At 38.9% G+C, this 144,179-nt stretch overlaps 2 pseudogenes; both read right to left on the reverse strand.

Moving 5' to 3' along the window:
- Positions 1 to 53,160: 53,160 nt before the first annotated feature.
- Positions 53,161 to 56,317, reverse strand: LOC122137825 (annotated as a pseudogene).
- Positions 56,318 to 69,374: 13,057 nt separating this feature from the next.
- LOC122137826 lies at positions 69,375 to 97,383 on the reverse strand (annotated as a pseudogene).
- Positions 97,384 to 144,179: the final 46,796 nt, after the last annotated feature.

The raw sequence follows: 144,179 nt of genomic DNA on the forward strand, positions 1-144,179 counted from the left end.
ATTCATGCACCGCTTTAATAGACCAAACATTGTACATTATTTAAAAACAGCATGAGGCATGTAAAGCATGACCAGCTATTTTATTGGTGACTTGCCAACATATTTAGAGCCAAAATCCTGGCATGAAGTCAAACATTACAAAACAACTGTCAAACCAAGCAAGAGAAACATCGACAACACATTTACAACACTAAAACCTTTTCCCCTCGGGATTACCTTACCCGCAATGGCTAGTATTGTAAAGCAATCAGTGGTGTGAAAACTGATTTCCTACATCTGGCCAAACACTGAGGCAGTGTGAACCAACACAATACAAAGTGGCACATCATCAAAGTCTCACGGGTTTTGCCAGTTTCCACCTTCGAGTGTGGTGCAAGCTAAAACTCCCGTTTTTGCCCAGGGGTTTCCTAGCACCTGCACGAGCGGCTGGAGTGTGTTGTAATTGCAGGTACGTTTATAATATTGCCTTTTGGATTTCACAAAGCTATGGAATAGGAACAGGGCATCTGAGGAAAACCATGAGCAAACCCAAGGAGATTGAAGTGTCGCTAGCCCCACATCTAAAACGCAACATAAGCAAGACTGCCAACCACAGATAACAAGTGTACAGTTTCCCACTTCCATCCGGGACTGCAGTAAACTAATGGCGTGTCATTGCTATGGCTATCCAAACAATTGAGTTGTTCTTCAAATAGTTATTCTGTACAGACACCACACGGAACGGCTTGAGTGCTTTAACAGATGGCTCAGCAGAATTATCTACTTTGAACTACTTCAGTCCTCTCATTTTGTGTATCACCTATTTCCGTCAAGGCAGCACTACAACCACTCCACATATTGCCTATGTTATTCCGTCCATAAATTACATGTGCGTCACATGATATAAATCAGTTGTTAATACCATGAATAGGGAGGCATTGTGGCCATTAGTGTGGGAGGATGAAGATGAGTAGATTTAACTCATCGCATATCACATTTTGTTAGAGAGCATGTGAAATCTATACAATACACCCCATATTTGATTGAAAACGATCTCTGTAAATATAGATGGAATTTTGGTAAAAAAGTTCCAAGAGAGAGCATTTCTGATTATATTTGACGATTAATACACTACTGATTCAAAGTTTAGGGTCCGTAACTCGTTCTGTTATTTATTTGATTTGATTTTTGCAATGAAAAGTAATATGTTTATATCAGCCAGGATGCAATAGATTTGATCAAAAGGGACACTGAATAGACAGTTATTGTCTATACAAAAGTTGTATACTTCAAATAAATGCTGTTGCCTTTGAACAAATCGCTTCATCAAATAATCCAGAAATAAATGTAATCAACAGATTCCTTAAAAAAATAATCACTGTATGAGCTCATAATCATGTTTCATGAGGTGGAAATCCAGTATATTAGATATTAAGATAATAGACTGAGACTGGAGCATAATGTGCCGACGTGAAAAAAATCAAGCTTTCGCCATCACATGGAAAAGTAGAATCACACCTGTAATTAATTACTACAAATTGGATAATTGAATATATATGGCTGTGTCTTCTTAAAATATAAGGTTCTTTTTAGGCATTATCTGGTTTTCCACAAAGAACCTTTACAACAATCCACATAGGTTCATCCTGTACGGACAATTGCTGCCATAGGATGGGTGTCGATTACAGTGGAAAAAGGTCGTATCTTTTAGATTTAAAATTTCCGCCCCCCTCACACAGAAAAAAAAATAAAAGGTTAATGTAGTAAAAAACTGTTCAGCGTGAAAGGTTCTTCACGGGAACCAAAACTCTAACCTGTGGTTCTTCTATAGGCGGCTGTAGTGCGTGTGTAAACCCCCCTTTTGAAACGCATTATTGTTTAAGATGTACCTTCCACACACAAGATTAACACTAGTAAATAAGCATATATTCATAAGTATTTACTGTTTTTAGTTTTCATTTTGATCAAATAATGCAACGGTGGTGAAGCATTTTTCACTTACTTTCAAAAAAACATTTAAAACCTTCATCAAATCCTATATTCTTCTACAGAGTAGTGGTGTATAGTTATTTACAGTTTAAAACAGATGCAATGCGAAAAATGTGTTTTTGTTATATTCATAAGATAGCAGAAGCTGTGTAGTTGATAATGTGTTGGATTGTTTGTAAAAGGTATAGCAAAAGCGTGAGAAACAATAGATTCTTACCACGAATTATAACACAGCCCCCTTTTTAAGAGATTCTGTTTGACACTGGCTTTGCTCAGACTTAATATATGTTAAAAGAGGAAGCAATAAATGGATTTTTAGGTTGCTTTTAATGCAGGGAGTGTAGCCTTAACCATAACTCTGAACACAAGCCCACTGTCCTAGGCTGTTTTTATGATTACATCACAATGGTAAAGTTTATAGTATAGGCTGATATTTGTTTTGGGATCATGGTATATTGCTTTTGATATCTGTGCTTTTATAATAAGTACAGGCTCCATTTGGGTCATTAAATGTTCTCTCTAATGCCTGTTTTTTCCTTTTGTCAAATGTCCTCACAATACATCTAGCGAGGCATGCTTGTGTGAATAATTGAAGATAGTCAGAATTTTAGGAAGTTATACGCTCAGCGTTCGGTCCCATGGTAGAGGCGTACTTTGACAAATGCTTAATTATATTGCCTCCTCCCTGATGCACTTAACTATCTGTTACAGGCTAATATAACTATGCACATCTGCCTGTTTGAACTTTACACTGGTGCTGCTGTGATTCGTCTCTTTAAGATATTCATTTGCATGACTGAAGCACCCATGCATCATGCCAGTGTCATTCTGAAAGCAAATATTAATCACTTTTGCGTGATGTAACCCTTCCCCCAGCAATCCTTGTTTCTTTGTTTGACTGTAACATTTGCTCTTGTTTTAAAGCACTTGCTTGCTTTACAATTTAAGAAAGGTCTTTGTGCGTGACCCAGCTATACTGTTGTGTCTGGCCCTAGTGTACAATAGTGAACAGAAATGGTGACATGATGAAATTGATTCATCCTGTGTGAATTACTTAAAATGTAAGTAAATTGAGTTATGTTCAATATCATCACAAAGGCTGTCCTTTGACATTTTAAACAAATATTCCAGGAGCTAGTGAGGTTCTTGGGTTCCTAAGTTCACGTTTGGTGGTGGTTTTTACATGCAGCAATGGTGGCCCAAAAAAAAAAGGAGGACACTTCCACCAGCACTTAGTGAAGCCAGGGTAAAAACTGAAAACAAACCCAAGACCTATGGCATGAATATTTTTTTACCTTTTTAAGTATGTGCTTTTTATGTAAATTCGTAAATCTATTCAATGAATGCAACTGGAATAGGAAGACATCATTATTTATAAATCTTTAGAGCTATTACAAATAAATCAGTTTAAACAATCTTTTCACTGGAGAGAGGTGCCACAGAAGCGCATTTAAAGAGGAATTTAGAAGTATTTACAAAGACAGTTTAATGCTGCTCAGAGATGCCATGAATGCATGTACACTGCAGTTACAATTGCATAATAAATGTTATAATGATTTTAAATAAGGTTAATTTTGAATTAAGGGTTTAAATATAAAATATACTAAAAATAGAAATATGTAATGTTAAAAAATATATATATTTATACTTCATGTATGAAACTACCACCAGTAAGTGGCAGCAAGTCAATGTCTTAATGGTTCATTCATTCATTCATTCATTCATTCATTCATTCATTCATTCATTCGTTCGTTCTGGAAAACAGCAAGTGATTGTCTTTATGAATGGGTCATTGAATAACTGACTCACTAGTCTAGATGGAAATAGAGGTCCACGCGCAACCCCCGGCTTTTTTATGCCACCTGATTTTTTTTTTAAATCCTTAAAGAGTCTATTTTCAGAATCTGCCATGGTACCACAGCTGAAATAACCTCCCAAAGGGTTCTTTTTTAACCCTTTGCTGCACCGACCAATAACCCGAAAAATCAAAAATGATATAGAAAGTGGTATTACATTAGAAGTAAACAACATACAGAGACAAATGAACACATTTTCCCATACAATTCTGACCCCAGGAATTTAATGGAATGGTTATTTTTGACATTGACAACATATGACCTTATTTCTGGACAAAAATAGCAAAAAAATGGCCAAAGATGTGTAGAGGATCAACTATTTTTTTCGTTTCTCAAGCGCATAGGGTAATTTTTTTTTTCCACAACCTGTTATTTCTTTATCATTCAAGTGTCTATTTTTAAGATTAAATTGGGTACCAAGCTGAAATAATGTCCAAAATGCTTTATTTTTAACCCTTTGCACCAAACCAGAAAAATCTAAATATGATATAAAGTGGCCTAACTTTTGATGTAAACAACTCACAGAGACAAATGGACACATTTTTCAATACAATTCTGACCCCAGAAATTGTTATTTCCATCTGTGGTCAAAAAGAGCAAAAAAAGTTCATTTGACAGCGTTTTTATTATACTTAGCAGCCTGAAATGGGGTTTATTTTAACTTTTTACTTCACCTATCCTGAACCTGAAGATATTTAAAATAGCTTTACTTTTGAAGTAAACAAAACAAAGCAAATTAACTTAAAAAAAAAATCCAAAAAGGTCCAAAAAGTTGACTGAGCATCAACTGCCAGTTTTTGAATTTAAGGGGCTTTGCAGTTGGCGGTTGGTACCTGCAGATCGCCATGTCCCACTGCTCTAGTTGGAAGCTACTAGCTAAAGTTTTTTTTTTTTTTTTTTTCAGGCTCAATACTTCATACATACTTACCATGGGGAAAATTAAACATTGTAACACAGCTGAAGTGCCTCCAAAGAGGATTCGTTCCCTAACATGTATTTTACATGTCTCAACTCTTTCTGAGTATGGTAATTTTACCACACTCAACACATGAAGGAAGCTCTCATATCTACACAGTATACGAGATATGAGACTCTGTGAAGACGTCAGTTCACCATACCACATGAGGGATATTTGTGAACAGATTCCACTGACATTAGAGGACTTGTCTTTGGATACAATTGGCTATCACCAATACTGCTATAAAAGCTTTACAGGGAAAATAGATCTTTTACAAGTGTCTCAGCGCCATGTCAAATCTCTGTCAGTTTCAATCTGAAGGAGCTCCAAGAAGGTGTTCCTTCTTGTTTCCCAATCAGTGCATTTTCTGTGACAAAGCAAAATCCAAGTTCAAGGGCAAGACTGAAGAGCTTACAAAGTTTCAGAGTTGGAAACACAAGCCAGCCTTGAAAGTTATTGAACCTAGGGCACAGGAATTAAAGAAAGAGGCTCTTTATCGCAAGGTGCAGGGCAAGGACCTTTTTGCATGGAAGCTAAGTATCATCCATCATGCAGAAACAACTTCAACACAGAGTACCAAACCCATGAGCGTGGAAGGGAGAAAGTAGAAAAGGCAGCAGACAACATTGACAGCCTGCAGGCCCAGAAGATAGCAGCACATAACAAGTCATATTGTGTGGTAAAGGATTACATTCTTAGGAATGTGATTGAATGCAAAGAGGTTGTCCAGCTAAGATCCATGTGCAACTTGTACATGAAGACATTGGAAAATCAAGGTTTTCTAATCCTGAATACCGCAGTGAGAAATTGGCAAGACGGTTACAAGGAGACAAAGACATCTCTCATGAACTCACACTCTCCAAGGTGCAACAACATGGGTGTATTAAGTCGAACCTCATATACAGCTCTAGCATTACTGTAGATGAAGCAGTTGGATGTGCGTACAAACTTGGAACAGCTGAACAACTTCAAGAAGCAGCACTCACCCTCCATTCTCACATTATAAAGGCATTCAAAGAGTCCAAGGATCTACCATGGCCCCCGACAGCACAGGAGCTAGATGCTGTGAAGATGGACGTGCTTCTTCCAGAGTAACTTGTACAATTTTCTCAGCTCAGTGGTGACTGGGACACTTGATGGCGAAAAGTGCGAGAAGACACAGAGGCTGGTCTTTTCGATTACACAAGATGTGTGTCGAGCAGCAACTAACAACAAGTGGAAACTCCCAAAGCACATCCTCCTATCGAAGCAAACAGGTGAGTTATAAGTTAATTTACTGCTTTCGAGGTCCCTACATTGTCAATGCTGAACTCTTTTTGGCACAGGTATTTGATTTTGATATTTACTAAAGCAAATTTTCTGTCTTTGTAGCTCACAACCATCCTTTCACAACTAGGACACTCAGAAACATATGACTTCAGTATGGAACTTGAGACAGCAATGGCCAAGGCTTTTGATGACATTTCCACCCACCTGACCCCTCAAATCATCACCGGCGAGGGAAACACTGTTTTTCACAGCGAGTGGGACAACCTGAACAGAATCACAACCAACGTTCATGGCTCAAATGTTGTAAACAGCGGGGGATTCCGGGGGAATCATGATTCAAGAGGTGAAAGAGAGCCATGTGAGCACCAAGAAGAGGACACTTCCTCTCTATGACAGGTCATCCAAGATGATAAGCCTTAATATCATGCCTCCTGAAACGTTCCCAGAGCTGGCATTCAAAAGAGCTGACCCCAAATTCCCCAACAATGCCAACTTCACCCCTCCTGCTGAGAACCAAGAATCATATGATGCCTCAATGTTGCAGTACAACACCCATTTCCTCTACTGATGGGTTAAGCAGCCAGGGAAAGCAGCAGGTGCCTGGATTTGGTGGTTTTTTATTTCAAGCACAGGGAAAGTGCCTTCTAGGAAATCTACAATTGACTTTTACACCCCCATCAACCAGCCCATTACAGACAATGCAGTAGTGTATGAGATACTCAAGAGGTCCGAGGCAGCAATGGAGGAGGTTGGACAGCCATACACTATCAACACGTTTGACCTGGGAGAGTGGTCATGAAGGCCTGTCCTATAGTATGGAAGTATGAGGAGGAATTCAGTAAGCATGTGATCCTCATTGGCAAGTTCCATAAGGCCATGAATTACATAGGCAAGCTCACTGGGCACAAGTGTCATGGAGCTGGCTACGCTGAGATCCTCATAGAAGCTGGCCTCGCAACCAGTTGGTTGCCTGAAAAACATTCTGAGCGGGCTAATCATATGCCAAGGCTCTCTTCAGTCTGAGGGGCGTTCACAGAGGCACTTGAATGGTTACTCATCAATGTTTTCCTGGAGGAGGATAAACCAGACATCCCACATGAGACCCTCATCAACCTCATCCACTGCTGCACTTGCGAGAACCTTGACTCCACTCTGAAGAATCCCTCACTCCTCATCCTGATTAATCAGTACAAGCAATACCAAGATAAAGTACGCAAGGTCCATCTGGTCAAAACAGGCATGTTCTGGCTCTCCATGATGGATCATGCAAGGCTGGTCTTCATGATGGATTTTGCAGTGAAAACCAACAACTTTGAGCTCTTCCACCACTGCAATGGTGCCATGGCAGATCTTCTGCAGATTCTTTGCATATGATGGCCACAACTACTCCAGGTAATATATGCAATCATTCCCTTAATACACAATATAAAAATAAGTCGGAGCTTACTTGAAGTATAAACATTATTTATTATTCATTTCCTACAGGTACCTGACCTGGTTTGAGGCCTTTCTAACAAACATTGACCTCTCTCATCCTGGTGCTCTTGATTACATCAAGCATGGAGCCATATCGGTCGCAAGATCTCTGATCCCAGGGGCTCTTGCAGCAGTGGACAAGACCATGGAGGAGACATTCATGAAGTTTGCGAAGTCTTTCAGGTATGTCAATGTGTGAACACAAACATAATTACAGTCTCGTGTTGGTTGTTGTGATAAAATTAAGACTTCTTCTCTCTCTCTACATTGCAGGTGGTCTACTCGGCCTCTTCAACAACTGCGGTGCATACTAGAAGTGGTGCCGCACAACCTCTACCCGAGCTCAGCTCTATGAACTTACTCTGGAGATTGACGACCCTGAGATGCCGAAGGCAGGCAAGCACCATGAGCTGGAGCCTGCCCAGATCAAAAAAGTCTGAGGAGGCGGTGCAGAGTGTCATTGCTGCCATCAAGGGCTTCACAAATCCCTGGAGAATCCCTGACAAAAGCCGCCTGTACTCCCTAGCATCTGGGGCTCCAATCAATCCAGAGGTTGAGGTTGACGTGCTGCGGGCCGAGGCTGCAGGGAGGGCTGCCAAGGAGCAGTTCATCCAAGAGCACTTTGTTTCCAAGAAGAAGGAGTTCTTGGACCGCCTCAAGAAACTTAAGCTCAAGACGATGGATCACTGCAGCAAGAGGGTCAAACTTACATCTGAGCAAGGGAAGGTGGATATTGATTTAACTTATACTAATTGCACATTTCATTACACAAAATAGATTCTGTTACAGCTATGTTGTATTTATGCCTTCCTCATTTCTTTACTTTCCATTACAGCTCTTTGTGTACCAGGAGCAGAGTAACCTTGCCTATCAGCTACTTGTAAAGTCACAGATTATGGAGATGCCCATCAACCTTGAAGAACTCATGCGGTATCCCCTCTCACCTGTTCCTCATGCCCTTGGCTCTCCTGATGGCTATTTTGCCAAAACAAATAAGGCCACCATCCTTCACCATCTGCTGAAGGACAGGGATGAAGAAGTAACTTACCCCAAGGGTGCCCTCTACATACAGGATGGCAATGCCCTCTTCCACATGATGTCCAACCTCCCACCAACCTGTGGAGAGATTTGCATGCATGTCCTGGACCTAATGGTTGCCAGGCACCATTTTGTGTTCTCCACAGATTGCTACCAGACAGATTCCATCAAAGCCCAGGAGAGGCTCAGGCGTGGCTTTACTGAGAATTGACGGTCCAAATACCCGGAAGCCCTATGACTTTAAGTCATTCCTTGATAATGAGCTGAACAAGAAGCAGCTATGTGACCTGCTTCTCAAGGTCTGGGGGAGCAATGAGGCAGCATCCCGGATTGAAAATAGTATGAAAGCAGTGCTGTGTGTTAACGGGAAATCCTATGACCTAACATCAACAACTGGAAAGGTAAGTTGACAGAAGTCTTAAGCAGTCACACAATGCTATGAAAAAAATATTTAGGCTCTACAATGATAGGTAGACCAAATGGCTCTGGAAGTGTGAATATTCTCGACTTCACACATGACCATATTTGGGCTCTTAAACATTTGAAGTCATGCAGTTGTTGTATTATGTATTAATTGTTACAATATGTAGTAGTATTTAGTTTCTTAATTTGTTACAGGTCCAGACTTCTGAGATCTATGCACTGCCGTCCAACCAGGAGGAGACAGACAGCCACATTGTCCTGTACCTCCACCAGGCTGTCAAATGGGGGTACAAGTCCTGTGTGGTGAGGACGCCTGACACAGACATTCTGATGATCCTCCTCTACCATGCCAGCAAGATCAACCTCTCAATCTACCTTGACCATACTCATTAATGGGACAGAACTGTCTGAATCACTGGGCCCTGACTACTGTAGCACTCTGCTGGGATTCTATGTCTTTACTGGGGAGGACTGTACCAGCACTTTTAAAGGCAAAGGAAAGGTGAATCCCCTGAAGAAGCTACAGCAGAATCCTAAACTCCACAATGCTTTCAGGCAGCTTGGTACAGACTGGCTGGTCACAGATGAGCTTCAACAGGAGATGGAGAGCTTCACGTGCATCATGTATGGCCAAGCATGGATGACATCAGTTGACACAGTACGAGACAAGATGCTGAGAAAAATGGCCGGTGCTGATAAAGTCCTGGAATCAAAATTAAAAGTAGACCTGGAACGCCTGCCACCCCCCAAAGTCTGTCTCATCCCACATGTACAGAGAGCCAACTACAGAGTTGCCTGCTATAAGAGAGCAGACGAGGCAATAATCGAGAGCCCCAAACCATATGATCCAGGCATGGGCTGGGAGAAGACAGGAGAGGAGGAGGTGTTGGAACCTGTTTGGACAATTGGACCCATTCTCCCTCCTTCTCTTCTTGAGGTACTGGCTCAGAGAGCAGAGTCAGAAGAGCAGCCAGCTGGTTCCAACTACAACAACTTGTCTGTGGGTGAAGAGGATGGAGAGTATGAACATAATGATGAGGATGAAGTGCTGGTAGAAATAGACTTAGAAGATCTCTTCAGTGATGATGAGTAGTTTAGGTCAACTTTTATTATTTATTATTTTTTTGGCCATAAATAAAAAAAAAAAAAATTTTTTCAATATGTTGTCAAATGTCAAAAATAACCATTCCATTAAATTTCTGGGGTCAGAATTGTATTGAAAAATGTGTCCATTTGTCTCTGTGAGTTGTTTACATCAAAAGTTATGCCACTTTATATCATATTTAGATTTTTCGGGTTTGGTGCAAAGGGTTAAAAATAAAGCATTTTGGACATTATTTCAGCTTGGTACCCGATTTAATCTTAAAATAGACACTTGAATGATAAAGAAATAACAGGTTGTGGAAAAAAAAATGACCCTATGTGCTTGAGAAAACGAAAAAATAGTTGATCCTCTACACATCTTTGGCCATTTTTTGCTATTTTTGTCCAGGAATAAGGTCAATATGTTGTCAAATGTCAAAAATAACCATTCCATTAAATTCCTGGGGTCAGAATTGTATGGGAAAATGTGTTCATTTGTCTCTGTATGTTGTTTACTTCTAATGTTATGCCACTTTCTATATAATTTTTTTATTTTTCGGGTTCCGGTCGGGTGCAGCAAAGGGTTACAAAAGAACCCTTTGGGACATTATTTCAGCTTGGTACCTGGCAGATTCTGAAAATAGACACTTTAAGGATTTTTAAAAAATCAGGTGGGATAAAAAAGCCGGGGGGTGTGCGTGGACCCCTATTTCCATTTAGACCACATCTGATTCATTCGAATACACTGAATCATTCAGGAACAGACATCACTGTGTTTGCAGAGATGCAAATGTTCTGCTGTGATTCTGTTTGGAACTGTTTTCACTGGTGTAATAGAGCAACGGTCAGTATTTACAATATTGTGTCTAAAACCACACTTAATATTAACTTAATTAGCCTTTAAAAAAATAATTTACTATTGGATAAAATCTAAAAGTGTCAAATAAATGTCTGACTCAAGGCTGTGTCAGTAGGAGGACATGGTATTTTAAACTCTGACAAAACTGGACAGATGGCCACCCTACAGTAGGTTGGCATTATGTACTGTTAGTGCATACAAGCCCTGAATCTAAACTTTTTTCTTCCGGTTTTATTCCAAAATCTGCTACACTCAGGAACCTTTCAAGAAACAAAAAGAGGGGTATGACTCACTCTCTGGATTAAGTTTCCATCATGATTCATTCATATCAGAATTCAGGGTATGGCATAAGAGCACAGTGTCAGTATGCTTCCTTTTTTCTGCCTTTATTTATTCCTGTTTACTTGCTGACTTGCTCATTCAATTTCTCACTCCCCCTCTCCAGCAGGGTTAAGAGCATTGAACCGTACACATTCATAACACAAATATGCTAAATGTTAAATGAATATCCAGTTTGTTGCAAAGCCTGAAATAGAAAGCTCAGAACAAAATACAAACCCATCCAGAGGGCCTGCTCTTTGTCTCTCTCGCTCTCTCTCGCACATGCGCGCGCGCACACACACACACACACACACACACAGAGCCCCTGTGGGATCCCCAGTCAGACAAACAATGATAAAGTAGTGCTCTTATGTCTTTGACACTCTGAGGAGATGCAGACCTCAAAACGCCTAAGTAATAAACGCTGTCTGACTGCCACACACCCCGTGTACACAGATATCAAATGTAATGTTAGTGATGGCTCAGTGTGTTTCTCAAAGAATATTGTTTATTAAGGTATCACATGTTTTCCCCAGTGCCATTTGAAAGGGTCAGCGTAAGCTGAAATCAAGTAAATGGGCCACTTTTGTCACTGAGATGAAGTGTCCAGAATGCACCCTAATACTAACCCTCAAATATGAACCGTTTTGACATCTGAGGTCACCGCTGGAAAAGACAACCCATGGTCCAGATGACCAATCTTTCTTATCTGACCATAATAAAACAACTGGGTTTCATCTGGGTCGAGGCCTCCGAAGTAAAAGGGCACATGAGGAGAGCCAAAAGTTTGATTGTGAGCGAGACCCGCGAAAGAACATAAGGGAGAATGGATGAGTGGATGGGTGGGGGTGCGGTTGCCGAAAGGTCAAGCATGTAATATAAGAGCAGGATCTCGGCCGTCTCCGTCAGACAATAGCCTCCCGCAGCAGACACTCTGCTCTTCTCTCTCTTCTCTTAATTACAGTCATATCACCCCTCTGCTGCCGCCTGTCCTTAACATATTCCTCTTTATTTGGAGTCCTTTTTTCTCAGCTAATGGAATGTCAGCTCTCTGCTATTCCCTCTCTTCATCTCACGCCGATCAAAGTGACCTCTGCCTCTCTGCCGGTGTGCAAATCAATACGCGCACTGACAGAAAACCACACAATATATAATAAATGACAATCCGCGCACGCACGCACACAGGCCATCCCGTGGCATATCTGACAAAAGCCTTTCATAGCAGTCATTCTGGCACAATGGCAGTGAGTTATGTTTAAAGGAGGACTGGCGGAGCGCTCGGCTCTGCGCAGGTGTGGATATTACAGGGCAGGGTGGGTTTAAAGCATCTCTCCTCGATGTGTAAGAACGCCCGTCCCAGCCCGGGGCTGCCAGCACCAATGCCATTACAGGTGTAGCTGTTTATTGTGGTTGTCTTGCTGGGAGAGGTTCTATCCAAAGCAATTTTCCTCTTAAGGGGGCAAATTGCTGGCGGAAAATTGTATGTGCTGTCGCTCAGCCATGATTGGCAGGGAGGCCGAGTTTGGCAACAGCGAATAAAGGAGAATGAAAGGATTTCATACTCGGAGCCGAGAGCGAGTGAGCGAGGGAGGGACGGATGGAAGGAGGAATGAGAAAAAGCACAGTGCATATTAAAATGTGTTGTGAAAAACGAGTGTGAAATTTCACACAATTCTGAAAATGACTGCTGTTCTTCCAGGTGGAGAGAGAGAAGCCAGGTGTTTGTGAAGACCTCATAGAACAAGTAAATCTCTCTCTCTATCTTCTTCCTCTCTCTTTTTTTTCCATCAGTGTGCGCTAGCTTTGTAAAGGATCAGGAGGATTTGTAACAGCTGGCATTCTTCCAGTCACTTGAAACAGAGTGAGTGTGGGGGGGGGGTAGTGATTGATGGGGAGAGAACGACAGACGCTTGCATTCTGCAAACTTTGATAGTAGTTATTACCTACAGCCACTCTTGGAGAAATAAAGGAGTGAAGTGCTGTGAACTTAAGTTGACTAAACTCTTTAGTTTTTGTTTCTATCAAAGCCTCTATGAGTATTCTGTCTGTTTTTTTTTTTTTCTGCTATTAAACAAATATGAAACACTCTTTGATCCTTCCTCCCTTTATTCCTGAACAATACTTTTATTCTTTTATTCATTCTTTTCCTTTTTTCCTTTCCAGTCTTTTCTCTTTCCAACTTCCTTGCCTCTTGACTTTTTCCTTTTCCTATCCATGCTTCTGTTTGCTTTCCTTCCTTCCTTACTGTCCATACGTCTCTCTTTCTCTCTCTCTCTCATTTCTCTCCTGCTCTATCTCTCCCTCCCTCTGCAGATGGCAGTTTCAGCCTCATCCATTAACTGTTATTGTTTTTCCTGAACATGACATTGATTCAATTTAACACCAATCAATTTCAAACGCTTCTGACATTCAGATCTGACCTTAAGGCAAACGACTCATGAACTATGATCAGAATTAAACTTTTGCTAACGAGGTGATCTCTCAGCCTTGCCCAACAGCAATGTTCGCTAAAAATTAGATCAATTATTATAAGGCAAACAGACCCTAAGTTGATTACCCTGCCCTCACTAATTTGTGTAATTAATAACCAGCCCTGGACCAGAATAAGAAGTTTATTAATCCATATCTACAAGCCGGTAATGAAATTGCATGGGCAGGTCATCCATTCAGATGGTAATGTCATAATCAATGCCGCCACACCATACATGTTAATGAGCATTGTTATGAATTGTTACAGTTAGAGGTGTGTGTGTGGCGATGTCGGCCTCTTTGTGTTGTTATGTATGGCAATCAGACGCGTGAAAATGGCAAATCTAATTAGGAATTCCGACTGGAGCGGCTGGGAACACTGAGAGCAGTAGACGGTATCGGAGCTGACAGCTGCCAGCCGGAACGCCGAGTGTCGGAACAAAACCAGCGTTCTGCGCCACAACGGGAATGACAGGAAAAAAGGATGTATCACAAACGAATAATTGCACTCTGCATGGCCTCTTGCCATATAGCACAATAGAACTGCCAGCACTGGAAGAAGATGCTATTGTGTGTGTACAAGCACTCTTTATGAGTTTTACCTCTGAGTCGAGGGGATAGACTCGTGTCATCTGCATGGCGATGAGGTTCCTGCTCTCGGATTCTGTCTTCCTCTGCAGGCCCTGGGTGGTCCTCCGCTTCTGCATGCGAGATACTGCACTGCATTCATCTGCTAAATTAATACATGTAAATTCACACATGTGTAGTCTCATACAGTTCATAGGGATCATATATAGAGGATTCACACTAATTCATAACATAAGGAGGAATGTGTTTCCCTAAGTTATGATTTAGTCTGTCGTAAAGTTGTAGACAGGGGTCTTGATGTTCTACCAGGAGAGACATCTGCCACGTTGGAGCCTTTGGGTATTTTTACAATTGAATTAAATGTAATATAAACATACATATACATACATTAATATTCAAAAGTTTGGAGTCTGTACATTTTTAAATGTTTTGAAAGAGGTTTTAAGATGTCTTATGCACACCCAAGGCTGCATTGATTTGTGGCATTGTGAAATATTATTAAAATTCAAAATAAGAGTTTTAAGAGATACATATATATCTATTTATATATATACATATATATCTATTTATCATTGTGATATATATATATATATATATATATATATATATATATATATATATATATATATATATATATTATATATATATATATTCAGTATATATATTCATATATATTCACCCTGAAAAGGTTTTTGCCCCTTCCTTTTTTATATATATATATTTTTTTTATTTTTTGCATATTTGTCACACTTAAAAGATTCAGAACATCCAACTAATTTTAATATTACTTAAAGATAATGCAAAATACAAAATAAATTCCAAGTAAATACAAAATGCAGCTTTTAAATGATGATTTCATTTATTAAAAAAAAAAAAAGCTGTCCAAACCTGCCTGGCCCTATGTGAAAAATTAATTTTAAATGTTAAATCATGAAAGAACTGTGATTAACCACATTATTTTAGAAAGCTGAGTTAAATTTCACTAGCCACACCAAGGCCTGATTACTGCCAGACCTGTTGAATCAAGAAATCCCTTTAATAGAACCTGTCTGACAAAGTGAAGCATGCTTAAAGAGTAACACATCATGCTGCGATCTAAAGAAATTTAAGAACAGATGAGAAACACAATAGTTGACATGTATCAGTCTGGAAAGGGTTGTAAAGCCATTTCTATGGCTTTGGGACTCAAAGCCACTCTCCACAAATGGAGAAAACTTGGAACAGTGCTGAACCTTTCCAGGAGTGACTGGCCTACCAAAATTACTCCAAAGCCCCTTTCACACTGCAATTCTGGAAAATACACGGGTAATGTGTCCCAGCAATTGTTCCCGGGTAACTAGATTTTGCCCCTTTCACACTGCCAGTGATTACCCGGAATATGTGCGTGCGTTCACACACAACCCCTAAGGTCCCATAAAGACACGATGTAATGTATGAGTCGAAAACGCTAGGCACGTTAACTTTCACTTAAGCTGGGGAACGATCTCAGCGTCAGCGCGGAAAGTGAGGAACTAACTGATCTCTGCTTCATTACAGTTTGCAAATTTAAAAAAAAATTTTTTTGCGAAAGCTGATCTGCCTTCCAAACACCTGGTAAAAGAGTCCCGCGATAATGTGCATCATCACTACGACACACCCTTTACAGCATTAGTTCTGGCTTTTGTTCACACAGAGCTAATTCCGGGACTGAACCCAGCAATGTTACTACAGTAGGTCCCCAACCCGGAATCAATCCCGGGACGTGTTTGCATTCACACAGAAGGCGACCCGGCAATGTTCCGGCAATTTTCCGGGTCCAACGTGCAGTGTGAAAGGGGCTCAAGAGTGACAACTCATCCAGGAGGTCATAAAAGAACCCAGAACAACATCTAAAAAAACTGAAGACCTCACTTGATTCAATTAAGGTCAGTGTTCATGATTCAACAATAAGAAAGAGACTGGGCAAAAACAGCATCCATGGGAGAGTTCCAAGGCAAAAGGCACTGCTGACCAAAAAGAACACAAAGCCTTGTCTCACATTTGGCAAAAAAATATCTTGATTATCCCCAAGACTTTTGGGCTCCATATTCTGTGGACTGATGAGGCAAAAGCTGAAATTTTTGGAAGGTGTGTGTCCCTTAAAATCTGGCATGAAACCAACACAGCATTTCATAAAATGAACATCATACCAACAGTCAAACATGGTGGTGGTAGTGTGATGATCTGGGGCTGCTTTGCAACTTCAGGACCTAGACGATTTGCCATAATTGATAGAAACATGAATTCTACACTCTATCAGAAAATCCTGAAGGAGAATGTCCGGCCATCAGTTTGTGACCTCAAGTTCAAGCGCACTTGGATTATGCAGCAGGACAATGATCCCAAACACACCAGCAAGTCCACCTCAGAATAGCAAAAAAAAACAAAAAAAAACATACATTAATTAATTTAAGTCAGAGTCCGGACTTAAATCCGATTGAGATTCTGTGGCATGACCTTAAACAGTCCATTCATGCTCAAAAACCCTCCAATGTGGCTGAATTAAAACAATTCTGCAAAGAAGAGAGGGCCAAAATTCATCCTCAGCGATGTGAAAGACTCATCGCCAGTTATCTCAAATGCTTGATTGCAGTTGTTGCTGCAAAGGGTGGCACAACCAGCTATTAGATTTGGGCAATTACTTTTTCACACAGGGCCTGGCAGGTTTGGACAGCTTTTTTCCCTTAATAAACTAAATAATCTTCAAAACTGCATTTTGTATTTAATTAGGTTATCTTTGTGTAATACTAAAAATGTGTTTAATGATCTGAATCATTCAAGTGTGACAAATATGCATAAAAAAATAAAGTATTTTTAATTTTAACACTTAAAGTATTTAGGGCCACATTAATTCTCAAAAATCATTTTAATATGCTTAAGAATATTTTTTTTATTTTCATCAATGTTAAAAATTTTTTTTATGAATGCTCCTTAATGGGGTCATATGATGCGATTTCAATCTTTCCTTTCTCTTTGGAGTGTTACAAGCTCTTGGTGCATAAAGAAGGTCTGTAAAGTTGCAAAAACTAAAGTCTCAAAAGACATATTCTTTATAAAAGTTAGGGGTCAACCACACCCCTTAAAACGGCTCGTTCTAACATGCCCCCACATCTCTACATCACTGTGTGGGAAGATTTGCATAACACCGCCCAAATGTTCAAGCAAAGAAAGAAAGCATGACTTTTATTCTCTCTGTTGCCGCAGCTGCCATGTTGTGGAGTCACTTTGTGTTTCGTTGAAGTGAAACTTTGTTGGCCTTCCAAAAGAGGACATGACTATAAATCAGTGTTTAAGTTGTATTTCAACACTGTTCCAGAACAGTTCAACCCAAATATTCAGATGTGTGCTGCGCATGAGGATGAGGTTATGTTTCCTGAACCAGTAGCCTGCAATGCGTCTGTGGCACAATGGCTGTTTCTATAAAGTTGGGCAGTTTAAACTTTGCAAGGACAGTTTGGCGCTTCTGACTCAATGCCTGTAGGTACATTTTTTTATATTTAAATAATTTGCCAATGATGATTCAAACATGAGTTTTGAGCAGTAGAGTAGGCTTGTTGTTTGTTGTTTCTCAGATCACAAATGCAGACATGGTTTTATGTTTACGCAGCGCAGCACGTAAAAAGACAGTATATGTCATTATAATCAGTAATTATGTGCCCACTGGATGCAACAAATGCCTTGTTTGTAATGGGTTTTATTGTTTTTTTCTCGTCTAGTGATGTCCAGATTGCAAACGAATCTTTCTATTTAACCGGATCTTCTTAGTGAAACCGGTCGAACCAGTTCACCAAATCGTGCCTGACACTCCCTCTGATGCGAAATAAACCAATATCCCAAGTTATTCAGTTACTTCTAACAGTACATTGACTGAACCGCAAAAAGAGAAACGATGATGGGATGTGCACGAGCAGAGTAGCAGGACTGAGTCTCGTGCTGCTGGCCTGGGAGACGGCATAGTAAGGGGTTGCAACATTTCTGTCACACGCTTGAGGCATTCGGCCAATTACAACGCACTGAAAAGCTGGCCAATCAGAGGACACGTCCCTTTTAGATCGATAAGCTTTCTGACCGGGACACGCATAACAGTATTTGTTGAGGGGCGTAACATTTCAATGTACAGTATGTGGAAAATAATGTGTTTTTTTTAGCCTTAAACCGCATAAACACATTGCATTACAACAAATACACAAAATAATGTTCTTTTTAGCAACATCATATGACCCCTTTAATATATTTGTGGAAACCACCACAATACATTTTTCAGGGTCCTTTGATGAATAGAAAAAGTTCCTTTTGTCATTTTAATGCATCCTTCCTGAAGAAAGGTATTAATTTCTTTCCAAAAAAAATAAAATAAAAATAAAAATAGCTTATGGATCCCAAACTTTTGGCTTTATGAAATGTATTCAAATAAAAAGCTGGAACTTGTGGGGGAAAAAGTAGCTGGAACTGAAAATCACATATAAGACTTCCTTGTGTCCTAGTAAGCACCTGTAAATAATGCAGTGTTAGAGACAGACGAAAGGAGAGAAGAGAGAATGAAGGGTGTGCAGGTGTGCAGTCAGACACACCAGTCCTGCCACAAGTCGCACACCGATGCTAACTGCTTTTAGCACCTTACACATGCCACCGTGTGTGTGTATGCGTGTGTGCTGCCTGTTATGAGGTTAAATATTTTACACAGGCATGCTGGATAGCTCTGCAGCACCTGTTTTTCAGAGACAACAGCAGTGTCTGCTACACAGCTCATTAATGACTACACAGATACACACCAAAATGAATTAAACGAAAAGCACACAATGTGTATTTTTCTCCTATCTCTCACACCTTTTGGTGTTCGTAAACCTTTATAAATTCCCCTTTGATTAGTGAAGACTGTGTTTTACAACTAAAATGACATACAGATAAAGTTTGATCTAAGTTTGATCACAGGTTCTCAAGATGATCATTAAGAGCTCAAGATGAAACTTAATCAAAGAGATCGTTTAAAGAAGGAGAGTTAATGCTATCATCATTCATCATTCCTGCATTACCTGCTCCAGTTTTTGAGCTTTGAAGATGGCCAATAAAAGCTGCTGTTTAGGATAAAGTTAAAGTGATTCTCTGGGTTTATATGGGGTTAGTACTGATTGGCTTTAAATTGCTCTGTCTTGAGATTCCCTTTCATCTTTACTGCTGGAAATCACTGTTTTCCTGTTGTCTGAGTAGGGTTAAACATTTACTCTCTCTCTCTCTCTCTCTCACTGTGGATGCTTTCCCTTGGGAACGTGAGAAGAAACAGCTCAAGGAGTGAATTTAAACTAACTAGCAGTATAGGTAAAGAATTCGACAGGGTGAATCAGAAAACAACAGTCAAATCACAGCCAGTGTTTGTATATTTCCATTCTGAGTGCACAGATTATAGACATGTGCACTCACTATGGAAAACAAGACCCAGGCAAAACTTAAGGCCTGACCTAATACAATGAAGTTTTGTCAACCTGTGAGAGATGCGTAATTACACACAGTGTTCTTGAGTTTCTTTTCATTCATTTTCAACATAACACTTTTCTTCACATGGAATTATAATCAACTCAAATATTTTGTATCAAGCTGAATTGAGTGTGAAGTGTCAAAGCAGCTCAAAAATCTAGCTAGCAATAGCGCACACAAGCAAACATGCTAAAAAAGTTATCTGCACAGTTATTCGTCAACATATTTCCACTAAAATCTCAGTGTTATGTGAGTTTGTGGTATAGCTTTCTCCCATAGCAAATTTTAGTAGTAGTAAACTCTCATGCTTCTATTAACTGTCACAGAGCTGTTGAATGCTTGTTTCTGACTGGTTGATTGGTTCTAAGGTGTGCAGTAAATCCACAGCTATGAAGCAGTTTCAGGTCTGTCAACTGCATTACGCTTTTATATCACTTTGCTAAAATATTTCATTTATTTTATTTAAGGTCCTTACAAATATTCAAGAACTGAACATGAACAAAAGACACTGACTAAGTTTTGGATTTAGAAACAGAGACTTGGTATGAGGAAAATCTAACAAATGTCTTGAAAAAACTTTTTGAACTCCTTAACTGTCATAACCATGTTATCATTCCCTCTGGTCCATTGAATCACTGAAAAAAATAAACACCTAAGTGAAACAAAGTGAACCCTCAATAATTATTTTTTAGATATGAAATAATAGTAAACATAACTTCTTAATAATAAATTCCAGAGGATTTACATTCTTGCTTTGTCCTTTTGTGGGACACTTGAGATCTCATTTTGTGCTTAATTTTCTCACATTTTCCATACAATGAACTGCACCAAAAGTGGCAGTGGAAAGGTGAAGCGCTTGTTTATAGAGTCCAATTTCTCATTGAGCAAAGCTATGTATACCACAGTCACGAGCTAGCATTCTCAACCCAGGCACAAGTGCCACTTTTCAGCATTATGGCAACCACGGGCTTCACCCTTTTTCATCTTGCTTGAAAACACATAAAATAGAACTTCATTTTCAACATTTACTTTGCCCATCCAGCTTCTCCATGCACAAAGCAGGCTGGGAACCATAAATCCTCTGGCCATCCAAACATAAACAGATTAAGTCAACTTCTATTTTACAAATGTAGGTGGATTGCACACAGTGAAATTAAGCTAATAAAATGTTCAAGAACACTGTTCCATTAGCTTATTAAGTTAATTGAACAAGAAGCAAAAATATTTTTTTGTGTGTACAGTGCATGGACTATCCATCCACATAGAGAAAGCACACACAAAACTAATCCTTACATTCCTGAACATCTCAACTGGAGACTCTGAGGTACTGTAAACCTCTGACAACAGCAGATCTTATGTTTATCAGAATCAAAGTCGACAGAGAAGGAATCCATATGCTTTGATTTTATCTGACATTCACCCCCAAGGCTAAACTATAATGGTGAGAATGGCAATACTGTTCTCCATCTGGTCAGGTAGCGCCAACACAGGCTAAATTAGCACGTGGCACACAGCAAGGCATATGCCACAGCATGAAAGCTACATGAAGAGCAGTTGTGTGCCAGCTGTTGTGATGACAAATACTAGCATGCCAATTGGTGCAGTTTTACAGGCTTGAAGTGCACAAGACGACACAAGGCTAAGAGGAAGGGTGCTTTTTACTGAGAGTGGAGTGTATACATTTTTATTTGGGAGAAACATGATTTGGTAACATTTTACAAAAAGGTTTTATTTGTTAACATTAGGTAACAAATTAAGAAGATGGTGTGCGTTCGTAGAAACAATTTTGGCTAACGAAATAGCTAGTAAATTTCACAAATAATTACAAAACAACACATAAGTGAAATTTTGAAGTAGAAAACACTGATCCATAGTAGTTTCTTATTGTTTTATTTAGAACTTCGAAAAAAGTTTGCTTACAGTGCATAGACTAACAATAGACAATACTTATACAACATTTATTAATCTTAACATTTACTAATATATTTTTTGACTTATATTAACTAACATTAACAAAGGTTAATACAAGTTGCAAGCATATGTTGCTCATTGTTAGTTAATGTTAGATAACGCATTAATTAATGTTAGCAAATGAGACCCTATTGTAAAGTGTCACCTATGATGTAAGAAGCACTAAGAGACCTATTACGAGTATCCAAATGTACAGTGGACAAGTAAAGATTTTGGAAGTTTGTTAGCACTTTTGTATCCCTTCTAAACAGTACTTGTATTAATTAACTAGTGAGAGTAAATTATTTATTTATTACTAGCAACTAACAATAAACCAAATCCTAAACCTAAAGCCACAATATTACTCAGAACTTGTTCGTGCGTAATCACACTCGGTTAAGTTCCTTGCATACTGAACATCCAAAAATTTTGTATGCGTGTTTAATTTTTATTTATTTATTTATTTTTTTGTACTTGTCGAAGCTTTTCCTGTCAAACTGCTTGCTTACAGATGCGAAAAAACAGAAAAAAAACTGAACCTGGTCCAATTTTTTTCTTTTTTTTTTTTTATGACGGACGAAAGTTTTCAGAGACAGTGTGTAAACGTGACTGACACAAAATGAGTGCTCATTTATTGTTTAAAACGTGCAAGAATTTCATACTCCGTTTGCAAGACCTTTAACAATGAAACATTAAAATGTAGTCTGATTAATATCGCTTCATCTAGTGGTACAACTATGAACATTTAATGGCTGTGACCATATGAGGTCATCAGGGGTGGAGACTTGTGGTGTGGTGTGTGGTGTGTGTGTGTGCGCATGCGCGTCTGTGTTCCAGCTGCTGAGCCTTAACTACAGATCAGCCCCATCTGTCCAGCTTGTGTTTGCGTATGTTTGCGTCTGAGACCACATCATGCCCTGTTGGTGACACATGTTTAATGAGATCCACACAGGTGACAGGTGAAAGCAGCACCGCTGGCAGCTGACAAATCCCCACACAAACACTCAAAGGCAACGGACATCCAAACACACCTCGCCCGTCTGCCTGCTGAAGACCGTCTACAAACACACACACTCCCGTGGCAGATGAAAACACTGCTGGCATCAAAGCACAAATGCTGCACAACATCTCAGTGACATGAGAAAGACACAGATTCTCACACCTTGGTGGCACATCTGTCAACTTTTCAAAGGGTTAAATATTCACTTTCACACACACACACACACACACACATACAAACTGCACTCCTTCCGCTTTCCTTGTTTTCACTTCTATTAAAAAAAATCCAAAAAACACATTTTTAACAAACAATAGACCGTCAAATGATCAAATCAAAGCAGTGCATGCCATTACCGACACAAAAGCTTTTCACAAATGGCGTTTTGTTTAATTTAGTTTAACATTTAACTGCAGAACAGCACAGAGATAATAAAGTCCACCTGGCTTCATTTTACACACAAGTACACTAGTCGTCATCCTTTTTCTCCCATTACAGCCGCTCACGGAGAATCTCTCTCCCATAGTGTACGGTTACATCAGCAGAGATTAAAAAACAATCCCAATGCATGTTTCCTTTCCATAACCTTTCAGTTTAACCAGGCCATGTAAAACCAATCAGATAACCCATAGCAAAAATGTGCCACGTACATCAATCCAGTATCTCTCGCAAATTAGCCAACAAGCACTGCAGTTTTAGCATGAAACAAGCTTCTGCCCCATTCATCCTCAACCAGAGCATGTCATATAACAAACAGGAACTGGAATCAGTTCTTTATAACAGGAACACTGGTACTTGACTGCAAAACAGTAAACTGTTGGAATTTCATATCATCATAATATTTGCAAAAATTGACTTGTATCTGTAAGAAGAAGTAATTTACCACTAATTTACACATTTTGAGAGCATGGCCTGGAAGCTGCTAGTATTTTTTTTTTTTTTTTTTTTTTTGCAATATTTAAAATAATAGTTCCACATTAAAAAAAAAAACAATCAATAGTAAAATGAAAATAATTCCTATTTTAACAAGAAAAAGTCTCATATTATTATTATTCTTCATGTTCCAAGATAACAAAAAGTGTGCTTAATCATCTCATTTCGTATAGTCTTGATCTGGGGCCCGAGTGCATGGCAGTCAAGGGCTCTGCTGACAAGGACTTCACAGCAAGGGACTACACACAGTGCATCTGAACTATAATTAATGCTGGATGCTGCAGTGCATTAAGATGGGTTGATGACGAATGGAAGAAGTCAGACAGAAGGGAAACATCCCGTTGTTCCAAGGCTTCATTTACAGGGGTAGAATGTGTTGTTGTTTGGAGGGGTCAGTTCTGGCGGTAGGTGGCGAATGGGAAGCCATCAGCGTGATGTGAGGATCTGAGAAAACAAACCTGAGGGCTGGAAAGATTTGCTGATTCTCTCCGTGCAAAAACACCGCTGCCGAACACCTCAAAGAGTTTGCGCCTGAGCCAAGACGGCACCAATCAGAAAAACAACAACGACACTTCAACAAACACATATGCTCTCACACAGTGCAAATAGGCTCTTTTTGTTCATTCTCTGCTCATCGCCTTCGCCTCTCATGACCGTATTTACGCCTGCAGTATGTATCAGAGAGATGCAGTACAGAGGATGAGGCAACCGGGACGTGGGATTTGTGCATCATTTCTGGGCACTTTTTTCCTCCTCATTCTCTCTTCACCACAGCCTTTTTGCTCTGTTCCCTCATGCTCTCTCCTTCTCGGGGCCATAGTCCCTTCAGTTTCCATCCTCTTTATTTCTCCCTCTCTATTATAGAGAGTCTTCATGGTGGGACTCCTGTACATGCACATATAGGCGTCACAGAGAAGTCTACATTGCAATAGCCACTGGATGTTCTTGGGGTCCAGTGCGTGGAGTTCCTCTGGGGTCATCTTCAGGTAGGCCCCGTACTTCAGGGCAATGGGGACACTGGGGGATGTTAAACCCGTTCTGACCGCCTCGAATGACAGCAAAAACAGAAAAAAAAAGAGATGGACAATTCCAGTAAAAGCTATAGTGCAAAGCAATTAATTAAATGAAAAACTCAAGTAGGTAAGTGAGTTTTATTAAAAAATGAATTGACAGATAGATTATATGGTAAATTATATCAAATGAAAGTCCTCTGTCACCGTCTCGCGGTCAGCCATAACTATCGAAGAATAGCCAGGGCCGAGTCCTGCAGATCCATATTTGACAAAGGCAACATAGTGGCTCGTCTCAATGCAGAGCACAGCAAAACAGCTCCATCTGCTGGTGAGAGGTAGAGATCCCTGTCTCTCAAAGCCGGACTCCTGGCATGCTCTTTAGGTTATAGCTAACTGATAACATATGCGATGAGACTTTACATACTTACAAGCGCCAATCCGCGGTGCAGATTGTATCCGTAAAGGTCCGGGATAATAAACACATAATGGCAAGTGATTGTATATAAAAGAATAGAAAAAAAATACACGGTTAGATATTAACATACAGCGCCATACCCAGTAAATGTATATTTTAAGACACAGAAAAGGAACTGGCTATAGATACAGCTTGTTTGGTCAGCAATTTGTTTATTCAGTTTGGAAAAGGTCTTCCATCTAGTTGGATCTGACATCGGGTGTACTGCCATAGAAAGATTAATTGACATCGTTCCTTCGAGGCTGGAAGACCCTTGTTTTTAATCCTAGGTCCCCTATGGACCCGTTGTATATGCAACTTTTACTCACACTTTTCTCGCAGAACTGACTTGATTCTTTCCCTGGTGTAGGGTCACAAATTCTTCATAGCACTCGTCTACTCATGCATAGACAATTTCGCTACAGCAGCTATCATCCCCGCAAATACCCCGCAAATCGCGACGGTTCCTCTAGGCGCTGAGAAAAACCAGTTAGTTTTGTATCATTTTGCCTTTAACACAGAAGAAGAAACCCCACATAAGAGCACATCGCAGAATGGTGCCATAGTTACACAATAATATTAGTTCTTTCAGTCTCAAACACTGCTATACGTATTTTGGGTATGTGGAATGGTTATGATCTAATAACAGCACATAATCAAATCAGTGATTTTTGAAAACTGACATCACTGTCATCTAAGAAAGATCTGTGATTGTCAGAGCTCCAGACACAACAACAGAGGGGAAGACTCTTATTAAACAGCTGAAAGTCCGTGTTGCACAAAAGCGATGTGGCCTCCTGAATTATTAGGCAAGAAGGGGGTCCCATCCCCTGGATTGCCGACATTACACAACAGACAAGAACATGACAGGGACCTCATTCATTTGTCCCTTACAGGGACCACGGACATCACACACCAATATTTAGGATATAGGGAATTCTCTATCGAAATGCATCCTTAATTACTATGTGTCATTTTTGTTTTGTCTATGTGCTCAGCAAAAGGATAACATTAAATTAATCTGAATTTGACAGTAAAGACTTTAAGTCTTGTTCCAAAAGGTTCTATTTTATAATAAATGCAGTTCATTTTACGAAACAAAAAAAAAAGAAAAAAAAACAATCACACATAAAAAAAACTAAATCACCAAAGAATGCTAAAGTTACAACTTTCAAAGTAATGTTTACTGTGTTTACATTTTTACTGTATTGCTTATAAAATTAAAATTAAAAACGTTGGCTGATACCTCACCGCTGGGTGCGACAGCAAAGGACAGTCCTTTCTCAAAAAAGATTAGAACAGGATCTTACTTGACCCCCCAAAATAAACATCAAATGATTAAATAAATAAAAACATTTTATTTATTTTATTTTCTTATTTGTCTTTTTGCTTTTTTTTTGTTTTGTTCACTTAAGAAAGAACAAAAGAACTATAGATGTAAGAGCATGGGAAGTGAAGTAGTGGAGCTGCTCTCTCTCCTAATTATGTGTGTTTCAACAATTAAAGATCTCACAGCATGACCCTGTTGTACACGTACCTCTGCAAATTTTAGATCATCTGTTGATGATAGGGTAACCACCGGTGTCTTGAACCACCTCCAGAAGCTGCTGGCTGTGTTGGCACCAACACTTTATCTTTCGTTATCCATAAAGATTTTGATAAAGTTAGAAGTCACAGTCCTGAACCTTCTGTCCTGAACAGACTTCCTGCAAATAATACAATCATGTTTTTTACAAAGACAAAAAAACACCAACTTTTTAATAACAGCTTTGTGAGTTCCCAAGAATGCTGATTCTTAGCAGGGATTTTGAAGTGTGTTAGAGACGAACCGAAGTTTGAGAAGAGGATCGCGCCTCCAGGATTGTGATGAAAAAAGGGATGTTTGAGGAACTCCGTCAGGAATCAATAACAGAAAAGAGAAATGCCTTACTTTGTTCACTCAACACAGAAGCTTTGATATACTGTAACGCACATTTAGATATTTTGAACTGTGGCAATCATAATCACTTATTATATTAGGTGTATTTAACTAGTATGTTAGTCTTATGCCAAAAACAATTAAATAACAGGTTGTTTGTAACCAGTATTTTTGATATACATGGTAGGTGTGTTAGGGACACTACTTTACGTTGCAGTGCCTGGTTAAAAGGTTGGGTGTTCAATAGTATAAGTTACAGTGGTATTATCAATTACGACCCAGTAATACATACCAGTTTTTTATTATTATTAAACCTGACAATGTAATAAAACATTGTATTGCAGCAAGACTGCAGCTTCAGCTTATTACCATAGTTAATATAATATGTTGTACACATAGAGTTAAGAGAAATTAAAAATGAATGTTGTTATAAGTACAAAGTACCGATACAATAAATCAAGTGTGGGGCCATATAATTATATACAGTTCCTTGTAAATAATTATATAATAAATTTGAAGTACTGAGGTAATATGTATAAACGACCTGTACGAAAAAACATGTGTTGGCGTTCAGTGTTTTGCTTGGCATGTAATTAATGCATAAGTTATTGTTATTAAGTAATAGTAAGTACAGAATACCGTGCAACAATGGCAGGGTGGGTGGGACCTTCAAATACAGGTGTATTCCCATGAAACCCTTTGGGACAAATCGAACTCAGAGTACCGTAATAATAAACTAAGCTTATGATTGATATAAGATTATTGCCATTGTAATAAATTTTTGTTTTTTGGCACTCTAGATCTAGTGTAGAAAGTTATTGTTTTTGTTTTTTTTTTTAAACAATTCAATGCTTTGAGTGCAATAAATTATGAGCCTTTATTCATAAAAAGTTGTAGAACTTTAACTATTATTCCGTTCTTTTATTAGGTGTTGAATTTTTCCTGTGTCATATCAGGGCCATTGTGGTGAAATTAACTTTATAATAAGCAGACTAAGTGGACATAATAGGTGGTCCCCTGTTTTTTTCAGTAATTGGTTGCCAACAATGTTCTTCCCGAAACCAGCAAGGATGTAACTCAAGCTAAAACATCCTTATAATAAGTGTCTATGACAATAATTGAAAAAGAAGAAAAAAAATAAAGCAAAATCACTTCACCAAACTACTTGGTAGCATAATATAATTTTTGAGGAGATGGCGTGTTCTCATTTCTACCATTATTTAAGAGTCTAACGTTCACATAATAATATTACACCATGATCTGACATAATTATATTTCTGTCATATTGTGTAGAACGAAATCATTACTTCTTAATATTTTGAAAGGAGAGTACTGTGATCCTTTCCAACAACACAATACATACAGTATAAACATTTCTGTGAAAATCAAACTGGCGCACCTCTAATAATGAATTGCTCCAACATCATGTTGTGTTGTTCCTCAATTTACAAACAAACATGACAAATATCCTCAAAAGCTGAATGAAAAACAAAGTGCCTAAGATCTTCTGTTTGCATCTCTAGAGGGGCATATTTTTTCATCATGCATCTTTCTTTTGAGACTTTTCCTGACCTGTTTCAGCTTAACTTTCTGAAGTGAATTCCTGACCTTCCCTTGCCTCACTGTCCTTTTCTCCAATATCCCGCCTAATTTTCTATGATTTTAGTGGCGCAAACTTGACTTATACCATGTCTAACAAACAAATTCACACACACAGATTAATAAAATGTCACAAAACCAAGGGTCTGTCACAGAGAAATGAGATGAAAATGGAATATTTGGATGATACTTAAATGTAGAATGATTTTACAAGTTCTATGGAGCCCAAATAACATATGCGTAATAAGACCGAAAAAATGTAATGCCACTCACCCATTCGTAGTGGGTTGTACTATTGTTCTGTTGCCGGCAGTACCAGTCTTCGTGTCTTCTTTGTAATATTTCTACATCAGTTTTTAGATCTTGGCCTCAGGAGCACTGTATCCAACACAGAACTAAAGGTAGGAAAGACTGACATGCAGAAAGAGACAAATTTTTAACATTATCACGAAATTGCCTTTTTAGCAAATTCATTGCCATTAGTATCAAACAAATGTAATGTGTAAAAGTCATTTCTACTTTTAACTCTCAGTTGTAGATATCAATAGAGAACAGAGAAATTAAACACTTTTGTGTAATGTCTTTGTGTGTGTGTTGTGTTTGGGTAGTGTTGTGCTCACCAGAACAGAGTATCAGTCCATATCAGCGGGTTGTTAATGTCCGCTGTATGTATCCTTTCTTTTTCTTTTTTCCCCCCCATTACCTCTAAACGTGTCAATTTTCTGTCCCGAGGAGGCGTGTTCCTCATTAACTTACTTCACTTAGGTAACCCCCAAAAGCTACAGAAACAAAAAAAAAAACAAAAAAAAAAAAGACCTGATCGGACTCATATCGATTTACATTAACATGTGAGCTTTCACTGCTTCCACAGACTGCTCAGATACTTTCTAAAATCGTGTTCTAAATCGTGTTCTGACACAACCACGTTAAAATTTAACTGGAGGATCTACATCGTGCAAATGTTAATTAAGTACATACTACACCAAAACAATGATTGTGTATATAAATGGATGAAACAAAAAAAAAAACATGCTATTTTTCAAAAATTACAACGCCACAATATTTGTTTATTGTACAAGTTAACTCGTAATACTATATGAAAGTAATTCACTTTCTAATTCTCCATCTCCTGCAACCATTATAAGAAGCAAACTGCTCTGAAGTCATCGTGACAATAGCTCGTCAGCATCAGTTTGTTTTCAAAAAAGATACCAGAAAAAGAGCACTGACATCAGTAAAAGGCAGTTTAACATTGAGCTGACTGCAGCCTACTGTCTGGTATATGCAAGCAGTTTCATGGGCCACCCATTACATGCATACCAAGGTAATTTAGAACGAATCTCGTTTCTGAAAAAAAAAAAAAAAAAACAAACAATGGAATATGGGGTAATGTTTTAACTCTCCACTGTTTATGCCAACAGACTATTTTTTTCCCTTGTCTGTGTTTCACTCCAGCTCATGTACAGTCTATGCAAATGTAAATTTTGTCAGAACAAATCTGCTGCTGGGTCCTGCACAACACTGTCCCATGTGTGGCAAGCACGATTTTTTTTATTTTTGCGTGGAGCTCAAACGCAGCAGTCACATTCATCCGTAATGTACTAGTGATCTCAGTGCTCCAAAGCGCTTTTGCAGCAAACAGAATGCCTCTATCTATCCATTTCGTCAGATCAATCATGGAGTTATACATTTACAGTGGCTTGTGTTATTTTAATTATGCACTAGACAGAGCAGAACACAGAAAAGACTGAGGCATGAAGCAAGGGCGTTTTGTGTTGTTAAAGGCACAATATGTAAGATTTTTTTATTAAATAACCAAAAACCACTAGAACGTGTTAGTATATTTTGCTAACTTGTGTACTTACAATATTCCAAAGAATGTTTAAATCCAGAGAAATAAGCAATTTTAGCTAGTGACACGGACCGTGTCCATAGTGTCCCCGTTGTGTCGCCTGCCAAATGACGTCATAACCCCTCGACTGTTTTTGTAGAAAAATACGAAACCTTGGAAATTCTCACCAACCGACCGCATTTAATTATCTGATGTCTGTGGTTTTTATAGACCGTTGGACAACCGCACAAGTTAGTGCAGATGTAAAACCAGAACTCGTCAAACTGATCTAAGTATGATAAAACAGCGCTGCTTTTTTTCCTACATATGCCAGACGACACGTAAGGACATGGAGCGGACAGCGGTCGACTGTGGCATAATAAAAGCTCCGCTGCTTGTCGAGCCGTGTGTCACGCTCGATGTCGAGTCTGTCCTGCAGTCGTCCGTGTTTCGATTTGACAGGGCTTCTCAGCCCTCACCCTGCTTCATTCTGCTACATTAATAAATCATACTAGCTCATCCACGGACGTTGATTTCTGCCCAGAGTCCCGTCAGATTGCATCATGCTGGGGGGATGAAGACGACCAACTGCCCACGGATTCCACACTCAAGGTCACAGCGTCATCAAACTACGCCTTTTGTTTTTTGTTTTGAAATACGAGTGCCCCTCTAGCGACGTAAACTTACATATTGAGCCTTTAATGTACCTGCCATTTTTGCTCCTACAAACCACCCGAGGTGGTCAATTTTTTTTTTTTGTTTTTTAGGAAAACCAAAAATGAATTGTAGCATATGCTGGATTTTATAAAGCGTTGTATAGCACTGGAGCCTTAACATTACATATCCCTGAGGAGCATGGACTGACAAGTTAAGTATATTTCCTTACCTATGGAGGTTGCATCGTCTTCTATGGGGTTGGGTGAATGCTCGTAAGGATGCGGAACTTGAGTCAGGCCTCTGCAGCACTTTGTCAGTTTGACAAACAGAAGCTTTTCTTTGGGGGACTACGTAAAACTTACAAATCCCCTTTGAAACGGTGCCCATCAGTGCAGCACCACACCACTCCTCCTCCTAAAACACACACAAAAGAAACATATAACGCAAATTTTTTTTTCATGTTTTTGAAAGACACGATCTTTTATGACCCAAAGATCCATATTAGTTGATACAAAAATATAGTTAAAACGTTTATATTGGTTTAGAGAGAGACTAAAGAGCAAAAATGTTTTTACATTTTTTTAGTCTCATGCCTCATCAGTTTTTTTTTCATTTGATCAAAAATAATCAAAAATGTAATAAAGAAAGTTTATAAATAATATCCTATACCCCCCTCATGCCCTCAACAGTTGCATTCAGTTGATCAAAATCAGAAGAAAGAAGAACAAGAAAAGCTGCAGCAGATCCAACAAAGGAACTACGGGGATATTATAAAACTCCCCACGAGTAGAATAAACTAGTAGAGAAACAGGATAGAATATTAAAGTGATTTATTTCTGTGAGGGCAAAGCATTAAATTGTTTCAGCTAGCAAATCCATACTGATGTGCTGATTGGGTGCTTATACACTTACTAATATAGTTGCAGTAGCTACAGCAACACACAGCACACAATAAATCTACTGACCAGCTCCAGCCCAGCTAGTGGCTCTTGAGTCCTGGAGGGTAAATCAAACGCCAGCGGGAAAATGACCCCGCCAAAGCGGTGGGGTTCTCTGTGACCTCCACCAATGACCCGCACCTTCTAACCGCTGGGCTGGCCTTGTTGGTGGTGAGGGAGGCCTCTGGACAGGAGTGGTGGCACGGGCGTGGCATGACCCTTGGTTGGTGCTCCCCCCATCACTGAGCCCGCGTACAACCGGGAGAGAGGGCCCTGGCATCAGGCTACCCACTGGAGCCAACTTTGGGTGGCTCAAGGCTGGAAGGGGAGTGAGTGGAACTTGGTGTATCATTGGACAGCGAGGAGGAGTGTGTGGGCGGGAGCTCGAGGACAGGGGACGAGCGTTGGGTGTGAGGTCTGGGGGGCGGACTGTCCGTGCAGGGATTTGGCAGGGTCCTGCGGGCCGACTATCAAGTAAACGAAGCCAAAGAAATAAGCGGCTGGTACCAGAGGTCATGATAACCAGATGTATTGCAGAATCACTTGTGTGTGGAGGACCAGGAATATAAACTGATCAGATGACATCCTAATAGAAATGGATTTTAATGGATCACAGATCCTATCTGTGTTCACAATGGGATGTCTTGAATTGAAACAGTCTCGTGGTCTGTCATTTAGGGTGATATTATTTAAGTTTATAGTAGCTGCTATATTGCTATGATCTGGTTGTTCAAAAGTTTGGGTTGGGGTTCATTCTATAAAGTTGTTGGTGAGCTTCTTAATGCTTAATCGATGTGACGCATTTATTTGTATCAAAAATACAGTAAAACTGCAATATGTCAAAAATATTATTACAGATTTAAGGGATCATATGATGTTGCTGCTAAAAAGAAAATTTATTTTGGTGTATTTGGTGTCTGAAATGTGTTGATGGAGTCTGGTTTAAGGTCCAAAAACAGCCAGGGGCCTCGAAAGGTAAGGAAGGGCCCGTGGCTTGAGTTAAACGAGGGGAACAGCCGGACGGTTTGACGAAGGAGCAGCCAGGATTGCGGCGTAACCACATGTGACGAGGCCCGGGCTGGACTCCGCTAGATATTCATCCACGGTGAGCGTGACTGAAGTTGATGTATGGTTCCTTCAGCGACCACAAAGATCAAGACTCAGGCAATGACAAAGCGGATATCGTGCTCTTTTGGAAGGCCAAACAAAGTAGTTTCACTTTCACAATGAAACACCTAGCTTCGTGCCATAAAAATGGCGCCGGACTGCAATAGCGAGAATAAAAGGGTGCCGCCTTCTTTCTGGGTTGCATGAACACTTTCGGAACTATCTGTGAAATCCATTAGATTTGGCGTTATGCAAATCTTCCCCATAGTTAAAGAACAGATAGTGCTTGGGCCCCCAACGTGTTATAGACATGGGTCGTTTCTAAGGGAGACGGGGGTACCCAAGCTAGCGTTAGGCGTTAGATACAGACGGTGACTGCTTTGTATTTGAGACTTTAGTCCCTTTGTCAACTTACAGATCTTCTTTAGTTATCGAACCAAGAGCTTTGTAACACTCGCACAGTAGTGAAAGGACAAATTGAATATTCGGCATCATATGACCCCTTTGGTAAGATAACAGTTGTTTCTAGTTTTCACATGATCCGGGATCAAACAAAGCACTCAATGCTGATGATGGGAACTCAAACTAACACTCGCGTGTCCTTAGATAGATGCGGAACAGTGAGGTAAAAAGATACCCTTTGTAAATTAATTCGTACTCCAATTCCTGCCTTATTTTGATGTATAGAAAGTTCAAAGTGGTGTGGTGTAAACTGTGTGTGTTTTACTCAATGCACCCTCACGTTTTGACTCACATTAGATGTGCTCATTATTGGCGGACAGAAACACAAATATTGTGTGTGACGCGTCAAACTTTTGAATAACGGTCGATTTATAACACTCAAATACTTATAGGTGATTTCCTGTCAAGTCCAGAATATGACAGGCGCTGTCTATAAATTTTCGCCTTCACATGAAGCATCACTTCTGTCGACCAACACATTAAAGAGAAGGATAGACTTAAGATAACGACTGACTATCAGAAAAAACGTCCACCAACTGTGAAAGAATAACAAATTCTGTGGGAAAGAGAATGTACGCCACGCAAAGGCCACACACACGCACCATATAAACCCCGTTACTCAATCACCATACCAAGGCGGGGCCCCGTGGAGACCTTCTCCATAAGTGCACTTAGTGACAGTGCATCTATGAAATAATGTACACAGATTCAAGCAATAGTTTAGGAATCACTCTCCCAATGTGTTCCAAGGTGTGCCAATACAAAAATTCAAACACACACCCAATACAGCCATGGATGAGATGGAGATCTAATCCAATTAAGCTAATCTCTATTGTATGTATGCTTTGTGACATCGTTATGACAATTTAGTCGCATGATCAAGACCATAACATACGCGCATGACCTACTACAAAAACATTTTCTGCTGTGGCAAATTAATGAAGTTTTGTCTAAGAATATTAAAAACAAGAAACTAGACAAGAGATACAGTAAATACCTTTTCTGAGTTAGTGGAATCATCTCTCATTTTATTCTTAGTTTGCCTCTATTATTGTACCCCGTTTTGAAAACTGACTCTGGAGAATGCCTGGTAGCGCGCGGGCGCTAAGCATGTTGCGATATGTAACACTGCTGAGTTTTTCTGAATCAGTTGATTGGTCATGCTAAATTAAGGTCATGTACTCCGATTCAGGTCACAGTTGACCGGACCTCACGCCATTAAAAGATCTCAGCAGCAGAGCTGCCTTTTCATAATCCACACACTGTCTTCGGATTCAAGATTAACGTGATCTTTGTTTTCGTCTTGTAATACCAAGTCGACTAGTAAAAGTAACTACCGTTGAATTGTGTGTCAATCGAGGTGTTAAGGCTGATATTTATAGACAGAAGGCCACCTTGCTGTTAAATATTTTTATTATTATAGTGATTGCGCAGTCTGCCCATCGCTGTATATGATTATTGATATCATCCATTTCATCTATTTACCATGTTCTTATATGGGCTTTGATTGTGAGCAGGGTGAGCAGAGGGGAACCGAGGCTGCCTATTATGGTGGTCTAATAAAACTCATACCTTGCTCCATGCTAAAGGGCCAGTCGGTGTCAGGCCTAACCGGCTGGAAATAACAGTGTCACGAGTAGTAGAGATAGTGCAACAACGGAGACAGTAAACCAGTGTGTTGTAGTGTGTGTGTGTGTGATTGAGAGAGATAGATGTATAAAGAGAGGATTACGAAAGAGAGATGAGTGATGAGAGAGCGTTATAGCAGAATAAGAAATACATTTGGGATGACCTGTTCACCACTCCATGTTGGTGTGGGGCAGTCTAGCTGACATCACATGTCTGGATGAAGAGTTCTACGAGATCCTGCAGAAGCATAATTTAGGGCCAGCATTTACTGAAGTTTAGCGAAAATATACAGCAAACAACATATAGAGCCATAAGAGCACGAGACAAAGTGTGTTGAGGGGAGGTGGCTTGCTTCCATCTGAAAGGATTGTTCACCTCAGTACTTATCAAGTAGTGGTTTTGCCTTCCTCTGCTAATTCTTTCTTTGTACTTTGCATTTATTTTCTTAGTCTTGTGTTTTAAATTTAAACAATAAAGAAACGTGATCTTTAATAACGAATAGCATTTTACAAAACCATCAAAACCTTTCAAAAAGTAAAGTAAATTTGTAGTAGTTTTGAACGCATCATGCAGGAGCGCTAATCTAATAACCTGATTCGTGTCGATTCGGGGTATACTAATGGTTATACAAACTGGAGGAGAAACAAATCATCGAGATGGCATTTCCTTTGAACTTAAAAACATTGACTGTTTAAATCTTGTTTACTCAAACTTGGTGGATATTAGATTATCTTGCACTGGTATTGACACATAGTGGAATTTCCATGTGGTACTCTCAAGGTTTGGTGTTTATACAACAGTTATTTTCCAGCAACAAAAATGTAATCTAAAACTGATTATATAAGAAATATAGCTGTTACTCATCGCGAGACAAAGTTTGCTCGAATGATGACGCACAACTTCAAAATGTTACTTTGGTATAAACATATAACCTCTAATACTATCCTTTTCTTCTCTTGTGTTGTGCTCTGGCTGCCTAGTTTGTGATCCCTGCTGCCGACGCTTATGCTAGCGCTAGAACTTTTGGTGCATCTCTCTTATAATCCCATGCAGTGTGGATATTGCTGCAACACAACAAATAAAGATCAGACATAGGTTTCAACCTAACAAGGCAATTAGCTTGTCTTGCCTACAAAAAAACAAAAAAAAAAGACAGATCCACATCATCAATTTTCCAAATCATGGTTGTGTTCAACAAAGATCCGACGCAGTATCCTTACGATTTTTTTTATTTTTTTACTTAAAGTATCTTTTTTCAAGGTGTATTGATAATGGTTTGTAATGGAGCTTGGTCCAAGAGGCATTACACAATTTAATTAATCGGACTTGAACGGTGGTGGTGCGAATTCCAAACTCAAACATTAACACAATTGTATTGTTTGTATCGTTAGATTGTATTTTTTTTTTGTGTAAGCATAAACTAGGTACTAGTTTGATAATTATTGAATAGCTAACAACTCGGTTTATGGGTGTAAAACTGTTTTAACAAATTATAACCTGATATAGACGCTTCTTACTGTATATGAGAAATACTAAAACTGATGTATATAAGGTGCACATTTTACAGACAGTCGCTGAACTGCACGTAATTGGTCCCACTGGTCCTATAAAACATGCAAAGGTGTAGGCGTAGGAGATCTGGTTTAGGCTTTTAAGACCATTACGCACAGGATCTGAGATGATCGTGTTGGGGGCCCGCGGTAGCACAGTACACCGTGCCCACAACCGACTAGCAAATCAAATAACACTACTAGTAAACACAAAGAGTACGCCATCACAATCCAACGTCACAAAACACAAGGCCTTAGGACAAAGCAAGCTTCGGTTGTCCTGGTGTTACAAAGGAGCTTACCCCCCACTTTTCCGTGTGCACACTAGAGTCCCCGTGTGCTTCTTGGACAGACAATGATGAGCGCGTACCCTATCGCCCTGTGTTGAAATCTAAAGCCAAATGTAAATAGGGTGCATTCATTGCCATAAACAACTGCACCCCATAGACAGCCATTGTTCTTTTTTTAAAATGCAAATACATTTTAATAAATGCCATGCATGCATTAAATTTTTGTAAGTCATTCATATCTATTGGTGGGGTTATAAACATTACTTTGAACTTTTTGTAACAGACCAATTTACTTGTTTGTTACTTTTGAATCTGTGTGGTGCTCAAACTACGCATTAAGCAACAATCCAAAGCCAAGAATAAAATCATAATACCCTCATCTAATATAATACACGAATAGTATGGAAGCGAACCGCCGTACCTGTTCATCACGGAAACACGATGGGGGACGAGACGGGTGTTGTCAAGAGTACCTCACAACGTTACAGCAGCTGTCGTTTTGTGCCGTCAAGTGCGAGAGCCATCCCAGTTCTCCAATAGGGATTGTCCATGAAGGCGAGGTTACAGCAACCATTTGGACGTGCACACTGACCTAGAGTCATGCCTGGAACTGCTCAAAACGGTGTTGCACTCTGACAACCTGTGTAATTTCCGAGGTCTCAATATAGCCCAAGCGGAGACGACAGGGGCTGGCCCCTTGTCCTCGATCGTCCTAGATGTACACGCTCATCTGGGCATTCTGTGATTCTGAACCGAGACGGTACCTTTCCTCACTATACGTGCGAACACACCTACACTAGCCATTCGAATGCCTGATGTCTCTGTAGACTCTCCACCCACACCCTTTACATACCCAGATCGCTACTGTATTGATTTCTACTCTACCAGATATTTCCTAATGTATAGGCCCTTGTTGCTAGGCACTATTTTAAAACTTATACTGTTTCAACAACCAAACAGCCAAACCTCATCAGGGAATCTTCTTCTAGTGTATTATTTAACAAATGTATTTATAATCATAATACAAGCATTAACGTATACTAAATAGACCCCACAGCTATATTTCAAGTCTAAGCTATACAATCTATTTACTCAAAAGACGCAAGAGCACAATAATGGTAAACTCTTCAAAACCTAAACCTTTTCACATCTACACTAGGTTAGATGGTCAGTGATAGCAGTGCAGCATGAACTCATGCTGAGAGAGCAGGGGACAGCATGTACACAGAAGAGAGAGAAAACAAGGGGTGGAAAGGACTAGAACAGGTGGGATGGCGTGTGTTAAGGGTTTGTCTTGTTGAGCATGTTTCATCGATGCCTTATGGTGTGGGTGCACATGTAGAAAAACCTGAAGTCTGTCTCTACATCTCTCCTTTTGCTGACATCTGTCGCACTGGAGGTGTAACAGTCCGAACGGTTATTGAGCAGATCACTACCATTATCACAATTTGGGTGGTCAGTAAAGATGTATATTTAATGTTTATAATTATGCTTGCATAAATCCTGCAAAAGTTAATCATTTTGGATATATATTATCGATTTTAAGAGCCATTTTCTATTGTAATCCATTTTCAACATGTCAGGTTTACTTCCTAGGATGGACAGCTGCAATTTTCAGCAGCGAGCCGTGTACAGGCTCGTCAGTGTCACATCATACCTTATCAGCACTCCGGTCATAGTATGCATTGATTTGGGCTTTTTCCTCCCTCCTTGGATGTCTTTGATTGAATTCACAGAGAACCGCATTTAAGTTTAGACAAAACGTTCATAAACGTTGTCAACAGTCATTATCAATTTAAATATGCTGCCCTCGCTAGCATAGAATCTAGTATTTCTTTACAAGATCTCGCTTAGCTGTACCAATCGAAGCATTTTTGAATGTTCGTGTATTTTGAAAGAAGCCACAACCATATAGTGGCTCCCAGAATACTTAAGAAGTTTTTTCATGTGTTAAAGAACGTACACTCATAGATTTATAAACAACCTGTTAATTGTAATCGTCTTAATCTAATCTCCGAAAATAGTTATGTTATTGGAGACAGAATTACAAGAAGAATTTTAGGGTTGGAGTTTTACCTAAACAAATAAAGTCTGTCCAGGAGATTACTCATGACTTAGGTCATCCCAACTCCACAATACCTTGCATTCATGTAATCTTGGTAACCCAGGAAAAATTAATGATTATTTTTGATGAATGCCTAGAGCCTTTCCTGACCCTCCATAGACCCAGCAGAGGACTGCTAATTTTGTAAGTCCCAGACACATCGAGCAGGCCACGTCCTTACATGTGTTCTAACATGGTGGTGCCTAAAAAGAACCATTTATTTTTTGGGTATTTGGGTGTAAAATGCCTGTTAAGGTAATTGTGGTTGGTTAAGGTTCAACAAAAGCTTATTATTTTCGCACATACTGTAAATTATTGTTTCTACCTGCTATCCCCCCGCTTTTTCTGAATGCGTTTTGATTTTTACAAAGCTCATAGTTCTAAAAAGCGAGGTGTGGCTGCTGATTGGCCAGCTATCCAGTGCTTTTGTGATTGCCCGAAGTTACCTCAAAGTGTGTGCCGGAAATGTTACTCCACTTACCATACTGTGATGCCGTGTCCCCGGCATGACGAGACAAAAACCGATAAAACCCATTACAAACGAGGCAGTTTGTTGCATCCCAATGGGGACATAATTACAGATTATACTGCCTTTATGTTGTATTTTTTTAATGCTGTTTTGCGTTGCATATCGCACCCCGTAAACTAAAACCACTGTCTGCATTTGTGATCGGAAAAATTACAAACTACAAGCCTACTCTACGCTGCGCATCAAACTCCTGTTTGAAATCATGAAAGTGGCAAATTCTTTTAATAGGAGAAACATACTTTTGAGAGTCGCAAACACCTCGCATCATGTAGGTTCAGGGAAACAGTCCTCAGTTAAATGCATTGCACACAACACAAATATTTTGATTTGAATTGTCGGCTGGAACATTGTTGTAAATACGACTTAACCACTGATTTCTAGTTGTGTCCTCTTTTGGAAGGGCCAAACAAAGTAGTTTCGATTTCACAACGCAACTGGAACAACAGCATCTTCCATGATGATTGGGCGGCGATGGCAACAAGAAGACCTACCGCTGGAAGTACAAAGTTACTCCTTCTTTCCTTTGCGTGAACATTTGGCGGGCGGTGTTATTTCAATCTTTCCCACACACAGTGATGGTAGACGTGGGGGGCGTGTTTTAAATGAAGCGTTTGTTAGGAGGGCGTGGAGGACTAGTCGTTAACTTTTATGAAGAAAATATCTCTTTGTGCAGGGCTCCAAACTGCACAACTGCAAACGGTCGACTAATTTGGTGAAACCAAAACAAGGGGTAACTTAAGATGGGCTGCGAGTGCAAGTTTTTTGCTGATGTCGTCCCTGGCGACTAGGCCTATGTATTTTACACGTGACTAACATAAAAAAAATTGCATGTAATTGCCATTTTTTCACTGATTGTTTTAGTGCGATCATATCATCTTTGCTATGTTCACTGTAAGTTTAAACATAGACGTCGGATGCGCGTCAAAGTTTTAGGTGGAAAAAAATAGGTTTCAAACAGTCCTCATCTTGTGTGCAGCCACAGCAGCGCTGACACACCTGATAAACGCACTAAAGTGTGTCAGCGCGAGAGATGGAAATTGACGGAGCCGTGCAAGTTAAGTGCAGAAAAGCCAACGTCTATACGCGGCAACAACTTGAACAAACTACACCGGTAAAGCTGTCAGTTGTGATGTGATATTGGCAAGTATCGTTAAGCCATTCATCGTTTATACATCATTAATAATATGGCTTCTTCTTACACAGATCTTAGGTCATCCTGCTGTGCTCTGTTAATGTAGTATAACTTCATTATTTGACGCGCACTTGTCGTCCAGTAATCGCAAAAAAGCCCTAATTGTGCTTTGTTACCTTTTAATAATAAAATATCAGTTTTAAAATTATTCAAAATTCATAACGAAATACAAATAATAAATACATTTTTTGGCGCTCTTTAATGCGGCAGGCGCGATCGAAGTTTAGCACCTCAGTTCAAGGGGCAAGTAACCGATTTAATCTATTTCTCTTTACTACTGTAGTATATAATGAACATGATTAACATCTAATTTTTATTATAAGAGAGCCTACAATACAAAAACTTACTGAAATGTCTCGGTGTAAAAACTCATTCAGTGTTTTCAAACTGTGGAAAAACGTGTAAAAACTCACTTGTAAACATATTGCAATCTTAATGACATTACCATTACCTCATGTCGAATAACCATTCGGTGTAATAAAGCTCAGTCACCTAGAAAAAATAACTATAAAGAGGAGCCTTTTTGCTATATTTATATGCGTTATTGCATTTTTAATAGTTTTATACTTAACCTGTTGTTTATGATTCAACTCCTCCTATAAAATTGCATTTTACTAATTAAGAAAAAACAGACTGAAAGTGTGGAAGACATACACTCTTAAAAATAAAGGTCCTTCTTTAAAAGGTTTCTTCAAAACACGAACCATTTTTTGGTTTCCACAAAGAACCATTCAAGTCAAAGGTTCTTTTTAAGAACCATCTCTTTCTCAACTGTTTTATAAATCTGAAGAACCTTCTTTTCGCCACAAACAAACACCCTTTTGTGAAACATAAAAGTTCTTCAGATTTTAAAGGTTTTTTATGAAACCATTTAGACAAAAAAGGTTCTTCTATGGCAGCGTAAAATACCTTTATTTTTAAGAGTGTATGATAACATTTCCAGGATGCACTGAGGAGGAGCCCAAACTACACTCACGTGGCCAAGTGATGCTTTATGGTCCATGATATTGTTACAGATAAGTAACAATTCTTTGTGACTGTATATTTCAAGTTGGAAAACGACATTTAGGTTCCCACTTTAGTTCCCAGGTCATCTACAAGGTGGATTAAATGCTGATAAAGTCAAGAAATGCTAATTAAGATGACACATGACAGTATGACTGAAATGTTTAAATTGTTAAAAACTAAATAATAATAAATAACAATAATAATAATAATATAATAATCTAAAATTAATAAAATAAATAAAAACGAACGCCGTTTTATTTCTGTGGCACCTAAAAAATAATTTGGCGCCTACATTTTTTTTTTCTTATAGGAAGTCCAATGGCTCCTTACTCATTTTTTTTGTTTGGGAGCCCTGTCTTTGGGTTTTGACTGACGTTTAGTTCTTTGCAACTTTTGCAGGGATCTTATCTATGCTGATGAACAGCTTGTAAACACTCTAAAGAGAAAGGAAAACTTGAAATCGCATCATATGACCCCTTTATAGTGTGACATCAGTGGTTCAACATTCATTTTATGAAGCTACAATAGTAGATTGAATCGTGAATTGGGAGACTGGCCCAAGAAGAGAGAATAAATCATTGAATAAAGCTGTTATTTTCATTTTCTTTGCGGAGCAAAAAAATTATGTATTGTAGCTTCATAAAATTAAGGCTGAACCACTGAGGTCACATGGCTCTATTTTACCCAATATCCTTACTACCTGTTTCTGGGCCTTGAATGTGGTAGTTGCCTTGCTAAATGTGAACGACTCTAAGGTCTTACCTCATCAGCCAGAATATGTATATCGTGCATCCTCAATAATTTATTAATCATAAACTTAAATCAATCAACTTAAATAGCACTTTACTAAAATATCTGAATTGCCTAAACAAATACAGAGCATGCAAGTGTAAACTTGCAGCTAAAAAACAGCTATTCACCATCACCGTCTAATTCATTTACCATATCAACACCAACGTAGTATCCAAGAACTCTCATTGCCAGGCAGTAAGTCACAGAAAAATAACAGTGCCCCGTTCCGGGCCATCCCGTTTCTGCACCAACACTCGAGAGTTTGATCTCCAGTGGGGCGGTCCTTCGCCTTCCATTTGCCGGGTCATTACCCTCTACTATCACGTGTTCCACCTCATCTTCCCAAGCTCAAGTTTATCCAGTGCAACAAAGACACCGCATTCATCTTCACAACGAAACAGCTGCTGACCCTGATAAGAGCCCTCGTGAAACCTTGACCCCCGGGCCCTCCTCCTGAAAGACAAAGGAGAAAAAGACATTACACACACCAACACAGACATCAGAACTCACATAAATAACCTCATGCATGTGCCATATAAACAAAAGAAATTGTTGATGTGTGATGGTAGGTCGTGTGAGACTAGCCTTCACACCACACGAGCAGCCTACAGGCTTAAATTATGTTCGTCCAAATCTCCCAGCTCAGCCCCAGAGACAATGTAGCTTTGTTCTGTAATGATTACATGCTCAAGGACCAGGTGAAACCCAAAACCAGACAAACAATGTCAACAACAAGACAAACAGTGTTGCTCACCAGCAATTCAAACCAAACCAGATACCACTCAGTGCTGGGTCAGGCAGGCAGCAAAGGTCCTTTAAAAGCGGACCCACACCTGGAAGAGGCTCGTCACCAGACCTCAGCTGCACTCGAACTTTTGATCCACAGTTGATGTGTCGCGTGCCCTGTCCAGACGCGCTCTGTTGCACAGCATGCTGTACCTTCTCTTCGCAGTTGGTGATGGGGAACAGCAGCTCCGCCACTGCTCCTCAAGCTCCATAACGTCCCGTTCATGGTTCCACGCCTCACACTACCACATTGGTCTGGTCCCAGGATGCGTAGGCTGCGCTTACCCTTGCTTCGCGGGTGGGATTGTGCGACCCACAGGCTGTTGCGTTCCTGGCAGGCCTGGCCAAGGCTGGCCGCGTGGGATGCGCAGAGTCTTCTGACCCGGCTTTTTTTTCCACAGTGCCACTCCTTCACCACAAGTAGTAGAAGTGGCCGGAAAGTCGTCCGCGAAACTGCCTGCTGGCTTTTTTGCCTGGCTCCCATAGCGCAGAGCTCATGGCTGCATAGCAGGAGAGGTTTGAAGATGAACAGGAACAGACGTCAAAGGTTAGTGGGTCAGTGGGACTACTAGGAAGAGGAAGCCTTCATGACCTTTTCAATGGGATGGATGGACTGAATGGACAAAAAGAGCTGGAAAAAGAGAGACAGGGGATAATTAAAAAACAGAGAGAGTATAAAGGTTTAAGAACAAAGTTAGTCTAGTTTTTTGTGTGTCTAGTGTCTTTTTAGCTCATGATTTTTGTCACAGCCGGTACCAGAGAAAGCCTGAGCCACAATATGGTATAAAAATAGTAGTGGGGGTCACAATATACCAGTATTGAGGTAAACTATGATATTTAAAAAAAAAAAAAATATTATATATATATATATATATATATATATAGGTATATATATGAAAATAATTCTACATATTGTAGTTGTCACTGTCACTTACATAAAAAAGAAAAAAAAGACAGTGTATAGCTCCTACTGCTGCATAAATCATGTCAAAGGAGATGACAGACAAAAGCGAGACTCTCAAACCCATATGCAAAAAAGTTAGCTTGCCAGTGGTGTGAGAAAATTTTTTCTGGATTCTGATTTTTAAAAACAAAAAAAAGACAGGGTGTCAAGGCTCTAATATACTTCAAGCAAAAACGGAGAACTAACTGGTGTGATGTCATTTTCTTAACAAAATCAGGCCACAAAATGATGTTTGTTTTGAGCTCCACCTGGGGAATTTGAAACAGCTTTCCAAAGGAAACTTTCCGGAAAAGTTTATTCCAGCTGGTATAAATCTTCCAAATACCACTGGTCTGTGGCAATTATGTAGTAGGTAGGTGTGGCTCTTTGGGGCTCTGCCTTTCTTTGACATAGAAATCTTCTCCATTTTTTCCTGTTAAGTCCGTCAAGGTCAGAAGTGTGTAAACAAAAAATGAAAAAGACCGAAAAGATGCTTTATATCTACACACTGTAATTCTAACTGAGGGCAATATCAACACTGTTTTTTCATGTTTGATATTTCTAAAGCTGCTTGCTTGAAACCAATCTATTGTGTAAAGTGCTTTCAACTGAATTTTTCAACTTCTCTTTTTTTACCCCTAAGCGAAGAAGGAAAAAAGTTCACAGTGAGTTTTATCGATCCTTTAGACCAACCCCAGGTCTGCAGGATGTGCCGATCATCAGTAAGAGTCTTTTTGTTTTCTTTTGTACAGTTATGGTTACGATCCCTGCGCTCATATTTTGAGTGCGATTCATTGGCCAATTTGACTGAATAGTATTTTAAAAAATAGTATCGTTTTCATGAATTCTTTTGATAATCGTTTTTATAAAAAAAAAATCAGAAATTGCGTCAGCCCTAGGGGAAATCGTAAATGTAGGAATGAAAGTCCCGCTTTACAATCATCTGTTTGGGCATATTTACACTTGGCCACTTCAGATATTTTTTTTTACTAATCAGATGGTTATGTGATCTGTTAAAACCATTTACAATTGGCCACATACAAACCCAATGAAATCCTAAATTCCCTGTGCTGTAATAACTATATTCACGTCTCCACCAAAAACCAAAAGCAAACCGTTTCGGAAGGGCATTTAAACTTGGCCTTACACAATAAGAGAAAATGCAAAAAAAAAAAAATTAATAGGCCCTTTGTTTATACTACGTTTCCCGCTGTATGGACGTGCGCTCCACTCAGTCGCCTCAGCAGCACCAAGCAAGCGCCCCGTTAATATTCCGCCTCACCATCCTCGCCATAAACCATTCCCGCTCAGATCCCCCGCTCCGACATAAAATGTCTCTAGCAGGCCTAATGTTTACTGTTTGTACCGAAATTCTTGGATAATTGTCTAAAATTATGCATGCAGATAAATGGCAATTTTTCAAACGAAATTCTTACATTCTTCTTAATTTTATTAATTGTATTAGGCTAATTAAAATGTATTTAATATATTTAATCTAACCTTAGTAAACATAGCCTACCTAAAATTCAAAAACTGAAGAAGTGTATTTGATTTTCATGAAAATAGCTGCCGTTGTTATTCTTGTTATCTAACGGTGTAGACACAGTTAGACACTGTCTGCTCTATTTACAACAAGATGGAGATATAGACTAGAAAATATATTTACACTTGCTCTGTCCTACGTCCATGACACTGATTCACTGCGGAGTTTGCAGTTTTAATCTTAACAGCTCTTAACATCGAGTGTGCACATGGATGGTTAGATGCATGATGGGCTAGTATAATTTTCCAGCATTAAGGTAATACTGCTGCCTTTTTTTTTTTTTTTTTTTAAATCATCTTGTCTCAGTTACAAATTTGACTGGTAAATGATAAAGAATGATAGCCCCTTTTGTATTGCATTGCATATCAGGGATGACAGATTGCTAAAAAGACATGGCTTTTTGTGACTAGATTTAGCTTTTGATACTTTTGCGGTAAAAGTGGCTCTCTGATTGACTCTGCCCTATCAGTGCGGCTCCCATGAAAAAAATTAATAAATAGTAAAGACCTTTGACAGTCTTACAGACTGTATCCCGAGTATGATAAGAATGTTATGTTACATTTTATTTTATGTAACGTTTTCACACGTGTTTACAATGGCAGGACCTGCCATCTTGTCTTTTTGGCTTGTTGTTTCTGATTGCAATTTAACCTGAAGGGGGAATCCAGATCAAATCCCAGAAGGTAAAATCAAAACAAAATAAAGTTAAAAACTTGTTTTGAACAATTTCTTTGTCATCTGAATATTGATTTTAAGTAGGGGGAAAAAAAAATCGATTTTAAATCGTAAATCGGATTTTTTTTTTTTAAAATCGGGGATTTTTTTTTTTAGGCCATATCGCCCAGCCCTCAATATATGCTCTATATTAATTGTGTATGTGACGAATAAAAATCTTGAATCTTGAATCTGTACTTGCATGGCTGCAAGGCTTGAAAATAGCTGTCTGCCTGGGGTGTGGTCACAATTTCTGGCTGCCGAGTGAACTGACTAGCCTTAAAGGGAATTTGGTACCCAATGTGTTGCCGCATAAAATTACCAGCTCTGACCTATCCTTCCTGCTCCCCTCCAGAGAACTAGCAATGACCAACTAAAATTTGCCATAATAATACCATAATTAGCATCTGCAGGGCCATGGCTGGGAACACTGTGCAAGGATGCATACAGACTCCACATCTCCTGCAGATATGCCTAAATGTACATGAGGTTAATAAATATAAAGAACTTCTCAGTATCAAAAATGCTGTCAACACCTATCAGAATAGTACTGTTACATTCTGTCATCATTTTTTTGAATAAAATAAAGCAAATAAAACCAGATTGTTTAATTATTGAAGTATTTTCAATGTACATTTATGCAAATTAATGAAATGAACTGTGGAAAATGGAACACATTCAGAGCACAGGTTGAATGCAGTTTTTCTGTTCTTAACTAACACAAAGTTGTCCTAAACAGCAATGCATGAGTGAAATGACCTGAAATGGAAACACCATGGCGTCAGACAGACTGCTACAGGACACGGAGAGAAACGCTGTCCCTGTTTCAACCCGCTCATACACCACAAGACTTAAGCATTAACATTGCTACCTACACCCCACCCTCTGCTGTTTTTCCCCCCATCAAACAATTCGAACACATCATATTAAAAAACAGTGATCTTAGTTTACCCAAAAAAAATTCAATTCTGTCATTATTTATTCACCCTCAAGTCATTCCAAACTGTAAAAAAAATATTTGTAAAACCCGTAAAAAACTTGATATTTTGAAGTTGTCCCTGTGTTTTTGTACATACAATGAAAGGTAATGGATGTACAATACAGGTTTTCAGCATCTTTTAGAAAATATCTTCTTTTGTATTCTATGGAAGAAAGTATGCAGTTTTGGCACAACATGGGGGTTAGTAAATGATGAAAGAACTTAATTTATGGTGAACTATTCCTTTAAGCAACATCACATGACAGCCACTGACTAGGGTTGATGGCATACTTCATCAATGACCACAACACAACAATAACCAGCCGAAAACAGTTGTATCAACACACAGACTGTGTGACTGTTCGGGTTTTTTTCCCCAGCACACAGCCAGGGAATTCATGCAGCAAATTAAATCTCACTCAGAGCTTCCTGTATGCACAATAAGGGTGCACAAATGCCACTACTGCATAATGACTATATCGAAAATACAAGACGAGACAGAGAAAAACTTCAATTCATGACCTTTTTACTAATATTCCACGTCATCTGCTGTCTGAAATGTAAGAAAAATCCAGCAGTTCAGGTCATCTGGCAGTGATTTGGGACATCCTAAAAAGGCCAACAAGGTTTTGAAAAACATAACTCTTCATCCTATCCATGCATTGTCTGCCATGCTGGTAATATTAGGAATATGGGCAAACACGTCAAAGGGTTTCAAGTCAAGCAAAGCCTACTTGATTTAAGGCCGAGTAAGGATCAAGGAGGTCAATAATACCTGGACAAAGCAATCTGATAGCATTCCCACACATCTCAATGGCACTTGTTCGCCTCTATTTTAAGTCAATCATCTGAGCTGTGATGTTCATGATGTATTAAATAGGGCCCTCCTAAGAAAACAGGGAACCACAGCTCTGGAAAAAATAGTAAATCACTGTGAGTGACTCCAGCTCTGAGCGAAAAGGGTTCATGTTGACTGTTTTTTTCCCTCCACATCATCCATCCTTTAATATTCAACAGACAGTGATCTGAGAAGTTGATGCCATGTCAACTCAAAAGAAACATGCAGAGCTGGGAACACCCACCTGTAATACCAATACATGAGCAATATGAACAGGCTTTTAGAAATGCAATTACAGAATTCATTATGTAATACACCAATGTAAACATCACATCAGCGTCAGCGATGCACTTTCGCTAGACAGTGACTTTGACTGCTGGGCGAAGACGATGCAGCAGAGATGGACAGGCCTGATCACACGAAATGACAATGATCAGGGTACAGGATTCAAACTAACAGCTTTCTATTTAGCGGCGGTATTCCTAGTCCTAGAGCTCGGTTTAGATATAATGTCATCGCTGGATACCGGCGCTGTGTTGTCATGTATAATCAGTGGGTCCTGTTACAGTAATAGATCTGAAACTGATCATGCATCAGAGTCAGACTCTAGAGGTAAAAACAGGTGACATCAGCACAAGCACATATCAGACTGCTCTTACCTTACGTTACGTTTAAATATCTCCCCGGTATTCACCCGTCTGTCTTCGACGGCATTTGGAGAAAGATTATTCCAGTGAAGATCTCGTGGCGCTTCTAGTGATGATGCTGTTTGATGTGACATTGTCGATGCGCTTAGCTGAAGCCAGCGCTGGAGATACTACCCGTTTAATTGGAGGGACAGGCAGCCTCCTCCGTGCACTTTAAAACCGCTGGAAAAAATCTCGGCGGGACTTTGAGGGAAACAAAAAAAAAAATCCAGTAAATACTGGTAGAGCCGAGGCCGTTTTTCATCTGACATCAGTGAGTATTATTTACAGTGTGTGAATGGGTAGCTGACGGCTCAACCAAAACACATGCTACATCAGTGGAGAGAAACTTGCTCTCCTATTGGCCACTGAGTTGCAGGCCACAGCGTTTCATTGGTCATTTTCGGATGTCCTTTTATTATCGCCCGCCTCTTGGGGTTTTCCCAGTGATTTGGCCGAGGAGTTTAAGGAACTGGCAATGTGACAGGTTGTACATTACAGTTGATTTCCTTTCAGTTGCTTCCCAAGCATTTAGGTCCAAATACATGCGAGGCAAATATAAATGCATAATTTAATTAAAAATGGTAAACCATTGTGGTTAAGTATTCATTTTGTTCTTTTTTACAGCATGTTTTACATAGATTCTAGATGGAAGCTCCTGTATCAGTAAACAAATGTTAAATGGATTATGTGTGAAAACAAAGACATCTATGGCTATTAGGCAGCTCGATATAAGTCATATAATGTGAAAATTAAAGCAAAGGGATTCAAAACCATCATAAGAAAATGATGCAAGTAACAGATCTTAAATAGAATTATGAATATACAATACAAAAAAAAAAAAAAACTAAATAATAAGTTGTATATAGATATTATAAACTGAGAATGAGTGGCAAGGTGATAGCCAAAAATCAAAATCTTGTGTGCTACCTGTCCCACTACGTTTACGAAGTTCAGGTTTGTTGTACCATGGCTTGACAGTTTGAATGTTTACTTATTAATTTTGTTTTTCTTTCCTTATACAAAAACTTTTTACAGTACTTTTATCTCAGTGGCAGCAACATAGGACAGATCAAGACGCACTGCTAACACAGGATCTCAGGCAGTCATTGTCCAGCCCCATGTGACCTTCTGGGCTGCGTTTCCCAAAAGCACTAAAGCCTAAGTACATCGCAGACCCATTGCCACCATTAGATGGATCCGATCAGCTTAGGCTTATGATGCCTTTTGGGGAAATGCTGCCCTGATTGGTACGACCTGGATCTTTTAGCTTTTAAGCGATAACCTCAACTCCATATAAGCATTTCAGCTACAAGACAGGCAGTTTTGACTAGCTAAGGCATGGGATTCTGCAGTGTGGTCAGCACTCAGTTAGGTCCAGTCTGGTGTTTTTTTTTTAATGTAAAATGATGAGCTTATGGATGTTGGGAGTTTGATAAGCAGGCATTACAGAGCCATCTTGCTCTCAGAAGGTCAATCTGCTCTCTTGCTTGCTCAGATCCTCCTCTTCTCCTCTGGGCTCAGATTAGGGGTTCCTCTCAGCCTTTAAGAGCACACAGCAAAAAGCCTCTGTATTAGGAGCATTAGTCACAACACAAAACCATTCATCGGGCACTGCGTATTAATGGAATAAAGCGATTCATTTCTACTGAAACTCAATGGGGTAAATTGTCCACATGGAACCCGCTGTTAAACACCTGACTACAATCCTTTCAGCTAAATTTTTAATAGTTAAACAACTATGAATAATTAATCAATGCAACAATACATACAAAAATTTCAAAATGTTTAACTATTGTTTTGGCAGAAATAAATGTAATGAATCAAATTATGCAAATGTATATCTCCCTACATGTGACCTTCTGATGCTACACAGTTTTACCCCGTGTCGGTTAACACTCCTGTTGAAGTCTTGACTGAATGTATGCTATTGGGTTTTTATTATGCGTTCACCTTTTTATACAATGATGAGAAAAAAAATATGAGATGGTGAAATTTGGTTTTTGGCAGACAGAAATTATAAATATTTATATAACTTAAAATGGGTTTGGAACTGGTATGTAAAACCAACATACATAACCACTTCATAGAGAAAACACACATTTGTCTGATTTGACTTTTGAATCTCAATGAATGCTTTTGTGCGTGACAAATGAAATGAATTTATCGGTTAAAATGAGTTAAAAATTTAGTAAAAACAAGCGCACAACATGAGTCAGCGTAAAATACTATAAAAAAAAATTACCTTACCAGACTTCCTAACACTAGAGTTCATTTTCAGGTTCCCTCGATTAGACACTTCTCAAACCCCCTCTCTGCTGATACAGTTTTTTGTTTAACGCTACGTGTGAAAGAGAGAGAGAGGCATGTTAATTCTCAGGCATATACAGGGGCATGCAAATCTCTAAATTAATAAATAAATAAAAATAAAAAAAGAAAACCCAAGTGGAATTACTCACCACAATTGCTCCAGAGTGTTTGCTGCTGATGATGAGTTTAGCCAGAGCACATGCACACTGCCAATTCTGCCCACACCGTTATCCACCCAGACTGAAACAAACCAATACTATCACTACCCACAGAAGTTAACACATGCTGGCATAGCGTAACTCTAGCACTCAGAATTTTACTTTGATCTGACTGGGGCTAACCTTTTTTAATACACTGGAATAAACTAGCTGATAGTTTATTCTAAACAGTTATTTTTTCTATATGGAATGCAGAATTATGATTTAAAATAGGGCTATTACAGAGATTACCTTGCCATATTAGCGATGTGCTATTTTTTCAGTGCAGCTGCCAATGCCTCAGCTACCACTGTCCCCAATTTTTATAGCAGAAAAAGAACATACCCCATAATCCCCTTAGGAAATTGAAAAGTCAGAATGGGAAATACATATTTTAATATAGGTTTAAACATAGTATTGGAAAATACCAAAAATTAATGCCCTCTCATTATTGACCTCACCCAAGAAAACTTAAAAGACTGGTTGTAGCTTAGAGCCTTCTGCCAGCTGTTCTGCTCCCTGCGACGTCGAATGTTATTATTTCCACAGCCCTACCAAAGCAATATATATTAGCATGAGAAACATGTGTTTCTACATTGTGCAGGACAACCTGAAATGTTATTAGAATCATCAGCAAATCCACAGGCCACAAAAAAAGCACATTATATAATCTGGACCTGAACAACAATAAGCACTGCCCTCCTCAAAGACAGGAAGTTCTGCTTTGATTTTAACAACAAAGCAAAGTGTTGGCGTTGCAAGCCTCTGGTGAGGTTTGTTGTTTGAAAAGCCGTGCAGAAAATTTTGAAGTAGTAATGAAAAGTCGATTTACACAATAAAAAAATTATAACAATAAATATAAGTTATTCATAAAATGCCAGAGTTTAAAATGTTATAATTATATCTCACGCTATTTTTTGGAAGCTTTCACACGTGCATTCCCTTTTCTAGAAGTTTCCTGATCTCCTTCATCTGATATGTTATTGATGTTCCTTAAACTGAAGGATTCACCTTCTTTAAATTAATTTGCAAAACAGTTTTCAGAAAAAAAAAAATATCACTCTATAATAATAAATACCCCTAAATGAAAAATCTGTCACCATGTACTTTTCAGCACATCACTCCAAACTTGTATTACCTCCTTGGTTTTCGTGGCTGAACAATACCTGTAAGATATTTAACAGGTTTATTGGGTTCCAAACAACATTTGTACGTCATTGACTTGCATTGTATGGACAAATAAAAGAGACTTTTTCAAAATATCTTGTTCATGTTCCACAGAATTGCATACAGGTTTGGAATGACAAGATGGTTGAGTAGCTGAAAACAAGTAGATGGTGACATTTACATTTTTTTGGGTGAACAATTCCTTTCACACAACATTTCAAACAAAACTCACAATGAGTTAACCTCTCATCTTACTAAAAGGGAGTGACAAATATGTAGACATTGGAAGAAAGCTGCTCCGCGCCCACATCTCCTACTGAATTGTTGTCCCACTGGAGCCCAACAGGATTTCCGCAGGTACTTCAGCACATACGCCCAGCGCAGTACATTCCACAGGGACCAATGGTTACAGTAGGTGAGCTTCAGGTCGTGCCATCAACGTCCAACTTAGCCATGGTTCTCTTGAGCAATACTGTTGTCTTGCATTTTCATAGATACACTTAATTAGCCAAACAAAACTTGGCATGGCGTGCATGCTCTTCTTTCAACCCTCTACAGGACGAGGAATGGACCTTGAAATGTCTCTGCATTCCTTTAGACAAAGACTTCACTACCTGCTTTACCTTGCGTTCCCGACCACAGCAATAGGACAGCATTCCCAGCAAGAGATTATGGTGCCGCTGAGATAAAAGTCCTGACACAAACTGAGCTGTAATCTGGAGGTTTGGTGTCTCTGTCACATGGGATTCCACCTCCTCTACAGAACTGTCAATACAGTGTCCCAGACATCTTTGAGACAGACTTGACAACTGCCTGTACTGGGACTGAAAGAGTCTGGAGACAGCAGAACGATCGCTGTTACGATTGATGGAGAACGACATAGAGAGCAGCGAAGAAGCATTGTAAGGTGATGTGCAGAAAATTCATAGCGTTTACAGTCTGTAACAGATAGCATTTGCAGTAAATGAGAAAACCCAGACTGACATCCTGTTCTTTCAGCCCATTTCTTTGCAGCTCATATCCTGAGAACACATAACAAGAGGTTTCAAGACCTTCCAGCGCCAGCTGTCCAAGTTTTACACACTGTGTCCAATGTTCCTTCCAACCAGCAGGCCTTTTCCCAGGACTCCTTGGGACTGAGGTGACTTTTCGCTGAAAGAAATGCTGTAAGACCAGGAGGTAGACATCGGTGATCGTCTGGGGAATAACATCTTGACCACCTAGAAGCTCCTGGTGGCACTTGGTCACAATCCAGCAGAAGACTGGGATGTGGCAAAGACTTAACAACACCGTGTTACGCACTGGAGGGACTCTATGACACGTCTAGCCATAGCAGGGTCACTGTGATGTTTTCTTAACAAAGCAATCAATACCTTCCAGGAGAAAAAACCCTTCAGCAGCACTTCTTTGCGGAGATAGCGCTTCAGTGATGGGCCCACAGCCTGTGGCCCTCCTGCTAGTGGCCACCTTCATAACTCCCTTCATTAATGTACCCTGGCCCTGCAACAGATTGAAAAGCAAAACAGGTATTGGAACTTGCTTTGTGGGGCAGCAGTGGCGTTCTTCATCTGTGAAACCCTGTTTAAACTCATCGAGCCCATCAAAGGTAAAGAGGGCCAAATTAGGATGGTCTAGGATGAACTGGAAAAACCTATCCTGACCTCGATCAGGCCAGCAGCAGTGCAGGAAGAGGAGCTCTTTCAGAGACAGTTCTCTGTGCTCTGCATTCAGCTTGCGGCATGACTGAAGGGGAACAGCAGGAAAAGTATTTGTGAGCAAAGCTTCTCTTTGCCCAGAGCAAGTGCAGGTCGCTGAAGCAGCCTTGTCCCCTGTTTTTGCCACTTCCTTGTCCTGCCTCCCCAGACACTAAAAGACCGGTGTCAGCATCATTCATTAAGAGTCCCCAAGGGACCCACCACATCTTCCAGCCTAGCGTGAGAGTTTCACCAGAGCCATCCGTCACTTCAAGAAGACCGTCGGTGTAAATGTCATCCAAGGAGAAAACGTCCTGTCCCACCATAGGTGCTCCAAGGGAATGGGACTGGGCACAGCAACAGTCAAAGCTTCGTAACTCTTTGGTAGAGCAGACAATCTGGAGAAACAATGCAAATACAAGACACAATTGTACTGACAAATTTAGAGTTTGTATTTCAGAACATGTACATTTATGTTGCGCATGTAACTATGAGAAATAAAGAAAATAACGGAATCTCAAAATTATTATATTATATTCATTCATAGGGCATTATATAATTTCATAATTATGTATATTTTAATATAGTGATGACATAATTATGAGTGGCAACATAATTATGCCCATCTTTGAGCAGTTGACAGACAGTAACCACCGAAGACAAAGACATGTTAAAAGATAACCCTGTCCACACAACTGAAAAATGTATTTTCATACTGGCAGAAAGAAAGGTGATTTTCTTTATCTTCAGGGTTTTGGCCTGGTTGTCTCAGTTTGCTCTAGATATTGTAGTAAGGTCTTTGCTAAGCAGTTTCCCCTTTAAACCTCACTTGGTCTCCACACAGCTTCCGAACCTGCCACAATCCACACAAGATCACTGTCTATCCACAGGTAATGGGCATTTACTGTTTAACAAGCATAGCTGAAATATTTACATGCGCAAACTGAATTGCACTTAAGTACTAGAGGAAAACAGTTACATTTTCAGAGATATGTATGAGATATATATCACAATGTGACACATTTCATTTGGCAAATTGTTTGAACAAAAATTGTTCAGCAATTCAACTGTCAGTACCAAGGAGTAGTCATGGGGGAAAATTACGTCACGGTTAGTGATGGGGCACACTAAATTTCAGGGATTTTCATAACACAAAGAAAAAAAACTATGGATAAAGTAGTATTCAAACAAGTTACCTGTTGGTGAGGGGGTGTATACAGGTAGTTGCACTGCATCCCACAATCTTTAATGGTGAAGCAGCCAGTTGTCAGTAAAAGCATTTCAGTGCTCCGTCAATATTATCTCTGAGCTTTCTCACTAACACTGGCCTGTCAGCCAGTACGTTTAAAGTTGCAGTGTCTGGTCTGTCCTTGCCCCACCACAGCACATTCTTTCCCAAAAACACACAGCCCAGCCTTCTGCTCCTCAGGTAAGACCTGGCTCATCGCAGCCAAGAGAAGGCTGCATGCATCTTCTCCTAGTATCATACACCATGTCTAAATAGTTGCCTGACATTGGAACACAGAGGGTTTTTCTGCCACTCGTATGCTTAGGTAATCCTCCCAGACAAAGAACCTCGCAAGCCAGGAGCAGGTCCAGAAACACAGTCCAGAGGTTCGGCACTGCCTCCACCACACAGGACCGCCAGAAGCTCTGCTCGTTGTTTTAGGATCAACTGGTGAGCAGTCATTGTGGTACTCAGCCTTGTCTCAAAGCCTAACAGCCACAATCAGAACCCTGCTAAAGGGATGAGATAGTGAAGACCAATAACATCACCACTTCTTTTGTAAATGTATATTGTGGCATTTATTAGATATCAAAGAGATGGCACTGTGTACTCTAAACAGCTACATTTCCTTTGGTTATCATTCCTCCGTCTAGCTTAGTTCCCGTTATTTATTTTCCTAAATTTACATCTAGATTAGGGTGTGATGATTGTAGGCTACTTGTAGTTAAACAAGGCACATTATCAAAATTACTTTTGATAAATATACTCCGCAGTCAACAGGAAACATCATTTTAATAAACACTTACCAGACAAGGACTAAAATATCTCCTGCACGTCATTGCTCGCCCACTATGAAGGTATGATCCTACCTGGGTATCATTTCAGAACAAAAGCGTGTCATTTGAAATTTTTCGCTCATATTTCGCAAACGAAACACGATTACAAACGTCAAGTTTACTAGATATCAAGTAAACTGTGGTAAATACCCCAGAATATCAAATATAAAAAACACCACAAACACATGCTTCTCTGTCCGTACAGACCGTTTAGCCACGTTATGGGAACGATCGTCCAAGCTGAAAGTGAAAGAGGAGGCGGCTGCTGTCCGATCTTCAGGAAGTTCTTACTGTCAAATCAGTTACACATAATCCAGCCATTGTTTAAAGTTGTTACATAGAAGACAGGGGGTGTTGTGACACTCTGTTTGCACGCCAGTAAGGGTTTTTGTTTTGCACAATGTGCCAGAAACACTGAATTAGTAATATTCACACAACTATCTGCTTCAGTTTTAAAAGTTTTGAAATACTATAGGCTTTCTTATTACTTATACTGCGTTGTAAAGTTAGTGTCAAGTCCCAAAGATTGTTACTAATTACTTTTTGTCCCGTAAACCAAAGTTTCGGGAGCTTTTAAATGCGGAAGTGAATACTGTAGTTCAGTATTGTTTTAAAACGAGTTCTCTCTCGATGACTCACAAAATAATACAGGTAAATTTGGCGTCTCTCTGCTGTGAACAAGAAACATTCCTTTCAGAGTTGTAAAGAGGCATGCAGAACCACCCTTCAAACACCAGAGGGAAGTCTAACAGCATGGAAAACTTTGGGGACGATGTCCCCAAGAACAACGTGCATTTGCTGTTAAATTGCTAAGTATTTTAGAAATAATTTTAGAATTTAAAGGTTGATGGGTGCATCAGCCAATGTGTTATTAATGGAAATTAAATAAAAACAGGTCTCACGAATTGTACAATTATTTAAAGAGCCCATTACCCCTACTGGGGTAAGATGGCCCCCCTACCGGGACAAGAAATTTACCCTGGGTAAACTATTACATAATGTATAAAACTTTTGATATAATTTTATATTAATAGAAAAACACTAAATCAGCTAGTCTATTTAAATTGAGTTTTGACAGTTTAGATGAACAATTGAATAATCAATGACAGACAAGGCAGAACTCCAGTAAAAGAGATTCATTAGAAAGGTAAATGTATTCCATGTACACGTATATGTATATATAAGTATTTAAATTCACGTGCATTTTAAACAGAAGTTAGTTGAATGATTGAATGATTTCACTTATTGCATAATAATCCCATGAATTACAATAAATATTAGGGCTAAATTAAATAAGAAACACTAGTAGTAAACACTAGTAACTCATGGGAAAAAATACAGTAATGAGAGTAAATAAATATTTCATATTTATAGTTCATAGTCTTATGTTAAATTCTTATGTTCAGCTATGTATTTTTTTAGTTCTTGCAAATACTACTGTCCTGTTCACATTTCATATAATGTATTAACAATGTTAAAGAAATATTTTTCTGCCAATTTCAACAGTTTATTTAATTTTATTTGTTTGTTGTTTGTTTGATTGATTGATTGATTGATTGATTGATTGATTGATTGCTTGCTTAGTGGACTTGACGGCTTAGGGCCTTAAATAAAGCAATATATTATGATATCTTCTTATGATGAGACCCAGTAGTCAGCTGGGGAATATACACATTAATGGCGGTGTGGGCAGTGGGAGGTGCTGTGAGGGTTTGGTGTTGATCCTGTGTGGGGGCTGTTTGGCTTTGATGAGACCAGAGCTGATCAGCATGATGTCTTCATCTCTTTGTAGCTTTGTCATCCACAGTGTAAAAGACATTTGGCCAGTCTAAACAAATTTTGTTTTTTTTAGTTAAAAGAAATACAGTTACATGAATTTCTTTGAATTTCAGTTTATTTGAACTGTATCTCCATATGTTCAAATTTTAAATGCAACTTTACATCCTGTTTGCTTCCTCAATTTATGCTTTTGAATTTAATTCAAATTCAGGAACATTTTCAGTTCATTTCTGAATGGTATACACAACCCTGGTTGGCAGAATTGAGACCATGATAAACAATTCTGCACAACAGCAATGGTCATTTGCTTCCATTAAGGAGAGACAACCGAATTAACTGACTCACTCTCTTTAGTATCTCTCAATGAACTTGTCTATCATGCAGAATGTGGTGCATTTCTGGCATTGCACTGGACACAGAAGAAAACAGTCATGCAGTGGCCAGCTGACATGTGCTGACAGTGACAACACAATTAGCCAGTGACTCAGAAACAGACCAGCAGTGTGCAGACAGACACTGTAAACAGATTACCTTCAGTGTTCTACAGCTTTTTTACTCTAGTTTTTATCTCTGTTTTTTTTAGAAGTTGCACTATTGTACACCCAAAACTCTTGTAAAAAAAATAAAATAATAATAATTTAAAAAGCTTGAGCACTAGAAAAAAATATTAAGGATTTTAGCCATGAAACTGGAATTAGACGCCCTGGTCAAATCAGGCTTATTGGCATAATACTCAAAACTGTTGAAAGAAATGCAAAAATATTCTTTAATACCCAAAGGTGTGTGTCGGAGATATGTGGCTTCTCCAGTCTGTCTTTGTCTTTGATCTACATAATAAAAACGTGGGAAATAGAGTTGTTTTGTTCCTTTATTGCCTGTTGTTTTGTCATGATTGCTTTATTCTCATATTTCCTCATGTGCCATGATTAGTTTTGTCATCTTATCTGTGTAGAATATAAAGCTCTGATGAGTCCGACAATGACAGATGTAATGACAAACAGTGAGGTGTGTGTTGTCATGTTGATTTTCCACAAAGACTGTTGGGGTACAGAGAGGAGAGTTCTGACAGAAATGCTAATATCCTAATCAGAGTACCATGAATTGAACTCCCTTAGCACAATTGTTTTTGTCATATCTTGTCATTTCACATTTTGTAAAACTGTGACTTGTACACTAATTGTAAATATTGGAGTACAGGAAGAGATGCGGGATTTTTATTGTCCCCTCAGCATGATGGTGTGATCATATCATAGGCTAACGTTAGTGGGTGATACATGTGGAGTGGACGCAGACATGTGTATAGTCACACAAACAGTATTTCGTAACAACTATACATAGCTGACATTTTGCCCTAACATGTTATTATACAATAGTCTATAATTTTAAAAAAATAGAAAGGAAATGCTGTCATCATTTACTCCCCCTCATGTCATTCCAAACTTGTATGACTTCCTCTCTACTGTGAAATGTAATGCAAGATATTTTTGAATAATACTGGTAACCAAACACTTTTGTTCCCATTGGCATCCATTTGTATGGACAAAAAAAAAATAATTTACATGGAAGTTGAAACTTGAAATGGGAACTGAAACTTCAAAAACATCTTCTTTTGTGTTCCGCAGAAGAAAGAAATGATTACAAGTTTGGAACAACATGAGAGTGATTTTCTCGGCCCAATCTCGTCTTTTTGAGCTGGCTCAACAATAATCAATTGCTTGGGAATCAGAATACACTGGTCATGCTCAATGTTTTTGATTCACTAAAAAGAACCAGTTTGTACAAAGTCATTTGTTCGGGGAATCAGACAACACTAGTCGTTGCTATATATGTTTTTAACTCACTGAAAAGAAAAAAAAAAGAAAAACTGGTTGATAAGAGTAATTTGTTCAGGTATTAGACTACACTGGTCACACTATGTTTTGGATTAATTAAAAAGAACAAGTGGTACAGGACACACTGGTAGGCTACACATGTAATGTCTCTGACAGGTTTACGAAGTACTCTAATTACAAAGATGCATTTAATAACTTCATTTGAAGGTTCTGTATTTCTAGCTTAACTTTCATTAAGGATCCTCATTTTACCACATGCAGACATGTTGGTGACTTCACTTGTCAGAGTGGTTACGGCTGCTTGGAAGGGTCTCCAGCACACCAGGGAATTTTAGGGGATAAGGGGGGTACCATACCACCTTTACCCCAGAGAACATGAAATTAATATCCACTTTTCACAAGTCTAAAATAGCCCTCATGCATTCTGTATAGATTATCTTTAAAGCTAGAGCCTGGTCTCTGCACTCAAAGTGTTGGACTGTGTTCTCCCGGCTTGGAATAGGGCTATTTTACATTATTAAAGAAGAGGTCTGCTGCACATCTCTTTCATCCCATAAAAACAGCCATAAATTTGTATTTCTGTCTGGCACACCTTCATGACAACACAATTTATATGACATCTGGTTTCATAAAAACCATCAGTTAAGATACGCAGTCTCATTCAAACTAGTTTGTTCTTCTGTTTGATCAGACTTCAGCTGCGTTCAGCCTAACAACACTTCATCACACATGCATCGCAGGACATTGTCAGTTTGCACTTTTTTCTGAAATAGCACATCAAAGAAATAGGTGAGTTGACACTGTTTGAGAGTCTGATGTAAAACTCTGTCAGCACAGCGGTGGACAATGGCTTCAAACAGGACCGGGGAGGCAAGCCGGTAAGCGATGTCCCTAATTGAGTCGAGTCTTGGAGAAATTGGAAGCCAATTAGTGCAGAGCTTAGAGAGACATGCTCTGTCAAAAAGAAAGAGATCAAATGTCTTTCAGAGAGGGAGAATGGAACAGAAGAAGTGCCAGCGCGCGTGTTGCAGCGCATCTGCGACCGCAGTCGCAGGCACGCGCCTTTATCTGTGTTTGTGAGGTTGCTTTGTATTGAGTTTTAATTGACACAAAGATTAAAGCTCACTTCTCGGGAGTTTTCAGCGGACGGCTAAAAAGAGAGAGTGAGGGAGTGAGCGATAGTAGTTAGAGGAGGAGTGTGGGGCGTTGTGTGCGTCGTTGAAGGTTAGCTCTGGCTCCCGCTGCGTGAGCACTGCCTGAGATGGGCTACTTGTTGGACATTCATTATCAAACCCTGTTTGGTCCTTTCATCTGCTGCTCTGCAGAGCCCTCCTCGCAAACTACAGAGGCACCTTGCAGCTTGACATCTTTCCATTCACTCTGTACCTTAAACAGCATGCTGCCACATCAAAGCAGACACAAGCGCTTTGATGTTGCAAAAAAAATAAAGAGCCCCAATGATCTACTCAAAACCAGTGGAACTTTTTTGTGCCTCTCTCTCCCATACACACACTCGCACACTATCTCTCTCTCTTTCTCATTTTGCCTCTGAGTTTGAGGAAGATAACCAGGGCTAACTATGATAGCAAACAAGCCCGTTTACACCTTTGAATAAGTGTGAACAGCGTGTATGCATGGAATTAACATATCAAGGGCTATATGTAATGTCAGATGCAGATAAGCAGAATAATTGGAATGTAATTCAATTAGACTCACACTGTGAAAATGTCATGCGCCCAACCTAACTACAGCATCCCGACTATGAACTGTGTCATGGTAAAATGGCAAAAAGTGGGAATTCCACAATGTTTGTGTATGGCAGAAATAAAGGCCGTATCCTATTTTCTGTGTGAATTTTTTTGGAACTTCTGATATGTCATATAGCCGCTATACCATAAGAATGGAAGAACAAAATGCTGTAAACGGTTAAACTATTTGTGTTTATGATTTTATTAATATATAATATTATAAATAAGTTTGCAACCATCAGATGTTTTTGTACAATTAAAATAGTTGGCCGCAGGTGACAGCCCTACACATTCAAGTTAAAAATAGCTGTGCCCCGCTCTTACTTTGCAAATAAGGTGGAGCATTTCTCATGTATGTTTTCTGAAAAACCTTTGCACCTCAAAATAAGAAAATACACACCAGCATTTTTTGAATATGTTAAATGAAGCCTCCCCTTCCAGTGCAGTGTGAGCATGTTAATACCCAATACCCCAAAGAGGAAATACACTGTACTGCAGCGGATTTAATTAAATGAATCATTGGAAAAAATCTGTATTTCTTATTTACTTCTCTAGGAGCCTGACCACAGAAATTCAACACACTTTTGAAAGTAAAAATGCTAATTTCTTCTGTTAATTTTTACAAAAAAAACAAAAACAAAAAAACACACAAACATGTGCACATATGTCATGTAAAAATGTACACATCAGGGAATACCAATTCAAGTGGACTCATGCAGCAGTTAAGGCTGAAAAAGTGCAAGTCAACACTATCTTGCTTATCTCAGACTGATAAGAGCAGGTGACTTGGGAGGAAACACTGAAGTTACAAAGTGAACGATGTGGCTCTATAGAGGGATCACAGGAGGAAACACTCAAGACTAAGATATGCAAAGTGACTCATAAAAGATCCTGCAGACTTTTGAGAAAGTAAGTGGCATGAGAATGACAGAAGAAACAAAAGGGCAGATGAAACATAATCTGAACAGGGGGGTTCATTTAAATCCAATAAACTGAGTTGAGAGTTTTTGTATGAATGTCCAGATCTGATCTATTGGGGGCACTTGCTCGTGTCCCAGTATTCGTAACTCATTGGATCAAGCCAAACGAAAAAAAAAGGGCTTAATATCACTAAAGGCGTGGTTACGCTGTGACAGTGGAGTTTAATTCTTATAGGAAGACTAGGAGTATGGTTTCAGCAAAGTAACTAATCTATTAATGGACATCCATGTCATTTTGTTCTCTTATCAGTCTTAATTTACCATTTAAATGCTATAATTTACAGGGGTCTTGTAAAAAATAGCCCGGAAGCATTTTCTCTTTCTAACCCCCTCTCTCTCCTTCTGAATAAATTCACTACAGTTCATTAGCCTTGGGTTCCTGGCTTTAAAAATGTCTCTATGTTTCCACACACCCTCACATTCCAGTCACACTACACCCTGAGCCGATGTGGAGATAGTTATGATGGAGCAATCCATCCGAAAACAATATTACAAATAGTTGGAGATCATTATCTGAATATGTTTCTCTGATGTATTTCTGGAGAGTTAGAAATCAGCATTAAACATGCATGATTTTTTTAAATTAAATTAAATGATTTATGTTAACTAAGTAAGTGCATTCTCCAGTTGTATCAAAGTGTTTCACAGCACCGCAATCGTCAGATAGAGAGACAGTCCAGTGTTATTTTAGAGTACTAGTTATATACTATTATAGTATATAATTTTTTTTTTATTTTTTAATTTTTTCTTTTATTCAATTTTTCTATTATTTAGTTAGTTTTAGTACTTTAACTTATTTCAATTAGTTGCCAAGGCAAGGTTTTTTTTTTTTTTTAAGTTCAAGTTCGTCATATATATATGTATATATTGATTTCAGTTTTTGTTTTTAGCAACAATTTTTAACCTATCACACTGGTCTCAATCACCAACAACACTGGTCAAAGCCATATTTGGAAGGTATCTCCCATTAAATCGTAATAATAAAAATTAAAACCAAATAACACTAATCATCACTGTTTTAACTTTTCATTCATCACTACTTGTTTTTGTTTATGTAATATAATTTATTTGAAAATGTTAAAATATTTAAATTCAATTTAAATTGATAAAATAAAATGTATTCACAGACATACAAAGACTTCTATTGCAATGTTGGTACTCATAGGCCTTTGCAGCCATTCCATTCACACCTTCCATTTACCATTTCCCTCTCAGCCGTCAAACATGGGACGCTCGTGATTACAATGGGAGGCTCTTAATCCTCAATGACCTGTTATCTCATCATACCCTTAACCCTTGCTGTCGAGCAAGATGTCAACAGGGCACCAAGACCTTGAGATGACTACAAACAAACCTCAAAGACAGATAGAGGGAAGTGAACTTTAGCACCTTGCCAGCGTCTCGCCTAATTCCAATGAACTTGACAGTTAAGTAAAGTGCTTTATTTTTCGCCCATCTTCTCATACATAAAAAAAGGGCCTGCCACACCAATTAGCTTTAAGTCACATTTTTTTCTCCTCTCTCTTTTCTTTTCATGCTTTTCAAGCCTGCAGAAAGCGCGATATTCCAATCATTTGCATTATCCAGAGTAATATCTGCTTTGAAGTTTGTGAGATACTGTAGAGAAAAAAGGGCTCCGCTTCATCCCGCAGAAAAAAAAAAAAAACGTTCAACAGCCTCTAACTACTTCTGGAACAGCTGTACATTATTCATTGGATTTGCGTTTCGGCCCTTTTTTGCGTCCTGTATGGGTCAGGTAATAGTGTAGCGCGTAGTGCCGCGTCTTCCCCACATCCTCTGTGTTTAGAATCTCCTCTCAAACAGAAGCTAGCACCCTACTGGGCCAATCCGCACTTCAAAGCACTTTGTTCCTATCTACAGGAGACAAAGCACACTCACACAAATATGAAAGCAGGCTCCCTCACTCACGCTCAAAGGGCACTAGCATCATTAGATGGCGTGGCTCGCTTGCTTGTCCTGTTTGTTTTTGCTGACACAGAGATATGGCTCTTTCATACATTACAGTCCCCACCATCCTCACCACAACACAAATCCAACACCCAGTGTGAACCTGGTGTCACTTTTTACACTCTTGTGGAATATATTTTTGAATTGAGGAGGAAAAACATCCTAGGAGAAAGGAAAGTAGGCATGCTATAGAAAGAGTTCAAATGTTAGCACATGGCGCTAGCAATGCTAAAAGATTTGATTCCCAGGGAATATGCATGCTGATACACAAATTTACGGTTTGAATGCACTGTTACATTTGATACATTAAATGTTAGCTTCTTGTGTAGACAATACTTGGATATCAAAATTTCTGTGTTCTGTATAGCATTCGCTTTCTTAAATAAATTTAAGACTGTACAAGCACAGTACAGTAGTTGGTGTATTCTCATAGTGTTGCTCACTTACAGCAAATTTTGATCTATCACAAATTAAATTATGTAATCTACCTTTCTAAAGTTTGCATTCTTTTGAAATAAATTTCTTACTTTTATTTAGCTAGAATGGATTAAAATGATCAAACTTGACTGTAATAATTTGTTTCAAATGCTGTTCTTTTGAGGAACATTTTCGATTTCTTCAAATCTTTCAATTTTTTTTTTTTAATACAAAATCATTTTTTAATTTATATTTTTTTTCAGAAATTTATTAGGAGGAAAAATTTTTTTAAAATTGGTTAGTAATGTTTGTTTATTGAGAATCAGTTTATGTTTTTAATTAATATCGCTGATGAAAAATTAGCTTGGCCATCAAAAGAATAAATTACATTTTTGAAATATAATTCAAACAGAAAACACTTATTTAAACTTTCATTTAACAATAATGCCATACTTGCAGGATTTTTTGTTCTTGGTGATCATAAGAAATTTTTCCAGAAACAAACAAATCTTACCGACTCCTCTCCAAATGGTAGTCTGTGTGGAGACTGAGTATGTGTTAGTATATCTAGCTGTAACTTAAAACTTACAGGACTTCATTACTTTTCTTGGCCATGTGTTAGACTGCAACTGTGTGGAACATTTGAAGCAAGACATGCAAACAACATATATTAACAAAGGCCATGCGAAAGTACTCTACTCACAGGAGAAACAGATCTCTGCATGCAGCCATGATGAGTGTACATGCAAGCAAAGAAATCATCAGAACATTCTCAAAAAAACCAACGTTTAAAAGAAATCACAGCCACCCAGTCAGTAAGAAAACAGTTTCAGCTTTTAATGAAAGGTTTTTCTCTTGGCACAGGTTTGCTATTAAATAAATAAAGCAATTATTTCCATCCATCTATATAAACTAAACAAAAAAAAGCATGAAAAATGATTAGGAAAAGTCACAAATGATCTGGACTAGGGTTTTCGGGTTGTGGCATGAAATGCTACCACATCGTGTTTTTTTATGTACAAGCACCTCCATGAATCATTTGCTGGTGAGCCTGAGTGTGTTTGTCCTACACACTCACGTCAATCACACTAAACAAAAGCACAATAGAAAATCAAGAAATGTTGTAAAGTACAAATGGCACTATACAAAATAGCCCTTCATCCAGACCAAATAGCGCAGATTCCAACTAACATGCTGTTATCACCACAGCTGGTCCGCGCATGATGTTTTTTTTTTTATTTACAACCCTCAGGCAGGTTGACCTAAAAAAAAACCTATCAAACATCTAAACAATTTTAGTGTGATGATTCGTTAAAGGATAAACAAGAACACCGTGGGACAATAACAAAATAACCAAATGAATCTACTGTGCATTTTGATGTTTTGCACAGTGAGGCATGTTTACACATTTTCAGTTTCTCATGATGCTATATATTGTTTCGTTTTTTTTTGTGTTTTTTATCAGCATGTATGTTTAAGAAATGGTCAGAATCAATTTAAAATGGCAACATCTCACCATAAAACAGAGAAAGAATGAGAGGGAGAGCTAAGCTCCATCACCACATTCATGTCCCCCTGCCACTCAGCTAAAACTGAGTGAAAGGTCGAATGACACTAACTTACTAGCTGTTGAATGTAGGACCACCCTGAAGCTGCAAGTGGGTTTTTCCCAGAGTTTAGTGTAGTTGTGATTGCTCTCACATTTTCCATGGCCCGTCCTCCTGAGCAGCAAGAGTCAGCCGACAATCTCTCTCTAAACATATCAGCCAGTCGAACAGGTTCTAAGCAAACAGAATCAAACTCATCTCATCACTGACAAAATTCTCGATTTAACCGCTTGTCCAACACTGGGGCCCAAAATTGCAAGTACAGTACGTGCCGAGTTTTTATAACTTCAATACAAGTTTTTTTTTCTGTGTATAAAAATCATCAAAAAGAGAGATGAGAATAATTATATTGCTGAGTTTTGAACGAAGGCTGTTTGTGTTTCCTAATCTTCGCATAGTGCTGGTTTCAGATGCACATGCACTCATTAACTCTCTGTCAGTTGGGTATTGGTGAGGTTATGGGAGGACTGGAGACCTTCTAGGCGCGCGATACTGTCACGCCTGCCCCTGAGGAATGATGGCAGCGGCCACTACAACACTCACTCACTCCCTCTAGGTGACTTTGGATACATCGAGCCTAAAATAGATTCATAATGGACTCCTGTTAAATGCAGTTTTAAACTGCTGCATGGGAAAGATGAACTCTATAAACCAGGACTTGTTTTCCCTCGCTACCTAACTCACTTCTGCCCAACCGAACACGAACTAAAGGCACAACATACTGTCTAAAAGCTCCTAATTCTAGTGTCTGCGTAACATATCTGTGAATTCTGAACGGAATTAAAAACCTCTAAATGGTGATGTCTGTTCCAAAAAAAAAAAAAACGAAAACAACAAAAAAAAACTGCAGGGCCAGTGGTAGAACAGCTTTCCCTTCAAAACCAATAACCTTGTCGGTGTCAAATGCATGGACTCAAACGTGAAATGACCCCTGAGAAATAAAAATACTTTTTTCCTTTGCAGCACAGATTCCTTTACACTTTACCACTTGAATTGGCTGACACTGCTAAGAATGGAAAAGTTGAAAACACAACTAAGCAATGCAAACTATACAATAATACCATTTATTATTAATTCAATGTTTTCCAATCATGTGATTAGAACCCATTGTGACTTTGCCATAAACCTGACAGGAAGAATGTTTTCAAATAAATTATTTTTTTAAACAAGCGTCAAAACAATTCTTCTACAGGTCATCCGAAGATTTATTGGTAAGATTGTCATAGTGGTGTGGATCCAACATACGTACCCTATAAACTATGATTCCCTAGTGGTGCTAGAATGCATTAGCCTTAAAGTTCCAGGGAACGGAAAACAAACACCACAGAAAACAAAAAAAAAAAAAAACACCTATGAAATAGAACCTGTTTCAGTATAAAGCTTACAATGGAGAAAAAATATGTAAATCAATACATCGTTGACATGAACTGCAGATTGGGGGCATATTACAACAGACAGACGAAATAAAACCTAAAATATGAATCAAACTTGTCCAATACTAAACGAGTAATCATAATAATACTATATGTAGCAGCTGATTAGGATTCTCGTGTTTTCTTCATGTAGATGTGAGAGTTTAGTTTCTCACACTGTCCTTCAACAAAGTCCTTTGTTTAATGGTTTGCAAGTGTCTTTACTGGCTCTTTTTAATGTATATGTGTCGCTGTATTGCAATGTTTTTAAAGTGGTTGAGTCAGATCTTTTGTTTTTGGAGAGAGAAGCTCTTCATAGATAAAGTGGTACTCACAATGCAATGGCATCAGAAAGTGCTTTTCAAGTGGTCTTCAGTGGAAAAAAGAAAACAAAAAAGGATAGTGTAAAAAGACACCTTAGGCCACACAGATGTGCAGATTGTGTGCACACATGCACCGACAAAATGTAAGTTACAAAACCAAGGAATTTTTTATTCCTTCTAAAAGTGGTTTGACAACTCAAAATTCTTCATTTAATAGGGCTGACCACCTTTTCAACCAAATAGACCAATCAGATAAGAATGAGAGAGGTCAATGAAAAACAAGGAGGCAGCAGTGATAGAGAGAAAAACATACGAGAAAAGGGAAGATGAGCCCTTACGTAGTAAGGTATACCTCTCGCTGCTGCCAAAGACAGGACTGAATACATCAGCAACACATTCCAAACTGCCCACACAACCGCTCTCTCTCTCACACAAACACACACACACACAGACACACACACACACTTTCTATATACAATACGACATACTTCCTGCCACTTGTGGGCATGAACATTATGCTTTTGGGGTCCTTCCTGCTCCTCAATTTGGCCATGCAAGAATATGTAAGAATCATTCCATTGTTTCGTTCCTCTTTGTTATTCCTATTTAGATCCTTTATGTTAGCCCATCTGTGTTTTACTCTTCAGGACTGAATAAAGTTATGGGGTAGTGATTATGATTTTCATGATGATGATGATGCTCATGTCCGCTGGACCACCTGAGCTAGTCCCTCCTTCATATAGCACCAGACTGGGCAGATCCCTCACATGCTCTTTCTCCACGACTGGGCCAGACGTCACGGTCGGCCCAAGAGCCCGATAGTGCAGGCCTTCTTTAGGCCTCTGCTTGTGTCGTCGGGTACGGGCCTGAGCTTTGGTGTGGAGGGGTCTGGTTGGGGACCCCGCTGGGGGAGGGGGCGCTCCTCTTCTTATCACCCACGACCGGCAGAGGCCTGTGTTGGTGGCGTGCGGTGCGTTTTCGGGGAACGGAGTGCGTGTGTGTGCCGGGAGAGGATGGCAGGAGGGTCTGTGGAGATGGTCTGTGAGCGCCGATGGTGAGCAGAGTACGCCTGCCCATTCTCTGGTTCCTGAGAACGTGAACGTGTCTGATTGGATGAACGTGTGGTATGGTTGGGTTTTGCTGGTTCTGCGGCAGGAGCTGCTAGAGGAAGCACAAAATAATTTGTTTTTAAGGGTTTATTATAATAGTGTTTATTACTATATAAATACTTGTGCCTTTAACCAAAAAAACCAACAACAACAAAATAAACAACATTGTTTGAGGGATAAATCTTCTAAACAAAATTAAGATAATTTTTGATGACATCCGTGAGCTTCCTGACCCTCCCATAGACAGCAACACAACTACCACATTTCAAGGCCCAGAAAAGTAGTAAGGACATTGGTTAAAATAGTCCATGGTGACATCATTGGTTTTCAATCGTATTTTAATAGGAAGCCTACAGTAATACTGTTTGGGGGCCAAAGACACAAAAATAATGACTTTCTTCAATCCATTTCTTCCTTCCGCTTCCATGTCAGTCTTCAATGCATTGTTCCTGAAAGAACTGATGCTTGGGTGTATTCCCTCTGCTTGCAAAGCAAGCTGCAGCACATGCCGGTTCTGCATCAATAAAGTTATGTATAGTTGGTGTTCCTTGTGTGTGCACAAAAAGATCTCCTGTTAGCTTCATAAAATTACGGTTGGAATCCCATGGATGTCACATAGACCTAAAATTTTTTTGAGTGGCCGTACTACCTTTCTGGGCCTTGAATTTGGTACTTGCTTTGCGATCTATGGGAGGGTCCAGAAAGCTCTTCGTATTTGATCAAAAAAGTCTTAATCGGATAGTCGGAAGATGAACGAAGGTCTCATGGTTTTGGAATGACACGAGGGTGGAGGTATTAAGTGGACAGAATTTGTGCAGTTGTGGGTTAAAACACCCTTCTTTAAAATTGTCCAGAGTCCATTTTATGATCTCTTGTAAAGTATATGATATGGTGCAGAGTGCATGCTTAGCATAAGTGGGGTCATAACTAGAAATACAGACTTATCAAGTGGTCCAAAACATTTTTGTATGACTCGGAACACTTAAATTTCACATTGCGAGTTCAATGGGCATTTTTATAAATTGGGGGATTTATACTTTTCTGTTTTATTCGTGCAGTTTTTTTTTAAAGAAACAAATTAATCAGTCATATGTATAAAACCTGCAGAAATGTGTAAATATACTTTTATTGTATGAACAATTCATTGCAGTTTGTAAAACCAAGATATAATGTTATACACTTTAAAATGTTAAAAATTTTCTCTGCAGAAATTAACAATTACTGATTCATAACTTCTGTCTTATGAAAAAGAAAAACACTTTATCTTCTTCTATCTTCCAGAAAGGTGCCTACTGATGCATAAGACCACATCCACTGGTTTTTGGGGCACCGATTGGTTGAATAGGCTGGATCACGACACGACCGATTTAATCACCAGGTGTGGGACCAATGAGAACACTCTCTGTTGGCTCCGTCTTTACTTTTTTGTAAGTAAGATTGTACCTTTTGTCCAAAGCGGGATGTGCAGTTTGTCAATGCCAGGCCCAGGGTCCAATGTAATGGTTTTCTTTGTATTCTTCTCCTCCAAGGTTCCATCATCCCACACATTGCCACAGCTGGCGAATCGTTTCTTGCTGGGTTGGGGGATCAGCAGGGTAAAGCCTAATTAAAACAATCAGCATATATTCATGACTGCAAGTACATTGCGCTGAGATTGGTGAAACACAAAGCGGGGGCTTGAACCACTCATTGGTCCCATTATACATGTTTAATTGCTTTAAAAAGATTCTGTGACAATGTTCCCCCGCCCAAGTTTTATATATTGTAACTTTTGTAATTCTAACATTAACAGACACTAATGTGGAAAAACTACTGATTTACATAGGATGTTGTCTGTTTTATGCATCTTAATTTCATACGTACCGAAGAAAAGGCTCTTGACTTTTGCCCCCTCCCTCCTGAAGTCTTGGATTCCTCCGATGCACTTTTCCCTACCTCCCTTATGGCGTTGGTATGGGCAGTGGTCTGTTGGAGACCAGAGTGAGTGAGAAAGATAGAGAGAGAGAGAAAGGAGAGAGAGAGAGAGAGAAGAGAGAGGTCTTTAATTCAAAGAGAAACGACCGGTGTTGAGAGGGGGGGGGTTGCACAGCGCAATCACACACACACCGATATATACTGAAGCGCAGCGTTAAAAGAGACAACCCAAATAAACAGAAAGAACCTGCTTTCCCTGCTTTCTATTTACTTTGAAGGTTCAGACAAGAAGAAAAAACAACCATGGCTTAATGTTAGTCTATGTTGAACCCAATGCAGGCCTCATATAAATCAAAAAACACAACACACTTGTGAATTTGCCATGAGACAGCTTCATGTTCAAAGGCTCTTCTCTTTCAAAGACCGGAAGTGCTAATAAATAGCTCAAATGACAGCACTAAAACCACCAGAAAAAACTTCTTTTTCTTCAGAGTACTTTCTTCTGGTTCTCCCTTCCCATTGTTTTTTTTACACACAGTTAGAAGAAAGTGCGATAAAACCCAGTAACATCAGCAGGTTAGAAAGTTGTGGCTAAAGGTGCGATTATTTATTGCATTTTTCTATAACTTTAGCAGAAGACTATCCTGAACAAAGAGGGGATAAGATAGCACTTTCCCAAAATGGAATCCAAAAGCTCAGAGCTGCAGAGGTTTGGGTTTTTTCTTTCTCTCATCTTCTTCTGCCTTTGAGCTGTTATGAAACTCATTTTCTTACAAGAGATGCAATGGACACGATAAGACAGGGGAAGGAGGAGGGCAACAGTATAGGAGACAGCTAATAACAAGAACTTAGAACTGTTCTCCAGAAAATTCTGTAATCTTCTACTACTTGCCCTCATTTCCTGGTTTGGTATGTTTTTCATCTTTTATAAGGGAACACAAAATAATGGTATTTATAACAAAATGGTCAGGATTTACTTGTTCTAATGAAAGTGAGACAAGGTCCAAGTAAAAAAAAAAAAATACAATTACATGTCACCTCTATACATTATAGTTTGACCATCACACAACTCTCTTGTCATATTGAGCTGCTTTTTAATGTATTTTTGATCAAGATTTGATTGATCCAGTTACCCAGTCATTATAAGTGTTTTGAGAACAGATCAGCAGATCGAGTCACCAGTCTGTTAAACCTCCCCTCTTTGTGGTCCCTGTACGCCATACAAGTCATACAGGTATTGACCAACAATGAGCGGTTAAAAAAATAAATGTTTACAAACATTTTTTTTTGCCCATTTTTTTTTGAGTGAACTCTCACCCTGATACTCCCTCAACACATTTTTCTGTTGTTCTGAGCAAACTCGCTCTATGTACCTGTGTTTTGGTCTTGTTCCGTTTTCCTCCATTTTCTTCTGTCTTGGATCCCGTGGAGAGCAACAGAGAGCTCAACCCCTGATGGTCTTACTGCTGCTTCTTGGGGAGATGATTCACAGACGGTTCCACCCCTTCATATAAGTGGTGGTGCAGTAGACTGGTGATGGTCCTGACAACATGTGGGGAGATAGATATGTGAAAACTAACATGAAATTATTCTTTTCCTGTCACCTGACACAATACGTTCCCTTTTAAATTATTCTGTGCAATCCTGTACGTGAGATATGATAAGATTATAATATCTATGCTTATTTCCCCATAATGCAACCCCAATCCACAGTCGTGTCGCATAATAACTTGGTTAATCAGAGTCTTCCCTTAAAGCCTCGGGGAGGGAAGCTAGGATTTGCTAATCAAAGCAGTGGGAGAGCACGATTTGTGGCACCAACATGAAAACATGCTAGACATGCGGAGGGGCTAAATTTAACAGTGTGAAATGACCATTGGTAAAATGCCGAGCACCTATTAAGCTGATAAAAACACTCACTGTGTGGTCCGGGGAGGCCCGAAGGAGAAAAGCACATTTAAGTAGTGTGTCCTGTTAGTGTTAACCTCTGTTTGGCTGTCCCCTCAATGCACAGATTCCTCAGTCTTAGTTACCTCTCTAGTGCACCTTGCGATTGTTATCGAAGTCATAGAGGGTGAAAGTCCCCTCCTGCCTAGTTTATCTTCTTCAACCTGATTACAGCCCACGGTGATCCAACTCCCTGAATTAATAAACACACCAGCCAATTAATTAATCACTTTTTCAAGCACCACACTCAATTTTCAAAAAAAATACGGGGGCATAAATTTTGGGGTTGCCATGATTTTGTGGATTTAGAAAAAAAAATAAGTCCACTGAATGCTTAACAAAAAGAGCTCGCAATTCGTTTATTATCTAAAATGACATGTAAACAGTGAAGATCTTATATTAAAAATACTCCTTTATCTTTTTTTCATACATTTTTAAAGATGGAATTTTGTTTTTCTTGTGTGATAGCAACTAGCTGACATTTCCAGCAGCCCATTGTGTCAAATTATCCTTTAGAAATCATTCTCCACCGAAAAAAGAAATCAAAGAAACATTGTTATTTGGTGCTCAAGTAACATTTCTGAACATTATCAAATTGAACGATCTTGTGTCCTTCAATAATTTTTCTGGAAACCTATGATCCCCATATTTTTTTTGTTTTGAATCCTTTGATTTAAATAGAACATTTCAATAGAATCATAATGGATTTGAAACAGAAATCTTTTTGTATCATTATTTCTTTAGTGTGACTTATATCAATTTACTTTTAATATAATGCCTTAAAATCTAGCATAATAAACATATTTAGTTCTTAAAAAAGAGCCAACAAAAATAATTTTTGTTTGTTTTATACTGAACCTCAAACGGTACTTGTTTTTGTGTGGGGGCCAGAAAAGACATTGCGCAGAGCCCCTTCATGTGTCCTGCATTCTCTCTGCCCCTCACTACAGGCTGTCCGGTCCTTCTTCATGGGGCAGGTTCCACTGCAGGGGTGGCACACCATTTCCGATAATGGTAAGGAAAAACCATCAAATGCTTTAAACAAATGTAAGCAATGTCATACTTAAGAAATGTTTATTGGTATTTTAGTTTTTTTTTTATTTTTATTTTTTGTCCTTCATCTCATGTAACTTGTAACCTCATTCCTTACACATTTTTCAGATGTGTTATTCATTGTCTTCTATATATTGGTAATTTTTTTTTAATGAGGAAACAATTGAGATGGCAAGAGCTTTATGGGCATATATAGGAACTAACAAATAGACAAAAGGACCACGAAGGGAACAGAGTTAAAGGAGTAATGCCTAGGAAGCACCTCAGCTATTTCTGAATGTAATCCCTGTCATCTCTTCTATTGCAGTCATATTTAGACACTGAAGACACTTCATAAAGTCTGCATAGAATGGGATATCAACCTTCAGGCAAAATTTTCAGCCACACCCCTGAATAATTCATCTCAGAAGTACATGTTCCTCACAACAACACTTTTGTTTAGGAGTCCTTGGAAAGCAAATCGGAATTGGACGCTATGTGCAACAACACATATCTCCATGTTCCAACAGCACAATTTCATCATGACACATTTTTTTAGTGCATGGTGGCAAGCACTTTCATCCATAATTGATTGGTTCGTAAGCCTGTGTCTACAGGCCTTGTTCACACTAGGGACCGAAAATAATATCGTTCAGGTTATCGCCAAAACCGTGTTAATGCCTAGTGCCTACAACAAAGGGCACCAATGTACAGTAACGTGTGCCCCGACGGACCAACCCCTAGGTCGTAACAAGTATCATTAAAAAAAAAACGTCCCCTTACAAACTGTTCAAAAACACAAAACCAATGAGATTGGCGCTTTTGTTTCACATGCCTGAGCTTTTGAGTTGTTTTTTTTTTTGGGGCCGCGCAATCACAAAATGTCTTTCGGCTGAGAACACTTGAAAACCTACAGACGAAGAAGGAAAAATAATAGACCAAGAATGATGCATCGAGGCAAGATTACGGTAGAAATGCTGCTGGGTCTCATTGGGTTACGGAACCCCAATGCTTTTTATGACTAACGTTTGACCAGTGACTAACAAAAGCTCAAGACGAGGAGTTTTTTTATGGAGAAGGAAATGTGGCAAGATCAAATAGGAATTTCAAATGTGTACTATGTTATTTCTGGGTCCCCCTTTATTACGTGTCCATTCTAATGTCATGGAGTGCATTCGCAACGTTGTTCACTCGGCTCTTCGCCAGCATACATGGCTTGGGTATGAACCCAAAAGCTGGCAACGAAAACATGGTTTGGCAAAAAGTCCGCAAGCGATTAATCATCCCATTAAGAACTGGCCTTTTAGGGCTGCTTTTCACAACACCTGGCCCATTGTTTTGGAACCTAGAGAATAGTAATTTGCCACCTTAACTCGGATTCATTATGGCATATGGTGAACCACGACAATCGCAGCTCCCAGATCTGGGCCAAAACAAAGTCTTATTCCTCTTCGTGGTAGGTGCCTTTTTTAAAAAATTTTTCCCCAAGGATCCTGGACCTCTCCTGCTCAAAATGCGAAATTAATATAAAAAGACTGCTAAAAAAAACCTAAAATAAAAAAAAATCAATAAGCCCATTCCAAAGCTGGGTTCCATCTGCGGACCCCCGGATGGACAGCTATGAGCTGGAATTCCTCCAGAAATAAACCAATGAGAGGAGACAGTTTTGTTACCCTATTACCACTGACTTCCCCCTAAACACTGTGACTTGTTATTAAACAACATTTTTGGTCTAATAAAATATAAAAAAAAAGCAAACATTGGTTAAAGTAATTTTAATCCCTGCGGTTTTGGAACAAAGCAAAATCAATCTCTACAGGTGTGAAAAGCACGCTTTAACATCCCCCCCACTAAATGAGACCCAAGCCCAACAGTGATGTGCAAAACGCTCTCCAATGGTGTGCTTTTTCCACCATGTCCACGTGCGTGGTACAAAACTTCGGCTAAGGTAACGGTACGGCAAAACGGGCCCTCGGGGCCCTCGGCAAGGTTTGCATTTTTCACTGACGCAACTTGCAGTTTATTCGCTTTTAAGGTGGGCGAGATTTATTCACATGGTCGTTATAGTTGCCGCTGTGCCGTCTTTACTGTCTCATCTCCTAAAAAAAACTTTTTCCAGTTTCCATATCGCCCTAGCACTGTTCAAAAAAGGTGCACGCGTTTACAGAAAACAGTTGCTTTCAAACCAAATCCTGTTCGCGTGGGGCTGGTGCGGATTTAAATTCTAGCCGTTTCTTTTGTGTTTGTGACGCAATTTTTTCAGTTGACGAATTCTCTCGCGCCCAAACAGTGCATCAGCATAGTTTTAACACACCCACAACGTCACGTTTTTTTTTTCCCCCTTAATGGTACAGTTGTCACCTTGGGAACCCTCAACTGAGGTGGTCCAAAAAAAAAGTAACCATGGTAACTGTAAACGCATTGGAAAACACACCCCAAAAGTGAATTGTAATGCGAACCGGTGCCGTGTCATACGCATGCATTGGAAAAAATAGCCATAGAAGAGAGTTAGGTAGGATGAGGAATCAACCCCACGAAGACCATGACAAAAAGCAAAGAAAAATTTAAAACATTTATTAAAATCAAGACACAATGTGCAAGGTAATGATGTCAATGATGTTAAAGCATCAGCTGATATCGTGACATGGGCCCCGAGGTTAATATATGTCACAACCGAGATTTGGGTTCTTTAAGCGAAGGCAAGATTTTTCAAGAGTGGTCAAGAAGCCACTGGAGAGTTTTTTTTTCGGGGTCTGGTTTTTTTCACCAATGACAAAACGATTATCAGACTTGGAAATATAGATGTTATTATAATTGCTGTTTTAGTAAAACCTTTGAAGCTTCACAGTGGTCTGGACATTGAGCCAACTGCCGCCTCCTTTTTGTTGTTTCCACACAGAAAAAAGTACACATATATCAGGTTGGGAACAGGATACAACAGAATCGAAATTATTTTGGGTGGCACTACTGTTTTCCTTAAGAGAGAGCATAGGCCTAGGTGGGAATCAGCGCTATGATGCCTTGCTAATCCTGCAAGTATAATATGGCATAAGACATGCCTACACTCTTAGACCAATCACAATCCTAAAGGCCAGTCTTCACACACCAAATCCCCTCAATATCCCTATTTGTTTGCCTATGTCTTGCAATCACAATCAAATTTAAGAAACAAAAGCGAGTCACACCTAGAAAAGATGAAGGTCCTAAAAAACTGCAGCCCTTTCTGATGTAGAGAATGCCTGTCGGATTAATCCCTGAGCTCAATACCCATTTCAGAGGCAGTTTGTCTCTTTGTGTATTGTAGGGTATAATATGGAGATTGTTTTAAACCAGAGCAGATCTAACGCAGCTCGTGGAGGGACACGGCTCAGCACCAGGCTGGGTCCTGCAGCTAAGATCTCCCCCCGCCCCAAATCCCCTGCGCTTTGAAAGTTCCATTCTCAACCTTTTGGCCCAGGATCAGTCCGTCTGTAACACAGAATCTCTCAATTAATTCAATCGAAGTCAAATCTGAAACAGTGTTTGTTGTTGAGCCAAAAGATGGCAGACACAACAGTAAATCTCTCTCTGCTCTCTCTCTCTCATTCACTTCTCCTCCGCTGAACCGCTCAGATCAATAGGCCTGTCTTGTCCCTCTGCGCGAGAGGCAAGGGAGGATAAAAAAGAAAACGAAAAGCACCAGAGGATGAGAGCAGGGTCGTCCCCAGGGAGCTTTTACAGGTTTTTTGGAGGGAAACAGCGTCAATCAGGGCTTTTGATCAGGGCCAGAAACTCAAAGGCAACGCTGAGCTCCAGGGCCAAAGCCTGCATGCCAGCAAGCTCACAAATATACAGGATCTTTTTTATCTAGAGGACTAACAAATGGTCACAAATAAACTCATACACACACACACACTACTCAGACACACAAAGGAAGTGCTTAACTCTCCACACAATGGTCAAAGTCCCTTCCCCACAGAGTGATGAGACCAAGCCAAACCCGCTACAGAGCGCCAGTGACGTGAGCTTTAACAACCACGCTATACAACACAGAGGGCAGCTTGGCAGCGTCCGCACAGGTGGCTTTTATCCTAGAAGGTTCACCTGTAGTTTCATAGTAACTGGGTTGATGAAAATGTAATAGCTAAAGCCTATTGTGGTTTTTCCTCAAGGTGTGGATGCTTGTAACAATAGGCTAAAGTGCAGTATCACGGTAAAAACAAGTGATCTAATCTTTTCAAGTTCCTTGGTTCAAAACCTCACAATCCTTGCCTCTCACAGAGTAGGATTTTGCCTGAAACAATCTTTTAACATGCTGCTATAATCTTAATTAGCAAATTATAACATCCTTCGATGAACGAATCCCTCAGGTTTGGGGGAAACTACAAAACATATATTGCTCCCATTAAAACGATAAAGCTGTCTAGAGACTCAACTGTTTTTATTGCTATTAAGAATATCCTTTCTCCTCCATAAAATTTAAAAACAACACCTCTATATGCTGTCTCTGTTATGTTATACACAAAGGAGGACATTTTTTTTTTTTTTTTTTTCACAGAGCCATTAAAAAAACTGTGCCATATCGAATGTCCAGGTTACCTAGTCATGGTAACAATTTATTTTAGGACTATAGGGGCAACCATAATACTCACCAACCTGTCCAATCATAGCTCTCCCTTGATTGACCTTTGATCCACATAGAATATGACCGGACCACTTTCAAGCACCTATAAGCGGCAATCGTTCTTTGTAAAGGATCTGACCTGTTTGCTGCCTCTTGATGAGGACCATCAATTCACAGTCAATGATTAGATTTTCTTTGCCCTAAAACCCAGATAAGAATCTTGATCCCCAAGCAGATGCTTTCATTACAACTACAGGAGATGAAGTATCGGTTTAAAAAACCTTATCTGATTTTTGACAATAAATCTTTTAAAACGTTTTTAGCACGTTTAAAGTTTAATTAGCAAATTACGACCATACAATTTAGCCAAAATTTTAAATAAAACCGACAAGAAACAATTCATACTATACAACATTGTGCAAATGTTGCTAAGGGCATATAGTGAGATAATTTACCTTCTAAGCGATAGCGTTAAGTCACTGATACCTTCAGCATAACCTTCATCCAACAGGTCCTGCAGAGACAGTGGAAAAAGTAAGTTAGGCCTCTTTAAACGAAAAAAAAGACTGTAAGAAGATAACAATGACACTTTCTCAGACAAGTAATGACAGTATTTGAGACAAAAAATGAATTTTTTGTGCAATTTGTAGTATAAAGACAGGAAATTACAGTGAAAAGGATGAAATTTGATGAGGATACGATGCAGGCTGGGTTGAAACTTGCTTCCCCTACTTGAGCACCTCACAATGGGTGTGAACATATCCAAGACAAGATGATGAATGACATTATAGGAGTGATTGAAAATCTTAAAGAGTAATAGATCAAACTGACGCGATTCTGTCTGCACATCCCATAACAGAACAATATAAGCAGGTGTATGGAGACTGGAAGTGTCTCATCTAAGATATTCAACCATGCTCTGCAACACACACACACGCAGCTGTCTATAACACTTCTGTCAAGTTCCAAACCAACCATCAGTCATAGAAGAAGTCCTGGCCCCAGCCTCCCAACACACCTGCTACCTTTGTCCTAATTTCAGCACTCCAGCTGTCGGCACTACTAACATTCATTTCTCTGTGGCCCAAAGATGACTGGCTGTACCTCACTTTTGAAGCTCTGCTGCAACTGCGTGTGTGTACGTGCCATGACTACCTGCCAATGAGGAGCTGCTTGTGTCTTCCACGATAGACAGGCGCACTAAAACGTCTCTTGCTGTACGTGCCTCGGCCAAACACTGGCCGCTAGAGGACACAAAGCCGCTTTTTACAAACACACACGTTCCACCATAATGCTCGAGAGAGGTTAGACCGACAGCATGTGAGGGGTTTATGCTAATTATGCGTTTGTCTGGATGATGATATGGGCTGCATTTAAAATATGAGTTCTTCTCAGTTGGTTGAAATGAGAATCGGTCAGCAGAAATTCTTCTTCTTTTATTTATTTTTTTGTTCTCTCTGCTCATTCAAGGTCAGGAGGATTTGGCTAAAGCGCTACGTTGCCCTTTCATGACATGGACGTGGCTGTGTTTGAGAGTGTGGATCTCGCATTGGCTACCGTGTTTGTTCAGGCGAAGGACATTGAGGGGCTGTGAGAAATTCACTAATCCCTGAACTTCACCTCTAGTGGCGTTTAGGCACAATCACTGTGAAAATCTGTCACCCCCTCTCAGTCACTCTTAAAAAGCCTCTATAGAGTCCACCCATCCCATATATTGAAGCCCTTTTCTTGCGTCTTTGCTCCACCACGATTACAATGCCTGTGAAGCTGTCTCCTGCAGAGCCCTAACAATAATTATAAACATTTTTTAATTGAAAGATGTGCCTTTCAAAAACCCAAGAATGTCTCACAATGTATTTAAAAAAACAAAAAAAAATCAGAAACACCTAACAATGAATAAAACAAATACAAAAAATTTTTTACATAAAAATATAAAATTTTTTTAAATAAATGTAAAGACTTTTTATATAAGACTATTTATGGTAAATGCCCAAGAAAAATTTCCCAGTAAGAAACCCCAACCCAAAGGGGCATTGCAGTGCCCCTTAACCCTCTGCGATGGTTTTCCCTTTTTTTAAATGCATGTTTTTTTACATTTTCCCAAAGAAAACCCTCAGAGGTAATTGGCTGGGGGGAGTGAAAATCGATAGAGGCTGATCTCTTTCAGAAGTGTAAGAGAAGCTGAAGAGGGACTGTACCCACTCGGGTTTGTGTGAGGGAAACCATGTGTTTCCCAGGCACTCAAAATTTATGGGGGGACAAATTTCCCAAATTTATAGCGCAAAGGAAAAAATGGAAAAGAGTTTCCCTTTGCAAAGGTAGGAGAGAAGGATATGGGGTTTGTTTAAAAAACCCTTTTTTAAAATTTCCAGAGGGAAGTCTTGTAAGCAAAATTTTTAAAAAAAAGAATAAAAACCCATTGGAAAAACCTTGCGCCCTTGGACTAATTTCCTTTGGTCCGAACACATTAGCCCCATTTTTGTTACTGGTTTGTGTTTAAAAAGTTATAAAGAGGGAAAAACAATGAAAATTTCTGGGGGGGTCTTTGTCAGAGCATTTTAAAAAAGGCCCGTGAAACAAAAAAACGGGCTTAAATAAAATCTGTCCCAGAAACCAAAGAAACTTTTTCCCAGCCCCCAGTTTCACACTCTGGGGAAAACCCAAAACCAGATTCTTTTGTTTTAAGGGAAAGGGCCAAAAAACAGCAAAAAGAAAATTTTGATATTTTACTCCCAAAGGGATCCCCACGGGAACCCCGGTGCAACAAAATGTTTTCCCCAAAACACATAAAAAAAATAATCAAAGCACTCCAGTGCTATGTTTTGTTGGCCCTGTGATCGGGGGGAAATAGCCTAAATAAATTTTTCTTATGAAAGGACAAAATACAAGAGTAAATTTTAAAAAAAAAAACTAAGAGAAGGGAAGACATAGAGTAAGAACTTTCAAAAGGATCTTTTTGTTTGGTCTAAGTAATTAGCCGGGCCTTCCATATTGTGCCCCCGTGATGAAAACTTTTAAAAGCTTTTTAAAAAAACAATGGTTTTATCTGGGCCCGGATTCATGTCTTGTGTGCACCGAGTAGCATATCCCAAATGTTATAGACTTATAGTTTTCGAACAACCCCTTTTATTTATATGCTCTTTTTATGGACCCTTTTTGCCCAAGTCTGTGGTGCCTTCAAAGATTAGGGGTCTCAACTCCCGTACTGAAACCCCAAAAAAAGTATCAAAAAAACTTTCAGATTTAAAAGGTTTTCCCTTAAAAACTAGGTTTGCTCAGATGATGGGCCCAGGGTTTGGAACGGCCGTTTCTTCCCTATCGGCCCGATCAGTGATGGCAGATCAGTTCAAAACTTTTCGATTTCGAGGATCCTTTTTTTGCCTTTTTAAACTGTAGGTTTGATGCCCAATTTTATTTGTTGTTGTACCCGTTTTTTTGGGTTTTCTTTTTACAGTTTTTTCACCTCAAGGGATTTCCATATTCAAAATTTCTGTATAGTGATATTATGGGGGTTTGCGTGCCATCAGAAGGGCCTTTAAAATTATGCCCGCACGGTAACAGTATAGGGGGTCCTTTGGAAATAAACTTAAAGGGACCCCCGCCCCAATTTTCCCTCTGCTTTTGGGTCATGTTAATAAAAAGAACAAAAGACAAAAAAAATCATTTTCTGCTTTTGGCCCGAATAAGTTTTTTTATTTTAAGGGTTTAAAGCTTTAAATTTTTTAAGGAAAGACTAAAGAAATTACCTTGCCTTTTTTACTTTTGATTATTTTAATTTTCTTTTAGTATTTTTTTTTAACCCCGAATAAAAATTACTTAAAAAAAATTTATTTTCGTTTCTTTTTCCCTTTTGTTTTTTTGCGCTTTTGTTTGAAATTTTTTTTTTATTTGTTTTATTTTTTTACTGTTTTTTTATTTTGGTTTTTTATAAAAAATTTGTTTTGTGGGAAAAGTGGTTTTTTGTTTTATGGCTGAAATAAATTTTCTCTTAGAAAAAAAAAAAACAAAATCGGCAAAAAATTTTTGGTTACCGGCAGATCACACTAAAAAAAAAATGGGAAAACGGAATTGGCCAAGAAATTCCCAATGGGTGAATCTCTAAATTTAAAAAACCCTTCCCGTAAAAAAACACTTTTCACTTAGGTTTGGCCTGGAATGTTATACCATATAGTCTAATAAAGTCACGTTTCCAAAGGTTTTTACGACCCAAAACATTTAAAAGCTTTTTTAAAGGACATTTAACCCCCCAATGACTAAAAAAGCCTAAAAAAATCCCCCTTCTGGATTTAATTAAATGTCTTTTAATAAATTTTAAATAAACCCAAGCAGCAGTTTGGAGGGAATAAACTAATAAACCCTTATAATTTAACTATTTTTTGTTTAAAATGTTCAACACTCAACGACAGAAAAAACCCCTGGCTTTTTTTTAGTGCCCAGTCTGCCAGAGCCCGAGTTGGGGGGCCCCTTGGTCTAGTGTTTTTTAAAATATAAACCGTCTTTAAGATAATGATTGTGGGGCCGAATGCAAAAAACACAGATGAAGTGGTTTGGGGTTTTTAGTTTTAACTGGAAAACCCTCAAATGCATTGCAAGTGTCTTTTAAGGGGTATAAGGGTTTAACCCCAAGTGGCTGGCCCCATTAAAATGTAAGCCTATGAAAAAAAAAAGCAAAGCGGAAAATTTCCCAAAAAGAAAACCAGGGGGGTTTCTCAAAAAAAATTAAGTAAAAAGGGTTGTGTCCCAAATTAAAAAAACCCTATGAATGTGGCCTTGTTTATTTTTCCTTTGGGTCCCCTGGGGTCTTATTTACACTTGAAATAGGGGTTTAAAGGGGGGGGTTTTTGTGGTTTTTGTTGTGGAAAGTCCCACACAAAATCTTTTGTCTGTATTTTCGTCTTGCCGCCCCGCCACAAGGCTTTTATGGGGCAATTTTCCCCAGCTGTGACAGTTCGGGTGACACGGGCCCGACACGCCCCCACATAAAACCCCACAGAATTGATCATTCCCCCAAGCCTTACAGGCCCCCGCCTTGGGAAATTTTATCAAACCCCGGGGGAAAAAAACCAATAAGGGCTGGTTCTCTCTTCGCCTTCTCACTCCTTCTCTGTCCCCTTCGGTTTTCACACTCGCAGAACAGTTCTAATCAAATTTAAAAAAGGGCCCAAAGAAAATGGGGTTTCAGCGCGTGAACCGCAGCCCCCCCAAAAAACCACTCCATTTTTAAAGACAAATTTTAAACCTTCCCAAAGAAAACATAACCTACAGGTGCCATATTTTTCCCCGTGAGACAATAAAAACCCGGGAAAAATGTCACGAGCGTTAGACAGAAAAAAACTCGGGAACTGAATTCCCCGTTTAATCTTGGTGGCGGGTTTAAACTTGCTTAAGGTATACGGTTAAAGCGCGGGATTCAGGAGGGGGGATGATAGCAGCGTGTCAAAAAAAGGGCCTCGCTGCTAAAGGGGCCAAACCAAAAATGGAACTCCCCACACTCCCCCCCGGGACCCTACAACTTTCCTAAAGTGAGGATGGGAAAAAGGGGGGGAGTGCAGGACCTACCTAAGAAACCTCATACTTTTAATGAGCAGGACCGGCAACCCAGACAACCTGAACTACTGAATGGAGTGTCAGTAAATTTTACGCTAATTAAAAACAGGCACCCAATATTCGCCAAATTTTTTACTCACCCCTTTTTGGGTTTTTTTCACTTTTCCCCTTTCTTTTGCCTTTTGAAAAAGTTTTTTGTTTTTTGGCCCATAGACGAAAGAAAATGGGTTTTTTTGGGCCCAGTGATTTGATTTTTTGGCCCCAAAAAAAAACGTCTTTCCCCAAAAAAGAAAAAAATCAAGAGAAATAAAAAAAAAATCAATGTCCACTGCGGGTTTCTAAAATTTTTTGTTTTTGGGCACCACTGAAAAAAAAACAGGAAAAGAGGTAACCCAAAAAACAACCCCTTAAGTTCCTCTCGGTTCCCCGTCTGTATTGCAAAACCCCATTTTGGAAACTTTCAATGTGAAGGGAAAAAAAAACAACCCGGGGGAAAAGAATACAATTGTATTGGAGCAATTCATGAAGCGACCTTTACCCTGTGAAGCGGGTTTTGGTGTGTATTTGTCCCTTGGGGGCTTTCCCTAGAAATAAAAAGGGTATGTGTGCCCGGGGGAACTTGCAGCTTTAAGGAAAAAGATTTTCATTTTTTTTATTTATTTTCATTCCCGTTTTAAAGTGAAAACCCGGGAAAATGTTCAGTGACACCCGCATTTGTGATGGATTTGGCATGTTAGGTTGCAAAACCCCAAAAGGTCATAAAATTTTTTCAGCCCCGATTTTTGGGGGTGAAAAAAAGACAATGGTCCAAAGCCAAAGCCATGAGAGCCCACTGAAACCCCAAAGAGTCAGTGGGGCCCTTAAATCTGCAGGGGAAATTTTTTCGGAGGGGGTTTTAAATGTCACTGCTGACAGACAAGGTTAAAGCAAAAAACTTTGAATTTGGGTTTGAACATTAGGTTAGAGCTTAGGCGAAATTTAGTGGGGAAAAACCGGTAGGAGCTCAAACTTTAAAAATAAAAAAAAAAAAAATAATAATAAAAAAAAAAAACCTTTGGTGGTGAAAACAGATGCTGGTGTAAAGGGGAAAAAAAGGAGAGAGATTGGCAGAAGATGGACGTTAGTAATTGTGGTAAAAAAGCCCCTTGATTCAATGTTTAAGCAATTTTTTTAAAATTACGAGGTTGCCAATCGTTTTAACCCCCGGGCCCCGGCACAAAAAGCCCAATTTCCCCCGAAACCAAAAATCCAAAAACATGTGTAATTTATGAATCACGGGTTTTTTAAAATTTAAATCAAAACTAGAAAAAGAAGGCAGTGAATGAGCTTGTGTATCTGGTTGTGGTCTGTTTTTCAGAGTGGTTAGTTTGCCTGAAGGCAAAGATAATAGAAGAATTAGAGCATTAGTAGATGTTTGCATTTTATGATCACTGATTGTCTTTATATGAGGAATGTAGTCTAATTTCCTCCTCTCACAAACAAGCCACAACAGAAAACAGGGACAGATTAGAGAAAGAGAGACGAGAGGGGACCTATTAACCAAAAAAAAGTGATGGTATTGGAGAAGTAATACAATAGATGCTACATTGATGAGCATTGTGTGAGATGGTTTAAAATGCCCCTAGTATGCCATTTCGATTATTGCTTCATGCAATTTGTACTGTAGCTAGTATCGTGAAGCCAATGATCGGTAAAGTTGCAAATCCAAAAAGTGCAGCAGTTAACTAAAGTTTATGTCTCTCAAAGAGAGAATCGACTCTGAACAGCCGAAACAAGTTGTTAGTTCTTTGAATCACTCCCTAGCCATCACGGGGTAACACATTTACATAATTCCCACCGTTTCTAATGTTGATGTGGCCACAAACATCTATTAACCCACCTTCCAACATATCTTATTTTAAAAGATATATTTTTTGGCATGTTGATAGGGCCAGTGTAGAAGTGACAGGGAAGCGAAGTGGGGAGAGAAGGGCGGGGACGGCATCAGGACACGTCTTCAAGGCAGCGATTCGAACTCAGGATGCTTCGTAGTGCAGAGCGTCAAGCAATGTCCGCAGCACGCAGCCCACACGTCTATTATCAACCAACTCAAACAACCATTTTTTCTACTGACGCTGGTTCTCTAATCTCGGGAGAGCGTCAAACGCTAGGATTCCAAAATGCGTTCGAAAGGGAATGACTCATTACCTCCTTTATTAATTGCGACCACTGGCTCCCATTGACAATCACAACTCTGTAAGTATGATACATAATAGATGGTTTATATTTTTTCTACAGACTGTTCAAAAATACATGAACTATGGCAATGAGCATATCATTTGTTCCGACATTGGTGCGTAACCCACAAATCACAACAGAGTGTGGTCAGAACGGAGTAGTAGACTCAACGACCAAAGTAGAGGAGTTTTGAGAGACTGATCTTAAATGCTTCTAGCCACTGAGTGGGGGGACTGTTTGAGAATCGTCTGAAAAAACAAGGTGATATTAAATGCATATTTTGACCGATACAGTTAGCAATTCTTGATCCATGACATGCATGTGTAAATCTATGGAGGATGAATCACAATGAAACGCAGTCAGGAACGTAAATATAGCATAATCGGGGCACTTTAAGAGATACTCAAACTCAAGTTTAGAGGGGATAAATCAACTTGTCACTTATAAACTTTTTGAAGAAAACATAGCACACACTGGCCAAGGATTAAACGTTTTTAGCATGTATGGGTATAAACACTGTGTTCTGTGTAAGCTGTTAAAAGCAGTATACTTTGGCCAGACTAGGCCTATGGCGTCAGACATAACACATAGCTATGTTATTTAACGTGTGCCACATGAGAGTACACTTCCGGACTTAATAGATAAAATTTATTCAGTGAAGTCAAATAAATACATACATGTTGTACATACATGTATGTACATACACGTCCTACGGTGCTTTAAGTGTGTGCATGTGCATATTATAGTTTGTCCATGTGAACAGGTTCACTTGTGTGGGTTTTTATAGATATTGAGTCCAGAGAATAGCAAACATTACTGCTTAATATCAGCGCCATTTTGGCAGTTGCACGTGGTTTGGAGAAGGTGTTGTTTCTGGGTATCCCCGGTCATACTGGGGTGATTAGATCTGTAACCGTGGGTACACAGCGTCTGTTATGGTTTATATGCTCTTTTTTTTAAGGTGGCGATAAGAAATCTTTTTTACAAGTGGTGTGTGTGGGCAGAGCTGGCTTGTGTCAGTGTCTGTAAAGGCTCCGTAGTAATTTTCTCAGATGAGATTAAAATTGCAAACAATTCACTCACAACATTACCGCATCCACAATCACAAGCGCTATACGCCTGTATGTCACCCACAGCACGTACTGTCCATGAGAAAAACAACACACACCTGTGCGCATATCCTTCGCAGGCACTCACATACACAACCTCTGTCGCTATAAAGATACAGAAGATATCAGATCCACTAATGTTAATACAAAAAGCTCAACAAAATGCGAGTCCTTGTAGTGTGCAAGTGAGGGGGTGTCACAGTGAACCACTAATATTGGTGTTTTACATCAACACACCAGGGTGTGTTGTTTCCCGGATTTTTTTGTTGCATCAAAAACCATGAAATGCTTAACACAAGAGCAGTATTCTAATGACAAACAAAAAACAAGAAAGGTTGGGTAGGAAACTTCAGGCGGTACACACGAGGAATAGGCGGAGCGACGATTTCAGATACAAAAAGAGAACGGACATCCCCAACACAAGTGCTACCCACTTGCATCCGAGGGTGTGCTTCACGTGTGGTGTGTGTTGTAGTGTGGTGTGGTGTTGTGTGTGTTTTTGGTGTGTGTGGTGTGTGTGTGGGTGTGTGTGTGTGGTGCGTGCGTGTTGTGTGTGTGTTGGTCACTACATACGGTGTCGTCCAATGTATGGAATTAACTTGCAGCGCACAAAATTTCCGAGTATAGGTCCAGAGCAAACTGGCATAATTTCACTTCACGAGCACTTCACAGCCACATCCTGTACATATCAACTGACACATGTGCGTACTGAAAAATGTTGTGGCAGAGTATTAGGAGAGCTAAAAGCATCACGTATCACTTGCAGGCAACAACCAGACCTTACGGGAGATAAATGAAGCAACATACAGGTCCTGTGCGGCGAAGCTCCTCAAGGTACTAGAGACACCTTTAAAAGCATGAAGCTGCAGAGTGAGAGAGAGCTTTGAGCCTTGAAAACAAAGCATCGCTCCCCGTGTGTTCGACTCTCTCCTTCCCCTTAGGTGATCCCCTCCTTTCCCTCTCCCTATTTCCCTCGTCCTTTTCTCTTTAAAGGCAGAGAAAAAGGAATAACTCAAACTGGCCCAAAAATACAGAGAACAGACTTTTCAAACATTGTTTTGAACTCCAGCGTTTTTTGTTTTTTTGGTACCTCCTCTCTGGACTTTAAAGAACCAGAGTAACAGAGAGCTACAGAAATTTGTGGAAACATCAAAGTAAGAGATTTACCAAATCCTTCAATATTACTATTTAATAAGTAACTCAACACACAGATAGACAGTGATACAACCATGAATTATTAAAACCCGGTGACAAAAAAAAAAGCTGGGCTGTGGAAATGGATGTTTTTCTTATTATTGGTATCGCATAATGTGATGAGCAACAAGCGTGTGGTGTTGGAAAATGTATCAAAGACAATATGGGATTGTAAGATTTCCTTTGTTAGTGGGAGGCACACACAACACCAGGGGGTCTTTTTTAAGTCTTTTATACTCACCAAGTATTCACTTTATACTCAACTTCAGCCAATATTATGAAATGTTATTAAAATTATTCTATTTTAAAGCTTAAATGTAGTTTAGTTATATTCTCCTGATGGCTAGCTGATTGTTCAGCAGTCATTACTCCAGTCTTCAGTGGCACATGATACTAACATTTTTGAAACATTTTTTATTATCAGTGTTGAAAACTCTGCTGCTCAATTTTGTGGAAACTGCTGAAAATTTGATTTGACGAATTTTATGTTTGCATGTATATTATCAGTATATACATAACAGTGAGGGGGTAAACTGCGAAGAAAGACTGTTATTTACATACCAACAAATTCAAGAATCTCAATCATACCCTTTGAAAATACAGAAGAAACCAAAATGTGCAGAGCAGCTGAATAAATTAGGGTTTTTGGGAAGGTTGGACACAACGCTGTCCTGAGCTCTGCTGCTTCGTGGTGTATTGTGTGTGTGTTTTAAGGAAATGTTAGAAAACACAGCCAATTCTCAGCTGTTAATCCCTGGCAATCTCAGTCCACACGTTCCCACAATGCACTTTGATCTCTAGAGCACATCCGGACAAACAGACGTACTTTAGACACTATCACAACCAACACACCACACACACACAACACACACCACACAACACACCCACACACACACACGAACACACACACACACCACACACTATTCTCTCTCTCTCATGATGGCACCTAGCCAGGCGCCATCCTTGCCCTTAGCCACACTCACCATGCCACACATACCTAAGGACTATTTTTACACACATATTTACCCATTGCATTACACATAGTTAAATGGGAAAACACATAAAAAACACAGGCAAACCATTTAAATCCACCTACAACTGACATGACTGCAATGCTTTTAGGTTTGTACTACAAGCCAGCGTTGCATGTGCATTCTTAACCAAGAGTAACTTGAGAGAATGTCCAGTTCCCTCAGACCTGCCACTTTCAGTGTCCCATACTCATTACAGGTATCTCAACTTAGATTTAGTGCATGTGCTGCTATTCCTGCCTTATACAGACTCATTCAAAAACCCCAATGCAAAGACTGAGATCAACGAACAGTCAGTGTATTTACATAAAGTCTTTATAAAATGTGATTTTTTAAATGCTTTAGTCCAAATTAAACTTTGCCAGTCATTCCCAGTCCATTTTGCGAAGTCGGACTAATAGACTACATCTAATCAGACTACAGTTGGCCTTGACAATTTTCCACAAACGTTCCATTTCAAATAAGTTACTGTTCTCTTGAAACTCTATATAGTCATCTCAAAAAAGTCACACAAAAAACCCAGTCAAATTCTGCTCTTAAACTTTCCCTTAAACAGCAGCTTTTAAGTGATAATAAAAATGTTTCTTGAGCACCAAATCAGCATATTAGATTGATTCTGAAGGAATACATTACATTTTAAGATATATTTCAATAGTTTGAAAACCATTTTTTTTTTTATATATATATATATGGGTGTGTGTGTGTGTGTGTGTGTATATATATATATATATAATATATGTTTTTTTTTTCTTTATTTTTTTTTTTTTTTTTTTTTATAGTTCATTCACCGCTCGTGATATAGGAGGTGACAGAGCAGCCACCTAGCGGGTCCCTTCACTCTTCCTGTCCTGGAAGGAACAATCTACTTCTCCTCTGTTAACCCTCCTCCCTTCAAACAGCCCTACACTGGAGCCAGGTGCATGTCCCACTCCCCAGAGGCACCCTATTCCCTTTTCTTTCTCTTTTAAAGAGAAACATAAGCCTTCCCTTCCGCCCCCACCCTCTGTCTTTCAATCTTTTTCCTGTCATCCTTTTCTCAACCAGTCCCTAGGAGAGACATGGTAAACCTGACACGTCTAGAACAGAAAGAGAAAGAAGTATGAGGGTAAGTGCGTGACAACCACACTTGAAGCTTAAAGTGCGAAGAAATACTTTGGATATTCGGGAACGGGAATAAAAAGAGACAAAGGATATAGTGCATATACTGTCACTCTTTGTGCCTACAAAAAAGAACATTCTGTATAAAGACAGCAAGAGAAAGAAAAAGTGTGTGGTTTGTCAGGAAAGGTTTAAATAGCCCCAAGCCTCGTGAATGAAAAAACAAAATTCCCCCAAAAAGTTCTGAAATTCCCAAAAGATTTCTTTTTAGAATTACAGCTCTCTATTTGATCTAAGCTTCAAAGTGGTTTGGTTCTCCTAAAGGATACTACACACAGAGTGGATACAGAAATGCTTTCAAAGTCATGATCAAGCCTGGTTTTATAGTTGACCTATTTTGGCCGCGTTTTTACTGTTCCGGATATTGTGTTTAAAGCTGTGATGTTTCCCTGGTTTTTGCCCTAGTTTAGAACTGTTGTGCCAACTGGTTTTCAGAGTGGATTTCAAAAGCCACATTTTCAAAGCAGTAACATCGTCTGGTCTTGGCACTTTGATTTTGTCGGACTGATTTTAGAGCTATGATGTTGAGTTTTTCTTTCTTTGATAGTGTAATTCCGGACTAGTTTTAGCGCTGAGGTGCTAACTAAACTGAAAGATGTAATGCAGTGTGGACATTAGTTAAGAAAGTCCGATCCTCAGATTGACTGATGACTTATAGTGGCATCGGTTTAAAAAAAACAGCTAGTAGTGGGACTAACCCACACAGAAAGTCCAGTAAATCACTGTAAAAGTCTGCCGAAATTCTATAGTAACACCCCATTAATTGGTAACCAGTAAGTTAAAACCACAGCTGGCAGGATTGTTTTTACAGTGTGGCACCTGTAAGTTACACAAAACACAAACACACTAACAAAGTTTGCACCATGTGGACACAAACAATCAATCATCACCTTAGAGGAAAATAAGCGAATCACTGCACACTCACTTCAAACTTGAATATTTAAAAGGGAAACAGTAGGCTTCATATAAGCGGACCAACTAATGGAGCTAGACTTTAATTTTCATTGTCCCACATGAAGAGCCACAGTGCAGCATACTATCAGGCAAACCACAAATCTGACTTCCTACACTTTTTGAACAATAAAATTAATAGTGTAATTTACTAATAGCACAAGACCTATGCAAACCAGAACTGAAAAAAGTAATAGGCAGTGACTTATAAAAAACATAAGTCAGTGTTTGTGTTTGAAGGCCAGTTAACAACAGCACACAACACAAACACAACTCATCAAACAGATTCCTGACTCAGACTTCCCACTGTCCATACATCTGAACCACATTTTTACAACACAGACACATACAAACGTCCGAACTTAACCAAAGCTGCTATAAATAACTAACTCTCCAGGTAGCCATCACTAGACTCACCCCAGTATTATCAGCCTGTGTTTATGAGGGAGGTTTATGCTTTCTTCGTGCTTAGGGAGTGAGGTAATTCATTGAATTCCACTCAGTGGCTTTTCTCAATAAGAAACATCAGTATTAAGGCCTGTTCACACCGGGACGAATTTCGCGCGCGATATTCGCCGACGTTTAACGCCTCGTGACTAAACAAAGGGGCGCCAATGTGAGTGTGCACACCGACACGAAAAAACGCCACGCGTGAAAAGCGTCATTTTTTAAAAAACGCCTCGGGTTCGTTTTTTTGGTTTGACGCACCGCGTCAAAAAACTAATACGACCAATGAGAATGGCGCTTTTGCACACGTGTCTGGAGCTTCTGAAGTTACGTAAAACACAACTTGGGGGCGCTCAAACACAAAACTGTCTTGCTGAGCACACATACGTAATGGCGAAGAAGTGTACGCCAAGTAGCGTCTACACTGCCGGGAAGAAATAAGACGAAGAAGATGCAAGGCAAGATGAATGTAGAGTTGCTGGTCTCGTTGGTGGTCGGAACACAAAGAACTATATGACAAACGCGACAGCGATTACAAAAATCTTGATAAAAGAGAACTAGTATTTCTAGTATTTCTGTTTACATTAAGCGCCATCTAATGTCAGGGAATGAATTTGCATGTTCACTCGGCTCATCGTCAGCGAAAAAAACGCTTGGGTGTGAACACAAAAAACGCGTTGAAAAACGCTGGCGAATAACGCGCGCCCGATATTCGTCCCGGTGTGTACGGCGCCCTTTAAAGAAAAATAGATTGTGTAACTTAATAACTTGTGACAAGCTGGTATTAAAAGATGTGCATTATATCAACATTATTCTAAAGCACCAACTAAAGACCAGGAAAAAAGTGGTGGCGACATTAAAAACTCAAGAACTCCATAAATTGATCCAATCAATATCTCTCAATGGAATTAACAAAAATAACATCTTCAAATAGTTCACTTTCAATCCAAAAAAACAAAAGGGGAAAACTAACAAGGGGATGCAAATCTTCTTTCCAGCTAAACCAGCCTCAAATTTCATCACTACATAAAATATAAATTGTCCCAGAGAGGCTTTTGTGTCAAAACAAAATGAGTATTTCCAAATAAATATTTATGGAAATACCTTCTCTCAATTCTTTCATTCTCACAACACTCCATTAAGCACACACCATTGAGTTATTCAAAATTGTTCAAATGTTTGAATTCGTTCAGCAGGGATCCTTGTCCAGCCTGGCCAAATCACTTCACACCAACTGGAAAAACACACACGCGCACACTCACACACACTCCTCAGTAGTGCTATTGTTTCTTAAACTCCTCATTAGTACATCAGAGGGTGGGAAAACAATCAGGTTGTGTTAAAAACAAACCCTGCGTCAGATTATCATATTTAAATAATGAAGGCAACGTTAAAGAGAAAAAGAGAAAAACTTTATGACTTTATAACTGTTGAATAAATATAAAACAGGTAACTCAATGAAGCCATTTCAGACTTTGTAACTGTTGTTCAGTGCATTTATGATCTCGCCAGCCACAATAAAACCTCCTTCTCACAGCAAAGCGTGAAAAAAGTAATAAACTTCAAACTGTGTGGAACTTTTGAACCAGGCAAGAACTATGTGTTCCATTCTCCTTAAACATGTTTTCCTTCCTCCCTTCACACCACAAGATCTAAAATCCACACCATTGTGGTTACAATTTCTTTACTTGCAGTGCAGTACTATGCATCTTACATGCTAAATAAATCTTTATTGCCACTACTTTCTTAGAGAGTTAGAAAAGAAATGCAGCATTTCTCCAGCAAAACACTCCGGACTCTGAAAGTTTAAGAGCGTCAGGTTTTGTGTTTGGATGTCCCACATATGATGGATTGAGTTTTAAGAAGTTTGTGGCTGCATTCTCCTGCTGTTTGAGACGGCTCTTTAATAGCAGCCTTCTGGATTTCCGTTTCGCTTTTTCTGTCACGCTCAGCGTCTTCTCACTATCTCTCCACAACCTCAAAAAAAGTCTTTTGAGACTCTGCATCAGCCCTTGGCCAAAAGAGGCTTACTCTGAGGTATTTCCAGAGGATTTTCTCCTCTCCTAAACGACAGTGCTCTTATGTGTTTACTAGGATGCCAAATCTGAGACAGACGGGCCCTCCCTCCACCCCTCTCTCGACTTCACAATACAGCGCTGTCACCAGCCTGTCAGCCTGCAATGCTTTCAACCCACCGTGATCTATTACCTACAGAGAGAACTTGCATCTGTTCCTAGCCCTCACACAGTTTTCTTCCCACCACGTTCAAAGAAACCATTTACCCATGTGAGCCGCTAGTGAAGAAGTTGACACGCCTTTTGTCTAAACATGACCGCTAAAACATTCTCCTTGTTGGGCAAATTCAAGATAGAAACGCATAACTTTTTGCATGCAGGAAGAAAGGCGATATAAAAATCCAATATATGCTTTCAAATACATAAATACCGCCTTTAAGATCCCAAACCTACTTATATTTATTTCCACTCAAAATGATGTGCCTGTCAGAAATAAACAGCCTGAACCTGTCTGGAAACCTGACTTTTCCTCTTCCTATCATTCAAAGGAATAACAACACAAAATCTCCTCCTCTGGCTTCAAAGGCAGCAGCTGGAAACCGTGGAGAAGCGTTTTTAACAGACATCATTAAAGGGAAACGTGTATTCAGAGATGTGTTTCTCCTTTAATCACTCCTGGTAATAACGCCTTTGGCTTTTATAGCTTGGGCTCAAACTACAGAGTTGTTTCCAGAGAGTAAACTATTGTTCTTGGTGACGTCACAAAACAATGGCACCTCGTTTTCAAAGCGCGTGAATTGGCGTGGTCTGGAAGCGCGTGTGGGCCTCTAGAAGCAGGCAACGATCATTTCTGCAACGCGAATATCGCTTATAACACGCTTATAACATCTAGAACACCAATAAGGGTAGTTGACTTTTAACTTTTTTATTCAACATGGACTTTAAATGTACGCATGCGTAAATAAATGTATGTTTTCTTACGCGTAAACATTTCTTTCGAGTTTAGCACCATTGTTTTCACATTTTCGACTTGACTAGATCATTTTAAACAGTTATGTGATGCAACAACTGAATTCTTAAATTTACAAATAGGCTATTCAATTTATTCTCTCTGTTAATATGAGGTCATAAAATCCCACGTATATAATTACAGAATAACTGGAATTCTTTGATTAAAATAGTTTTAGATCACTTACAGCGCGTCACAGCGCTGACACTGCATGCTTGATATGTCATCTCATACTACCATGAACTGAATTGCATGCAGCGACAACGGAAAGAAAAGAGTGGTTATTGTTGCAGTTTGTAAACGATGTTTATCACAACAAAACAACCGTTTTTGATCAGTTTGAAAGCCAAGCTTTAAAGAGCTCCATGCATGCACCCCTTACTTCAAAGTGCGCAATATTTCTCCAGTCAATAATCACTTAACACCCAAACAGTTGATTCCTACAGTCTTGGGATGAAATGAATGATAGGTGAAGCGCAGACAAGTTCACTATCTCAAAGTCCAAAATCTTCACACGTTTAACATGCACGTGTGATAAAAGTCATTAAAAGCGTCCACGTACCCGTGGAGAGAGTCCGCAGGTATTTTTCTGCTGGGAGTCCTGCTGGTCTACACGAGAGCTCGGGCAGTAATACTTCTGTTTAACCATCCAGTCATCCAGTCCTTTCCTCGCCAAACACGCGTTAACTACAAAACTATCGCCTAAAAGAGCAAGAAAATTACAATTTATACATAATATTGTTGTATTTCTCAGGTTAAACAGCTTTCAAGGTTTGCTTCTAGCGCTTTTCTTTTTGTTTACGCCTAATGTTCAAAGATGCAGCTTTGTTTTTATTAGTTATTTAGCCAGTTCACTCGTTTCAAATAAAAAGAGTTATTATTTGTATAACAAATAAAGTTACTCACCTTCAGGACTCTCCCTCGCTTTACAAATAGCAGCTTTAAAAAAAAAGAAAAAGACGTCGAATAAATGGATTACTCGAAAGAGCTATATCACAAGCGCTTTAAAATCAAAGACTTGCTGTTCAACACCAATAGGTGCCGTCTTACCATGTTTGGAATGAAGTTTACCCATTTCTCTGCATCGGAGAGCAAGTGAGAAACATCAGAAAGAAAAACAATCCAGAAAGAGTGCGATATTTGTGAGCGTCCGTGAAGAACAGCGCGCGGGGTCCGTACACATCCAGCAGCGGCGCAGGGTCGAGTGATCTGCGGCTCCAGCGGACCAGACGCGAGGCGCTGCAGCCACTCAGCGAGCGTGAATGACGCCTCGCGCAGGCCGCCTCTCCTTCAGTCTGATTGGACCGAGGCGGCACATGAAAGGGAAGCGGGATTCTTTTGGAGTCTCCAAATATAAAAAGAGCAGCGCAAAGCCCCCCGTGGGCGCCATGAGCAGGACGTCAGCTAAACACGTTCAGCCGAGCGGACACCAATCGCTGCTTTGGACAAGAGCTGAATAACATTAAAGTGTGAAAAACGATTGTCTGGATAAACTGTAAACTCCACTCTAGTAACAAATTAGCTTCAAACTTTTTTGAAAAACACTTTTTAACTAGCTATGTAATGTAGCTAGCATGTAGAGTATTAATTATGTAGCCTACACCAGTAACGGTGAACAAACCCCACGGACAGTGTTTAGCCTACAAGCATATGAAGAGTTCAGATGCAAAAGCCTCTAAGTGAATTCTGAAATTTTCATCTATAATGAACATTTTTATCAGGCTCCTTTAGGTTCAGTAATTTTACTCTAATGGCAAAGTATTGGTCCTTTTGTATGCAATTAAAGTGAAAGAACTGAACATAAATATAGCAGCCTGATAAAAAAAAATGCCCATGTTAGAAGAAATTTTCAGACGGCACTTTTAAGAGGTTTTTGCATCTGAACTCTATATCTATCTATCTATCTATCTATCTATCTATCTATCTATCTATCTATCTATCTATCTATCTATCTATCTATCTATCTATCTATCTATCTATCTATCTATCACTAACAATGCTTTATTGACAGTATTGTTAACAATTACTATATTGCCAAAGCAAATTAAGCGAGGCTACTTGCAGCACCAAAAGTATGAACACCAAAGAAAATAGATGTTTGTTAAAATAAAATAAAACATGTATTAGCAATTCTGTATCTAAAGAACTTCACTTCACAGCCAGTGAAGGTGCAGACAACTGGCCGTAGTAAGCGAGCAAAGTGTGATGTGAATAAAGCACTGATATTAGGTGCCAAACATAAACAAACAAGTCAACTGAACTCCTTAAAATCTTTCTAATGAAAGCTGAATGAGGATTGAGAGAGTTCCAAAGAAAAACATTCCAGTGCATCACTCTCTCTTCGAGAAGAATCTTTTGCAGGACAAGTCGTGCGTGTCCGCAGTCTTGGAAAAACTCATGTGCATACAAACAAACTTGTGCATATGCCAGAGTGGGGCATCAATGCCACAGCAGATCTCACATCCTGCCTCTCAAAGCAGAGGATTCTGTCTGGCTTTGAATCTCCCAGACATACACGCACATATACACGCACAGAGATGAGCATGTTATTATACCCTGCATACACATATTTTTTTCTCTCTCTCTCTTGCTCACACACTAACACACACGCAAGGGCTGGGAACCAGCCGGCTAGTCGCTTTGACACACTTCCTGTGCTTTGAAGCGGCCAGTGGAGAGATGGCTTTTCCCATCATCGCCTTTGAAGCCTGCTTGAGGAGGAGGCTCTGTGTGTATACATGGTATGGGGGAAGGGAGGTACTGACATTAATACATTGTAATGGCTCATCAGTTGCTTTTACATTGCGAAACGATTAAAGCAGCATGGAGAAAGTTTTTGTCTTTTGCAACATCTAATCGAATAAATGATTTCTCTCACACATCCTGTGGTTCTTCTCATGATGTCCCTGCAGTAAAACTGTTACATTCCAAAACATGCTTGGAATGATACATAATATTTTAGCATTTTAAATCACCTGTAAACATTTCAGCAGATAATCAGACAGCAAGAAGAGTACAAGGCCAGCAACTGTGGGGTGTTCAGTGGACATGTGACCGTTGCTTTTTTCTTATGGGACAAAGGAGTGCTGGGTGTGTGAGAGGGCAGAGGGCAACAGTCCTGCAGTACAGTGCAGAGTCCTGGGACGGCTGCAGAATGGGGCTTTGTAAAGACCCAGCATGCTGTGTGTCAGAAGAGGGGAGTGTGGGACAGTTGTGTGTGTTGGGGGAGGGTGGTGAGAGACAGCAGGCTGGCATGTGTGTAGTGTGTATGCCCGCTAGATTAGCACCATGACCCCGTTGTGCAGTGAGTGCAGAGACAGTCAAAGACGGGCTTCTCACATGATGGGTAAAAAAAGCCATCCTGTGTACTGCAGAATATTATTTACTTTATAATAATAATAAAAAAAAAACTTAAATGGATAGTTCAATAAAAAAAAAAAAAATCATTTATTTACTATCATGTCATTCCAAACCTATATATCTTCTGCTCAAGATAATTTAAGAACTGTTTTTTTCTTCCATATATTGTAAGCCAGTAGGATCTACAACAGCACTGTTAACCCCATAACCTTTATTATATCATTATATGGGAGGAAGATATAAAGAAAGATATAAAAAGAAGATATAAAGAAGATATAAGAAGATATAAAAAAATCTTCTTTTGTCTTCCACTGCAGTAATTGGAACAACATGACAATGTCGACAATACTTACTTTGAGGTGAATTATCAATTATCCCTTTAAGAAAGTTTACACAAACCTAATTGTCCTATCAGACTTGATTAAAATTGCTTAAAAAACAGATAATTAAAAATGCATTGAAGCCCAATATAGTGTATGCTGTGCTCTAGGAGTAAAGTATCTTACTGGATAAGCTTTTTTTAAAGGTTCATCCTGTAATTAAAAGGATGCTGATGTGGTGTTTTATCTTAAGGGCTCCTGGTGTAAAAAGAGGAAACTGTGGTGTCCCACTTAAGAATGCCGTTTTATCTGATGAAGCACACACAAACATCCGGACGCATACACATACTCAAACACATGTAGCTTCTCATAATCAGGCATCACAGCTGAGAGCATTTAACACAGCTTATAATGCAGATGCATTTATACGCACTTTAAAAGTTGGATTTCAGTTGGACTAAAGCAATAAATCAACTTTTTAACATGCAAACTCTTTAGTCTGACAGAAATTGTATTGTGAGTGTTGGTTTTTGTGAAATAGGACTAACAGATAATGTGATTGTAACTTGGCTTCATCCAGGATGTATACACATTAATCGGACTATACAGTTGGCATTTGAGAATGTCTCCTTCGTGGTTATCAGTGGCCTTTTGGTTCTTATAGGTCACAGAGACACTCAACACTGTGTGCTTTGTGTGGACAAAATAAAGTACTGATCTAAGACCAGTTTTGCAGCTTAGAATCCTTTTTTAAGCATTACTAGGAAAATCACGAAATCAATCACTGGGCAGCATAAAAGTAAAACTTCTTCCACAGCGGTTATCTGAGTGTGTGTCCCCTCTCTGTGCTATCTGTGCCCTGCACTGGCTGGTTTTGAAGCAGTTGGGGGTTTTGCCCCATCCAAAATGAGGACACAATTAGAGCGCTGAGCGGAGAACAGTGGGGATCCCTCTTTGAAGTGTGGATCAAATAGAAGAGCCGCATGGTTTTGTTCAGAATGACAGAGCTGGCAAACTCACCACAGCACGGCTAATAGAGAGAGCGCTTTATGATGCTCGTTAATTATCCTTTCTGTCACAGGCCATAGAAAGGGAGGAAGAGAGAAAGGAGAAAGGAAGGAAGAGAAGGACAGAGTATGAAAGAAAGCTACTGTAATGGCATAGTGGGTGGATGTAGGTGAGTGGTGGACTGCAGACAGCTGGAGGTAAACGGCATGTGGTGAATAGGAGAAAGACAGACATGATGATGAAATAAATGTTGGTTAGTACGAGTTTAAATAGAATTTGGTGTTTTTTTTTTAAATGGAGCAGATGGTCAGAGAGGGAAAACCAGAAATAATGACAACAACAATGACTAAACAGGAAGCAAAGTGGAGGGAAGAAACAAAGCAAAGAGAAAGGGAAGCTAGAGATAAACAGTTTCCTGAGATGAGAGGTGCCACCAAGACAAATCGAAGCTTTAAAGTGTGAGACGCTCCCTGGGGACTGCTGCAATGTAAACCTTTAACCATGGCTTCAGAGACAAATCCTGCACCTGATCCAAACACTGGCCATCCTGTAGCATCCTCCCTTCTCTCTCTCTCTCTCTCTCTCTCTCTCTCTCTCTCTTTATTCTTCCATGAAGTGACATGAATCCTTCCACGCAGCATAAAAGTAAATAAAACATTGAGATCGGCACACAAACTACAAAAAGTATATCCATAATGAGAACATTCGAAAAATCCACAGCACTCAAAGTCAGACAAAAACACAAACTGCTAAAATGCTAAGAAAATGTTCGGTTTATACTGATCTGAAAATAGCAGAAATGAACCAATTACTCTTATGTCTCTATCCTAGTATTAGACTAATAGTACATAGTACAGTACATCATTTTCGTAATCAGCACAGTACGCAGATGTCAGTGCATACAGTCTGCACAGAAAATGAAGTATACACAGGCCTTGAGAGTTATTATGAAAGCCTAAACATGTCTATTGCGATCAAAGGTTTGTGTAATACTGTGAGCAGTCTGATGGTTTATATGAAGTACAATATTTGACCTTTAACCTTTTACTACATTGAAGGCATTGTGTGGAAGAGACTGTTGTTCTCAGAGGAGTCAAATGGAGGTGCAGATGGCAGTCAACCATAGATACGTGAAGAAAGAGAGGGAGGGTGATAATATATCCATATGTACTGTACTTCATGGAAAACTGCATATTGTGTGTATATGAATCAGGTATACAATACATTATGGGGACAAAATGTCCCAGCAAAGATGAAAATATCCAAAATCCTTTTTGGACATTTTGGCCCCTATGTGGAAAACAAGCTTATAAATCATACAAAATTTTTTTTTTTTTTGAAATCTAAAAATGTCAGTAGTTTTCTGTGAAGGGTAGGTTCAGGATAAGGTGATAGAAAATAGTTTGTATAGTGTAAAAACCATTACATCTATGGAATGTCCCCATAAAACATGGAAACCCAATGTGTGTGTACTGGTATTATACAGTGCGTTATGTGGACCGAATGTCTCCACAAGTATAGTAATACCAGTAAATTTTTACTTAATGGGGACATTTTTTGGTCCCCATGAGGAAACAAGTTTATAAATCATACAGACTGAAGATTTTTGAAAATCTAAAACTGTCAGTATTTCTGTGAGGGGTAGGGGTTAGGGTAAGGGTAACGGAAAGAAAATACAGTTTGTACATTAGAAAAACAATTATGTCTATTGAATGTCCCCACAAAAAAAATCAAAACCTGTGTGTGTGTGTGTGTGTGTGTGTGTGTGTGTGTGTGTGTTGAATGTCCTTATAATGAGCTTACTATAGCATGAAAAGCAAACAGAGGAAAAGAGAAACAGATTTAAGTGAAATATTCTGACAAACTCCCACAAACACAAACCACTGCACTCCTAAATTTGATTTAAAATAAAGCATGTAATAAATTCTAAACAAATGATCTTGAATTTATGTCAATGATCTTATAATCAATGCACAAATTAAACAAAACTAACTACAAAGAGACTTTTTTCTTAACATGATAATCTCGGCAGTATTGTTGCTTTAACTTGTTATATGAACCACATTCAGAATCAAAAGCTCATGTACAAGACACAGTTGTTGTCTAAAACTGAAAGCCTATTTCTGCAGGTGTAAGACCACTACAAGAAACACTTAAACATATGCTTAAAATACAAATTATAACTTTTTTTATTCTCATGTTGGTGCAATGCAGGACAAGGGCTGTGGCTCAGTTGTTTCTGTTTCTGTTTAAATTACAGCACATAATATTGTAGACAACAAATCTAATAACAATTTTGGTGGCTTGAAACAAATTTTTAAAGTTAGGTTTGAAGCATACTACCAAGGTCTTCATGTCATAATTCAAAGACAAATAATACTGGAAAACTGACACAAAATGGAACATTTGGGCACTGAAAACTAAGTAAGGGATTATATACAGTATCCACCTTTTTCTTGCCGTAAAAAGGGAGCGGCCATTTGTAAATTCTATGGGTCTGGCTTCCAGTCTCATCTGCGTCCAGCTATTTTTAGCTGTAAAAAAAAACAGTTCGTTTTGCTGCTTGATATTTAAACTCTTTATAATTTTTTTTGATATATTATCTTAATTATGAACACACTGGTTTGTAGTGCAAACAGTTTTATCATTAACTGCACTTTGTTATTCTTCTCGTTATTTACTTATAGCGGCTAATGAACCATAAGTCTCGCCCACAGGCTTAATTCTCGATTGAAGAAAAAGGTGGATAGCAAATTATAATAAAATAGCCTAATAATTTTGTGATAATGGCTAGCTGATAAAACAATCCTACTTATATTTAGCAAAATATGGAAATAAAATATTGATTTGAGTTTGAGGTAAGACAACAGAGATCACGGAGTGACAAGAGAAACTATCAAAGATGTAGGAAATTGGTAGAATGAACAACAGCTTTATTCTTCATATATTCCCATATTCTGCATTTCAAACCGTCATCTCTTTCTGTAAGGTTTGACTTGTTCTCCACTTGTGTCTTGAAGGTTGAAACTGAAGGGTGGATACAGTTTCATACACTTAGTTTTGTGTGTGTGTTGATCCGGGACCTTGTCCTCTGCAAGCGGAAGTCACAATTTCCTCTAGGATTTAATTTAAAATGCCTGGCAGGATCTCTCACCTCTACCCAGAATCCCTGCACCACCTGACACATTCAGCAGATGTGTGTGTTCCTTTGCTTGCGTGCGGACTCACCTTCCGTTTTCATAAACCAACTGACTATTTGTGTGACTGTCTGTGAGTGTGTACATGCACATGCTGTACTGTCATGGCCTTCTGTGAGTGTTCAGAAGACCTTGAGGAAGAAAAACATGCTTCAGTCTCACGCAGTAGGCAGCCAGGGCTATACACTCTCTGCCATACTCCACTGAAACAATGGGCACATTCAGCTCTTCTACTTTAAATATTGTAGAGAAGTTATAGAGGAGTGCAGAGAATTTTTTTTTAGAACATACTCTTCCCAATTTGTGTTTAATTTTTGCATTACATTTTCACCAATATACCCAGATGTCTTTTTTTTTACTCAGTGTTAAACAGCTAAACATTGACCCATCACATATCAAAACAGGAAACATTGTTTAATTCTGCTGTTATGCTGGGGTTTATTATTTAAAGTTCTGTATGCATCAGAGAGAAAGTGAACATTAATTGTCAAAAAAAAAAAAAAAATAAATAATTAATAAATTACGCTACAGTTATTTTTTTAAAGATGTTTATTATGCTCACCAAGGCTGCATTTATTAAATAAAAAAAGACAGTAAAAACAATAGTATTGTAAAATATCATTATATATAAGTATTTTCTATTTTAATATATTTTACAATTTTATTTATTCCTCTGCCAACAAAAGTGAATTTTCAAAAGTGATTACAGTACATTCAGTGTCAAATGATGCTTAAGTAACATTTTTTTTGTTAACATTGTTGAAAACCAGATGTTCAAAAGAACACAATTTATTTAATGTACAAATATTTTGTTACATTATAGAAATGTCTGATTTAAAAAAAAAAAAGTTTAATGCAGCCTTTTCCAATAAAAGTATTAATTTCTTTCATTAAAAAATAAATAAATAAATAAATAATAATAAAAAAAATGGATCATAATTTTTGAGGTGTTTTGTGTTGTCACTGTAGCAATTCAGGTATATTTATTTCTCTTATTTACTTTTCTGAGGTGACCCATAATCAATACATGTATTAAACAGGTCTCTGCTGGAACATGTTTTTAAATGTAATGGTGATTTTGATAGCTCTTCTTTTGTCTGGCCATGAAGGGAAAGCCTTTGCACAGCTGCACAGAATTCTCTCTAAAGCTGGCAGGCATTTTAACAAGGGAACAACAACAGTGATGAGAGGAAGTTCCTAATTTTAACCTAGAAAATAATGTTAAAGGAGCCATACACTTTTTTCTGTCAAATTTTATTCAGAGTTTGTATAGGTAAAACAATTTAATTTTGTATGACTATCCACTCTCTCTTATCCCTTCAAGTAACAATCAAGTAACAATATTCTTTCTACTACAGATATATGATAAAGTATAGTCGTAAGCTTCCTTGATCTCTTGAAGTAGACAACTTTACATTTTTTAAATTCCTATTATTACAGTACCATTAAATACAACCCAGGTGTTCATGGTTTCATAAAACTATATAGTGATACATGGTAAAGCATGGAAAACATTAGGCAGTGGGAGAAGAGAACAGGAGAGGAGGTGTCAAAGAATCAGAAGAGACAGCAGTGAAAAGAGCGAATGGTGGGAATGACAGATGTATGAGCATAAGAGGAAGCAAAGGTCTAGTGAACCAGCTGTTTCATGGCCTAAGAGAATCATTCATTCAGGGCATGTTTTGTTCTTCATTGGACAACAGACAGGCTCACTTCATAATGAATAACTAACCAAACGATATTATGTGTCTCATTGCATGTTTCAGAATGTGACTGAGAGTTTTACTGCTCACTGTAAAACCCAACCTTCTACAAAAAGTTAAATTCAGCATGTTTGATTGTGGATCTCTGAACTGTTGTGATGTGATATATTTGGTTCACATCGATGTAGGAAAATAACAATTTAATAGATCAATTTGTCAAATTTGTAAAAGTAATAGAAACTATATAAATAAAATCACAAGGAACAAGCCAGTTTAAAATGTGGAAGGCTGACAGTATTATTTTTAATATTGGTCCCTCTTTAGGTGGCCTTAGCTACTATGTACTCACATTTAAATTAATCATTTGGTACAATGCAGTTATCGTGTACATGTTTTGTACTTATATTTTAAAAAATACCTGCATGTAATTACATCTGTAATTAATTTCTGTAATTAAATTTATAATTACAATGTTGACCAATACCTTACACCTTAAACCACCCTTAAACCTAACCATACCACCAAACCTGTCCCTAACCTTACCTGTAACCCACCTCAATAGCATCAGACGTGTTTTGCAATACAATATGAACACAATAAGTAAATTGTACTTATTATTGATTCAAGTACATAGTAGTTAAGGCCACTTAATATAAAGTGGGACCATAATATCATTCATAAATCTGTTCTGCTCAAATATATAAAAAGAAGCACCTATTTGAGAAAAAGCAATCTTATTCTTTTAGTTTCAAGGTGCTTTATTGGCTTGCACATCAGTTTCCGAAACAACAATGACAAAAAAATAAAAAAATAAATAAAATAGAAACAGCCACAAAATTGAATGGGTGCTTGTTTCTAATGGTGCAATATTTGAAAACCAATTTTGCTGAAATGGTTACATGATTTTCCTCCACCAATATAATTTGCATTTGTTCAGCTTCAGACAGAACATGAAAGTTATTCTAAACCAGATACTCTCTCATTCTCTATAAAGGCTCTGAGGATAGTCTCCACTAGCTCGCTCATACACACAGGGTTCACTGACCCTTGAAAGAAAGGTCAGCATGTGATGCCCTGATGTCCAGCATGGGCCCACCAAACTGAAGCATCCTAACAATACATTCACAAGAGAAGAGAAGAGAAGAGAAGAGAAGAGAAGAGAAGAGAAGAGAAGAGAAGAGAAGAGAAGAGAAGAGAAGAGAAGAGAAGAGAAGAGAAGAGAAGAGAAGAGAAGAGAAGAGAAGAGAATTTCTCGTCCAGGAGGATGCTGGCTGATTGATTTGGTTTTTCTGTGATGATCCACTAAGAGTGAAATGGCATGGTGTTTATAGCAAGTGAGAGGGCAGGAGGGATGCATGAGAGAGTGCGTGTGAATGGAGGGGAGGAGGTGTGGGAGGACTCTACTTGAAGGGCCTGATGATGTCATCTGAAACCGAGCATCAGGCTGGTGTTGTATTGCCCCTTCAAGGCCTGGGAAAATGCTCCTCGGAGTGCGACAGCATGTTTGTTTGTGTGTTTGTGTGTGTGTGTGTGTGTGTGTGTGTGTGTGTGTGTGTGTGTGTGTTAGGTCATGTGTTTGTTAGAGTGTGTGTGCCTGCACTAAGGGAAAACAAAGCCTGAACAAAGAAACAATGTTATTCAATGTATTCCCTGAAAACGAGAGAGGGAGAGAGAGGGCAAGAGAAAGGGAAAATGAGGCACGGATGGGTGTTTACTGAGATGTTGAGAGCTGGTTGTTTTTTCATACAGATGTTGGTTTATTATTAAATGCTTCAAAAAATTGATACCAGACCAAAAATGTAAATCCGGCATGCTTGGGATGACTTCATGAAATGTGGAATAATGAGCGAGTCTGTATTTCACAGGGTTTCACATGTGAAAGAGGAGGGGGTGAGCTCTTAGCTTTTTTCTGGACATAGACATGATGCTAACCAGCCGTGTTCTACCATAAAGAGAGCTTGAATATGTGTGTGTCAAGAGCTTCTGTGAAGCGTTTCTCCTTCATGTCTCAGTTGTGTGTAGGAGAACATCTGGAGAACGTATGGGCCTCCTCTGTTAGGCCTGATTTTTTCCTTCTTTCTTACTGTCACTCTTTTTCTCTTTCCCATGATCACTCCACTTCAGCTCCTCTCTTACTGCTGTTTATCAGACAGAACAGAAACACCAATGAAAATAATGAACATATATCTACTTCAAACACACACACACACAATACTGCAGAAATAATAATTGGCATCAAAGCTGAATTTAATATGATGATGTATAATGTGATTGAAATGTTCCTGAATCAACAACATTGTTGGTATTGGCACAACATTTTTAAGTAGTTAGATTTTAGGTTAAGGTTAGCATAGCCTTAGAGTTTTGAATACTTTCATCAACCTTTTATGATCTGTTTTTAAAGGTTAAGTGTGTCATTTCTATGCTATTATAGTCACCAAAAGGAATTCCAAAAATAATTGGAAATAACAGTAAAAACTGCATGGAGGCCTTTTGCAGAATCAGTCAACCAATGTATATTAAGCTGGAATAGGTGTATTTTCTATTTCAATATTGAAAAAAATAAATAAATAAACATCATCAATAAAATAACACTTAAAACACAAATAAAACAAAATAAAAATTAGTCACCATGGATTTATTCTATATATGCATCAATGTATAGGCCCAAATTATTCACAATTCTGTTTAAGCCAACTTCTAATGTGTTTCACGGTCCTAGTTTTATGTATGCCAAATAAACAGAAATTACAGTGATTTTAAACTCTATCTTAGGCAGTCTGTTGCCTTTTTGGTCTTTTACTGAAAGAGTATATAATATGAACTAATAAAAACAGTAATGACTGACTCTGCAGTTGAAGTTGACCTTTCCAGTGTTTATAACAATCCATCAAGTTATCCGCAATGTCTTATGTTCTCTCTTTTCAAAGGCTTCTGAACTTTGATCCTTCCCCATTAACTCCATAATCCCAGATGAATATTCTAATGTACCGATATGAGTTCAAACCCTCTTACTTTATGTTCAATCAGAGGAATGCTTTTCAAAACATCATTCCCTGCCAAACTGAAAATGGAAGCCAGTCAGCCATGAAAAATAAAGAATGCAGGAAAGAGAGCGAGTGTGTGACCAAGAGATGCAGAATGGAAGAAAAACACAAAAATAATTATTAAGTTTTTTTTTTTTTTTTCTATTTACACCCAGAATTCCAAGGATCCTGCGAGTTTGCTAACTACACTACTGGGAAACAACTTACTGGCAAATGCTGGCACTTTTTTTATATATATTTTTTTTTTTTTTTTTTACAAAAATCATTATTTTTGGCCTACTCCAAAGTATTCTGAAAGACACTGAATAAAGAACACCATAAACATACAAAGGCCAATTTAAAGTTGTACATTCTTTGTGTGTACTTTCTCACTTGCATGTGACTTAACAATTATGTTTATCAATTTAGCAGATGCTGTTAGCCAAAGTAACTAATCAGGAACAGCCCAACAAGTTCTTACAAGTTAAAACAAGTAAGTTTGAAAAAAAAAAAAAAAAAAAAAAAAAAAAAAAAAAAAAAAAAAATATATATATATATATATATATATATATATATATATATATATATATATATATATATATATATATATATATATATATATATATATATATATATAAGAACTTGTTTTAATGTGTTTTTTTATCTAATAAATGCAGCCTTGGTGAACATAAGAGACTTCAAAAACATTCCAAAATCTTAAACTCAAACATTTGAACTGCAGTGTACATTTTTGCATTCCATCACTTCTGCTTATATATATATATATATATATATATATATATATATATATATATATATATATATATATATAGTATTTTTGTGTGTGTGAAAAAAAAAAAAAACTTTACAATTTAAAATAAGTGTTTCTATTTTAAAATATTTCAACTCAGTTGTGTAAATAGCAAAGTTGACTGTACAGCAGCCATTACTCCAATCTTCAGCATCACATGATCCTTCAGAAATCAGTCTAATATGCTGATTTGGAGCTCAATAAACATTTCTTATTATCAGTGTGGGAACGTTGTTAATATTTTTTCAGTATCGCAATCTGTTCATTTTAACAGCCCCATTCTGCAATGTAGGACAATATGCATTGCACATGCTACATACTAATTGCTACTCCACGCCTTGATATTCTGCAAAGTTTGTTTGGTCTGTTTCCCAGGTTCTCCTAGTTCTCTGGCTGCTGTTGCTGCCCCACAGCAGGTTTATTTAGAGGAGGTCTTTCTAGCAGGTTTAATAACCTTCTGAAACCCTTTCCCAACCATGAGTGTGCAGAGGATTTTTCACTGAATGTGTGTGTAATTGAGAGCAGACGATGAGGGGCCTGTGGCCTCTGCGTGTTTCCACAGTGATGTCAGCTCTGGCAGTCTGTTGGCGATGGGGAAATGTGCAGCAGAGCGGAATGTCTGGGAGGATGCACTCTCGCTGTAGGGTTGTATTGTTTCCTATATCTTCTATTTTATCTCTCATTGTCTCAGTGGAACCCCAACAAGTTAATCTCTGACACATTCTTCTGTTTTATCTCTACCTTACTTTGTTTGAAAAGAAAAGGCTGAGTAGACTATTACACAACAATTGACAGTTGTTTGGAAAGAGCATCTTGTCAAATTAAGGGCAATTATGTTTGACTGCCATGAGGCTGTAAATCAGCTACTGTTAGGATATTTGTGTTCCACATACTTCACTGTAATACAAGATATTATTCCACTATGCACAAGTGGGATTAGTGAAGAAAATTAATACATACAGCCAAGCTTTTGGTATTCCCTTAATGTGACAAAACCCCCTCAAATAAGCAAAGTGGAGCAGACCTTAAGGGGTACCAATAAACACTGTCTTAATTACTCTCTCTCTTGTTTTCACTCTGTGATTTTTAAATTTAAATATCTTCATTAGGCTCTCTGAAGACTGCAGTGCATAAACTGTTACAGGCATTTAATACACACACACAGACAACATGCAGATGAACATGCATCTAGACAGACACACGCGCTCCCAGCGTGCAGCACATATCATCTTCCATTCCTGCCCTGACCCATTTCACCATGCTCTGGATCATTTGCATGAGAGGATGCAGGAGATAAATGCCAACATCAACATCAGTTATAGCTGTCATCATCTAGCAGCCAAAACAGCTGCAGCTTTGAATGGCACTTCTGCGGATTCTTTAGGGTGATTTACTTTTAAATTCTGATTTGTACTTATGCATTAGAGTACGCATAGACACACACCCTACGCCGTAGCCAACGCCGTGACCTGACGTGCACCTCTCCAAAAATCTAACAGCGCGTCAATTCTACGCGGACCGCAAGCACTGTGATTGGTCTGGTAGAACCCCTTCCTCTGTATTTACTTGAGTTTGGTGTGTGTTTATAATGTGCACTTTAATATACAGTATTTTAATGTTACACCTTCTTATATAAAATAAATCAAAGCAAAGACAAGTGTCTTATCATTTATTATACTACATAGCATTATACATCAGTATTTGTCCGCGATAAACAATGTTGATCTGCCGTGGTACAAGTCCTTGTGAAGATTGAAAGAATGCCATCTTCTCTTGTTCCGTTGTTGTCTCCTTTTGTAGTTTTAAATACTGATTTAATATTTTATTTGTCGCCGTCATGGCTATAATAATGCTTCTCCGCCGAGCCGCTTCTTCTTCGGCTTTTGTCATGGTACTGCGGGTTACAACAGCAACATGCCCGTGGACACTGCGGACTAGTGGTTTGACTAGTGTACTGCACGTCGACGTGGACAACGATGCAGAAGTATAAATGAAAACTGACGCATAGCCTACGGCATAAAGGCTACAGCGTAGGTCCAACGCAGAAGTATAAATCAGCCTTAACATGGTGTGTTTTAGAGCACAGCTCTATACAGACTAAAGGCCAGGCTGTTTATAGACCACACATAACCAGTACAATGACCTCTGTGGATGATTACATGAACTAATACATGGTTATTAAAATGTGGAGTGATGCTTTGTTAGTGATAAAAACATGGGGTGTGTGTCTATTTGTGTGCATGCAAGACTGTTCTCACTTTTAAAAAGGGGAGTTGGATAAAGGTTTGATTTGGAAAAAAAAAAAATCTTGATCTATTAAACGCTAATCTGATTGGCTGAATTTTCCCAACCACTATATGTAAAGGTAAGGGTAAACCAAAGATACTCAGAATTCAGTTTAATGCACTTAGTAGCAAGTTAACTGCTATTCACAAGCATCACAATACAATCACTGGCCACGTTATTACGTACACCTTGCTTGTACCAGGTTGGACACCCTTTTGTATTTAGAACTGCCTTAATTCTTTGTGGCATAGATTGTGCTGGAAACATTCCTCAGGGATTTTGGTCCATATTGACATGACAAATATTATGCCGTTGCTGCAGATTTTTCAGCTGCACATCCATGATGCAAATCTTTTATTCCCCCACAACCCAAAAGTGTTTTGTTGGATTGGGATCTGGTAACTGTGGAGGCCATTTGATTAGTAAACTGATTGTTTTAAATGGCTTTGTGACAGCATCACAAGGTATGTTCTTTTTTTCACCAAATTGTCCCTTCGCAGGGAGCATGATTGACAAACAAACCAGACAGGAGAGCAGATTAACGTAGGTGGATGTAAACTTGAAAAATTGTGTGTACTGACGTTTTTCCACAGTCGAAATAAAATACATTCTGATGTTCATTCATGTTTATTTTTTGCTTAAGTAAATAAGAAAAGATGTTCATTTAACATGCCGCTTGAACTGAGGCGCTTTGGTGTTCTTTCATGTTTATTTTGTGATATAAAGAGTGGTAGATGTTCGTTTATTTTGTTGAAAAAAATAATAAAATTTGAAAGCTAAGACTTTGTTTCATACAAGAAGTAACCTGTTCTGTCGTGTCTGTTGGCACGTTGTCAGTCTCCTCTTTGCTCTACAATGTATTTTTCACTGTATGAGAAAATGATGTGTGTCGTGAGAGCAGCATGGTTTGTCGGACATAGCAACAATAACTAAGGGGGGAAGAAGGGGGTCTTTGCAAAGGGTCAATTCTGACCCTACCATCCGAATATCACAGCAGAAATCGAAGCTCATCAGACCAAGGCAAACATTGTCCAATTTTGGTGAGCCCGTATGAATTGTAGCATCAGTTTCCTGTTCTTAGCCAACAGGATTGACACCCGGGTTTGTTCTTCTGTTGCTGTAGCCCCATCTGCTTCAAGGTTTGATGTGTTGTGGATTCAGAGATGCTCTCCTGCATACTTCATTTGTCAGGAGTGGTTATTTGAACTAATGTTGCCTCTGAGAACAACCAGAACCAGAACTGGCCATTCTCCTCTGATTTCTGACATGGACAAGGCATTTTCACCGTACAGAACTGACACTCACTGGAAATTCTCATTTTCAGACCATTCTCTGTAAAACCTGGAGATGGTTGTTTGTGAAAATCCCAGGAGATTAGCAGTTTCTGAAATACTCAGACCACCTTGTCTGGCACCAGCAACAATGCCACATTCAAAATCGCTTTAATCACCTTTCTTTCCCATTCTGATTCTCAGTTTGAACTTGTCGTGATCATGTCTACATGCCTAAATGCACTGAGTTGCTGCCATGTGATTGGCTGATTAGATTTTTGCATTAACAAGCAGTTAAACAAGTGGCCAGTGAGTGTATGTTTTGCTGTTTACTTAGTTATGTCTGTGAATTAGTATACACGTTTTCAAGTACTGTACAGTACAGAAAATGCAGTCTCTGTCATGTCTGTTTCCTATCAAAAGTTACACTTTTGTACCTTATTTATTCCTATCGGGTGCATATTAGTACCTAAATTTTACATATAAGCACCCTTTGAAAAAGATACAAAAAGATACTCTTTATATATATATATATATATATATATATATATATATATATATATATATATATATATATATATATATATATATATATATATATATTCCATGCTGTCCAATTATTGTGAGATAAATTTCCTTAAGCAAAGCAAAACAAACTGCTTATTCACTTTACATGTCAATAAGACAGACCTTTCTTCTTGTCTATGTGGCCAGTTCTCGGACAGAATAAGCTGCAAAGGTCTATGTGAGACAAGTAGACAGAGCACCATCACGTTGTTTCAGCCAACATCAAAACCAACATCAAAGAACTAGTGATGAAAAAAGCCGACTGTTGTCGCCTCACGCCGGCTGCATCTGAGCCAAAAAGTAGCACTTGAACACACTGCAAAGACTACAGGCAATGATCAACTAGAAAATATGTTCTGGACTTGTTTGAGAGGAAATTATTGTCTATACCAGCAAGTGGCAACAGTCTATATTCATCATTCAAATGGGGAAACTGAAACTAGGTGACGCGGTAGAGGTTTCCACTCGAGCCCTACCCTCTCGGCGGCCTAGGAAGGCATATCTGTCATCTCCGGATCCGATTCAGGCTTTGCCACTGTCCCTGAGGGCGTCAGTGTGACTGAATCTTCATCGGACAGCTCTCCCTCCAATGCTGAGATTGACATCTGGTCGGGGGAAGTTCCACTGGATACCGCTGATACGTTCTTTGAAGAAGGCCCAGTGCGTTCCACGGGTTGCTGCGCTGGATCGGAGGTACAAGAGGAATGATGGTCCCCAGAGCGTTGGTTCCCTGCGGGGTTTGCCACCACTGTAACCCTCAAACTGCCCGCGCTACTGCTGGAAGTGGTTCTCATCTGTCGGCCACCAGAACGAGCCCCAGTTCACGGCAGCGGCAACAGGACTCTGCCTCTCTGAAGGTAGCGGAGCCTGGTTCGCAGCTCCAAGATGGTCATCTTCCCGCAGTGAGAACATGACTGATCCACGAAGGCCACCTCAGTGTGCTTGATGCCCAGACACATGAGGCAGCGATCGTGACCATCACCCGGTGCCAGGTAATGACCGCACCCAGAAACGCACGGGTGAAATAGCATCCTTAAAAGGACGATCCTTCGTCTTTACAAAGACGCACCCGTGGAGCTCTTTTAGAGAAATTTGCTCTTTAGGAAATGCTAGAAAGTGCGCAAGCCACTCAACTCGGGAACGACCACTGCTGAAGCACCGTCTCGCCAACATACGATGCTTCTGAGAGCGTGCTGAACTTGTAGTTCTCGACTAGACACAGTTGAGCAGAACGATATTGTTGCTCGGATCCGAAGTGAAAAGCTGGTATGCATTGCACCTGCTGCCTTATTATACTCACGCTGTGATCAGCGGCAGCTAGTTGTAATAATTGTATGCCAACATGCATTGGCTCATCTAGTTTACACTCGAAGTAGATTGGTCTATCGAAGCGATATCCCAATTCGTCGGTCACCGACGTGACGTCGAGAGTGACCGACTGAAAGGGAACACCATGTCTAACAACAGCTCGATGACAAGTAAACAAGACAGTATGTGAAAGAATGTATACTAATATATACCTGGACATTCCTCGTCCTGTTTTTCTTGTTGGCTATTTGCATCTTTTCTATCATAGCCGGGACACAAGGAATCTCTGAGAAAAAAGACAACAGATTAAGAATGAGTGTATTACAGTAATGATCACCTCATATCAAAGTACCATGAGTGGTGTGTTATTTTCCATAAGAAGCAACATATTAACCATAAAAGAAGGAATTTTATAGTACAGCAGAATGCTAAAATAAGAAACAGCATGTTATGCTGCAGGAAGTGACATTATAGGGACAGAAGAGCAGGTTACTTATCTAAATGGCCTCCATCAGCACAGCTTTTTACTTAAAAGGATGGGTAATTTAAAACATTAGAATGAGAATTAGAACAGGATGAGAGGAGAAAAGGCAAAACCCAAAGGCTAAATGTTCAATTGAGCCCACAGAGGAGGGAGGGAGAGGGACAAGATTTCCAATCCTCTTTGATGTGAATTCTTTAACTGAGGTCTGCTCAGCGACCGCTAGACAGCATCTTAGAATTACCTTCTTTAGAGTCGCTCTGCTTTGGATGGTCAAGGTAATTTTGAGCCACTTGGCCTGCTTTGATCCTCCATGCCTCCTTCACAGATCCTAAGAATCTGGGGTCTGACTGATTTCATCAATACCGACTGAAGCACAGAGTTAGAAATCAGAGAGTGTGCTCATCTGCAATGAGCTGCCATGCCAGCTGACAGCCAGCGCTGTTGAAATCACTTTCTTATGCAGACAGTCAGTCGCAGTGACTAGCTGCTAATAGGTTGAACATTTCATTCTCTCCTCTGTTTTTCTCTACTTTGGTGCTTTTGAGGTTCTTTTCACATAGCTGAGCTGCAGTAAACGCAAGTAAATAATGACAAGTTCTTACATGACAACAGCTAAGCGAAAAAAGTGGAGCATCCTCAGCTGATAAGATTATTTATAAGGCAATTACTTGGTTGGCAGTTTTCTGGAAACCCAGTTTTAAACATTTCAAAAACCTATTGTTCTTTTATTACTCATTTGCGAAGTGCATCGGTTTTTAAACTAGATACTAAAGTATATATTTTTGTGTTTATGCTTAATGCATCACTTTTATTTCCCTTTATTTTGGACTACAAAGTACCAGACAGGCTGTTCACTTGTTTCGGTGGAGTAAATTGAACATATTCTGAATCAATCCTGTAGATTAAAGAAATATTCATTTCAATGTTCAATGCAAGTTAAGCTGAATTGACAGCACTTGTGACAATGTTGATTTCCACAAGTCGTCTGGGTTCCCTTTCAGTCAGTCACTCTCGACATCACGTCGGTGACCGACGAATTGGGATATCGCTTCAATAGACCAATCTACTTCGAGTGTAAACTAAATGAGCCAATGCACATTGGCATGCAATTATTGCATCCATCTGCCGCTGATCACAGCGTGAGTATAATAAGGCAGCAGGTGCAATGCATACCAGCTTTTTGCTTCGGAGCCGAGCGCTAGTATCGTTCTGCTTAACTGTGTCTGGTGTGAACTACGAGTTCAGCACGCTCTCAGAAGCTTTGTGTGTTGGCGAGACAGTGCTTCAGCGGTGGTCGTTCCCGAGTCAAGTGGGTTGCGCAGTTCAGGCTACACTACCCCCTGTCGCGTTGCGTCGGCAATTCCCCTATTCGCCTCAGCACTAAAAGAGCATTTCCTAAAGAGCAAATTTCTCTACAAGAGCTTCACGGGTGCGTCTTTTTAAAGGCAACGGATCGTCCTGATAAGGATGCCGTTTCACCCGTGCGTTTCTGGGTGCGGTCGTTACCTGGCAACGGGTGATGGTCACGATTGCTGCCTCACGTGTCAGGGCATCAAGCACGCTGAGGTGGCCTTCGTGGATCAGTCATGTTCCCACTGCAGGAAGATGACCATCTCGGAGCTGCGAACCAGGCTTCGCTACCTCCAGGGAAGCAGAGTCCTGTTGCTGCTGCCGTGATCTGGGGCTCATTCTGGCGGCCGACAGATGAGAACCACTTCCAGCAGTAGCGCGGGTGGTTTGAGGATTACAGTGGTGGCAAACCCCGCAGGGAACCAACCCTCTGGGGACCATCACTCCTCTTGCAGCTCCGATCCAGTGGAGCAACCCACAGAACGTGCTGGGCCCTCTTCAAAGAGCATACCAGCGGTATCCAGTGGGCCTCCCCCCGACCAGATGTCGATCTCAGCATTGGGAGAGCTGTCCGATGAAGATTTGGCCGCGCTGCCGCCCTCTGGAATGGTGGCAAAGCCTGAATCGGATGCGGAGATGACCGCTATGCTTTCCCGGGCCGCCGAGTTGGTAGGGATCGAGTGGAAATCTCCACCGCATCCCGAGCCCTCGAGCCGGGATGATTGGTTTCTCGAGGTGGCTCCATCCTGGTGCCTTTCTTCCTGGAAGTGCATGACGAGCTCACCAGGTCATGGACACCACCTTTTACTGCCAGATTCCGGCCGGTGGGCTCCTCCTCCCGCCCCCACCCTCGACGGCGGTGCAGCGAAGAGGTATTTGGTGATTTCCCCCAGTGGAGCCGGCAGTAATGATGCAATTGTGTCCTAAGTCTGCCTCCTGCTGGCGGGGAGACCCGCTGCTTCCTTCACGGGCTTATAGGCATTCGTCTGGTCTAACCAGCAGTGCCTATATGGCTTGCGGGGAAGCTGCTTCCGCCTTACACGCTATGCCGTTACTGCAGGTGCACCAGGCCAAGGCACTGAAGGACCTGCACGAGGGTTGTCACGATCCGGAACTTCTGAAAGAACTCCGAACCGCCACTGACCTCGCACTCCAAGCGACGAAGGTCACAGCGTGTTCTCTGGGTCATGCAATATCCACGCTTGTGGTCCAGGAGCGCCATCTCTGGCTGAGTCTGGTTGAAATGAGGAACGCCAACAAAGATCGGTTCCTTTAATGCCCCTGTGTCCCAGACCGGCCTCTTCGGCGACATGGTCGAGAATCTAGCCCAGCGGTTCTCGGCTGCACAGGAGCAGACTGAGGCAGTCCAACCTTCTGCCCAGTGGGCAGCTGCTGCATCCACCCATCCACCAGCTGCAGTGCCCCAGCCTGCTCGTCGCCGAGGGCAGCCCCCTGTGTCCGCCCCCGCTCCGCATCCGCAGCAGTCTCCAGCAAGTGGCGCCGTAGAGCTGGATGTAGACAGGCCGCCACACCAGTCCTGGCCCCCATCAAACCTGATGGTGAGCGGAAGAGCAAGATTACATTGGAATGTGCCCCCGGTCTACCTAAATGTGTCTATCTTCACATGAATCATTCGTGGTCCAGCTTCACCAACAGAAAAAGTGGGTATAAGGTTTTTTTTATGAATCTTTGCAAATCGCTTTTCCTAATAATGTGCTAATTAGCAAGTTTCTCGATGAATGCGGCTATAGTAAACAGTCTCTCTGAGAGCGACTTAGAAGAGGGGGCGGAGTCAGCAGAGCTCATTAACATTTAAAGAAAAATGCTACAAAACGGCTTGCTCTGAAAAGAGCTGTTTTTGGTAAAATGGTGTTGTTTTACACTACCATTGAGAAATTTTAACCAAACTATGTTACAGACTATTCAATAAGACCCTAAAGAATCATATCAACTTGTGGAAAATGGGCATCCGATGACTTTTATGCCCATATATTGTATATGTAAGCATACTAATGACACTTAAGCAGTGGACAGGATTTACTCAGGTTGAGTGTTTTTGGGAGTGGTCCGTGGTTCCCACAGTTTTCCATTTTACAGAGAGAGACAGTAATGGAGAGCAAGTGAGACAGGAATGTTCCCAGCCTCCCATGCAGAGAATAGGGCAAAGAGAAAAGAAATGCTTTAAACTTCCACACAAACATGCAAGAAATCTGAAAAGAATTTGCGCGCCTCCTCTGGGTGGCATTTGCACATTATTGGCTAATGAAACTCTGCCATGTGCTGCTCTGTGCTTTGGAGTGCAGCCCTAATGCTAATTAATTGATTCCTAACAAAACTGCATGGCAATTACAACATTTCTGCAGAGCTGCGCTCCGGTGCGCCGGCATGTACAACATTTATAGCATAACCTTCATTTGAAAAGAAAGAAGAATTTGAGATGTCTCAAAACAGCTTCTGCTCATTAAAGGGAAATCTGTTGAGTCTTCATTAAGGGATTTCTTCCCACCTTTTCCCTCGTTCACCGGAAAGCTGATGGAAACAGTGAAGAAAGAGCGCTTTATTTCCCTGAAGTAGGCTGTAAGTGAAAAGCTCCAAAGACATTTGTTTTAAGTTGTAAATGGTCAAGCATTCAATATTATTCTTTATTTCATATGAAAAGGGCAAAACTTTAAAGGCTGTTTTTATGCTAATGCAAAGCTTAATTGGCATTAGCAAAATTGCTGTGGCATGCTGAGGGGCTGTGAGATTAGCTAGAGAGAAAGAGCGAGATAAAACCTTCAAAAGGCCTATTTCAGAGGAATTATGGGTTTCCTTTGAACATCTTCCAAGATTTAAATACATTAAAAGCCTGTTGGCATACATGTAAATTAAGCAGTACCAAAGCATTCCAAAGAATTCATGCCGGATAATGCCAAGGGTGGGAGGACAAATAAGAAAAGGCCCGATCACAGGGGAAGTGAAGCCAGCGATCTCTCCACTGCCTGGAATCCCTCTCAGCTCATTCATTCTTCCTCGCATTGTCCATTGCTCTTTCTCTCTCCTTGCCTGTCCGCAGGCCAAGTGGCTTTAGAGATGAAAAGGCAGCAGAGTGGTGAGCGATCCCAGAGAGACAGATTCATCTGAACCCACAGCTCAATGACAGAATATCACAAACACACACATACACACACACTATCAGACACAAAAGCCCATTTAACACCACTCAGTCAAGAGCAGTCACAGCAAGCCTTGCAGTGGGAGTTCAAAACACACACACACACAGTTAAAGGAAGTCTTCAAGCATCTGTTGAGAGTTACCTGTTCTGAAGCTGATTGACAAACGCAACTCATGTGGATGTAAGCCACATGCACTGATTGAGTATCTAAATTCCAGATCTCAGAAAGCTTAGACTACTTTAAATTAACTAATGTTGGATTATATTAGTAGTAGCAGTAAAAATTCACATTATTTCATCATAAAATATTAAAAGTTTGGTATCAGTAAGATTTTTAATGTTTTTTTTTCTTATGCTAATCAATGCTGTATCTATTTGATAAATAAAAAAAAAAAAATAAAAAAAAAAAAAAAATAAAATAAATAAATAAATATATATATATATATATATATATATATATATATATATATATATATATATATATAATTTTGTGAAATAATATTACAATTCAAAATAATTTTCTATTTTAATATAATTTATTACTTATTTCTTTTGTTAATTATGATACTTCAGAAATCAATGTGCTGATTTTTAATATATGTTTGTTTTTTTTTTTTATTGATTTAGTTTTTAATTCATTTTATGTGTTAAATGGATGAAAAAAATAGAATACAAGACTCCATTAAAAAATTAAAAAAAAAATAATAATCAAAAACGTAAAAACAAAAAAAAGAAGAAATAAATAAAATAAAATAATTAAAATCTTACTGATCCCACACTTTTGAATGGCTGTGTTGATTAACAATGTATAGTCAAAATGTTTTCTATCTCTTGCCAATCCCTTAAATTCTCTGGCCAATTCAGTGTAAATCCAATGCAATATTCTTGGCCTTAGGTAAAACTGGCATTGGGAAAATGTCAAAATAATACTGCCAAAAAATATACTTCAGTTCTAAATGATCTAAATGAAACCTACATAGAGACATAACTGACAAAATGTAGTATAAAAACGGTTTGTTATAAACACATTTATTAGCAAGAACCTTACAATAGTCTTGCTATATGCCTCCAATAATAAATTATTATTTTAAGATGAGTTACTTCTAAGATTGTGTTAAACTTTTTTTTTAGAATAAATGATTCTGAGGTCCTTGAGTCAAAGACCAATGAAAAGTGACAGGCAGTGTGCAATCAAATAGTCTGTTGCTATCATTTAGTCACTCAAATGCTAGCTCCTTCTATTGAGCTATATCAGAGCATTTCACTGCAACTGTTGCATCATGTTACATTAAAAAGTTAAAGTTTTAAATCTCTCTAATCACACAGAAAGAGACACACACAGAGGCATTGTGCTTCTGTTCAAAACAAAGACCCAGTACCTTTAACAGCTAGAAATACTCCTGATGTGAGCAATGACATCCTTAGCCTGTGACCTCTATCAGAACCCTGAAAGGAATAGCATGCATTTTACGTCCCTGTGTTAGCAGTTACTTTACCACATCACTTATATGCTTATTGTTATCAGGACTACAACAAAGAGATACCTACATAAGAGGAAGAGAGAAAACATTCTTTTGGTGAGTCATTAGCAACGCTGCAAACATGCAAACACTAACAAACACCCAGCCTCATTCTCACACATACACACTGATATACAAATACATGCTGCTGATGACATCTGTTTGTGTTCTTATACTTACATGAGTCAAAATCTTTGCTTGATTTCCAGACTTGCTGGAATCCATCAGATAAACAGTGATTGGAAAGACTCTGACACCTCAAGCAGGCCACAGCATTTAATATAAAGTTAAGAAGATTTAGATCAAAAAGTTAGCAAGGAGAAAAAAATGAAAGGGCAACTCAAATGAAAAACATTGCCTTTGCCGTTTTTAAGCTGCATGAGTTTCTCGGCCGATGTAAGACTCTGTTGGTTTCTTCATAGCCTCTGAGACATGAAAGAGAAGATTGTCTGGTAGCCAGCGCCACATTAGATTCTGACCATGCAGCTAGCCGAGAGAAAGTCTGGCAGATTCATAGATGTGCTATGAGAGTGGCCCATTACAGCTGTCAAAATGGGGGATTTGTATAATATTAATTATTTTGGCTTATGATGATAGGCCTGTGTGGACTGAAGCCTTGTTGTTTGACTCGTGTCAAAGCGAGGACAAACAGGACTGTGAATCTGCTTTCTTTTAAGACTTAATCAAAAAGCATTCTATGAACCTCATCTTCTTTTTCTCTTCTCTTTGTTCAGGACACTCGTTCTCACATTTATTAATTTATTTTTTCCCCTTTTCAAAGTACTCTTTAAAAACAGCTGGAGTGCTTTAAGATGCTCTCAACCACCTGGTGAGTATGAGACAGCTAATTGGTCAGCTCTTGCTGATATTTTATCATCAGCAAAACAAGCATCAAACAAAATCAAATCAAAAAAGAGAAAAGCAAATATTAAGCAGCAAGCTGAAATCATGGGGTATGTAGAAAGGAGAGCAGTGGTATGGGGACTCAGCCGGTGTTTGCAAGTGGCAAATGGCTAAAGCAATATGGAGTCATATTGATACCGTTTACTGGCCCAGCTGTGCAAACGACAGCTAAGTTAATTAGCTTTTACGCTCAGCCAAAACATTTAGCACAGTAAGGTGAATTTTTCTCTTTGATTTGGATGGATTTGATATGGTTCGCATCAAATCCCAGTTTGTCAAATCTCACATTTGAACAATGTCAAAAAATGTTAAAGGGGTCATATGATGCTTTTTTAAAGATCATTATTTTGTGTATTTGGTGAAACAGAATATGTTGACATGCTTAAATGTTCAAAAAACACATTATTTTTCAAATACTGTAGGTCCTCTATGCCCCGCCTCTTTCAAACGCGTCATTTTCTACAAAGTCCCTCCTTCCGACAAGAGCAGTCTGCTCTGATTGGCTAACTGACCCAGTGCATTGTGTATCTTGAGGACCTGTAGAGTAGTACTGCATCCTTCAGTTTTATCATATTTATAAAAGAAAAATACAGCTTTCTGATTCTCTCCGGAAAAAACTGAGCTCCTGGAGGTGTGCCATGGGTGGAGCTATAATACTGATGTTTCGTGTTGTTTCCATTAACATATATTCACTTATGTGCTGATTTCCAACAAAAGACAGAAATCTGATGCAGTTGTACTTACATGAATGGGGTCTTTTATCACTGGGACCGCTCCATGTTTTAATAGCAAACCATGTGCAAATCAGCATCAACCTGGGCCTTGTTTATAAAACATTAGTCACTGAAATGACGAGAACACCCAAACGCACCTGCTACACTCCGTTGCTGTTCGTGTAACTCTGGGTTCTTTGGGAAGCTGAACACAGTAAACTTTCCATCACATCCAAAAACACACTTATTTGGAGACATTCTCGAACAAATCCTATGCAGCGCTGCAGAGGATTTCCCGATGAAGCGCATTGATGGGCGCGGTCTCGCTCTCCTCTGGTCGACATGTGCACGGGCGTGCTTTTCCGAGAGAAATGCTCATATAAGGAGTTCTACCATCTTCTACGTCATTAGATCCACGATCGAAAAAAAAACCAGCCGAAACTTGTGGTGCGTTCAAATCATCTCGTATTGATCGTATTTACTAGTTGAATGCACATGAACGCCACCACAATATCGTAAATACCAGTGGGGAGCTCGGGATTTTCTTTAAGCCCCGATCTGTACGAGTTGGGGGTGTGTCAGTGATTAACATGGCGGAATCAATGGATGCATCGTCTGTAGTTGACGGTACATTTTAACTGAATTTCAATGTTTACTAGTCTATAAACTGTCATTTATCATGATCATCATTAATCTTGTTATAAGCAGCAAGTTAATGAATTACACCTAAAAATCCTAACATTTGTGCACCTTTATCTCTCCGTTTAGCATTTTTCTATAAGCAGAGTTATTAAACCTTGCTGTAATTTCTTGCTATTCATTAAAGGAAGGTACAGCGCCATCTTGCTCCGACGAAACTGACTTGAATTCACCTCACGTCGTCAGCACGACTTCCCTCCTCGTACGTACGAAATTCCCAGGAGGACTTGAACGCACCATTGTACCAACCCGGAAGTAAGATTTTCGGCACAGAAATTCTCCATCATTCATCCAAATAATTTTTTAAAACTTTGGCATGTTTAGCATGAGAATCCATCTCTTTAACACTGTGAACAAATCTGAATACATGAAACACCATTGTAGCCCCCCTTTAAGGCTTTCAATCATTTTCCAAACACACACAGAAAAGTTTTTGCAAGACTGCAGTCCCACGTCCTGAATTAGATGTGTTCCTAGGTCAGCATATTTTGTTGACTCTGGAACAACATTGTATCCAAAAATGTAGTCTTGACCATATCTCTACACCTAAAACTAACCTTACCCATTAGTAATCTCTAAAATCAAAGGAAATGATGGATGAATGACACTGATGTACAAGCACCAAACACTGCTTGTAAGCCTAAACTTCATAAAAACTGTAAATTGGTTCTTCACATCTGATTGGTTAATCACAATGTTGTTTCCAGGGTCAACAAAGATGTTGATCTAGGAACATGTCACACTTGGTAAAATCAGGTTCTGCCAGTCCCTCCATTTAAAGTCCATTTAACTAAAACTGACAACTCAAAAAAATGATTTATATGATGAACAGATTACATTTAAGCATTTATTCATATATCAACATTGATCAACGCATCGCATATACACTGATCACATAAAATATGGTAGCCGGAATCAATGAGGTATAGTTCTTGTGCATCAGTTGCACTTTGATTAATGTGCCTCAACCTGTTTATAAATGAATAGAAGCCTAAATTAAAATCTGTTCATCATAAAAATGGACACTCTATTCTATGTTTATGTTTTAATGAACTTTTAATGAATTGTGACGTTTTGGTTGCATGGACTTTCAATCGGGGACAGAAATGTCTCAGAAAATATCTTCATTTGTGTTTCTATGGCTGAACTAAAGTCATACAGTTTTAAAATGACATAAGGGTCACTGCATTTACACTCAAAAATGTAATCCTATTACCCACACTATTATATTACTGCAAACCCTATAGAAATCGAATAGATCAAATAAATCAAATCAAATATAAGATATTTGATGTTTTTTTAAAATAAGTTTCTTATGCTAACCAATGCTGTATCTATTTGATCAACAAAAAAATTTGGGAAATATTATTGCAATTTAAAATAACAGTTTTCTATTTTAATATAATTTATTACTCCAGTCTTCAGTGTCATATGATGCTTCAGAAATCAATATGCTGATTTATAATCAATGCTGGAAACAGTTTTGCTGCTTAATATTTTTGGGGACCTTTTGATACTTGTTACAGGATTCTTTGATATAAAAATTTAATAAGAACAGTGTTTATTCAAAATAGAATTTTTGTGTTACAATATACACTAAGTCTGGGGTCAGTAAATCTTTTTTTTTTTTTTTTAAGAAATTAATACTTTTAGTTATTAATACCAAGGATGTGTTAAATGGATAAAAAAAAGTGAGAATACAAGACTCCATAAAAAAAAATAAAAAAAAAAAAAAGTGAATAAATATCTTTTTTTTAATATGTTTTTGAATGTCTGTTTTGATTAAATATGTATAGTAATATTGTTTTTCATAAAATTTTCATGGGTAAACTCTCTGGCCAATTCGATGTAAATCCAATGCAGTGTTCTTGGCCTTAGGTAAAATTGCCATTGGGAAAATGTCAAAATAATACTGCCAAAAAATATAGTTAAGTTTTCGTTGCATGGACTTTCAATCGGGGACAGAAATGTCTCAGAACTAAACTCATACAGTTTTAAAATGACATAAGGGTCACTGCATTTATTAAACTCAAAAATGTAATCCTATTACCCACACTATTATATTACTGCAAACCCTATAGAAATGGAATAGATAAACAGAATCAAATAATAAATATCAATAAAATCTGGCTTGGTTTTATATATATATATACTTATATATATATATAGATATATATATATATATATTATATATATATATATATATATATATAATTTTTACATATTTATAAACTAAATTATTGGAGCACAGTTCCCCCAGCTGTCATGGCTTACAGTATAAGAGCTCAGAAGATATTTCACAGGTATATTTGAAGATGTCAGATGTGACCCTGGACCATAAAACCAGTCATAAGGGTAGTTTTTTGGGTAAATTTTTTGAGGTTGAGTTTTTTAAATATTATGTTTGTTGATTATATAAGATTTAATTTGTTATATTTTTTTTTATGTTTGGTTAGTTATTATTTTACAAATATCTGTTTTCATATGTTGATTTTTGGCTGACATACAATTATTTGAATATCTGGATTTTGGGGGTGATATCTTTTAAAGTTGTCCAAATGAAGTTCTTAGCAATGCATATTACTAATCAAAAATTAAGTTTTGATGTATTTACAGTAGGAAATGTATAAAATATATTCATGTAACATGATTTTTATTTAATATCCTAATTACTTTTGGCATAAAAGAAAAATCAACCACTTTGACCCATACAATGTATTTTTGGCTATTGCTACAAATATACCCCAGAGACTTTAGACTGGTTTTGTGGTCCAGGGTGACAAATGATCTGTTTTAACTGAAATCAAGTTTTCAAAGCAGGATTATTATGAAAATAGTTTTAGAACAGAGAGCAATGAGACATTGGATAATTAATAAATTAATAAAGTCTAATAAATGAAGCAGGTTACTTTCTCCCTCTTTCCATCTGACTGTGAATGTTTTATATGGCAGATGGTATGCTCTGCTCAATGCATTCCTAGTAAAAGACATTTGAACAGGTCTCTCACAGTGCTGATGTGTGTGGTCAGACATCTGATACCTATACAAACACATACACAAATGGGTCATATTAAGATCAGTTAAAGGATTAGTTGAAGTTTGTCATCGTTTACTCACCCTCATGTTTTTCCAAACCCATATTATGCACAGCAAGTTATCAGGCAGAATATTTGGCATTTTAGCCAGGGGAACACGATGCCCATTCAGTTTTTTTAAATGCCTGTCTGTAACCTGTTACCTGTAGCTTATGGCAATAATAAACAAAATATGTTCAAAACAATAAAATAAATGTACTAGTTATTAGAAATGAGATTGATTTACCACCAAGTAAAAAAAGAAAAGTTTTTAAAGTTTTACAGGTATATCTAAGGTTTTAGGAAAAATTATACTTTTTCCTTACAAATCACTCACTCTATAATACACATATAATAGATACAATACATATCGTTTGGTGTTATCTCTTATTTCAACACACATATACATGTATACTGTATATATTTAGTTAGGTCCATATATATTTGGACACAGGAACAATTTTTTATTATTTTAGCTGTTGACCAAAACATATTGAAGTTACAGTTGTATAATGAATATGGGCTTTATGAAATGAGCTTTAATTTGAGGGTATTCTCAACACAATTGGAGGAAAGGTTAAGGAATTACAGCTCTTTAATATGTACCTCACCCTTTTTCTAGGGACCATAAGTAATTGGACAGTTGATTAAAAAGCCATTCCATGGACAGATGTGGGCTATTCCTTCATTATTTCTACATCAGTTAAGCAGTTAAAAGGTCTGGAGTTGATTCTAAGTGTGCCATTTGCATTTAAAAGCTGTTGCTGTGAACCCATATCATGCAGTCAAAGGAGCTCTCCATGCAAGAGAAACAGACAATTGTTAGGCTTCAAACACAAACAAATCCATCAGAGAACATTCGGAGTGGCCAAATCAACAGTTTGGTATCATCATTGCCATGGTTGTGTACATATATGTGGGGCGGAGATTTCAAAATTTGGCAAAAATTGCTTAAAGCACCTTGAAGGCAGTCATTGCCTGCAAAGGATTCTCAACAAAATATTAAAAATGAACGTTTTATTTATGATTATATTTATTTGTCCAATTACATTTGAGCCCCTGAAAATGGGGGGACTGTTAGCATGACACTGGTTCCCTCGACAAAAAGCCAATAGGATTTTTCCATAGGCTTTTGGATTATCGCAAAAAAATAAGCTGTGTTCAGCCATAGTTCATGAAACTTACACGTTTTGTCTATCAAGATAATCTTCACATAATAATATAACTTTGATGAATTCTGAAGCCTAAATAAAAGCACCAGAACTTAAAAGCTAAATTTAGGCTATAAACGAACTACAGCACCACAGTGGCTCGCCTTCAGCGTCACCACCACCATGCTTCCCACAACTTTTTCAAACTTATTTTTAACACATTTAGTGAAAAGGATTTACTCTGTTTATGAATTTTAATCCATGCTACATGAACCTTTTCAAATAAACTGGAATAAATACAAAACTAGAGCCAAACTAAAACTGAATTGAGACATTAGTTATAAATAGTATAGTGTATAAATGAAATAATCATAACTAAAAGACATGAAAGCACATATTTCTGTACATTTCGAAATAAGGTGCATTAAAAGTCAATAAATCCTTGATTAATATGAATATTTTAATTAAAAACGTGTCTCCACTAACTATTCAATAAAATTCTAGTGCATTTAATCTATTAAATAACAGGAGAGTGAGTAAGTTTTTGGATATGGTAAGATTAAACTTATTTTGGTGAATAAAGTACCACATTTCAGCTATCGTTTTGTTAGGGTGGATATACAAAATTATTTCAGAGTCTCCGCATCAGTAGGAAAGTGATAAAACGAGCATCTTCCATCCGAAGACTTGTGTTGCATTTCGGGGCAAAGCTAAAAACATTGTTGAACAACAATATAAAATACGGGAAACTATTAATTGGTTATTCTACAATTAATTGTACCATAAATTATACACTACAATTGGAAAATACTGTAAATTGATAAACTGTTCGGTGTGATGTTTAATGTCTCTGACAGCGCCTGTAGTCCCATTTAGCAACTTGTTAGCAACCGTGTTTTTTAAAGAAATTTTACAGTTTAAAAAAAATCAGAGTGGGGTGTAACTGGTGTGTTTTATGTCATAGACTAAAACATGAAAGTATCTTGAGCTTGTGTGGACCGCGGACCATATTTTAGGGGATTTAATCAAACTCCCATTCGAAAAACCCATTGAGTCTGGGACGATGAAACCGGAAGTGGTAAAATGCTAACTCGCTTTCGTGTTTTTGCCTACAAAGTGACATCATAGTTCCACCACTCTATTGGGACAATAGTAAGCCCTCCCTACACCTACTTAATGTGAAATGAGATTTGAAAATGGAGAAAAAAAAGTATCTAACCCGGGTTGATCGCATCAAAAATTACTTCGGTATGCACTTTACTGTCTAAACCACTGAACTTATTAATTAACTATCATCTTTTGTAGTAACCTTACATTGATAGGTGGAGTTAGTGTAAATAGCTTCTGCCTATTTGCACTTAGTGTAGTAGACACTCCATTTTTTAAGAGTGAACTGATGTTCAGCTGTTCTTTTTAATATACAACTTATTTTCGAGTCATCGTCGTAAAAGCCCTGTAAAGACTGTAACAGACACAAAGATATATCTTTCATTTCATCACGCTGAATGCTCACTAACTGACACAGTCATCACGTCTTCAGATCATTTCAAGTTTTATTTTTTTATTCTTTTACAAAAAAAGCATTTTTTACTGCCTATTTGTCAACTACCCTTGCCTCCTCTCACGTGATTTTCCCCCATTCATTTCTCTATTAACTCCCACTAAACCCACTGCACACTAAGGAGTCTCTATTGTAAGTCAATGGGCTGAATGGAGGCAAGCCTCCGCAAGTATTCTACCTGCAGGTGTCGCTGTTGGACAGTGTTACTTTATAAAAATGAGTGACTTTTACACTTTTAATATCATATTTGTTAACAACATTTGCTTTGTTTCAGTTTTGTAATATCGATTATTTTCTCATCCAATTTTTAGGAGACACTGCCCTCCTTGCCTCCTCGGTGGAAATGCCCCAGAAAAATATATATAAAGGTGCATCTCAAAAAATTTGAATATCATGAAGAGTTTTGTTTTGTAACTGATTTCAAAAAGTGAAACTTTAATATATTCTAGATTCATTACGTTAAGTAAAACATTTCAAACATTTTTCTTTTGTTTGTTTCTTTTAATTTTGATTATTAGAGCTTACAGCTTATGAAAGTCAAAAATCCAGTATCTCAAAATATTAGAATATTTACATTTGAGTTTCATTAAATGACCATCCCCAGTATAAATTCTGCGTATCTCTTGTTCTTTGAAACCACAATAATGGGGAAGACTGCTGACTTGGCAATGGCCCAGAAGACAATCATTGACTCCCTACACAAAGAGGGTAAGTTACAGAAGGTCATTACTGAAAGGGGTGGCTGTTCACAGAGTGCTGTATCAAAGCATATTAAATGCAAAGTTGACTGGAAGGAATAAATTGGGTAGGAAAAGGTGCACAAGCAACAGGGATGCCCCAAAGCTTGAGAATATTGCCAAGCAAAGCCGATTCAAACACTTGGGAGAGCTTCACAAGGAGTGGACTGAAGCTGGAGTCACATTGTTCAGACGTCTTCAGGAAAAGGGGTACCAAGCCACTTTTGAAACAGAAACAACGTCAGAAGCATCTTACCTGGGCTAAGGAGAAAAAGAACTGGACCATTGCTCAGTGGTCCAAAGTCCTCTTTTCAGATAAAAGTAAATTTTGCATTTCGTTCGGAAATCAAGGACTGGAGTTTGGAGGAAGACTGGAGAGGCACAGAATCCAAGCTACTTGAAGTCCAGTGTACAGTTTCCGAAGTCAGTGATGATTAGGGGTGCCATGATGTTTGCTGGTGTTGATTCATTGTGTTTTATCAAGTACAAAGTCAATGCAGCCATTTACCAGGAGATTTTGGGGCACTTTATGCTTCCATCTGCTGACAAGCTTTATGGACATGCTGATTTCCTTTTCCAGCAGGACTTTAGCACCTGCCCACAGTGCCGAAACCACTTTCAAGTGGTTTGCTGACCATGATTACTGTGCTTGATTGTTCAGCCTGACCTGAACACGTATGGAATCTTTGGGATATTTTCAAGAGAAAGATGAGAAACAGTTGATCCAACAATACAGACAAGCTGAAGGCTCAAAAGTGCCTCAGCAGTGCCACAGGTTAATCACTTACATGCCACACCTCACTGATGCTGGAGTTTGTGCTAAAGGAGCCCTGACCAAGTGTTCAGTGCATAAATTAACATAATTTAAAGAACTTGAACTTTTCTGTTTTGCAAATCCTTTTTCTTTTTTTTTTTTTTTGCTTGATCTAATATTTTGAGATATGAATTTTTGCCGTTCACAAGCTATATATATATATATATATATATATATATATATATATATATATATATATATATATTATATATATATATATCTTATATATATATATAATACTTTTACAGATTAAAATTACAGATGTAAATTTTACAAGAAAATGTAATCCGTATTTCTACCTAATCTAATTTAATTTGATGAGTTACCTGCTGTTTTTGTAATGTATTGTGAAACTGACTAGCAATTTACTAGAGTGAAAACTTTTCTACATATTTTTTCAGTGTATACAAAAGTATTTGCTTAAATGCATATTGCATATTATGTCTATTATATATTATATATATATATATATATATTTTTTTTTTTTTTTTTATTTGACTTTGTATTGTTGTTCATGATCTCTCTCTCTTGGTGTTCACAATGAGAAGCACTCTTCTTCTTTCCTACATAAAAACTCTCCTTCTCTACAGTTGTCTTTTGTATTGCTGTAAAGCTGCTAAAAACAGTTATGAATAATCCAGTGTCATTACAGGACACTTTTACTGCAGCTTACCAGCCTCTGTTACACTGCTCTGGTAAGGGGCTTTAATCTGTCTGCCATGGTAGAGCAGTCTAAGTCTGAACAGGTGTATGCCGGACATATCACAAATCCTCACACGCACACACACACACACACACACACACACACACACACACACACACACACACACACACACACACACACACACACACACCACACACACACACACACACACACACACACACACACACACACACACACATACACACACAAACACACAGCTCTAAACACTATATCTGTATGCACTTCAGAGAGGACAAAAGGGACAAAGTGAGACACGAGTGGCCATTGCATTTTGTGTTGCGTCAACATGGGGATGACATTTACAGTGCCTTCCAAAAGTCTCCCTCTCTCTTTCTTGAACTATCTCTTTCAAGCTCTCTGTCTCTCTCCCTCTCCTGCAACATGCCTACAGGGTTTTGAGGACAATGGCGCTCTTCTACTTCAAGTAGCTTCAAAGGCTTAGCTACAGCAAGCAGGCGTCTGTGACTTCCTCTGAAGTGTCTCACTATAATATATTATATCTAGATGTCCCCAGAGTGCCGCCCAGGCCTGCAGTCTGGACCAGAACCATACTGGGGTCTTTGCCCTTCCTCATAAAGTCTATAATCATTCCACTGCCATCATCATGCATTTGAGATGACATGAGATTTGAGGGACGAAAGAGAAAATCAAAACGGTGAAAACAGAAATGGCGTCTTTGTTAAGCCAGCGAAGACTTCTAAGATGTGACTTTAGAGAGTTTGTGGGTACACAACAATCACACAAAGGGAATACCAGATGAAAGCATTAGAGATGTAAATAACTCTTCTGCCAGAGAGACAGAGAGAGAGACTGTGACACACAGACAAAGAGAGAGAGAGAAAATATGTGTATGTAAAGAGATAGAATGAGAGTTATAGAAACGGAAAGACTGTAAAATGAATCATATCTATATAGAGATCTAGTCAGAACTGATGTTTTTCACAGAACCAAATCGCCTGTCATTCCCAAAGTTCACCACCTCTTGCATGTTATTAAATATTGTTTAACTGGTTAATTTGACTGTGCTGGTCAACATGTTCAGATCTGTTCTACAGATGCCTCACTAAAATAAACACAGAAAAAAAAAACTTAGCAAATGTCTTGGCCTAGAAAATGATAGAGGAAGGGAAAAAAATAAAGTTGCTATGAAATAGTCTATAACAGCATATTATCTACATAGAAAAAGAAATCCTATTAACTGTTTACACTTATTATTAACATTCTTTTTGGGTGATATGATATCAGGTGTTTGTTCAAATGCCAAAGTAATAAATAAATAACAATAAAGTAACAAATAAATAAAACATGGTGGCTGCTAAGTGCTGTATTTTATAAGGAACTGGATCATTAGATTTAAATAGTCATCTCTAGAACAATGATTCACAACGATGTATCAGCAAACTTCTAAGAGGGCTGCATAAAATAAATCATGGTTTATAAATTTCATATGTATCAATACTTTGAAGGTTTTGAAGAAAGTGGTATTTGGAAGGTCGCTGTGATTATGCCAAATAATAAAAAGTATTGGATTAGCTGCTGTGTTGGTGATTTTTTAACATTACTGTCCAAAAATATAGACCTAACCTAAATCCCTACCCCTAAACCTAACCCTACCCATAATTTATTCCTAAAATCAGTGGGAAATGATGGTGAATAACAAGGGTGTAGAAGCATCTAACCTTGATTGTAAGCCTAAAACAGACATTTTTTGAAAACTTATCACTCAATTCTGACTGGTTGATTGGAATGTTGTTCCAGGATCATCAAGGATGTTGATCCAGGAAAATGTTGTACTTGGTGAAATCACATTCACCATATTAATAATACTGTGGGACAACGGAGGGGCCTTTGAGTCAAAAAGGTTGAGAACCACTGATCTAGAAGGTTTAGAATGCATAAACCGTTTCTCCAGAATGTGATGACATATACACTGTCATTAAAAGGAATTTGGAATAACTAAAATTTCTTGAATTTTTTGAAAGTGGTCTCTTGCTCACCAAGAAGCTGAAAATTCAGTTTTGCCATCACACCGATAAATTACATTTTGAAATATAATAAAAGAGAAAACTGATATTTAAAAGTGTAATAATATTTTTTAAGATTACTCTTTTTGCTCTATTTTTTGATCACATAAATGCAGTCTTGATGAGGATAAGAGACTTATTTTATTGATCAGTTGTGAAACTAAGTGGCAGTTTAATTTTAGGGCCTGGCTATATATAATATATCAAATTTATTTTGCATTATGTGGAATGCTCATCCTGAATTGCATAGTAATCTTATCATTCAGGATGCATGAAGTTTGGCCTTCACTGGTTCTGAAGGCTTTGAAATCAGGACACAAACAAACAGAAGATGTAAGCCTAAAACAGAGCAGGAAGCGGAGCTCTTTCTTCCTTGTACCCCTCTGTATATGTATCCCACGTCCTTCTCCTTCCTTCATCTTTTTCTTACTCTGTCTAGTGCTTCCGTCTTTAAACATTGCTCATTTGAAAGGGAGATTCATCAAAGATGGAATTTCAGTCCAATTTGTCTTCAAAAGAAGGTAAAGTCTCTCATTATGTGGGCTGTTCCCCTTCTTTCCCATTAGAAGGGCTGAGAGAGAGAGAGAGACAGACAGAGAGAGACGTGTTAGTCATGGCCACTTATCTAGCAACCTTATGAGCGCAGGATTAAAAGATGAAAGAAGAGAGAAGGGTTAGTGTTATAGAGAATGTAAGCCGTTCGTGAGCCCTACAGACTACAGAGCCCGTTAACTCTTTCACAACATATTCAAACCTCTCACTGTCCCTATCAGTGTCACCCAAATGAAGAATAAGGAAAGTATCAACTAGATTCTTCCCAGTGAAGGCTGTTTCAGACAGCAGAGTGACACCGATATTTTGCTTTTAACACACATGTAGCTAGTTGACATTAAATGGTATGACATGCAATATTTACATTTAATTACTGTATAATAAAATCAGCTTTTTTGGCTATGTGGGTGCTCATGTCAATAAAAAGTATTAAAAATTATTTTGATTGTTACAATAGCATATACCTGTCATGATCTGGTCTATGAACTTCCATTCACTCACCACCAGAGGTCACCCGCTCACTACATGGATTCTTGCACCACACTAACTGTTGCACATCACCCCGGACTACAGTTCCCATCATCCATTGCAATAATTACACACATACAGCTGAAGGCACTGATTACACACACACAGCTGAATGCACTGATTGCACACAGCTGTAACCCATCACACATTCACTATATAACACTCTCTTAGACCACTTTCAAACTGCTGAGTATTGTTCTGCATATATCCCTCTCCTAGTGATAGCGGCGATATGTAAGCCTTTCTGTGTTAGTTTCTTGTTTTCATAGTCTTGTTTCAGTTCCTTGTTTTCATAGTCTTGTCTCTGTTTCTAGTTTTCTTAGTTTAGTCTTTTCCTTGCCTTCCCGTGTTACTCGTGTTTTGACCCTTTTGCTCTGGATACTGGATTACCCCTCTTGCTTAGCCCTCTGGATATTGTTTGCTCATCAAAGACCCACGCTTGTTCTAGGAATATTCTTTGTCTTGCCCTCTATATACCTGTTTGCCATTGTTTGACCCATGCCTGTTATGACCATGTCTCTGACCAAGAAAAGCTTGCGCATGGATCCGCACGTCTCATTGGCTCAAACGTTACAATACCTTTTAAGTAAACCATGCAACAAGACCATTTAAGGTTTCAAAAATAAGGGGAGAAAAATAATTGTCAATTTTTTTTTTTGTCAAAAGTTAGTGAAAGTTATGTTTATAATTAAAGGAATAGTTCACCCAAAAATGAAAATTTGCTGAACTTTTTTGGAAAATGTAGAAAAGTAATGAGGTTTTTTTTTTTTTTTTTTATCAGAATAAAAATTTAGCATTACATGAATGGGTCAGCAATAGATTCTCTGCAGTGAATGGGTGCCGTCCGAATGAGAGTCCAAACAGCTGATAAAAAACGTCACAACAATCCACAAATGATTTACATGACTCCAGTCCGTCAATTAGCTTATTTATGGAAGCATTGTTATGGGTTATGGAAAGGAGGGAAAGCACTTTAATGATGGATCTGTTTCTTACAAACAAACACAAGTTTTTCACTTCACAAGAGGTTAACTGGTGGACTAGAATCATGCAATGTTTTTATCAGCTGTATGGACTTTCATTCTGATGGCACCCATTCACTGCAGAGGATCCATTGATGTGCAATGTAATGCTAAATTTCACAAAATCTGTTCAGTTGAAGAAACAAACACATCAACATTTTAGAAATTCAGAAATCTAAAACATTGAAATTCATATGTTTTAAGTGTGACTCATGTGTTTTCCACCCATATTCAGAGTTTTCTTTTCAACCTAATGGTTTGATACAGTCTTTGCCTTTGATGACTTTGAAAGTGACTGAATTGCTCAACACTAATTATGCATAGACGCAGTTCAATTACACATTGAAGGAGAGAGAAGCACTGATATCAGAGTCATCTGTGAGGTGTGAAGCTTACAGTCATTATAGCAAGGTGCTCTACAGTATATGCATTATAACTGTGCAAATGATCAGAAAACAAAGAGTAAAGACAGATAACAGGAAGAAAGAAAAAAGCCCCCAAAAAACAATAGAGCAATAAAAGCAATGTGGGAGGAAAGAATGTGCTTGTTATTTTTGCAGTAAATAAATAAATAAATAAGCAACTTTAAAGGTCCAGCTGACCTTAGCAGCAGAAGGATTATTTCTGTGGCAAGGTCACCTCCAGAAGGATTGCTGTAATGCTCTGTGTTCTTGAATGTGGTGTGGGGGCATGTTTGAGCAGGAGGCATTCTCTAAACAATGCTGAAGCTTTGAAGTGCTTCATCTTTTCATCTGTTTCAGCAGCCTATTTAAACACAGCTCTGAAAAGTGAGAATGAGGGGAAAGAGAGAGAGAGAGTGAGAGGCTGTGTGGAATACATGAACTAAATATTGAAATCATCCATCAATTATGTTCAGAAACTGTCATCATAAACTATTTGCATGATCATAATGGTAAATATATTTGGCTTGCTGTCTATGTTGGAGCCCATGAGCTCAACTCTTTGTCTAAATTTAATATATAATGAGATAAATCATTTACTATATCATAAAGTTTTAGAAATAAGATGAAATGATGGAGATAGAAGCACCATAAAAGAAAACAGACATTTATATATCCTTGTGCTGTGACTGATAAGAGTATAATTTCTTTAAACCCCCCCCCCCCAATATAAATTCAGCTGTACATCCACCATGTTCTAACTGTCATGTGACTTGTTGCCAGTTACACTTAGTCACCCTTAACAGAATCTCAGTGGAAGTTATCCGGATTCTATGAATTCAGACATTCTATTTGTCTGTATAATGATTAAAAATAAGCATTTAAATCATTCGCAATAACTATTCTCACCAAATGTTAATCAGAGTCTTCCATTTTTAGACCTACCTATTAAGTTTTTAAGTTACATATAGGCCTAATGTTTTTATTGGTAACATTTCATTTTTAAGGTATCCTTGTTACACGTTACATGTACTTACTATTATAATAGCAATAAATTATGCATAATCACATGTAAACCCTAAACCCTAACCATATAGTAAATACATGTAGTTAATCAATATTACACAGTACTTAAATGTATAATTACACTGTAACAAGGACACTTTAAAATAAAGTGTAACCTTTTTTGTTTTTAAAGGGCAGGAGTTAGTTGAAGGTCCTAGGGCTGTCTTAATTAACCTTTTTTCAGAAGCATGTTGAAATTTTGCTATCCTATCGTGTTCGCAATGGATCTAATTCATATTTACCTCTATTTCGTGATCATAATTTAATAATATTGTACTGTAGGTGAGTGTAGAGATGAGCACTTCTTTAAATAGCTCATATCTATCAATACATCTATCTTGCTAAAAATAAAAATAAAATGTGATCGATTTGACTTTTCGGTATTATTGTTCAAATGTTTAACCGTTTTAACATTATGAGAGTCGTCACTTAACAAAGATATTGCTTGAGCGGTCATAGCATAGTGCAATCTAAACCTAATTTAGTCCTTCCAAAGCCACAGGTTAATGTTCACTTTGACTGTGGCATCTGTTCAAGACGTGGTTCAAGATTTGACACTGGTGAGATCAGGTGAGGTAGTGCAAAAAAAAAAGAAGAGAAAAAAAGAAATTGAAATTGGACAATAATAAATTCAAATTTAAATAATAAATCGAAAAAAAAAATCTAATTAATTTATAAGTACAAAATAAGCATTCAAGTGCCTAAATAAACATACAAAATATACACAGACAACTCTTTAATCTGTTTGTCAAAAGCAGTGACAGGTTTCAAGCCCAAATGGTATGAGTTGCATGAGTGACCTCCTCTGTAACACCTTCGTCTGTGTCACTCATCTTCCATCACAGTCATCTCAATATCATTATACTTCCTTAACTCACTTTCCATCCATACCTCATCTCTGCCGTCCTCTCTCTCCCTCCCTCAGCTGGGGTCCCGTGGGGTTGTGAGGAGATTAAAACAAACAAGGTTTAATCAGCAGGTCCTGCCGCAGCACAGGAGCAGCAGACAGAAGGAGCTCTCTCCAGGAGAGCAGCCTGCAATCAAAGACTGCTGCACCCCTCTTCCAGATCCCTATCACAACAACACAACCAGCAGAAACAATTATTTATTCCTTTTGATGTGGGGTTTTGAAGTTATCCCTCCATCCTTTTTCAGCACCCCCCATCAAACCTCTCACTTGCTCACTCTTTCTCTTTCTATTTCTCTCATCTTCCCCTCCCTTTCCCTCCATGTCTGTGGTTTTTTTTAAACACTAAGGAAACAGGGTCATGCTAGCTTATTTCGGAGAGGGGATTTGTGTTTGAGTGAGCCGAAATCGAGGCGTTGTGTCCCGCCCCGTTGGATCTGTTAGGAAAGATAGATTCTCCTATTCATTCAACACCAATTAGAGCGAACATGCCTCACTATCAGCTCCTCCGTGCCGTGATCTGTAGTGTGCAGCATGTCGGATCGGCTTCCTAAAAGAAAGTGGAATGAAGACCTGTGGAAGTGTATGGCTTTGATATACGACTGTTTAGACAAAGATGAAATGGTCTAGTAGAATCAGACACATTCATTCTCTGTAGAATTTAATTCTATAGAATACAGTGTGATCTGTAGCTCCAGCAGATCAGTTTGGTTGCCTGTAGGTCACTTGGCCTTGACTCTGACCTCTTGTCTTGAAGCAAAAGATAAAGGAATGTTCCAGGTTTAATGCAAGTTATTTACAAAATGTGAGTAATATAAAGCACTCATATTGGAAGTAAATGGAACCCATGCTAAAATACAAAAACTAAAATGTTATACAGAGATAGTTTCACTTACTGACCTTGATTATATCTAATCTGTCAACTTCACCGTCATGATGACGTACTTGTCTCTTTTCCATTGTCTTCATAATGTCTGATAATGAAAACAAGTCTAAACAAAAGCAGTCAGCTTCATCTTTATTGGGTGCATAACAATTCTCCTCTGCTGATACTGTCAACACCCACAGATATTGCATCAGTGACGACAACTTCACAGCTCAAATAATACCCATTGATGAAAACATTTATGTAAATGCATTAACAACAATATGAACTTCGTATTTTGGCACTTTCTTCCATTGTACTGTACGAATGTTACTCTATCCATAATTTTTACTTTAAAAAACAAAAATAAATTGAGGAACAAATCAAAATAATTATTCTGTGGTAAAATGTATTATGCCACCATGTTGTCGGATTGGCTTAAATTATGTGGTCCATTTTCACTTTTCAGAGTTTGGAATGTGGATATAAACTGCAGCAGGGTAAACTTCTAAACTGAGGTGGGTAGTAACTGATTATATGTAATCTGGATTACGTAATCAGATTCCAAAAATTAAGCACTTGTAATTAGATTTTAAAATATTATATTGATTGTATGATTATATATTATTCATTCAATAGCAATATATATATATATACATATATATATATATATATATATATATACATATATATATATATATATATATATACATATATATTATATATATATATATATATATATGTATATATAATTTATTGGTCCTCCCTAATTCCTTTTTCATCTTTTAAATTTTCCTTTCTAAAACAGCCTACTGCTCGTATACAGTCAGAAAGTCTTCCAGTTTTGCGGACATTCACACAAAGACCAGTTCCCTTTTAGTCGGTCACTCTCGATGTCACGTCGGATAACCAACGAATTGGGATATCGCTTCAATAGACAAGGAACTGCAGGACCTGCATGAGGGTGGTCACGATCCGGAAGTTCTGAAAGAGCTCCGAACTGCCACTGACCTCGCGCTCCGAGTAACAAAGATCACCACGAGTTCTCTGGGTTGTGCGGTGTCCACACTTGTGGTCCAGGGGCGCCATCTCTGGCTGTGTCTGGTTGATATGAGGGACGCCGACAAAGATCGATTCCTTAATGCCCCTGTGTTCCAGAACGGCCTCTTTGGCGATGCGGTCGAGAACCTGGCCTAGTAGTTCTCGGCTGCACGGGGAGCAGACTGAGGCGGTCCGACCTTCTGCCCAGCAGGCAGCTGCTGCCTCCAACTGTCCGCCGGCTGCAGCGCTCCAGACTGCTCATAGCCGAGGGCGGCCCCCTGCGTCTGATCCCACGCCGCATCCGCAGCAGCCAGCAAGTGATGCCGTGAAGCTGGGTATAGGTAGGCCACCCACTAGAGGCCCCAGGACGGGCAACCCAGAGAGAGAGGAAGCTGCTTTTTGGGGGATGGTGAAGGCACCTCTCCCTCCCCCAGAGGAGGGCCGGGTGGAGAATCTGGAAATCTCGACGAGAGAGCAGTTTTCTCTATCTATGGACCAGCCGGCAGCAGCGGGCGGTTCGAGAGCGTCAACAAAGGCCCTAGTCACGCACCCTCTGCCAACCTGTGGAACCAGGTAAGCGTTGCACCGCACACTCAGACCCCTCTCCGGTCCAGTCACAAGCCGCCTGAGTTGGGGCTGTTGCATTCCACCTTGCTGCCCCACTGCGGGTACGGCGGTGGTTCCGTTGGTACCGCTTGCACTGGGTTTCTGTTTGAAGGCAGCCAATGCTCCTGTCTTGCGTGTGGAGATCTCAGTCCTACTGGCGAAGGATGCGAAAGAGCCAGTCCCTCCAGCCGATATGAGGAAGGGGTTTTACAGTCCTTACTTCATTGTACCCAAGAAAGGCGGTGGGTTATGGCCAATCTTGGACCTGCGAGCCTTGAACCGGGCCCTTCATCGGTTACAGTTCAAGATGTTGACGCAGAAACGCATCTTCAGGTGCGTCCATCCCCGAGATTGGTTTTGCAGCGATTGACCTGAAGGACGCGTACTTTCATGTGCCAATCCTTCCGCACCACAGACCTTTTTTGCGGTTTGCGTTCGAAGGACGGGCATATCAGTACAAGGTCCTGCCCTTCAGGCTGTCCCTTTCTTCACAAAAGTTGCGGAGGCGGCTCTTGTTCCCCTCAGAGAATAGGCTGTTCGCATCCTCAACTATCTTGACGACTGACTTATACTAGCACAGTCTCGGGATCAGTTGAGCGAGCACAGGGACCTGGTGCTCCGGCACCTCAGCCTGTTGGGTCTTTGGGTCAACTGGGAAAAGAGCAAACTGTCCCCGATGCAGAGGATCTCTTTTCATGGTATGGAGTTGGATTCAGTCGAACAGACAGCATGCCTCACAGAAGAACGTGCGCAGTCAGTGCTGACCTGCTTGAATTCATTCAAGGGCAGGACGGTGGTCCCACTGAAACTATTTCAGAGGCTCCTTTTCAGAGGCTCCTGGGGCATATGGCAGCCGCAGTGGCACTTACACCGCTAGGGCTATTGCCTATGAGACCACTTCAGCAATGGCTTCATCGCCGAGTCCTGAGGTGGGCGTGGAAGCGCGGCACTCACCGGGTCCAAGTTACACCCGCCTGTCACCAAACCTTCACCCAGTGGTCAGATCTTACGTTTCTCTGGCTGAAGTGCCCCTGGAACAGGTCTCCAGGCATGCTGTGGTTTACACGGATGCCTCACAACTGGCTGGGGGGCCATGTACAATGGGCACGCAGTGTCGGGGGTATTTATGGGCCCCCTTCTGCACTGGCATATCAATTGCCTAGAGTTGTTAGCAGTGCACCTTGACTTGAACCGTCTCAAAGGGTGCTTACGAGGCAATCACATGCTGGTCCGAACGGACAACACAGCGACCGTTGTGTACATCTACAGGACCTCCTTCAGGAAGGATAAAGCTTCCGCAGGGTCCCAGTTCTCAAGTGGAATGGGTACGTTTTCCCAGTGTTATCCAATCTCACTGAGTGGGTAGTGCTTCTACCATGGTAAATGGAACTTCTTGTTGCGAGTCCCAAAAAGGGGTGCAGATGGCTCGCACAAGGTGCTGGAAGGGGTAGCACCTATGGCGCTTTTATAGGAATCCAAATTCGTCGGTCATCCGACGTGACGTCGAGAGTGACTGACTGAAAGGGAACGTCTCAGTTACGTATGGTAACCATTGTTCCCTGAAGGAGGGAACGGAGACGTCACGTCCCATTGCCACGGCTGCTGTACCACCGCTGAGCGGCCGGGTCACTGGCTCGGCTCCTCAGCGGAAACCTGGTATGCATTGCACCTGCTACCTTTTTATGCTCACGCTGTAATCAGCTGCAGCTCAATGCAATAATTGCATGCCAATGTGCATTGGCTCGTTTAGATTACACTCAAAGTAGATTGGTCTATCGAAGCGATATCCCAATCCGTCGGTCATCCGACGTGATGTCTCTATTCCCTCCTTCAGGAAACGAGGGTTACCATACGTTACTGAGACATTAATAGTCAATTGAATACAGAAATTTGAGAGGCCACATAGCAGTTCATCACAGGGCTTGCAAAAATCATTTTAATCAATCTGTTTTAAGAAGTGTTTTATTAGCACTTAAACAAAGTTTTTTATTTGAATGATCAATCAGAGGATTATTTAATCATGTATTACTTTATCTTTGGAAGGCTTGTGTCTTTTAAACACATTAAAATGCACAAATGCACATTATTTCTTATTTACATGTAATGCAAGGATTCCCAAGGTTTTTTTTTTTTTTGGTCAGCTGAATCTCTTTTAGTTGGTTTTCAGTTGGTTAATGGGCACATGATGTGCAAATAAACAATTTAAATATTTAAAATTTTAAGTAAGTGTTCTATTTTGATTAATGATATTTTAAAATTATTTATTTTAATTTGAACATTTTTATGATTAATTAATTAGTGGCTATTCATTATACTCACAACCCCCCTGTAGTTCCTTAAAAAAAAACAGTTTGGAAAACCTTGATGATGTAACGTAATGTTTAATGCACTTTGTGATGTCACTAACAACGAATGGAATATATTTACTTTTTCTTTGCATTTTTTTTTTTATATGTTTGTATTTTTATATTGTTTTGGTATTTTTTTTTATGTGTTAGGTCAAAAGAAATATAAACTAAAAGTAGATTATATTACCTGTATATTACTGTAATGTAATGGATTACTAACGCACTACACTTTGTAAGTAATCTATCTAACTCTAAATAAGAAACCACACCAAATATCATTATACTCACACTTGCTTTAACAGAAAAAGAACAATTCCAATTGCATTTCCATAATTTTACAAAAGAGGATAAAAATATATTGTAAATGTGCATAACATTTCAAATAAATATTTAAGACATGAATCCTTGCAGAAATTCATTATCGCAGCCTGTGAAAATGGTCAATTTAATGTAGAATGTTCCTTAAAATGGTTTGCTAAACTGACCTTCAGCAATGTTTATTAGCAAGCATTGTTTTCAGCCACATTCATGAAAACGTCCACTGGTCATTTGCTGTAGCCATATTGTTCGCCTGTTAACACTTGCCAACACTTTTAACCCCGGGAACAATTGGGAATCACTTTTTAAAGGGGTCATATGATGTTGCCAAAAAGAACATTATTTTGTGTATTTGGTGTAATGCAGTGTATGTGGTTTAAGGTTCAAAAAACACATTATTGTTTCTCATCTATGCCCCACCTTTCTGAAACGCATAATTTTTTACAAAGCTCATCGTTCTAAAAAGCAAGGTGTGCTCTGATTGGCTTGCTATCCAGTGTGTTGTGATTGGCTGAATGCCTCAAGCGTGAAGGAAATGTAACGCCTCTTGTCATAATGTGATGCGTGTCACAGTCAGAACACCAATAAAATCCATTGCAAACGAGGCATGTGTTGCATCCAGTGGGGACATAATTACGGATTATAATGTCTTATACTGTGTTTTTACGCGTTGTGTTGCATCGCGCCGCATAAACATAAAACCATGTCTGCATTTGTGATCGGAGAAATGACAAACAAG

This window comes from Cyprinus carpio, chromosome B7 (assembly GCF_018340385.1).
Source record: "Cyprinus carpio isolate SPL01 chromosome B7, ASM1834038v1, whole genome shotgun sequence".
Taxonomy (NCBI): Eukaryota; Metazoa; Chordata; class Actinopteri; order Cypriniformes; family Cyprinidae; genus Cyprinus; species Cyprinus carpio.